Here is a 144,179-nt window from a genome sequence, read left to right as displayed (position 1 = left end):
GGCCAAAGCAGATGAGTAGTTGGGTCGATAAATGTTACCATGGACTTGGTAACGGTTAACGATTTCAAGAGGGTGAGATTGGGTTATTGACTCCGAAAGAGGAGGAACAAGAAGTTGATTAGGTTTACTAGAAGATGGAACCAAAGGGACCAAAGCCTTGGAGGGAGGCCTTAGACGAGACATCTGTTAAGCAAGAAACAATGATTAGCAACCAGAAAGAAGATCTAAATAATTCTGATGATGATGTAAACAATTGTAATTGTGAGCAAGTAAATTTCGACGGGCTTAGATCTGGTGGTAATTGATGTATTAGGCTCTTTTGGTAGTTGGTCGGACTAATTTGAGGCGATGAATACGATAGGTAAGTTGTTTGATCTGGGTTCTGAAATGGGTAATTTGGGATTTATGGTAGGAAATAAATGGTGTAGCAGTCATCCCTTACCCCTCTTTAAAAATTCCCAGGTAAGAAAATCAGGAAGGAAATTTTGACAACCAGGTATATAAGTGATATCAAAATCAAAAATACTTAAAATAGATTGCCAACGGGCAAAAATTTGCTTACTAGCAAGATTTTGAACATCTTTTTCTAAAACATATTTAGCAGATTTGCAATCAACACGAAATAAAAATTTTTAATTTAAAATATCATTTTGAAATTTTTGAATACATAAAACAGTAGACAAAATTTCTTTTTTAATAGTACTATAATTTAGTTGTGCTTTATTCCAGACACCAGAATGATAAAGAACAACTTGTTCAGAGGATTGTGGAGTGACTTTCTGGAGAAGAATGTCACCAAAACGAATATCAGAAGCATCAGTTTGAATAATTTTGAATGAATTTTCAGTAGGAATACCAAGACAAGGAAGAGACTTAACATAGTGTTTGACTTGTTTAACAATAGCAGTATGAACAGAAGACCAAGGAGGAGGATTATCCTTTAACCTATCAAACAGAGGTTGACAGACTTTCCTAAGGTCTTTATAGAATTCAGCAATGTAATTGAGTGATCCTAAAAACCTTTGTAATTGGGTTTTATCAAGAATCTCATTAGGAAATTTAGACGTAAATTCAATAGAGCGACTAATAGGGAGAATAGTATTGTGATGAATATCATAACCTAAAAATCTAACTTTAGTTTGAAACAATTTAATCTTAGGAGCAGATATGACTAAACCATGACTTTTAATTGTGTAAAAGAATGCAGTTAAATGTTTCCAATGGTCATGAATTGATTTGGAAAAAATTAGGATGTCATCAATACAAACAATAGAAAAATGACTAAATGGGTTGAATATATCATTCATTATATTTTGAAACTCACTAGGAGCATTTTTTAATCCAAAGGGCATGACATTCCATTCATATTGACCAAAGGGTGTATTAAAAGCATTTTTGTATCTATCTTTAGGATGAATTTGAATTTGCCAAAAACCACTTTTTAAATCAAATTTACTAAAAATAACAGCTTGACTAAGTTGTTTAATCAAATCTTTTTTATTAGGAATAGGATATCGAATCCATTCTAAAATGGTATTTAATGGTTTATAATTGATAACTAAGCGAGGGACACAGCGTTCTAATTCAGCATTTTTATTGACATAAAAAGCAGGACAAAACCTGGGTGATTTACTTGGACTAATTATTCGATTTTTCAATAATTCATTTATTTCTTTTTTACACATTTCAAGTAAGTCATGATTCATTTGAATAGGTCTAGATTTAGTAGGAATTTGTCTTTCATTAAAATTTTTAATATAAGGTAAAGTTACTACATGCTTTTTCCTATGCCAAAATGCAATAGGTAAAGTTGAACAAACGGTTGATTCTAATTTTAATTTAAAATCAATAATTTGAGAAATAAGAGCTGGATAAGTTAATTGTTGGTCAATACACTTATAATTAATTTCTTTCTTAAGAAAATTTAAATGTCGAGTTAATCGGGTAATAGTATGAGAAATAGAACAATCTTTTAATTGATTTAATTCTAGCATTTCAGGTAGAGATAAAAATTTAAATGTAACATATTGGCCTAAAACATGAGTAGTGATGCCTTTACCAGATGTAGTAAATGGATATAATAAATAGATAAATGGGGTATCTAAAATAATTTTATCAGTCATATTTGTCACTAAAACAAATGAAGTTTCAAAACATACATTATCTTGACAAACATGAACTTTAGGTAATTTATATTGAATATACACTTGACTACCATTAGCTGAAGTTAAGTTCTCATGACATTTTTCATAATATTTAGTAGGAAGTAATCATTCTTGGATACAATTTAAATCAGCACCAGTATCGATTAAAGCAATTAATTCTAATTCAAAATCTTCAACAACGATTTTAATTTTTGAATACCATTTTTGGATATAAATTTTATTGATTAGATTTAATCGGTTTGCTTCAAGATTATTAGATTGATGAGATCGATTATCAAATAAGAGTTTATCTGGATTAATATGATCAGAATTATGTCCAGATGCATTAGATGATGTATTTGGATTAGGTTGGAAATTATCTAGACTTTGATTAAGTTTTAGAGTAATAATTTCATCTTCTAAATTTTTATCTTTTTGTTGTAAGTTTCTGATAGTTTGTTTAATTTGGTTAATTTCAGATTGTAAATCTTGAAGTGTAATTTCTTTATTTTTGTTTTTAAATCTTTCTAAAGTCTTGGATAAACTAATAATAGGTTTATCAAACTTAGGTTTATTATCGAAATGAATTAATAAGGATTTTAATTTATCAATATATTTTTGTTTTAAATTGGGATCATCTAACTTGCTAATTAATTCAATTAGAGCAGATTCTTCTTGATTTTGTTTTGTCAGAACAGTAATTTGCTTAACTGGTTTACAGCAGACATCATTACATCCTAATGTTATATTATTATTATCAGAATCAGTACTGGGTGAATTATCGTCAGAGGAAGTTTCTGGATTATCAGAAGAGGAATTACTAACAAATTGGTTTAATTGAAAGATTTTAAATATTTGAGTCTTAGATTCATTATTTATTTGTAATTGATTAACCTTGTCGTTTAATTTTTGTTTTTCTTTGCATTTATTAGAATAATGACCTTTTTGTCCATAGTTATAACATGTTATATCTTTATTAGATTTAGATTTTGGATGTGATTTTTTGTAATATTTCTTTTTGGGTTTAGTATAAAATTTATCATTGGATTTGGAAGGTGAATAATTCTTTTTGTATTTCTTAGAATATTTGGGTTTATATTTGTGTTTAGAATATTTATGTGATTTTCTACGAGAGGGTGTTACAGGAGGTAAACCATATTGTTCACAGAAATTGCCTAATTCATATTTAGCTTTATGTTTATCTTTAGTGACTTTTTGACTAAGTTTAAGATGAATACACATTTTTAATCCTTCTTTTTGAATAGTGCTAATTATATCGCCATAGGTTAGATTATCATATTCAATAACACCAGTAGCTTGACTCAGAACATCTCTAATTTTGTGAGCAAATAGACTAGGTAGTCCATTAATAAATTTTTCTTTCCAAAATGATTTAGTACAGTCTTCTCTTAACATAACTCTAGAGGTAAAGACATCTTTATACCATCTAAAATCACTTAAGGTTGGACAAGTAAGATTACTAAGTTGATCATGGATGCGAGAATAGATGTTAGTAGAAGTCCCAATAAAATGTCGAACAATAGTATAAATTAATGTATTAATACCATCAGGGTGGCAGCAACCAATATTTTCATCAAAGATAAGTAGATCATTTTCATCAATTTGATGAGCAGGAATTATGGATTCTTTTTGATCATTAGTAAGATATTTTTCCCACCAAGATTTGAGCATACCAGTAAAACCAAAAGTAATTAAGGAAACAATTTCAGGTTGAGAATATTGGGGATAATTAGAGAGATAATTACTGGAAACCATAGATAAATGATTTAATTTTTGGAGGATTTGATCTTCACTAAGTCCATCAATATTCCATTCATATAAACGTTTAACAGAGACAGAAAGTTGGTTACTAATATTATTTTCTTCATATTGGAGATCAGGTGGAGTAGGTTTAGAATACCAGTTTTTTGTAGTTTGAGGATTAACCTTAGGATAATGAATTTTTATTAAGATTAGAAGATTGGAATTGTTGAGTTAATTGATTTAGTTCATTATCAGTAGTTTCGGTTTCAGTTTGAGTAGAAACAGATTCAGTATGAGGTTGTTGATTTAAAACAGTAAGACCTTTATCTTTAGAGGGTGACGCATTATCAAAGGTAGATAGTTTAGTAAATAATTGTTCAATTGCTTTGACAGTGGATTGATCATTAGTAATTAAGCTGGTTCGTTTGGAACGATGACTAGGAAGATTAAGTAAAGGCTGATCTAGGGATTTAGTAGATTTAGTAGAGTGTTCGTCTAAATTGGTTTCAATCTTATCTAGTTGTTTACCAATTGTTTTTAAACATTGATTAGTATAATTATTTTGTTCAATGACTTTCTTAATGTCAGGGTCGGTGCCAAGTAATTTAAAAGGGGAAACTGGAACTTCAGCACCTTGATGATCAATAATTATGTTTTCTAATGGAGGATGATTAGAACTAATCGATGTAGTTGGAGATGTTTTCTATTTATGTTTTGTGATTGTATTAAACCTTTGGTAATAATTATTATAGTAATCAAAGAAAGGGATTTCTATGCCATATTCAATCATAAAATCATACCATTTTCTGGTTATGCGTGAATATTGAGTAGGATCATGTTTAGCATAATAAGCATGTCGTTGTGTCCTATTTGCCTTAGATTTGAAGTCAATAAGTAATTTATCTAAGTCAGGTTGAAAATCTTTCTTGATTGTCATTAATTGGGGATTGACGGGAGGTACAAATTCGTTAAAATCAATTTGAGTTGGAGAATTATTAGAAGCAGTTTCTTCTTCAAGTAAATGTGTGTGTGTAGAATAAACAGGTTTACTGATTTGAGAAGAAGTAGTATTATCAATGCCTTTTAATTTACTAGTGGAAGTTTGACCAAGATGAATTTGGCTATTTTTGCGAAATAAAGGAGTATTAAATATTTCATCTTCAGTTTCAATCTCAGTTGGAACACTAGATGTACTATGTCTAGAGGATTAACTACGATTAAATTTAATTCGGACAGAACCATCATTGTATTGTTGAATATCTTGGATATCTTGAATTGAAGATTGTTGTTGATTATGTTTATAATTTTCATTGACAGTAACCCAGTGATCAGGTAAGTCGATATTTTTCCATTCAATCATTTGAGGAACACTGACATGTGATTCATGATTACTATTGCTTTGAATTAATAGAGTTTTATTTTTAGGACTCTTGTGTAAAGTATGAACATTTAAATTAGTTTGCATGCATTTATAATGAACACAATATATTAAAGAAATATTATGAACTTCTTCTTTCATGTTAGTAAATGAACCATGTAGTTGAATGTTTAATGTCAATGCATCTAAAATATGTAGATCACATAAACTAAGTGTAAAATCAGGAAAACAATTAAAATGCACTGGACCGTTATGAAGACTAGTCTCCATCATACCCATTAAACTATCATTGTAATTAAGAAAGCAAGCATCTCGTAAGCATAATAAAACAGAGGTATTTTTCCCTACCATGGTTAATGGATTAACACCAACTTGAATTAAACCAATATGCATAAAATTGTAACTATTATTTAAATGTCTTTTGATTAACTTAGCATCAAATAATCGGCAGGTTTCTCTAGGTTTTTCTAAAGCATAAACTTGTTCAATGGTTTTAACATGCAGAGCTACTTTAAAAACATTCTGTATAAAAGTAGTTTTATAAATTTCTTTAATTTGTAGTTTGGGTATATTCCATCCTGCATCAATTTTATCATTTTGTATTTCAACATCTTCTTCATTTATTACTAATCCTTGATTAGGTATTGAGGACAAAGTTGTTGACCTAGAACTGACTGATGAGTTACTTCGAAATAATCGATTCATTATTTTGTTTAATTAACCAGTTTTATAGATATCTTAATACATACCCTATTCTTGTCATGCTACCACATACCAGTTGGTTTTAGTACAGACCCTATTCAGAAGACCCATATGTCCTACACTGCCTAACCTGAAGGACTTACTCTGGACAGGGAATGAAAGTGGGTGACTTAAACCAGGTGGATAAACACAGACCGATCTCGTGGGTGATTAAGATGAACTGAAAACTAGATTAATCAAATAAATAACAGGATTGATTAATTGGAAGAAACAAAGCAGCTCGAAATAGGATACAACATAACGATGGCTCTGATACCAACAAAATAAAGTTTGTAAGTTTTATTTTATTTTGTTTGTTTTAGTTTCATTTATTTTATTTACACAGAAGATTGTTCCAACAATCTTAAGACAGATTCGAATTATTCTGTTTACAGAATTTTTCGTTTGTTTCCTTTTCTCTTTCTTCTTTTAAGAAAATTATTTTATGTGGATTTACAAAATAATATTCTGGTTGGAAAAACAAATAGTGATTATATGCTTTTTGACAGGTAGTAGTAATATACTGTCTATTTTCTTTGACAACTAGTAGTACGATACTGGTGTCATTAACAATTCAGAATATATTTTTGTGAAATTTTTTCAGAAATTAATTTTAGGTTTTAGAAATTATTTTATGAGTTTTCATTACTTTAAATTCTGTTTTAGTATTTTAATTATTGAAGTGTTACAAAAATTAATTTTCTGTGTGGAATTAATTTGGTTGAATAAAATTTTATTTTATTTCCAAATTAATTGAAAAATAAAAGTTATTTTCTTATTTCTTTTATTATACAGAATTTAATTTCCTGTATGGAATTAATTTGGTTGAATAAAATTTTATTTGATTTCCAAATTAATTAGAAAATAAAAGTTACATTTGTGTTTCTTTTATTTTTTTTACAGAATTTAATTTTGTGAATTTGGTTTAATTTTCTGTGTAGTGTAAATTCTAATTATAATTTTGTTTTATAAATTAGAATTGATGGCTACTGAAACTAATGCCCAAACAAGTACTACTGTGGTGGCTACAATGACGCCAACCCCCTCTCCTGTTGTAACAGTACCGGTAAATCACGGTGAAAAGCCAGAGAAGTTTGCAAGAATTGACTTTAAAAGATGGCAACAAAAAATGTTGTTCTATCTTACAACTCTAAACCTGGCTCGTTTCCTCCGTGAAGATGCTCCTATCTTGAAAGAGGATGAAACCGACCGGTAAGTGGTTGCTGCGGTTGATACCTGAAAACATGCCGATTTCCTTTGCCAGAACTACATCTTGAATGGACTTGACAACACATTATACAACGTCTACAGTCCTATCAAGACAGCAAAGGAACTTTGGGAGTCTTTGGAGAAAAAATACAAAATGGAAGATGCTGGCTCAAAGAAATTTATGGTTGGCAGATTCCTGGATTTTGTAATGGTTGATTCAAAAACTGTAATCAGCCAAACTCAAGATTTCCAACTCATTCTATATGACATTCACGCAGAAGGTATGTCTCTCAGTGAATCCTTCCAAGTTGCAGCCTTAATTGAAAAATTACCAAAAGGTTGGAAGGAATTCAAGAACTACCTCAAACACAAGCGCAAAGAAATTTCTATGGACGAATTAATTGTGCGTTTAAGGATTGAGGAGGACAACCGTAATTCTGAAAAGCGGGCTGGTAAGCATCCTATGGAGTCTAAGGCAAATGTGGTGGAACATGCTTCAAAAACCAAGAAACGAAAGTCTTCTGGAGAAAGTTCATCACAAGGCTCTAAAGGGGGAGAGGGGAAATAAAAAGTACAAGTTTAATGGTAAATGTTACATCTATGACAAAGAGGGACATTGAGCCAAAGATTGCCGTAGCAAAGGCAAAAACAAAAGAAGAACAAGCAAGAAGCCTGCTCAAGCCCATATGACCGAAGTGGACAATATTTCTAATGGTGTCGATGACATCAATCTTTCTGCAGTTGTTTCCGAGGCAAATCTTGTCGGAAATCCTAAAGAATGGTGGGTAGACACTGGTGCTACTCGCCATATTTATGCCGACAAAAACATGTTCACATCTTATTCTACAGTGAACAATGGTGAACAACTCTTTATGAGCAACTCCTTAACTTCCAAAGTTGAAGGACAAGGAAAGATTGTACTTAAGATGACATCTGGAAAGGAACTCACTCTCAACAATGTGCTGCATGTACTAGACATTCGCAAGAATCTTGTTTCCGGATCTTTGTTGAGTAAGAATGGGTTTAGGCTAGTATTTGAGAGTGATAAATTTGTACTTACTAAGAATGGGATGTATGTAGGAAAATGTTACATGTCAGATGGCTTTTTCAAGTTAAATGTAATGACCGTTGTACCCTCAGTTATTAATAATAATACATCTTCTTCTTACTTACTTGAGTCTTCAAATTTATGGCATGGTAGACTAGGACATGTTAATTATGGATCTTTGTGTAGATTAATTAATATGGAATGTTTACCTAAATTTAACATTGATTCAAATCATAAATGTGAAATTTGCGTTGAGGCAAAATTATCTAAAACTCCTTTTCATTCAATTGAAAGAAGTATGGAACCACTTGAACTAATTCATAGTGACATTTGTGATTTTAAATCAATTCAAACTAGAGGTGGGAAAAAGTATTTTATCACTTTTATAGATGATTATACTAGATATAGTTATGTTTAATTCGAACCAAGGATGAAGCTTTGGAAACTTTCATTCAATATAAGAATGAAGTTGAAAATCAAATTGGTAAGAAAATCAAGAAACTTAGAAGTGATAGAGGTGGCGAATATGAATCACCTTTTGGTGAATTTTGTAAAGAACATGAAATAATTCATCAAACCACTGCTCCTTACTCACCTCAGCAAAATGGAATTGCTGAAAGGAAAAATAGGACTTTAAAAGAAATGATGAATGCCATGTTAATAAGTTCTGGATTACCTCAAAACTTGTAGGGGGAAGCAATACTTTCTGCTAATTATATACTTAATAAAGTACCCCGAAAGAAAGTGAATCAAACACCTTATGAATTGTGGCATGGAAGCGTACCATCCTACAAATACTTAAAAGTGCGGGAGTGTTTGGCTAAAGTGGCTATTCCTAGTCCTAAAAAGACTAAGATAGGTCCTAAGACCATTGATTGCATTTTTATTAGTTATGCCAAGAATAGTAGTGCATATCGATTTTTTATTCATAAATCAGAACATTCTGAAATGCATGTAAATACTATTATTGAATCTCGGAATGCATCTTTCTTTGAACATGTATTTCCAAATAAGACTAGACAAGAGACTAGTAACAATAAGAGATCTCATGATGCTATTACTAGTTAGGATCAAGAACATGATCAAGAACAAGAGTTAGATCAAAATGAGGAAGATGAACTTAGGCGTAGTAAATGTGCTAGAACCTCAAAATCTTTTGGTGCAGATTTTCTAACATATTTGTTAGAAAATGAGCCTTTATCTTTTAAAGAGGCTATGTCCAGTCCTGAAGCACCTTTATGGAAAGAAGCTGTCAACAGTGAAGTTGAATCCATCTTGCAAAATCACACTTAGGAATTAGTGGAATTGCCACCAGGTTGTAAACCTCTTGGGTACAAGTGGATTTTGAAAAGGAAAATGAAAGCGGATGGATCAATTAAAAAATACAAGGCAAGACTTGTGGTCAAAGGATTTAGACAAAAAGGTCTTGATTACTTTGACACATACTCACCGGTTACTAGGATAACATCCATTAGAATGCTAATTGCCATTGCATCTCTATACAATCTAGAAATTCATCAAATGGATGTGAAAACCGCTTTCTTAAATGGTGAGTTAAATGAGGAAATTTACATAGAACAACCAGAAGGTTTTTCTGTTCTAGGAAAAGAAAAGAAAGTGTGTAAATTGGTTAAATCATTATATGGTTTAAAACACGCGCCAAAGCAATGGCATGAGAAATTTGACAAGGCAATGATGTCAAATGGATTCAAAATTAATGAGTGTGACAAATGTGTTTATATTAGAAACACAGACAAAGGTTATGTCATTGTATGTCTTTATGTAGATGATATGCTCATTATAGGTAGTAATAATGACATGATTAAAACTACCAAGAAAATGTTGAATAAACATTTTGACATGAAGGACATGGGCATTGCTGATGTAATTCTTGATATGAAAATTACCAAAACATCAGAAGGATATGCTTTGTCACAATCTCATTACATTGAGAAAATACTTGACAAATTCAGCAAAGATGATGATCATCTTGCTAAAACACCTGTAGATGCTAATTTGTATCTTTCTAAGAATGTACAGGAAAGTATTTCTCAATTAGAGTATGCCCAAATTATTGGAAGCTTAATGTACTTGATAAACTGCACTCGCTCGGATATAGCTTATGCAGTAAGTAAATTAAGTGGGTATACGAGTAATCCGGGAGTAGAACACTGGAAAGCAATTATAAGGGTTCTAAGATATCTCTGATTCACTCGTAACATTGGGCTGAATTATACTAGATATCCAGCAGTACTTGAAGGATACTGTGATGCAAATTGGATATCGGATACTAAAGACTCAAAGTCCACAAGTGGGTATGCCTTTACTCTTTGTGGAGCGGCTGTATCTTAGAAATCTTCCAAACAGACTTGCATTGCTAAGTCTACTATGGAATCAGAATTCATAGCATTAGACAAAGCTGGGAAAGAGGCAGAATGGCTTTGCCACTTCTTTGAAGATATTGCAATGTGGCCAAAATCGGTGCCTGCTATATGCATACATTGTGATAGTCAATCTGTAATTGGTAGAGCACATAGTCATATGTATAACGGTAAGTCACGACACATTCGTCGTCGACATAACACCGTGAGACAACTACTCTCTAATGGAATTATTTCCATAGAATATGTTAAGTCTAAAGATAACATAGCGGATCCACTAACCAAAGGGTTAACAAGAGAGTTAGTTGAGAATTCATCAAGGGGAATGGGACTTAAGCTTATTAAATAAGAGTTACCACAACGGCAACCCAACCTAGTTGACTGGAGATCCCAAGATCTAGGTTCAAATGGACAACCGAGTTGTGATTGACTCAGAAGGATCACTGGGGAGTCTAACTCCTACCCATTTCTAGGATGAAATAGTGATGTCTGCAGTGTTTTAGGTTAAGTAAAATTTTAATGATTCTTATATCTAGGTAAACCTGGTGGGGTATGGCAGGATACTCTTCATAAGAATCACCTATATGAGTGTGAACTAGGCTGGTTCTATGAGATTTGTGAAGGGCTACAATTCTCTAGAGCACTCATGAAAGACCAAGTTGTTCAGGGCCAAAATGAACACAATAGCGAGAACTAAACTGTGTCTGGAGATATACTGTGTGAGTTCTATTGTCTTGGTTTCCACAAACGGCTGAACAGTTCAAGACATCATGTTCACTAGTTAGCTAGTAAATCCCATAGTGTCTCACAAGGGAAGGTTCAAAGCCAAAAGCTACCTATCCTTTGCAGAATATTTCCAATTTATGTACTCTCTGTTATTAGATCATATTGTTGCATTTTCTCTCCATCAGATTCCATTCATGTGGGGAATTGTTAGAAAATTGTTTAATATAGGCATATTTTTTAGCCCAATTATAAGTGGGCCCCAAACGTTTTTTGGGGTGGGTCCGAAGAAGTGAAGTGTTCCTTGCCGCGTGGCAAGTCACACGGTAAAGACGGAATGTCAAAACCATTTAAGAGTGAATGGGAAGTTGATGTCGTTTTCGGGTCTAACATTAATTTTTTAGATAAAATTCATTTGAATTTTTTCAGTAAAAATTATTGTGAGAATTTAATTTAATTCTAAATTCAAATTTTGGATTCCTAAGTGGTTTCCTAAAGTTTGTAATTGTGGGAATTTAATTTAATTCTAAATTTAAATTTTAGTTTCCTAAAATTTGTACCTTTTCTTTTATTGATTAAACTATTCAAATAGTTTAATAATATTTTTCCAAACAGTTAGTACACACTGTTCCACTTAATGGCTTGTTTGATAAAACTATTTAAATAGTTTAATTATAAAATATTTCCAACAGTTTTGCACTTGGTCTCTAACGATACTTTTTTCAAAGTTTGAAAAATTGTTTTTAGCAACGGTCAGGTCCTTTTTTTCAACCTGTACCTGTTCGGATTCATTTGTACCTGTTCGGGTCAAATATTTGGCTATATATACAGCCTTTTTCTAGCAGTCCGGAGGATGAAAAATTCAGTCAGATTGTTGTCTTTTTGCTATCCTAAATTCTGTATTTTTTGCATTATTCTTCATATTACTTTTAGTATAAATTTCAGAAAGTTAGAATACAGGTTTGGTTCGTCGAACAAATTGTTTAGAGTACTACTACAATTTGTGAAGATCATTATATCCTAGGAGATAGACGCCACTCAACCATAAGTACCGTAGCGGGGCGAATCTGTCTTAAGGACAAAGTGTCACACACTCGACTTGGTCTTTAATTATCTATTCGGTTCAACAAAATAAATTTTGTAAGTTTTATTTTATTTTGTTTGCATTATTTCAAGTTATTTTATTTTACACAGAAGATTGTTCTAACAAAACTCACAACCAATGCAACAATTAATTAATAGAAAGAATACAAAGTAAAGACATTATAATACCAAAAATTCCACCATGCACTAATACTCTCTTAGAACCCATCCACCTTATAAGGCAACATAAATATTATATTAGAAAAATCGAAACTGTTTTGCTAAATTTTCTCCCAAAACAAACCTATTTGGAGATTTGTATACTGTTGGAAACCTCTTGACTAGCCGAATCTCTTGAAATTCTCAAAAAAAAAAAAAAAAAAAAAAAAACTAACTCTTTGTTTTGTTTTGTTTTGTTTGTTTGTTTGTTTTTTTTTTTCTAGAATTTAAATAATCAAATTAAATCGAAATTGTTACCAAACTTTCAAAATAACATACGGAATAAATCCAAAATTAACCTGAACTATAAAGTGAATAATTAAATTCACAAATATGTCCAAAAATCTGAAGATCCAAAATTCTTATCTATGCTTAGGTTATCCTGTTCAAAAACAAAAATTAGTAGTCTCATTTATTGATTCCAATTTGTTTTATTTGTTCGCATTATATATTCTCTTTTCGCGTTTAGGTAAACCTGTAGAGCAAGTTAGGTATAAAAGAAAACAAATAACAAACAAATCAAATAAATTAATTAGAATCTTAAGAAATAAAATTCTTATTTTATCTTATCAATACTTAGTAAATCATGCACTAACAATCAAATTACTTGTGTGAGTGATTTTCCGATCACACTGCCCAACTCAGTATTCAGCTGGAGAACACTGACAGAATAGATGACACCTGGCTAACCTGTAACAGAAAGAGAAGATTTCGGCGGTGGTTCGTCCACTCGGGGGCACTCCGACGATCAAGTCAGTATATCTCTCAAAGATAATCAAAAGTGCTTAACTCACTAGACAGAATATAAATTGCGTACCTTAGACCCATGGGAGTGCCTTTCTTTTATAGTTACCTCAATCCTAATCCCAATAGAAGCCTGACTTCTATGGATTCCTGTTCAGTACTTACTTTGGACTCCTTAAGAGATAAAGATAAACTCCCTAAGAGTTTTATCCTTATCTTAGCTAAGTCTCCTCTTTATTCTAGGACTCTTGTCCCTTATCCGCTTATCTCGGAATCCAATATCTTCGGAGATTACCTTGGCTTCACCGAGATCATCTCGGCGTCATATCTTGGACACGGGGCACATCGGCTGACACATTGGCATCACTTTGGCCACGGGCTGGGACTCAGAAAATATATCCCCACAACTGCCCCTAGGTTCTATCACCTCGGCATTCTGAGGTGATAGAACCTATATCATTCATTTCTTCCAGTATCTTAGCCGAGATCATTATGTTGGCTGACATGTCTTTGTTAAAAAACAAGAACTTCAAGAACCCTTTCACGCGTATGAGCTGTCATACAATAATTTAACTGTTTATGACACATGTCTTTCCTATATTGGATCGTGCCTGTGACGCGCTTAAAAACCGCCTCGCGCCTGCGTGCGCCGTCTGACAAAGCCGTCTTTCTAGGCGCATTGATTGCCCTCTTTTGCCGCCGTTTCAAGTTTAATCAAAACTCTTTTTTTTCTCCCGTCTTTTCACTTTACTCTTTCTTGTCTGAAGCTCTTTCTCTCTCTTTCTTGCTTTACCCTTCGAAATCCTCCATTGCTCAAGCTTCCAAAGTTCTGCAGCCACCGGCATTCACTTTTTTTGACTAGGTTGGTGCTGATTCTCCGGTCCGCCACCGTCGTCTGACCTCGGCAATATTTAACACCGGCTTCGTTCTTCCTTTGGTAATACATTATTCCTTCTTATTTCAGTTTCTTAATTTTTTTTCTTGAACTTGTTGCCATTACTGCATTTGTTCAAAATTTTAATTTGTGAATCATATATCTGAATGTGTTTTTTTTCCTCGACTTTACCCTTGCCCATATCTTGAACACATGAACTATTTCATCACTTCTCTGTACTTTTGCCACTGTTCTTGGCCTTATACTCCTTGTATTCTTTATGCTCTTGATAGACCATCTCTGTTCTTGCTTCTGAAACTCGTTCTTGTTTCTATTTTTTGTGTCTTTTCCAGATTCGTGCCTTCAGTCTTCGTTTCCATAGATTTAGGTTTGGAATTTGTCTGTAGAACCCACAATTTAGGGCAAAACTAAAACATCCCTTACAAATTTCTGCACCAGCTCAAACCTAGGTTTTTTGCTGAGGTCCCAATAACCCTTTTTGAAACACCTTCTTTTTGAAATCCAATACCTTTAGTTATCCTGATATTATGGGTATGTGGAAACATCGGGTAGACACCCCCTCTAAGCTAAAATTTTTTAGGCAATAGTTTGAAATCTCAGTCGATGTCAATCTGAGGTTGGCTGGGGACGATGACTCCATCATGCCTACAGATAACTCCATGCCCTTCCCTGTGGTTGCCTTTATTGAGTGTGGACTCCGGTTTTCACTTGACCCTTTTTTTCCGTCAAATCCTTCACTTCTATAAGTTGAACCCAATGCAACTCGCCATCAATTCTTACCGAGTTATTACTGGTACCATAGCTTTAGTCAAACAAGAGAATGCCAGGATTACGCTTGCCGATTTTCAGTACTGTTATACCATGTGTCGTCTTAGAAAAGACACGGACTATGTCTACTACCTCAAGCCGAGATCCACTAAATATAAAATCGTAGTCGACCTTCCAGACTCTAACAAGGGAGCTAGAGACGATTACTTCATTGTCTCGGGCAATTGGGAGTTTCAGCCAAACGATGACCTCCATCTTTATCCCTTAAGCCGAACAGTTTTCGGGGAAGGAGCTGGTAAGGGCCACCCTTCATAAGTTTTCTTATCTTCTTGCACAAAGTTTTCAATATTCTGTTCTAATGTCTGTGCTGTTTTATCTTTGCAGTTCTTCCTCAGCTTCTAAAGAACTTTCGCCAATCTTTCCTCCCCAGCAAAGATTTGAAGAAGCTACTGAACCTTCCGATCCACAAACGGAAGGCGCCTTTGCTTCTCAATGTTATCCCAATCTATAAGTCAGCTCTGCCCGACGTCCCTAAGAGGAAGAAGAAAAGCCTTTCTCTACCTTCTGCTACGACTCCACAGACTGCGTCCACATCTCGGACAGATCAAGGGTCAACTTCCAATCCAGCTGATCAGCCATGAACCTCGGCTCCATACTTGATTCCAATATCACAACGCCGCCGTTGACACCGAACAGTTTCTACTACCGAGATGGGTCGCCCAAAACCAATTGCAAAAGATCTCTTGGCCAACATCTCTTCTGATGTTGATGCACAACCAACACAAACCCTACCTCTTCCAAAGCCAAAACAAATCAAGAAGGCTCAACCGAAGGCTAAGGTAACTCAGACTGAATCTGTGGATACTTTGCCGATCTCCAAGTTGGCTGAAAGTGACAAATCTTAACCCTCTGCTGGGAAGAGGGGCTCTGAAGCCCAGCCATCAGAATCCCCAAAATCAAAAAAGCCGAGGTCATCTTCTGTGACCACCTCGGGGTCTAAAAACAATGATGCCCTCTTGGCTCCAAAAATTACTCTAGAAGATAAGCCAGTCATGGCTAACGATAGTGCTGATGACATCAACATCGGCGTAGCCTTCAGTACTGCTCTGCTCCTCCCCGGCGATCTTAATCGAAACGTCGAGATGAGCGAGTATGAAAACTACGCTTTGATGCTTCAACGTTCTGTTCAAGTAAGTGTCTTTCATCTGGCACTTTTTTCCTTCTTTCTTATACTTAGAAAATTTCTTAATAACTTTTGTTTTGTGTTTTTTTTCAGGCTATCCAGCATGCCCATTCTTTCTCTATTCAATCTTTTGAAAATCGGGAGAAGTTGGCCGAAATGAAGAGGGAGTTCTCTACTCTTCAAAAAGCCAACAAGAGTTTACAATCAAAGATGAAAAAGTTGGAGGACCAAGCTGAGGCTGCAATCAAAGCCCAAACTGACGCCGAAGAGAAGGTTGAATCTGCCGAAGCCATCAGAAAGGTTTCTGAGTCCCAAAGAAAAGAGGTCGAGGAGAAGATGGCCCAAGCCGAAAAAGAGCTTCAAGAAGCCTTGGCCACCAAAGAGGCTGAAATTAAGGACGCCGATGAGAAGGCATATGCTCAAGGTATGGCCAATGTTACGGAGCCTTATGAAATTCAAGTGAAGCAAGCATGCAATAAGGGTTTCACCCTTGGTTGGATGTCTCTTCTAAAGAAGCTTGAGGTCCCCGAGGACTCGCCACTTCAAAAAGCCGACGCTATTCCTCTTTCGTTCCCTCCAACTCCTCCACCAGCTCAATCCGATGATGAATCTGAATATGAAGATGAGACCCTGGTGAGAAGACCCAAGGAAGCAACTGGGGCCAAGTCTCCTCCTCAAAATGAGCAAGTCTAAGACTTGACTCAAGATGAGGAGGATGAGGAGGTTCGCAAAGAAGCTGCTCCTGAGAAAGCTTTTCCGATGTCCCCCTCGCCGACAAGAGTATTGATGAAACCTTGCAAGAGATTGATGCTGAGCTTGCGGCGGAGAAGGCAGCCGAGGTGGCTTCTCAACAGTCTTCCGAGGTCCCAACCCAGCTTACTGCTGATGCTGAGGAATCTTAATTTTCATGTCTTTTTTCTTCTGTCTTTTGTACGTTTGCTTTTTTTTTTTTTTTGTGGGAACAATTGTAAGCTTTTGACCGGCGTGCTTTTTCTGAATATTAATACAACTTTTCTTTTCTGAGTGCTTGTACTTTTGTCTTCTTTTGACTGCTTTTGCTTAGAATATTCTGCATGTCTTTAACATACTCTTCCTTCTTTGTGCAATCTTCTCGGCGTGACACACCTCGGATAGCCAAACTTCTCGGTTTAACTTAACTTGTAAACTTTTAACAAGTGTTGAACATCATACTAGTTTAACTCAACTTGTAAATTGCTACAAATTTCAACAAGTGTTTAACAATAATCTGGGTTTAACTTCAACTTGTAAATTGTCCACAAATTTCAACAAGTGTTAAAACAATAATCTCGGTTTAACTTCAACTTGTAAATTGTCCACAAATTTCAACAAGTGTTAAACAATGATTTCGGTTTAACTTCAACTTGTAAATTGCTACAAATTTCAACAAGTGTTAAACAATGATTTCGGTTTAACTTAACTTGTAAATTGTTCACAAATTTTAACAAGTGTTAATCAATGATTTTGGCTTAACTTCAACTTGTAAATTGTCCACAAATTTCAACAAGTGTTAAACAATGATTTCGGTTTAACTAAATTTGTAAATTGTCCACAAATTTCAACAGGTGTTAATAAATGATTTCGGCTTAACTTCAACTTATAAATTGTTCACAAATTTCAGCAAGTGTTAAACAATGATTTCGGTTTAACTTCAACTTGTAAATTGTCCATAAATTTCAACAAGTGTTAAACAATGACCTCGGTTTAACTTTAACTTGTAAATTGCCCACAAATTTCAACAAGTATTAAACAATGATTTCGGTTTAACTTCAACTTGTAAATTGTCCACAAATTTCAACAAGTGTTAAACAATGAATTCGGTTTAACTTAATTTGTAAATTGTCCACAAATTTCAACAAGTGTTAATCAATGATTTCGGTTTAACTTCAACTTGTAAATTGTCCACAAATTTTAACAAGTGTTAAACAATGACCTCGGTTTAACTTCAACTTGTAAATTGTCCACAAATTTCAACAAGTGTTAAACAGTGATTTCAGTTTAACTTCAACTTGTAAATTGTCCACAAATTTCAACAAGTGTTAAACAATGATTTCGGTTTAACCTCAACTTGTAAATTGTCCACAAATTTCAACAAGTGTTAAACAATGATCTCGGTTTAACTTCAACTTGTAAATTGTTCACAAATTTCAACAAGTGTTAAACAATGATTTCGGTTTAACTTCAACTTGTAAATTGTCCACAAATTTCAACAAGTGTTAAACAATGATTTCGGTTTAACTTAACCTGGTTTAACTTCAACTTGTAAATTGTCCACAAATTTCAACAAGTGTTAAACATATTATTCTTCTCTTTTCTTCTCTCTGCCCCCTAATGTGAACCTGAGTTCCACTTGCGTTCTCATTATGCATGTATTCTAGAGATAATGTCAAGTATTTTGAAAAGAGAACCAGCTGAATCTTTATTTATTTACTTCGGCAAATGGCAAAGGAACAAAGAAATTCTAATGATAGAAAAATTTTAAATTACAAGTGTTCCAAGGTCTTGGCAATTCTTTGCCCTCATTATCTTCAAGCCGATATGCCCCATTACCTAGTACCGAGATCTTCCCAATTTGGGCCAAGCTTGCCCTCTCTGGGATCCTTCTTGTTGCCGACGACTTTTCTTAGGACGAGGTCACCAATTTGAAATTCTCTTGGATTGACCTTTTTGTTATAAGCTTTTGCAAGTTGCTACTGGTATGCTGCGAGCTGGATTGCAGCTTTCTTTCTTCTTTCTTCTAAAAGATCCAGATCTCGGGCTAAGAGTCCATCATTAGTCCCGTTCTCTACTCCCTGGGTTCTGATTCCTAGGATGCCGATTTCCAGCGGAATGACTGCTTCTGTGCCATAAGCCATGGCGAAGGGGGATTCCCCTGTTGATCTTCTCGGCGTAGTCCGATATGGCCAGAGTACATTGGGCAATTCGTCTACCCACTTGTCTTTTGCTACCCGTAGCCTCTTCTTTATTCCATCCAGAATTACTTTGTTGGATGCTTCTGCTTGTCCATTGCTTTGTGGAAAGCTTGGGGTTGAAAAGTAGTTCTTGATCTTGAACTTTGCACATAAGTTTTTGATTAGCTTACTGTCAAATTGAGTTCCATTGTCTGCAACAATTGCTCTTGGAATCTCAAACTTGGTGATAATGTTTTTCCAAATGAAGTTCTTCACGTCCACATCTCGGATCTTGGCAAGAGATTCAATTTCTATCCATTTTGTGAAGTAGTCCGTTGCTACCAGCAAGTACTTTCTTTGTCCAGTTACTTGGGGTAATTTCCCAACGAGATCCATGCCCCATTGGGCAAATGGCTAAGGACTGGATACAGGGTTCAGGTCAGCAGTTGGCTGGTGTATCAAAGGTGCAAACCTTTGACATTGTTCACACTTCTTCACGTAGGCTTCTGTATCTTTTTGCATGTAAGGCCACCAATACCCCTGGGTAATGGCCCTATGGGCGAGTGATCTGCCCCCGGCGTGGCTTCCACAAATTCCTTCATGAATTTCATATAAAAAATCTTCAACTTGTAAAGGATGTACGCACCTTAAAAGGGGTCTAGTAAAGGACCTTCTGTAGAGATGTCCTTCTGCTGTCAGACTGAATCTTGCCAATTTTAATCTGATCTTGTGTGCCTCCTTGCGGTCATCTGGCAGCTTTCCTTCTTTTAGGAACGCAACAATTGCGTCCATCCAGCTTGGTCCCATGTCTATGCACATTGCTTCATGCTCTGTGGTTACTGGTTCAACACTCGGGCCCGACAGGTAGTCAATCATTATTGTCCTTGCTTTTTCAGGTTATACTGCACTAGCTAGGTTGGCCAACGCATCGGCGTGGCTGTTATCATCTCGGCTGACCTGAAGTAGTCGGCAGTTCTGAAACAAGCCTGACAGTCTGATGACTTCCTTTGCGTAGGCCGACATTCGTTCATCTCGGGCTGCAAACTCGCCTGTTGTCTGGTTAACTATCAGTTGTGAATCACAAAAAACTATTATCTCACCTACTTGCACTGCTGCTGCCAAATTCAGTCCTGCAATGAGTGCTTCATACTCTGCTTCATTGTTTGAGGCCTTGAACCCCAAACAAATTGACTGTTCTAGTACCTGCCTATCTGGAGATATCAATACTACTCCTGCCCCTACTCCCTATCGGTTTGAACTCCCATCAACAAACAGTCGAAATGAGTCGCCGATGTAAATGCTGCAGGGTCTAAGTTTTTCTTCTTTCTTTTGTTCTTTCGCCTTTGCTTGGGCTTCTCCTTGCTTGTCTGGACATCGTTCATCCTAGCTCAATGGAGCCCGATGTTTGATGGATTTTGGTGTGAACTCAGCCACGAAGTCGGCCAGAACCTGGCCTTTAATTACTGTCCTTAGCCTGTACTCCAGGTCATACTGGCCTAGGGTGACTGCCCACCTGGCTATTCTTCCTGTCAAGTCTCCTTGTTGCAGTAAGGACTTCAAGGGGTGCTTTGTTAGCACCACAATTTTATGGGCCTGGAAGTAATGGTTCAACTTCTTTGAAGCCATTACTAAAGCTAGTGCCAATTTCTCTAAGGGTAGATACCTCGTTTCTGCATCGGCTAGGGTTCTGCTTACATAGTAAACAGCCCTTTGCTTCCTTTTTTCTTCTCGGATTAGTATTGCATTTATCGCATGTTCCGAAACGGCTAAGTATAGGAACAACTCCTCCCCAGGTTTTGGATTTGAAAGAACTGGAGCTGTGGTCAAGTACTTCTTTAGGTCGACCAAAGCGGCTTCGCATTTTTCTGTCCACCGGAAGTCTGTGGCTTTCTTCACCAAGTTGAAGAAAGGCCTGCACTTATCTGAGCTCCTGCTGATAAATCTGTTCAAGGTTGTGGCCCTTCCAGTTAGCATCTGCACCTGTTTTGCCGACGCCGGGCTCTTCAACTCTAGGATGGCCTTGATTTGATCTGGGCTGGCCTCGATGCCCCTTCTAGTCAGCAAGTATCCTAAAAACTTACCAGATCTAACTCCAAATGCACACTTTGATGCATTGAGTCAGAGCCGATATGTTCTAAGGATTTCAAAGACAGCTTTTAGATCGACGAGATGACCCTTTGGCTCCTTGGTCTTAACGACCATGTCGTCGATGTAGACTTCTACTGTTCGGCCAATCAGGTGTTTGAACATTTTGGTTACTAGCCTTTGGTAAGTTGCTCCTGCATTTTTCAACCCGAAAGGCATTACTCTGTAACAGTACAGGCCTTTTAGGGTGATGAACGTGGTCTTCTCTTCGCCTGGGGGGTACGTGGCTATCTGGTGGTACCCTTGTTAGCGTCTAGGAAGCTCATTCTTCCATGCCCTGAAGTGGCATCTACTAGCTGGTCAATCTTGGGTAGAGAAAAACTGTCTTTGGGACAGGCTTTGTTGAGGCTGGTGAAGTCTACGCAGACCCTTCATTTACCGTTCTTCTTCTTTACCACCACTGTATTGGATAGCCATGTCGGGTAGTGTACTTCTCTAATGGCCCTAGCCTCCAGAACTCTGTCTACTTCTTCCTCTACTGCTTCGATGTGCATCAACGTCGGTCTTCTAGCTCGTTGAATTACAGGTTTGGCCGACTTGTCAACATTCAGTTTGTGGCAAGTGACCTCGGGGTCAATGCCAAGCATTTCGTAAGGTGTCCAAGCGAACACCTCAATATTTGTTCTCAAAAAAGCTTCCAATTCTTTTTCCTCTTCTTCGGCTAGGCCTGAGCCGAGAGGAAAGAAGCGTTCTTTATCCCCATCCTGGACGAGGATTTTCTTCAGTGCCTCTTTGCTCTTCTCAGCTGGCTCCTTGCCGACATCTTCTAGGACTTCTACGTCCTCATCTTCCATTTCTGCCTTTTTTGACTCTCGTATGCTGCAGGTAGATTTCATTGCTGCCATGGAGCAATTCTTCGCGTGCAGCTGATCGCCTCTGACTTCCTCTATCCCATGCTCTGTTGGAAATCGCAATAGTTGATGCAATGTTGAGGGAACTGCTCCCATTGCATGCAAACATGGCCTTCCCAAGATGATGTTGTAAGGGGAGGGTGTGTCAATGACGGTGAATTCTGTCTTGATCTTCCTGGTGCCAGCCTGCACCTCCAAGCTTACTGTTCCCAGTGCCCATGTTGGCGTTCCATTGAACCCAACCATTGGGCCATTGGATTGTTCCATATCATCTGGGTGAAGACCGAGCTCCTTGTAACATCAGACGTACATGATGTCACAGGAGCTGCCTTGGTCAATCAGGATGCGTTTCACTTGGCACTCCCCAACCTGGAGGGATACTGCCAAGGCATCATTATACGGATGTTGGACCATTTCTAGGTCGGCTTCAGTAAAGGTTATCATTGGTCCCTGGCACTCTTCTGCCCGATGCCTTTTCTCCTTGACTTGGTAGACATGTTGTAGGTGTTTTACCTTTTGGGTCTCTCCTCGGATTTCGTTTTCGTTAACCTTCGAGTGGATTACGTTGATTACCCGAGGTCCTCCCGCCTACGGCTGCTGTGCTGGGGGAGGTGGGGCTGCTGGTGCCTGAGGCAACCTTGCCTGTTCTTCTCTTGTCCTGGTCTCATCGACAAGGTCTCTCAGATATCCTTGTCTCACCAGGTTTTCCAAATGTGTTTTTAGGGCTCTACAACCCTGAGTTGTATGCCCATCTTCATTGTGGTAGGCACAATGTCTGCCAATGTTTCTTCCCATGAACTCTCCTGGAGTCCTCTCGGGCATTCTGAAATAGGGCTGGTTCCGAATTTGATCCAGGACTTTGTAAATCGGGATTCGGAACACAGTTGTTACTGCCTGTGTGGCCCTTAGTTCTGCTTCTTGTTTGCTCGATCCATTATTACCTCGGACTCACTTCGGCGAGCCGTTTCCTTTCTCTTGTTTTATCTCCTTAGCCCTCGACATGTCTTCTTCGGCTCTAGCATACTTCTCGATTCTTGCCATGAGTTTTCCATACTTTTTGGCAATGTCTTTGCCAAAGACTTTTGTAGTGGACAGTTGTCTTTCAAACCGTTCTTGAAAGATACGACTGCCACCTCTTGATTACATTCGGGTATTCGATTGAACATCTGATAGTATCTTTTTGCATAGGCCCTAAGGCCTTCATCCTTGCTGATCTTCAGAGCCATCAATGCATCCACCCTTAATGGTTACAGCTTGTTTGTCACGAACTTGGCCACAAACATCTCGGCCAGGCCTTCCCAAGTCTTCACGCTTCCCTTCAGTAATTTGTGGAACCAATCTGATGCAATCTCTCCGAAGGATGAGGGGAACACTTTGCAGAGCAACGGATCATTCCCACTATACAATGCCATTGAGTTCAAATATAGTCCAACGTGGAAGTTCGGGTCTGACTTACCATCGTATATTTGAAACCTCGGCATACTGAATCTCTTCGGCACCTTAAACCTGTCTAATTCCACCGAGAATGGTGTCCTCGGCTTATCTGGGGAGGTTACCTCGGCGTAGGCATTCTGTTGCTTCCTCTTGAGGTAATCTCTTAAGTCTTCTTTGCTCCGTCTAGGAGCTCGGCTATCTCCTGCTTTCAGTCTTTTTGGTGCGCTACTTTCAGCTTCGTGGTGAGTCCTTTTCGACCCCTCTCCATGAGTTGTGTCGAAGCACAATGCCTGCCCTTGAACATGCCGATGTCCTTTGGGGTCTGCCTCCTTTGTGCGGTGAATCCTTCGTGATTCTTCTCTTCTTGACTCTCTTCGTCCGACTTCCCTAGAAGGTCGGTGAGAGTATCTTTCGCTCCCGTTGTGTTGAAGGGCTACGGGGATTGTTTTCTGCCCTCTCTTCTGGGCATTGGCCGCTGGGATCGTCCTGTCCTACAACGGGAACGGTGGCTGCATGACGTTATTTTGCATCATGAAATTGACGACCGACTGTAGGTCTGCCAATTTGTTTGCCATCTCTTTTACCTCTTCGTCCCTCCGTAGGCACCTATCCTTCCAAACCTGGAGGTTGTCCTCGTTATAGTACCTGCTTTGATCAGGTTTCTTTGGTACGTCGCCAGTCTGGCCGACGTCTTTTACTCCGTGAGCTTGCTTATGAGTTTCCGCGTTGGACCTGTCTCCCTCGCCATCAAGGTCAATATGTCTCCCACTCCCAGTAGGAGTGTCGTCCCCAATCTTTTCCTTTTGTTCGTTACTGGCCATCTATTCTACTTTCTTTCCCACAGACGGCGCCAAAGTGTGATCGAAAAATCACTCACACATTACTCATGCAATAACAACTAATTAACATAAAATAAATTGTATGAATAAATTACTTGAAACAAACAACTCAAATTCCAATAACTCTAGACAATTCAATTAATTTTAATTCCAAGAGTCACTAGAATAAAATTATAACAAAAACTAAATTGTTTTATCAAAACTATTTATAATGAATCTGTTTTAAGATTGTTGGTATTTTTTCATAATAATACATGAAAAATATATAAAATAAATTAAGTAAAAATGACAAAACAATTATTACTATTATTTTTTATTATTAAATAACGATATATACAATAAACTATAGAACAAAAAAAAAAAAAACACAAGAATGAACTAAATTATACCATAGAACATATTACAAGATGGATTCAAATGGACATATAAAATAATATACGAGAAATTATTTAAATTTAAAACTTTGAAGAAAAAAAGATAAAGGATGCAAATCGAAACGTATGTGATACCACAGTTTTCTTAAAATAGATTCACCGCATCCCGGTGGGTGCTGGAGGTATGCCGGCGTTTGTCTCCCGGGATACGATGGTCAAAACCAACTAATGCAGAAGCATAATCTGAATAGTTTCGACGAACTTGACAATGAATGCATTCTTTCTAATAAGAACCAAAGAAGGGGCTAGCAAAAAAAGATAGGATTTTTTTTTTTTTTTTTTTGTATAAAATAAACATCTCTAACTTTTTATCTCAAAACACCACCTCTATTTTCCATCAAAAATTTCTCTAAAATTCTTCTTCCAAGTTGGAGTGAAAAGGCCTTTATTTATACAAGTAGGGAATCCCTAGCCATGAAGGCTATACATCAATAGGGCCATCAAATGCCATTAACCAAGGTTATCAACTCTAGCCATTAAGGTTAGAGTTAAAAAGGTTAAAAACATGTGGCCACTAATATGGTTATTAACTCCATCATCAAAAGATGAGTCTCACAAAGGTCTAAACATCTCATGTACTTAATATATACAAATAAATATGTATATAATGATATTTGAATAAACCGACTAGATAGATCACAAAATAGATACTAATGTTGGGTCACAACCCGATCCAAACCCAATTCTCAAACAAATGCACAAACTAAGCCCAACACAACATGGCTGTGACGACCCTACCACGTATAGTAATTAGCACTTAATTAATTGAGGAGATTTGAATTTTAATTGTCAATTATTCCAATTTAATCCGAGATTTATGAAAACTATGGAGACTGGTTCGTATATACTTCTATTGAGGGTTTATTTTGAAAATTAGAAGTTGAAAGCCTACATTGCTCAAGAAAGTATAATTAGTGAATTGAATTATTTTAATTTCGAATATTGGACCGTATGAGAGTTTAATTAAATATTCAATTTAGATTTATAAAATTGAGATTTGATTTATTGGGTCTGAAGTGGAGTTAATTAAGTTATATGAATTAGGAATTAAGATTATTAAGAATTAAATTTATTTATAAAGAATTCAATTGAGGTATCCAATTGAGTATGTAATTTATTGACGAAAACTTTGAGATTTAATCTGAAATTGGAAGCCTTGATGATTTAAGAAATTAAAATTGAGAATGAAAATAAATTTAATTTAATATTTAAAACCTTTTGAGAGTTCGATTAAAAATTTGATTCAGAATGGTAAAATTAAGTATAATTAATTGGGTCTTAATTAAAATTACTTCGACTAATTAAGTTATGTGAGATTTAAAATTTGTTATAATTAATTAAAGTATGTGCTAATCAAGTGTTAATTATAATTAGCTAAGACTTGGTAGTATTTCATTAAATTAATATATATAATTAACAATTAACTAAATTCTACTTAAACTAATCAGAATGTGTATGTATATTTGAGAGGGGTTGACCATGTTTTAGAAAGTTTGAGGTAGTGGATGTCTTCAATCTCATCTTCATCGGAAGGAAATAAAGAAAAGAAAAAAAAAAAAAAAGAGCTCTGTTTTTGTAGCCGCGAGAGAGAGAGACCGAAAGAGAGAGAGACTTGCTGGAAGGAACAAAAAGGAGAAGAAAAGAAAGAAAAGTTCAAGAAAATTTCAAGGAAAGCTCAAATTTTTAAAAGAACCCAAGAAGAATTAGAAGGGATTCAATTAAATATTCTGAAATTAAAACTCAAGGTATGAAATTTATGTTAATTTGTATAGAATCTTTACATTATGCTTGAAATTAAAGGTGAAATTGGAATCAATAGCAAGAATATGAAAAAAAATTAACTCAAGTATAAGATTATGGAAGTTAATTTGGAATTGGGTTCTAAACATGAAATGGGTTACATGCATGTAGATGATTATGGAAAATAAATTAGAAATTAATTATTTTGGGTATAATTTTGTAGTCTTGCATAAGATTAAGTCTCATTGTTACATGCATGGGCAAATTAATATTCTAATTACAACATGCATCATGGATTTTGAAAAATCTGAAGTAATTCAATTTCCTATTTTGAAGAGAAAAAGGGAAAAGCTTTAGAAAGATCAAGTTTATGAAACTTTGGAGTTAATCTTAAGGTTAGACAAAGTTTTGATTTTATTATGAAAATTAGGGATTTGTTTGATTTTAATTTTTAATCCATGCATGTAATTTAATTTAAAAGTTTTATTCAATTTAAACACATTTTAGAACATCTATGATTATAAATTGAATTTTTGGTTAAAGATTGAGTTAAGTTGAAATTCTAAGGAATTCATTTTGTAATTCATTAGGTAAGTTTGATTTTGTTATTGGGTTCTATTTTTGCATACATCATGAAATTTTTAAAGGTTTGGAAAGTTTAATTCATATTCTAAAATTGTGGGTTTGATATAAAGAAAATGAGTTAAATCTAAATTTGAAAAATTGGAGCATGACTTTGAATAAATGATTTCTAATTAAGAGTGTATACTAAATTATACAATGGTTCTCCATATTTTTGTACCAAAAATACAAAGTTTTGAGGCTTTGACTATCAAATTTGAACTTCAATTACAATTCTGGAAATTCCAGAATTCACACTGTCCGTTCGAGCGAGGGAAGTCTCACTGGAGCGTGATAATCGAGCTCCTAGAAGTTTTGCAAAATTTTACAGTTCGCTCGAGTGACCAAAGTGGCGCTCGAGCGGAGACCTTATTTTCAGCAATTTTTGACTAACTCTTTTAAATGCATAGATGCATCCTTTTGACATTCTAAGTATTCTTAGACATGTGGCAATACCAACCCTCAAACCGTTTTATCGCAGCCACTAATGGGCAACCTTGAGGTAGGCCTTTATTCCCCTTTGACAGTTTAGTATTCTCCATCTAACTTGCTTGCCACCCGTGTTATTTCCTCTAATGCGAGTGTCCAAATGAGTTTTAGGCCCACTTCTTCTACTAGGCTACCTTCTGAGCCTTCCTCACCTTCTACTGGATCCAACTATTTTGTTACAAAGTCCCCAGAAAGCCTACGTAATGATAATATAATCCCTCCATCATTGGGCATGGGCCCTTTTGATTTGATCCTAACCCGTCAAACCCTAGGCCCACTCTCCCCTCTTTTTAGCCCCTCAAATACCCTGGATTTATGCCTGTCTAGAGCTATCAACACTCTTTCTCTGAAACGCAAGGGCTCAGATGAGAGTCCTCCCCCTATGCGCCCTACAAAGCTTCTCAAAGGGGTGCCCTCTTACCAAAAAAACAAATTGGATTGGGTTCCTTCTTCTCCATCTTTCCCCAAAACACCTATTTTGAGGGCTCATGACAGTGGTTCGAACAAGAGATTGGCTAAGACTCCCTCTCGTCGCAGAATATCAAAATCTCGATATCAGTCTTGTTTAGTAGACATCAAAATTCATGAGGTGGCAGAAGGTAATGTCTGTTCAAACCCCCTTTTGGTTAATGTTAGTCCCATTTCTTTGGGGTTATCGGTTTCTGACTCCTGTTTGTCTGAGGTGGTGGTGGTGGCTGGCCCTATTCAGCCGCCACAGCCATGTTAATTCTGAGCTGGAATTGTCAGGGAATGGGGTGACCCCTGACATTCCAGATCCTCCAAGGGTTATGTAGAACCCATCGCCCCACAATAATCTTCTTAATGGAGACAAAAAATAAGCAGTCCAAGCTTGAATATTTCAGACGCCGTTTGTCCTTTCCGAATCAATGCTACGTGGATCCAGTGGGTCTTTCGGGTGGTCTTGTCTTATGGTGGACAGATGAGGTAATCTTGCAAGTTAGATGCAAGTCACCAAATCTGTTTCAGTGCATTATTTCTGATAATTTTCAACCGACTAATTGGCTTGCTACTTTTGTTTATGCTCCGCCGAGATGGGTGGATAGGAGATTGTTCTGGACTTGTCTACAGAAAATTGCACAGGGAAATCATTACCCATGGCTATTCATTGGGGATTTCAATGAGGTGGGAATGTCCTGGGAAAAACAAGGTTTGACTCCTTGTAATCCTGCTCGAATGGCTCAGTTTCAACATCTTATGTTGGAGTGCGAATTCTTGGACCTAGAATTTAAAGGTAGCCCCTACACTTGGACCAACAACCAACGAGGCCCCCAACATCTTCGAGAGAGATTAGATAAGGCTTTGGCTACCATCACTTGGAGGTAGCTCTTTCTTTATGCTCAGTTGCATCATGAAGCTTTCTTAGGATCTGACCACTGCCCCATCCTTCTGCATTGTCATGTCCCACCTAAGAGGGTACCCTGCCAGTTTAAGTTCGAATCCATGTGGACCACTAGCCCTATGTGTGCTGAAATCATTCGTACAAATTGGAACCAACTCTTGGCGGGCTCTCCCATGCTTCAAGTTTCTCAGAAGCTACAAAGCTGTAAACACGAGTTGTCTAAGTGGAGTAAGATTGAATTTGGTGATAACAGGAGAAGACTAACTCAACTGAAAGCTTTCAATAACTTCCTTACTCTGAGGCCACTACTCTCAGCTGAGAAGCCTTAAGGAGGAGTTTGAGATGATCCTTCTTCGTGAGGAAATGTGTCAACACCAACGCTCTCGGATTAATTGGCTTACGTGTGGCAACAAAAATACCTCTTTTTTCCATGCTACAGTTACACAGCGGCGTCAACGAAATCAATTGGTTAAGATTAGAGGGGATGATGGTAGGTCGTTAGTTTCGAGTTCAGCCATCAACGACCATCTTGCATCTTTTTTCACCACCCTATTCAAAGCACGGGATCCGAGGGATTTTGAAGAAGCTTTATCGGTGGTTCCCCTTTCTGTTACTGATCGAATGAATGAGGATCTCCTCCAACCTCTAGTGGATGGGGAAATTAAAAGAGCTACATTTCAACTTGGGTCTCTAAAGGCCCCTGGACCCGATGGTTTTCCTGGACTCTTTTATCATAAACATTGGGATGTTGTAGGCCTCGAGGTGTGTAGGGCTGTGAAGTGCTTTTTCAATAGTGGGGCTTTGCTTAAAGACTTGAACCACACCAATCTTATTCTCATCCCTAAAGTCCCAGCCCCTGAGAAGCTTAGTCAATATCGTCCCATCAGCCTGTGCAATTTTTTTATGAAGATTATCACTAAGGTACTGGCCAACAGATTAAAAGGGTGTCTTAAGAAGCTCATTTCTCCCCACCAAGTTGCATTTGTGCCTAGCCGACTCATTCAAGATAGTATCCTTATTGCTCACGAGGCCTTTCATTTCCTTAAACACAAGAAGCAAGGTCGCAAAGGTTATGTTGCGTTGAAAATTGATTTCAATAAAGCTTATGACCGAATCCAGTGGGACTTCTTGTAAGCTCTTTTGCTTAAGATGGGCTTTCATGCTAGGTGGGTGCATTTGATCATGGAATGTGTATCGACGGTTAGTTTCTCTGTGTTTGCTAATAAAGAACGGCGTACATCATTACCTCTAGCTTGTGGACTCCGGCAAGGCGACCTCCATTCGCCATACCTCTTCTTCATTGTAGCTAATGTTCTCTCTCAACTCATCACCCATAGTATTTCCAACAATTCCATATCTGGATTGAAGATGAAACGGACTTGTCCTCAGTTGTCACATCTATTTTTTGCAGATGATGCAATTTTATTTTTCACAGCAGAAAGGTCGGATTGCCAAGGTATTTTGAGGCTTCTTCAAGTGTACAGTACGACATCTGGCCAAATTCTTAATTTTGACAAATCCGGCGCTTTGTTCTCGGCCAACACTCCTCCTTGTCGCTGCGAGGCTATCTGTAACATTCTGGGTGTATCTCAAGCTGATCCCAAGGCCAAGTACCTTGGTCTTCCTGCGTCCTGGGGTAAATCCAAAGGCGAAGCTTACAATTTCCTAATTGAGAGAGCCTTAGCTAAAATGCAGGGGTAGAAATCTAAGTTACTGTCTCAAGCTGGTAAAGAAATTCTCATAAAGGCTGTCGTCCAATCCATTCCGTCATATGCGATGTCCTGTTTTGAACTTCTCCAAGCTTTTTGTGACAAGCTCAACTCCATGATTAAGAACTTCTGGTGGAAAGGCGATCCAGAAAGTCGAGGCATAAATTGGGCTAACTGGGATACTATGACATCTCCAAAATTTGGTAGGGGAATGGGCTTTAGAGATTTCAAGTTTTTCAATCAAGCTTTGCTAGCCAAACAGGGATGGAGACTTTTAGCCAATCCTTATTCTTACTGGGCTAGGATGTTTAAAGGTCTATACTTTCCTCATTCGTCCTTCTTAAAGGCGACAAAGGGCTCCACTGCTTCTTGGGCATGGGCAAGTCTACTTAAAGACAGAGACATTCTCCAGGAAGGCTTAAGATGGCAAGTTCAGTCTAGGCACCAGATTCAGTTTTGGGAAGATCGCTGGATTCCATCTCTCAAAGGTTTTCATCTCACAACCTCCAAGCCCATTGACAGCCCTGTTTGTTTGGTGGCTGAAATCATTGATCCTACCCTTCGGAAGTGGCAGTTGAGTTCTCTTCAGCACATCCTAACACAGCCATAAATTGATGCTATTTTGAAGATAGCAATTGCAGTAGAACAGCGTGACGACCTTTTAGTTTGGCATCATAACAAATCAGGCCTTTACACTGTTAAATCTGGATATGTGGTGGCTAAATCCCTTCCTGAGAAAGAATCTGCAATTAGGGCGTCATCCTCCACTACACTAGATGAAAATTTATGGAAATCTCTTTGGAAGCTTAACATTCCCCTAAAACTCAAGCATTTTTGGTGGAGAGTGTGTCATCATTTGCTGGCAACCAAGGTACCTCTCTTCAAGAGAAAATGCGGGTCCTCTCCCATTTGTCCTATTTGTCTTTCAGATGCAGAGACTGTGGAGCATCTTCTGTTTGACTGTCCATGGACACAACCAGTTTGGTTTGGTAGCGCTTTAAATCTCCGAATTAACAGAGGTTCCATCCCAAATGTCACCAAATGGACAAGTGACCAGTTTCTCCTACAGCATTCAAAGACTGAGGCTCAAAATTTCATGGAGTATGTGGTTATTATTGGATGGTTCATTTGGAAGTCCAGAAACGACTTATTGTTCAATCACAACCCCATTAACCTTGCTGCTACTTTCCACCGGATATCCCAGTTCTAGGGGGATCACAATCGTTTCCACTCAACATTTGTTCTGTCGGATCAGTCTCCAACCCCTCATGAGTCGACGATAATCGAGGGTTGGTCTCCAGCTCCCCACAACCTTCTGAAAATCAACTGTGATGCTGCTTACTGCCCAAGGACTGCTGAAGCTGCTATTGCTGCTGTTCTTCGGAATTCCTCAGGCCATTTTCTAGACGGCATTGCTAGGACCACTGTGGCATCGTCAGCCTTCCAAGCTGAGGCCTATGCAGTCCGTATGGCCTGCCTTTTTGCTCAATCCCATAGTCTCACAAATGTGGAGATTGAGAACGATAATCGACAAGTCATTCAGCTTAGTGCTTCTGAAAATGTCCCTCCGTAGGAGTTAAATGCTATGATTCGCGCTGTCAGAAGTTTGGCCTCTCAACTCCAGCTTTCCTTCTCTTGGACTCGTCGTGATAACAACAAGGTGGCTCATTGGGTTGCTCAGTCCCTAGCCTCCAAGTCTCTCCCTCCTCTTTGGAATGTATTCCTTCCTGTTTCTTTTAGTTCCTTAATTGATTCTGATGTAAGTTCTTTTCAGTCTTAATGCATTGCCTTGTTAGTTCAAAAAAAAAAAAAAAAAAAAAAAAAAAAAAAAAAAAAAAAAAAAAAAAAACTAGAAACACATAAAGAGAGTTGGACTGAAATGAAATGAATATTCTATTGTATTTTTGTTATGTGATTTATATAGGTGGGCATCCGAGGCCTTATATCGACTCAACCCATTATGAGTAATAACTCTGTAAAGTTATTTTTGACTTTAATTATTTTCTGATGATATGAAATGATCAATTTTCTGAAATGCTACGTTTTGTATGAATGAATGATCGTCCAAATTTTCTTTGAAACATAATTATGGTATCCTTAGCAGAGGCCCTCGCCCAGGAGATATAATACTGTGGCTTATGGTCATGAGGCCCTAGCCCGAGGATAATACCGTGGCCCAGGCCCCCGCCCAGAGGAAATAATACCGTGGCACAGGCTCTCGCCCGGGAGAAACAATACCGTGGCTGATATATGAGATATGTTACTCGATACCAGAGGTTCCAATATGGAACTTGATATGCTTGACCAAAAAGATATGTTTATGCTAATGGATGTACCACACATGATTTGAATATGAATAAGACTAAGACTCTGTTTTTGCTATGAGATTTGAAATCTGTTCCGGGCATCATTCATTGAAATCTTTACTCCGTTATTATTCACTAGGCTCTAGTTCACCATATTATTTATGTATGTAGGTGCTCTAGCATGTGACCAGGCCTACAGCTTCTGCCTAGACTCTGTTTTGTCAGCCAACCTATATGCCTCCCGTAGAGGTTCCGAAATGTCAAGTGGTTATGGCTATGTGCATAAAGTTCAAGTTTTGATTTCTTATTTTTGTTTATTTTGTATTTAGGGCCAAGTCCCTTTTCTGTCTAGTCTCTATATATATATGATGATGTGTAAATGTATATATATAAAGTTCAAAATTTTTCTGTCTCATATAAGTCTGCACAGCTCAATGGATGTTGTATAATTATTTTTTGCTTCCACAACCCTTAATTATATGTTATTCTGTCAAGAGACCTTTGGTAATCCAAGGATTACTGGCCGATTACGACGCTAAACCTATAGGGGCGGGTTGGGTTGGGTTGTGACAATGGCTTAGTCTAAACTTAAGATTAAGTCCAAGTCCAATACCAAACCCAACACATGTACAAGTACAAGCACAAGCACGAGCACAAGTCTAGGCCCAGTCTAAATCTAAGCCCAACTTTATTAACGTCCACTTTATGAGACAATTCTCATTTACAACTCAATAGTTTCAGCTCATTATTTTTATATTGTAATCTTCTCACTTGAGAAAATACAAAACCACTCAAACCCACCTCAACCGGCAATTGAACCCCACTTTAATTTTGAATTAAAGTTGTCAAAAAACTATTATTATTTTCCAATATAATTGCCTTCGTTGATGTTGTCATCATCTTTATGTCTATTGTATCACTATTCATTTTTCTATTCAAACATTGTTAATGTATCATCAATCCAAACAATGAATTCTACATTTTTTTCATATTCAAACACAGTTAATATATCAATACATTCATTGAAATCTATTTTTTCTAATCCTACACCGTTAATGTATCAACCCAAACAAGTAATTCTACATTTTTTTCTTTTCTATCCAAATTATATAATATAAGCAAATGTGTTATGAGGTCTTTAATCTTTAAACTTCTAACTTTATTTTTATAAATTTTGTGATTAAAAAAATTAGATATACACATGGTATTTATCATTGGTTATTCCACTTTAATGTTTTATTATATGGAAAGCCTTTTAAATCTATTAATTTATGAACTATTTCTGGCATCTATTACTAATACTATCTATATTCTATCTCTCTGTATATTCTTTTAAGTATAATTTTAGTCATACATAAATTGAAAATTTGAGAATACTACTTCAAAGTATAATTAAAATACATATGGCATAAAATTATTGGACTATCAAGCCATATTTAATTAAAATTATCTTTTTTTTGGAAAAATAAATTGATAGAATGTGAAAAAATGAATTTTAAATTTAAAAGTAAATACCAAATTTTTTTCAATCATATATAATTTGAAAGTATTTAAATGAAATTTTTCGCTATAAATCAAAATTTATCAAATAAATAAATGAAAACTTGAAAATAAAAAATATAAGGTTGAAATTAATAATTAATAAATATTTCTACAAATTGAGACATCACGTATCTTGACCAGCTCTAGTCCTAAAAATGTAGTCCATGGATTAGACCGATCAAGCCTTGCATAGCTTTTCAAATGTAAATATACCTTAATTTTGAAATAATAGATGTAATATTTTGAGAATAAATATATAAAATTCATAATTAGAGATTTAAAATGTTAATATATATTCAAAAATTACATACATATTTCTTTTTTTGATTTAAAAAAATATTCAAAAATATATATTTATGGATTTAAAATAAATAAATAAAGTAAGGAGGTTAAATATGGGTTAAGTATGAAGCAAGAAGATTTTTCAACAAATAGACTTGGACCAAGAAATGCTAGAATAAATGTCGATTCAAACTCGGCTTTAGGGACACATTTATACTATGTTTGGTTGGGAGATTTGAGAAAAGATTTGGAAAGAAAAATAGAAAAGAAAAGTGAAATATGAATAAAATATACTTACATTTCCCTTAATTTTACACATTTTTTCCCTTTTTCTTTCCAAATTCCCTAACCAAACACAGCATTAATGTCTAACCCTATTCCCCTTACAATCTAGAAAACTATTTTATAATTTTAACATAAAATTTAAAATAATTATTATCAAAATAATTTTACTAATTAATCAATCAATTTCTTGATTAGGTCAAAAACTAGGGTTAGAACATGACCCATGGTCCAGCTGGATAGGGTTAGGATTTGGAGATTAGGCAAGTGATATTCGAATTAATTGGGGTGCCAAAAGGAGAAAAAAAAAATCAAATTTGAAAATAGAGTGTTAATAGAAAAGGGGTATCCAACTAAATATTTGGAATGTATTTAGGGTGCGTTTGTTTGGATAAACTAAATAAGAGGGATAGTAATCCATCAGACTATTAGTTCTGGGATACATTGTTTCTGAACTATTTTGTTGGACTAAATTTGTATCCTATGTTTGTTTAGTCATGGGATTAGAGGTCTAGCTTGGACTATTCTATTGAATCTCATGTTTGTTTGGGATATTATGGAGAAGAATAAATGTTCAAAAGACTATTTTATCCTTGTAATTTATAATTTTTATTTAATATATAATTTTAAATTTGTAATCAATAATTTTTAGTTTAACAACACTAAAAAAATTTAATTTATAAGGCCATAATTTTTAATTTATTATTTTCAATTAAATTAAATTTATAATTTATATTTTTTATTTAATATATAATTTTAAATTAATGACAATAAAAAAATAATTTTATTTAATATATAAATTAACAACACTAAAAAAATTTAATTTATAAGGCCATAATATATAATTTATTATTTTTAAATAAATTTAATTTATAATTTATATTTTTTATTTTTTATTTAATATATAATTTTAAATTAACAACACTAAAAAAATAATTTTATTTAATATGTAAATTTAATTTTTTAACAACACTAAAAAAAATTTAATTTATAAGGCCATAATTTTTAATTTATTATTTTTAATTAAATTTAATTTATAATTTATAATTTAAATTTTTTATTTAATATATAATTTTAAATTAACACTAAAAAAATAATTTATAAATGTTCAAAAGGCTATTTTACCCTTTTCTAATTGTTTACTAAGTAATAGCATGGAGGGTAAAATAGGCATTTCATAAAATAATCCCATGGGATACCAATCTCATGGTTTCTATCTCACCCCCTGGGATAGGATAGTCCCATATTTGTGGAATTAATAGTGCGGAGCAAAATTTTTCAAACAAACAATGGACTATTATAATCCGGTAGAACTAATAGTCCAATCCCATACCCTTATCCCTCAAAACAAACATGCTCTTAAAACACTCGTAAATATAAGGGTAATTTAATTTTCACACATTAATTTTTCTCAGTATACATACTTAATGAATACTTTCTCAATACACACATCTCTATAATCCAATATTACCCTCATTTTCAATTTTAAAACCCTAAGACTATGCTTTGTTTCAATGTTTGAATCAATTTTTTGATTTTTTTTTTGAAAAAATTATTAATTAATTTGACAAAAACAAATATCAAAAAAAATATTTTTAAATTTTTTTATTATAAAAAATACTAATAGATATGTGTTAATCAAATTTAAAAATAATTAAATAATTAATTTGATAAAGTAGCTCTTCAATTTGTACTGATTGACTTAATTGTAATATGACTCATGGCATCCTGACCATCCCATAATATTTTTGAAATTTAGAAAATACCCTTGCAAAGTTTAAACTTAAATTTATCAAATCTTATCAATTATCAATCAACAAATCAAATTTTTCTACTTTTATAATTTCAGTTTGTCGTGGCGTGGCTCATGGAGTTAGACTAGCTTAGCTGAAACTCGGGCTTAAATTTCAATTTATATTACTTCCCGTTTAACAAGTGAGTTGAGTTTAAGTTGGGATTAAAAAAATATAAAAAGACAAAATAAGTTAAATAAATCAATAAGAAAAATATTTTATCCAAATCATAATAATTATATTTCTTCTTTCACAAAAAATTTAAAAAAACTGAAAAAATTAAAAAATTCTTTACAAACAAAACTAATTTAAAGCAAAAATCAGGCCAATTAGTTGCCTTGATTATAACCTAACTCATGTGTTGCATTCACTAATATTTTATTATAGAATTTTTCTTATACTTTTAATGTCAATTCATATTCATTATTATACAATTTTCCAAACACTCAATTTATATTCGTCATGAGTTAGCTATCAACTGAAAATTTTACCAATGTGATTAATATTTTTTATAATATACATATTTTATCATTATTAATACTAAAAATTAAAAACCACCACTACCATGATATTAAATTCATACACAACCGAAATCACATATCTAATATCCCCCTATCAAATTTTAGTTTTCTCACAAATTCAAATCATTGTAGTAAATTATAAAAATAAGAGAAATAGATATTAGGATAGCACAAAAATATGGCCAAACCCAATGACTTTACCTGTTCCGATTTTTTAATAAGTTATTTAAATTTTGTTACTTTAAAATAAATTTTTTAATATCCCGTGCATAACACAGGTTTTATGCTAGTACAGTTTATATCAATTCAATCATTGAAATGTAACGTTGAAATCCATTCATTGAAATATTTTTTTTTTCTAGCAGAGTAATCATCAATGAAATACATTGGGGTGTTTGGTGGAAATTATTTTAAGTTAAAAAGCTGATAATCAAAAAACAAAAGTTAAAAGTATTTTTCACCCAGTTTCTGAAAAATCAATTTTTTTTCAACTTATTTAAACTATTTATGCCTAATAAGTTATAAGCAAAAGTTACATCAAACAGTCTGACACAAACTCCCATATTAAAATAAGTTATAGGTTACTTCCATAATCCCCACCAAACACCCCTAATGTATCAATCCAAATAACAAATTCTACCTTCTTCTTTTTTTTCCTATTCAAACACACTCAATATATCAATTCAATCATTGAAATGTAGCATTGAAATCTAGTTGTTCTAACAGAGAGTAGTTCATCGATGAAATCTGAAAATTCTATTAACTTCAGATCTATAATTTATCTAGCTTTCAATTGGATAGATTTGTAGAGTAGAGATGAGAGATTTGACCCTTTTTTATTGGAGTTCAACCTTGAGTAGAATAAATTGTCATTGAAGTTTAGATTTTTAGTTTCTACACGACAAAATGAATTGGGTTTTTTTTTAAAATTTTAAAAAAATAAATCAAAATTGACAAAAACAAGTCAATGATAATAGATTTTTTTAAAGTTTATTTTGGCTTTTTAAATTTTTTTTAAAGAATTTTTATTTACAAAAATACTCTATTTTTTCTTTATTCTATTAAAACATTTTTATATTGTCATGAATAGCATATTTTAGGGTGAGCACCAGAAATCGAACTTTCCCAACTTACTAACTTTTTTACTAATAAAATGTTTGGATTGAAGGGTTAAATGAAAAAAACACTTCAAAATATATATATATATATATATAACTCAATATTTTGAATTTTTTTTTATTGTCACTTGTAATCACCTATCATTTTTCTTCTTAAAACATTTAGGTTATATTAAATAATCGTATATTTTTATTTTCAAAGTATACAAACAAATCTTTCTATATAAAATTTTCATAGCTATTGTATCTATCTGTCACATCATTCTACATCAAGTTTCTTGTATAAAGAAGGGGTAATAACAATACAAGGTAAGTTCAAAAAAAAAAATTTACCAATTAATGATGAAGTTTACAAATTTTAATAACTAAATTGTTAAATTTTTTTCATGAAATTGTGATTTGTTTTTAAAAGTTAACACTAAATTCTAATTTCTCCTATAAAAAACTACCAAAGAAAATTCATAACAAATTCCGTCACACACTCACACATGCTCAAATATATGAGAGATCAAATGAGATCGACTTCTCAATTGAAAAAATAATCACAGATGAAAGTGAAAAGAAAAGGGGAGTGAGCCAGAGAGAGAGAGAAAGAAAGATTAACCCTTTAGCTTTGTATTATAGACAAAGAAAATGGAGGACTACAATATGATTGTAAAAGAAACTGAAATGGAACAACTTGTTCAAAAGCATTTCCTGTGCACAATGGAAGAACCAGACTCCATGTACTCTCCCTTTGAAATCCACATCTGCAACACAAGCACAGCCGTCGCTCAAAGTTAATTCCACACCTTTTTCTACCATTCTACGTTTGTTTCAACAAAAAACATTTTCTACAAAGAAGTGGTGGTGGTGGTGGTGGTGGTGGTGGAAGCAAAAGGGGGGTAGTGGTGACGGTGGCCGTGGTGGTTGATGGGGGTGGTGATAGGGTGGGAAAACTATTTTCCACTTTTCAAAAGTGAAAACTGCTAGAATGAGTTTGTTTTTCATTGATTAAAAAAATATATTTTTCATTGACTCTCATTTTTCATCATAGCAAATGCCACAAAATGCAAAAAATATTTTCCACTCAAACAAACAGAGTACAAACATAACAATAAATTATCCTACCAAAATATTTTTTGTGCCGAGATAAAACAGGGCTTCTAAATATATTTATAAAAACTTCACAACCATTTTCGTTGTTCAATTTTGTGAAAATGACCAAATCAATCCGATCAAAACCAAACTGTCATATTAGGCTCAGGTCAATTGAGGGAAGCTTATGTTTCATTTTTTAGTGGAGAACATTTTCTCAGTTACGGAAAAATAGAATGTTAGAAGGTACCTGCTGAAAGGTACTGAGTGAAGCTACCATAGAGCCACCTCTCCAAACGCTATACATCCTCTCTGGAGGTGCAATCACCCTAACCTTGACACCGGGAGGTGTCAATGAGTTTAGCTCCTTCAATAGTCGGTCAGCCATGCCTGGTATGACGGTGGTACCCCCGCTTAGCACCACGTTCGCAAACATGTCTCTCATAATGTCCATGTCACACCTCCTGATCGACTTAAACAGAGTCTCGTGGATACCTCCTCCTGATTCCATTCCATTTATGCTAGGATCAAACAGAACTTCCGGGCACTTGAACCGCCCTACTCCAATTTTTATCACTTGCCCATCTGGCAATTCATATTGCTTGTCAAGCTCAGAGCTTTCCCTTGACATAGCAAGTTCCTTCTCAAAATCTATTGCCACATAAGTGAGTCGCTCCTTGATGTCCCTAGCAATCTCTCTTTCTGCTGATGTGGTGAATATGTAACCTTCTTCGGCTAGGATCTTGGTAAGGTAGTCTGTTAGGTCCTTCCCGGCTAGATCAAGCCGTTGCACGGCATGTGGAAGTGCATACCCTTCATAAATGGGGACAACATGAGTCACCCCTTCTCCAGAATCCACCACAATTCCTGATTAAATTTCTCAATTCGTGTTAATGGAACACCTAAGTAGCATAGACAAGGACAAGCAGCCCGACACGCCGACATGAAAATTCAGGACACACTTTGAACAAGTTAAAATTTTATATTTTCATAAATTCCCTGTATGTCATATATATGAATAATTCAAGATCATAAAAAATATGTAACATAACACTAATTATATTAAAAATTTATATATTTTATAACTTGAATATCAAGATATCATAATTACATTATAAAATATGCAAAACAATTAGAAAACATTGTAATACACATGATGTATTCATCTTACAAATATTTCAAAACTTATTTAGAGTGCATAAATTGTGTTCTAAAGAATACAGAACATTGTAATTACGAAGGAATTCATCACATAGAGCGTGTTTGGAGGATTCCAGAAGTGTCCGCAAAGTTCATTTTTTGGGTGAATAATCCGCGAAGTTTATGATATTATGAATTTGATTTTTTAATTACGACACGTTAAAAAAATATCAAAGACATGGTGTACATGCTTCCTCTCTAGAAGTGTCCGTACTTCTTAGGGGAACAAATTTGTCTCTGCATGATCAGGGACAGAGGGAGCATGGACCCAGGAGGGGCTGGGCACATGCCCCTCCCCAATTTTCTAAAATCTATGTTTTAGTATAGGTTTAAAAGTAGTTCTTTCAATTTGCCCCCTCTAAATTTGAATATATACTCTTAAATTTTTTCTTTATTTTAAAATAGTTCCTATAATTTGCATTGCACTATTCAAATGTTTATTTTATGACAGAAATCGCCTTTATGATGTTATAAAGTCTACCTTTAAATGTTTATTTTCTATTCTTTTTTATAATACTTGCTAATTTGTTCTTATTGGTATTTTTCCTTCTGTGATGAATATATGTACAAATATGTAGAACGATTACTTGTACTTTTGATGAAATCTCTCAATAAAATATTTGCTTTTATTTGGAGACAAACATTACAATCTAAATCAATGTTGAGATTAGAAATGGGGTTAAGTGTGTGTAACACTATTATTGACATAACATTTTGGTATACTTGCCCCCTCTTAATCAAAATCCTGACTCCGCCACTGTGCATGATCATAATCTGCTTATGTTCACGTTCACCAAAACAGTTACAGAGGGCATTGTTTTAGCTTACCTGTTGTCTGGCCACTGCCACACAGGGAGAGCACGGCTTGAATTGCTATATAGGTGGCAGGAACTTCAAAAGCTTCAAACATGATTTCCACCATCTTCTCTCTGTTAGTTTTGGGATTCAGGGGGGCCTCGGTTAGGAGGACACAGTGTTCTTCTATGGTAACTTGAAGTTTGTCCTTGAAGATATGATCCCACAGTCTCTCCATGGTTTCCCAGTCTCTGACTACTCCATGATCAATGGGATAACTTAATCTTAGGACCCCACGGCGTGCTTGTGCTTCATCTCCAAAGTACATATCCTTCTGTCCAATTCCAATCATTGCATGCTTGTTCCAGGGCTGACCTATCACACTGGGAACAACTACACATGGAGCATCATCACCTGCAAAACCAGCCTGCAGTGCATGCAAAAGAGCCGATTCAGATTCAATATTTTGGGAGCTGCAAAAGTAAATGCCTATGCTAATAATTGTACGCTCCTGTTGTTTGGTGGAATTTTTTTTTTTTTTTTTTTTTTTTTTTTGCATTTGGTACAACAGAAAAAACAAGCATATTTTGGTGGAAAATGTTTTCCACCTTTAAAAAGTAGAAAACGTTTTCCATACTAAAGTCTTATAAATGTCACCACGCTACTACCTCCGCCTTTGCCCCGCACCACCCCCATCACCACCATTAATACAACCAATAGTACATTAGTTTTAAGGACACAACTAAACATAGGAAAACATTTTCTCTAGAGAACATTTTCTGCAAAAAGTTTTCCATCGAAAAATATTTTCCGCAGAAACAAACGGAGTGTTAGGGTATAACATAAAAGGCTCATGAATTGCCTTGCCTTCACCGAGCCTGATCCATTGTCACAGATAATTGGTCGGCTTCCATCAAAATCCATGTCCTGCACCTTGGAAACCTGTTGAAGAGAACAGAAAGGGAACAAAGGTAAAAACCTTGGACACCAGAGGTCCTGCAATATATTTGAGTATGAAGACAAAAAGGAAGGGAATAATACTTAACTTTAGCTTTGGCATGAATATTAGAATTACACCCTTTTGGTTGCTTAAAAAGTATGTCAAGCTGTCATGGCATATTAAAATGCCAAGTCACAAGGCCATTTACATTACCTTTTTCTTTCTCTGAAGCATGAGTTTTCCTGGTGCCCTTTGTATCACTAGTCTGGGCTAAGGATAATCTGTAGCTAAAACTTGTCATCCAAAAAGGTGGAATCTGGAAGAATAAGAATTGTTAAGGGAGCCAATAAAGTAAAAGACACAAAAAATGTGGCTAAGTCGCTCCACCAGATTTTGCTGGCATATAAACACAAACTCATTTCTAGTTTCTATATTTCCTGTTCTTAGTAATAACACCACCACACCTATCCAATTAAACACAAATTCTGCCACACCGACTTATGATCGTATGAATTCTCTAGAGAAATCATTTGTGCACATTCCACTTCAAAGCACCCAAGTGAAGTTAATTTAAAAAATGAAATATTGGTGCAAGATTGTGGTAGAATCAAAAGATTATTTTCAACATAAACATAGCATCCCCTTTAAGAACAAATGGTTAACTTGGAAACAGTCAGGGATAATACCAATGTACAGCTTCTCTTCCAGTTTTATTATCACTTCAAAGACAACAATAAAAGGGATGGAGGGAGGGGGGAAGGAAATAATTGTTCTGAATTCAGGGAAGCACCAAGCAACCAGAGATGAATGCTCGCAATGTAACTCTATTAAATGGAACCGCCATTAATATTTAGCCCCGAAAACTCTCCTCATGAATCCTTGCATAGAGCTTCCCATCCCAGCACCAACAGCTTCTGCCAAATACGTTGCCTGCAAAATTTCCACCACACTTTGAGGGCTTTAACCATCAAAATCCTGAACTATTCAAAATGCCCATAAAAAGGAAGAAAATGAGAACTCCGTTATGACAAAAATGTGGGTGAAGGTAGACTACCTCTTGAATGGTCTTTTTCAGATCAAAAGCATCTTTAACTCGCCCATCCAAGAATGTCCATGTATCACGAAAATCTGTAAGAATTTGTCACGCCAATGATAAATCACAAATATGAAGGCTTTAGCTTCATGTACAGATAACTAATTATTCATCTGACCCAAACTGATGGCACTGCCCAATAGTACGGACACCAGCATCAATGAACCACCTCTTGGAACGAGCAGATAAGAAAATGGTAGTGCAATGGGTTCTCCCTTTCTGGCTGCATTTCTTCCCAAATTCTTTAAAAAAGACACATCAATTTTCACTTACATTGCATGACACGGGCAATCAAAAGGGTAAACAAAAGGGGAGTGTAACTACTCTACCAAAGGTTGTCATAAAACTGGGAACACACCTTACTGATTTTCCTCAAAATATTCAACTAAAAAATGGGGAAAATTAAGATGTCACCATATACGTGTTAAAAAAAAATCAGAATAATGATTACTAATACAAGAGGTGATCCATCCACCTGAAAGGTCTGTGTTAATGCCATAAACAAACAACTGTGTCCGAGTGAAAAAACACCAATCAAGCTTCTATGTGAGGAACAATTCCATACACATCAAAGGTGAAGAAAGTAAACCTGGGGAACTGTCAGTTAGCATGTACACCTCAGTTGTTGAGTATATTGCTCCAAGGACAGTACGCTTTGCATACCAATCAACATCAGTGGCCTCATCACCAGCAGCATGCCAGATCTCATCAACCAGCATGGCTCGCTGCTTAAAACTTGTTGGAATGTTTTGTGGTTGTGCCTATGCAGCAAGTAATTACAGAGAGTTTTTAGTATTTAAAGTGAACTAATGCAAAACGCTGATGAGAGGAAAGGTAGCTAAAATTGGCACCTGGATGCTGAGTGCTTGAGGCCATTTAGATATGTAGGGAGCCTGCATTTCTAAGCGGATCCTGACAAGCTTTGAAATGCGCTCACTAGGTATCAAGTTCCTTAACTCTTCTTCCGAATCAATTCTATCAATAAGCCTTTGTAAACATTCATCCATGAAAAACTGAACAGAACAAATTAAAAGGGAAAAAGCAATAAAAGAGAATAAGGAATCATCAAACTCATGTAATGCCGCAGTGTTGGCTACTCAAACTAGTCTTGTTTGTAAATTTTCACTAGTACCATGATCTGACAAATATGTCAATAATACCTAGCAGAAACTGTGCAATAAGTAATTCGAAAGAAAATAAAAGAAACAGTAAATGAAGGTTAAAAATACAAATGGTGAGCACTCACATACTAACCACGTTAGAAATAGAGGGCAAAAAGTCTAGATGTTAGTTTAAAATAAAAAAAAAAAACAAATAGGTTAAAAATAATTTAGCCAAATGAATAGTCCAAATACCATACTTTCACCCCATAACACAATATACAGTGACCAAACCCAGATGCAAACTAACCCCCCAAAAAAAAATTAAATAAATTATACCTCTACTAATGCAGCTTCTTTCCTAGGGAAAGCGCCAACAATAGAAGGAGAAACACCAGCCTCTCTTGCACCTGCAATCATGGCTGCTTCAGTCCATCCCATCCTAGGCTGCAAACAAATAGCAGTCAACTAACTGAAAAACCCAGTTATAATCACAATCATTCTTCAGTCAATTTACAGCACCTAAAAGCATTCTGTGGAGTTTGAATCAAGACATGGTGTTTCCAATCCCATAGTATGAACCTACTCAATTTTGCAAAAAAAAAAAAAAATTCTAATATGCAGGCTCTTAACTTTCAGTGGCCCGATACATCAATTCCCCAAAACACAGCAATAATGTGAAAAAGCCGTTGCATGGTATGTCAAACACCATGGACTACAAAACCCATTCAAAAGCTTGTGCGGGCTGCAGTCCCACGATCACAGTGTCTTGCTTTTGGAAGAAATATTCGGCTAAAACTACATTAGTGAAAAAGCTATGTATCAGCATGAGAAATCACACAGCAAAGGGATTAAACTGCCATAGAAAATGCAGGGGTCACGAAATCAGCGCCAAAATTGGGCACTGCATTGTCAATTCCCCAAAAGCATGAGCTAAAATTTGGAAAAACTAACTTAATCTAATCATATAATCGCTAAAATTATCAACGATTACCCAACAATTCCTAATGAATCGTTTGGAAAAGTAGGGAAGTGAAGAAATGCAGTGAAATAATTGTGATTTCTCAGCAATTCGTTTGGATGAACAATAAATACATGTGTTTTTCTATTTTATTTGCTTTGTATATAGATAGATTTATGTATTTGTTTTGTATGTAGATGGATAATTTATTATACAATTTTTATACCATTTTCAGTGAGAACAAAAGATGAGCTTCAGGCTGTGATTGGTGGAAGAATTTGATGAGAGAAATGGAAAGGGAAAACGAAATGTAATCCCACATGCTCTTTTCTTTCTTCATTTCCCAACTCAACCAAACATAGCTCGGAATTTGAATCCTATCAATTCTTTCCCTTTCCCTTTCCCTTTCCATTTCCATTTTCATTTTCACAATTAAATCATCCAACCAAACACAAAATTTCTTTTTCTCACCATTTTTTCTACTCAATCATTAATCATCCAAGCAAACAACCATTTATTTTCTTTTCTCACCAAAACCCTCAAACCAAGCGGACACTAATTGCTAACATTTCGAACAAAAATCCCAATACGTGTCTCAGTGTGTGATAGAATAGAAGAGAGAATTAATATACAGACCACATGACGAAGCGAAGCGCTGAGTACGCGAGCTTGCTCGTCCTGGTATTGAGCTCGGGCTCGTGAGCCTCTCGAGGTCTGTTTCTCAAATCGACTAGCTTCTTCTTCTTCAAACCCTTTTGTTGATGATGATGATGAAGTGTTTGGGGTTTGTTGATTGGGGTAATTAGGGATATGATCAGAGAAAGTCTGAGAAGAAGAAGAAGAAGAAGAAGATTGGGAAGTAGAAGAAAAACGAGATGAGTTTGGGAGGATTAACGTTCGAATGTGAGAGATTTGGGGATGGGTGATGCGAACCACCGACTTCACGAGGAGCAGCCGATTCGCCGCCGATCGATACATCGTCGTCTATGCGATTTATTTCACACTCTTCACGGCGTGGAGCGAGAGAGAGAGAGAGTGAATTTTGTTTGTTTCTTTGTTTGTTGGTTTCGAGATCAACTTGAACTTTTAGATTCAACGTGTCAGTGTGTGATGCAACCACTTGTCACCCGTTCCTGCCGCTAGCTCATCGTATGGGTTCCACACCATTTGGGGTACGGATACACAGCCGTTACTGTTGTACAATTAAATGGGATTATTTTAAGGTCTATTTTGATAATTTAAATTATTTATATTTTAAAATATATTTGTAAAAATTTAAATTAATCAGATTTTATATATTCATTCAGCTACTCATATTTGTAGTTATAAAAATAAATAGATAAACGATATTTGATTAATTTGAATTTTTGTAAGTATGTTTTACTTAATATATTTTAAAATATGAACAGTTTAGATTATCGAAATGGATCTCGAAATGAACCCATTTGACTGCATAACAATTACCCCAAATTCAATTCTATATAGGTAAGAACTAAAAGGAGATTCGGATTAATCAAGAGATTATTCCGCTCAGACTTGAATTGTGTTGAAACCTGTTTAAGCTTGTTCATATTTAAATTATAATTTGAGATTGTTTGTCAAAGTCTGATTTGAATTAACTTGAATTGTTCGAATTGTACTAAATTCAAACCAAACCAAGTCTTAAATCTTATCAAATGGAATCGATTACATAAATTCTTGTTCTCCATGCGGCTCCATCAAAGGTCATTTCGTTAATCAAATTAAGTAGAACCATGTCTATATTTACAACACTAGCCAACGTTAATCTAGGTCTACTCAGTCTTCCTAACACTTCCATCCACCGTCACTGTTCGAATTGCACATAAATTTTAATTTTTTTTATTATTCAGCTAAATTATTAATTTGTTAAAATTAGATTTTATTTACATTTTTTTTTAAAATCATTAATAATATCAAATAAATAATTTATATAATGTAAGATAAATGTTACTATGCTAATCTTTACAATTTATGAGTAAAAATAAAAAAAAATAATATAAGATTTTGTATTGTGTTACATGTGTATATAATATATATTTAATATAATTTAATAATCTAAATTACTTCAATATCGTGTACTGACTAATAATTTATATGCATATTTAATATTTTTATATATCGATATATATATATATATATATAATTCTGGTTTCAGGTTGTTTGATATCTTTATCCAAATCCACCTAAATTTAATTCGGTGTTTTTAATTTGTGTTCAAGCCGGTACAAAATTCAAAAGGGTAAACTACACTTTGCCCTCCTAAAGTTTCATCCATTTCTCACTTTGATCCTTTAAGTTTAATTTTTTTCACTTTGGCCCTTCATGTTTGCAATCCTTCCCACTTTGGCCCTTTAAGTTTGATTTTTCTCACTTTGGCCCTCTATATTTGCAATCCTTCCCACTTTATCCCTAGACTAACTTCTATAAAAAAAACTAACAAAATCTATCACATCACCAACACACCAGCTCCACATATAATATAAAATATTCACTAAAGATGCACAAAAAAAAATGAAAAATAGAAAAAAAATTGATTTTTTTTTTAGTTTTTAGTGAATTTTTTTTCATAGTTATTCATAAACATTATTACATTATACGAAAACAATTTTAATTAAAAAAAGAAAAAAGTACACTAAAGACGGAAAAAAAATGATAGTAAACCTTTCATTTCATAATTGATAATACAGCTGTTTGAGTCAGTATATTTTTATTTTTTTTCCTCTTTTGTAATTTTTTTTCTTTTTTTAGTTAAATTTATTTTTATTTTTGTTAGGTGCATCTAATCTAGATGCATCTATAATGTAATAATGTTTATGAATAAATTTGAAGGGAAAAAAAGTTCATTAACAACTAAAAAAAAATTCAATTTTTTTGTTTTATATTTTTCATTTTTTGCATCTTTAGTGAATTTTTTACATCACACATGGAGCTGATGTGCTGGTGATATGGCAGATTCTGTTAGTTTTTAGATGAAAGTTAGTTTAAAAGTAAAGTAAGAAGGATTGTTAACATAAAGGGTCAAAGTGGGAAGTATTGCAAATATAAAGGGTCAAAGTGGAAAAAATCAAACGTAAAGGGTCAAAGTGGAAATGATTGCAAACATGAAGGGTTAAAGTAGAAAAAATCAAGTTTAAAGGGCCAAAGTGAGAAAGAGGTGAAATTTTAGGAGGACAAAGTGTAATTTATCCAAATTCAAAAATATCTTGATCAAACACTAAAAAAAGTCAACCTAGGCTCAAGTTGAGCTCGCCCAAATTACACCCCTATCTTAATCCTATTTTGGGAAGATGGAAATAAGTAAAAAAAAAAAAAATTATTATTTCCTTCCTTTTTGGTTTGTTGACAAATTCATTTGAAAAGTACAAAATAAGTAACTTTTTTATTTTTTTTAAAAATTATTATAATATAGTGTCACACCATTTATAAAATTATAAATTAATCATATTATTCTCATTACCCTAGTCAAAAGTCATACATACGAGTGTATTTTAGTAATTTTACTTGTTAACTTATATTCAACTTCTCAAATATTTTTTTACTCAAATAAATTGACTTTTGACTTTTTAAAAATAAACTAAAAGTTGACTGTTTTTCTTTCTTTTCAATTGAGGCTTTAAAGTGATTTTTTTAGATGGCTGAGATTTAATTCTATCAAAATTGAAAGTATAATAATTATTTCACCGGACGAGGATCATCTAAAGTAATTTTTATTATAGTGATCTTAGAATGATTTGTTGGATGATTGATATTTAATTTTATGAAAATTGAGAGTATAATAATCATTTTATCTTCCAACTCTCAATTCCTATCTTCCAACTCTCAATTCCTAACCTTATTACTCAACAACCGATCTATGGAAAAATAACTCTAAAAGATCCTAACTCCACCTTTAACTGGGCTGATTATTTTCGAAGTAAGTTAGGTGAAATTATTAGTGTAGTGATAATTGTTTTAGCAACTGTGTTGGGAGCAATGTTTTCAAAATCGGATCGTTGAGCGAACCGGAAAAGGGACCAGGTGGACGGGTCACCGGTTCAACCGTCGGGTCAAAGCGGTCGAACCGTGACGTCATAATTAATATTATATAATTAAAAAATATAATTATAAATTATAAATAAATAAAAATATGTATAAATAATCAAATAAAAATAAAAATTGTTGCATAGTATTTATTAATAATATTTAATAAAGTCATAATTGATAAAAAAAAAGTCACTTATTTTAAAGAAATTAAATTTTTTAAACATTCCCTCCAAATAAATTGATTGAATGCTAGATTTAATTTTGGAGGGAAATGAAATTTTCAACTCTCCCTCCAATCAATATGTTTCAAATAATTTGATTGAATCCCACATAGAATTTTGTATGTTCTTTTTGAAATTTTTTTTCCTATGAATAGGAATAGACTTTCATAATCTTTTCAAGCTTTCAATGAAACTCCTCCTTATGAGAGGAGACTCTTGAAATAAGAATTTTTAGTCAAAATTTTGAAATATATTTATATATATATATATATATATATAAGAAAGAAAGAAAATAAAGAAAGAAAATAAAAAAAAGGAAAACCGAAAAAAAAAAATAAAATAAACGGTTTGACCCTCCCGACCCGGTCTGGGTCACTGGTTTTACTGGTTCGACCACTGGTTTTACTGGTTCGACCACTGGGTCACTGGGTTTTTCGGGTTTTGGCCCCACTCCGGGTTTAGGGGGTTGACCGGACCAAAACAAGGCTCGGTTCTCGGTCCAACCGGTCCGACCAGCCGGTCCGGTCCGGGTTTGAAAACAATGGTTGGGAGCCCCAGTGGGGGGTGACCCCCAGCACCCCCAACTCCATGTGGGGGGCTGCAAGTGGCAGAAGAAAAAAAAAAAATTTTATGGACCAATGAAAAAACAGTGGGGGTGGTGGGGTCACCCCACGGGGGGTTGGGGCATTAGTCTTGTTTTAGATATGACTTATGAACACATCTCCATTCTTACTTAGAGATAAAAAAATATATTTTTTATTCAAAATATGAACATAGAGTATCTCATTATTTACCCAAACTCTAACCACAAATCATCATTGTATTCTCTAAAGATTTTCCTCCAAAATATGTTCATTGAATAATTTTTGTTCATTAATAAATATTTAATTTTCAATTTTTTGTTAAATATATTTAATATTATACTCATTTTAAAGTATGATTTCACCCTTTTTAATGATAGCAATTTTACAAAAATTAAATTTACATATTAAAAGTTATTTCTAATATAATCAAAAATATAAAATAAATAGTGTTTTAGAGGTGCTCCTCTTATTTTCATCATCCCTCCAAATATAGAAGATCAACCCATCCTCCTCCCAAATAGAGATGGATTTAGGCTTATTTTGGGAAGTTGTTGTTTTTTTTTTTTGACTTATTAGCTTTTTTTTCAAAAAAAAAAAAGCAAAAAAAAGAAGTGAAGAAATGGAAGATGGGTTGGAGATGCTCTAAGCTGGTTTTTTTACTTGTTACAAAAAAATATGTAGAAAAGTAAAGAAGTAATGTGACTTAAATAAGCCAATAAGCAACTTATAAGCCAAAAAAATTGTTAGTGAGGGAATTAAGAAAAATTATTTTTGCTTAACAACCATCGGACTAGTAAGAATTCATATTTGTTTTGTCATTCTATGATGAGATTAATTATATGAAGCTCCAGAAATATCTTTAGTGTTTTTGATATATTTTTATATTAAAATTTATATTTTGGTACTATATTATTTTAATATATTACTTTATGTTGATATATATTTTTTTGGTATAAATATATTATACTATTTTATTTTAATATTAGAAATTATTTTTTTATTAAACTATTTTTATGAAATGTGGGACAAAATAGTATTACTACCTCCAATTTCATGGGATTAGATATCGCCTCTCCCATAAGATGGTTAATCCCCTCCTTGGACTGCTTTTATAGTCTCATGAGACTTATAATCACATGGCCACTTTGTAAAACAAACACTAGCAGTCAAATTTCGTCCGCCAACTCTAGAAAGAAACAGGGTCTCAAAGCCTAATTTTATCACTCTACCATCATTTCATTTTAAGAAAAATCACTCTAAAAAATCATAATTCCCCGACATAATCTCGTTTAAGATCAATTCGTTATCTAAATAAATTTAAATTAAATATATTTTAAAATTTGTTAAATTATCAAATTAAAATTGAAAAAATTACTATTCCGACTCAATAAATTTATCATCAAAATTTAATAAATTTACTATTTGAATAATTTGTGATGGCTTTGACATATGGTTTGTGAAAACTCATATTTAATTATTCTAAAAAAAATTAATTAATTAATTTTATCCAAAGTTTATTTGAAATTTATATTATTGTGAAAGTTAGTTTTAAATTAACCCAATTCAATCATTAATAAAGACATTATTAAAAATAATAATTTTATGGGTGTTCAATATTTGTTGTTTATAAATTATTTTAATAAGGATCCAACATGATAATTATTCTTACTAGATAGTTTAGTTAAAAATCTTAGTGTATCAAATTTAAAAAATCCACACAAATATACAAATATACAAAAAAAAAAAAAAAAATCGGTAGTTTTCAAGTGGCAGCATTGCCACTTGGTTGCATGCATGGTGGTATAGAATATAATCTTTGGAAATTGAAGATTGATTACATAGAGAGAGAGAGAGAGAGAGAGAGAGAGATGCATTGTATATATATACATGCATGCTTGCATTTGGTGAAGGACGGATGAAAAGGACATTTGCCCCCCAAAAAAAAAAAAAAAAAAAAAAAAAAAAAAACTGCCAAGTTGAGTAGGAGGATAAGAGGAGGAGGAGGAGATTAAGAAGAATATATATTTTCTACCATTTCATCATTCTATTTCGATCCTACAATTAAGTAAGAAAACGCTCTCGACCCTCTCATTTTTTTTAAATGTTGAAATTTTCAGATTATATTTATATGATAAAATGACTAAACTTGTAAATAGAATTTTATTTATAGTTATATGTAAATTTATGATTTGTATATCAAATATTTGAAGATATTAGTAGCCTTAAAATCATGATAATATTGTGGAATTTGGACTTGCATGTGTAGTTTATGTTATTAAAAAGATTTTTGAAGATCTTATTTGGCCCTCAAATCTGTCAAAAAATTTGTATGAATTTTTAGACAATTTTATACTCAAACTTTGAAGATTATTTCTTCTACAAAGTTGTTGGGAATGATGTCTAGTTCATCCATAAATTTTTGCAACAATTATTGAGCTTTGTACGGCTTTATACAAATTTTTAATTAAATCTGAAACTGTAAGACAGATTTTACTATATGTTTGAAAATTTATTAAAAATTCTATATTAAGCCAAATCTGGTAATTTCTAACTAAAAGATGAAATTTGAGAAGTCTAGTTTCATAATAAATTTTTAGATTATGGAGTTGATCTATGAATTTAAGTATGGAATTAATTTAAGAAAATGTGATAAATCTGTGTCATAAAATTTCTGGGCATTTTACAGAATTATTTATAACTTATTTTTGGGAAATTCTTTCTGAAAAATGACCTAAACATATTTATTAAATATTCTGTATATTTACACAAATTTCATAATTGTATAAATAATTTATTTATAATTTTTATTACCTAAGGTACATCCTGAAAATTTCTGGGTAGGTTTAAGATCATTACTTCAATTAATTATTTGGATAAAAAAAATTAATTATTGTGTTGGTCTAATTCATTAAATATTGTAAATTAGTAATCCATGTATTGTTGTATTGTGGTTTATTTAATATTGTGGTAGTCTAATCTTATAAATTAAAAATACATGCATGTGTGTGATTATGGTTTATTTTCTTTATATCTAAATTATTATTTCATACAATGGTTTAAATAAATTGTTTATTTAAATTTTGTACAATTATTTATTATTGTGCGACATGTGTAATATTTTCTGTTGGGAATTTTAATGAGTTGGTATAACGTTATTTGTGATTAAACATTGGAATTATTTGTGATTAATATCAAAACTAACTGAAATAATTAACGGCATATACAAAGTTAACAATTGATGGTTAATACCAGTTGTTCAGGGTGAGTCTTGATTTTAAAGAGTGTACGAAATTAAGGATTGACGGTTAACACCGGCTATTCAAGGTAAGCCCTGGTTTTGAGAATTTTCACGTAAATTATGTCGCGAAACCCTAAGATGGCACGGGACTTATTTGAACCCTTTTCGATGTTCGGTTTTGGAATAAGGGTAGATGTACAGGTGGCACATAGGGAGTTTACATACCCCTGGCAGACCATTTCCTTGGGGCAGACCACGGATGCCACTACTTGGGTATATAACTCTGGACGTGGGCATCCCTGATAGTTATGGTTGGTAACACTTGAATATTTGACCAAAGGAGGGTTTCAAATTAACCGTTTCCATGCTTAGTAGTTGGTAAGTTAAATCTCTTTGGTGAGATTTCAAGTGTCACCTAATTTATTATAATTATATAAATTATTTTAATGGTTGTAATTTATGTCTTCAATTATATTGTTATCTCATGTTTATAATTTCATTATTTTTCTCTTAAAAAGAATGGTAGATTGGTTATGTTTTCTTACTGTGTTGCAAAACTCATGGCCTATATTTTTGTTGCCCTGACGTTTTATGCCAGGTTTTGGCGAGGAAATAATTGAAGCTGAAATGGAGTTGACGCTAACGTAGAGCCTTGGCTAACTTGAAACATTGATTAGAGCTGAATAAATTTTATTATTTTATATAATAGCAATTAAGGACTTTATAATTTCATTTGATGTTGTATTTGGATAATTTTAAGTTTTTATTTATTGTTGTTTGAACCTTTGGTTATGTACGAGAGTTAGAATGTCCAATTAAGATGTCAACTTTTTGATTTATTAAGTCATTTTGTTTATTTCATTTCCCTTGATGTTCCAAAAATTTGGGGCATCTCAATTTGGTATCAGAGCTCTAGGTTAGAATACCTAGGGACGGTGGGAAGAGGTTTAACCTCAATTGAGGAGTAGTGTCATGTGTTAGAAGGAATATAATTATGTGACTCACAGTTTATGTGAGCTTTATGCTAATCTAACTCTCATGTTGATCAAAACATTTTTGCAAAAAAAAAAAAAATCAAGGCAAGGTATTAGGGGCATAGTCGAGTTAGAGATTCTATCTTCTCCACCGCTTGAGTCATGAGTTCGTTGGCCGACTTTTTGGTCGGCCCATCAGTTTCAATTTGAACCCATCTGGACAAACTGCAGAATCGCTTAGGCTCAATGGTTGTGTTTCAGAGTCATTTTTTTTTTACGTTCTATTAATACTAATCAGAGTATATAAGTGTGTTTGGATTTCTTTGTTTCGTTTTTTTTTTTCGTTAAGTCATTTTTTTTTATTCAGGTCAATATGGAATCAATGTCCAGTTCAGAGTTCACAATTCAATCATTCTCCAAATTCAAATAAAATTGTTTTCAAGCTCAAAGTGAGATGCCAGTCATGCCATTGATGTGCCAAAAAAAAAAAAAAACTGATTTAATAAAATCAGGGGATGACATCCCCGATTATAGAGAAAAAAACAAAACAAATAAACAAACAAACACAAGCCCAGGAAAAAAAAACAAAAACAAAAACAAAAAGAGAAAAAAAGAAACAAAAAGGATCTTCTTGTTTTTCCGATGACGGCCACACGTCGACGTCACTTACTCGGCTCCTCCGCCTAGCTCTTCCTCTTTTTGTCATCGACCCTTGAAGGCCCTACCTCAGTGCTTACAGGACCACCGAAAGGGTTGACTCCCTGTTGGCCGTCAAAAGCAAAGTACGAAGGTGCTCAAAATCGGGCCATGACGGTGGCCTCCCGTTTCAACTCTTTGTTGTCCGCCTTCAGCGCGCAAATCTCTGCTCACATCTTTGTACATGCGTTGGAGTAGAGAGAGTTTGGAGTTCAACTGTTGTACCTCATTTGTCCTATTCTGCAGCCGGTGAGACAACTTGGAGACCGCAGTCATTGTCTCCATGCAGGACTTCAACGTATAATGGTTGGCCTCAATGTCAGATTGAGCTGTCATTATTTGCTCGATTGATAGCATGGGAAAGTTAAGAGGAGTAAACGTAGGAGCAGGGGCACTCGCTCCAAAAGAGCTTATGGGATCATTTAGGTCCGAAAAAAGAGTGAGAGGACGAGACAAGGCCATGTGTTAGAGGTGAGAGGTGTAAAAGAAAGGCGTTGTAGAGAAATAGCCGAGAACAGACTGAGTTTTGGCAGCCTTTCTCCTCCACTCAGTCTCTCTGTTCTGTCTCTCGAGGAAAAAGAAGACGGAAGAGAAAAAGGAGACAGAAGAGAGTGATGAAGAAGAAGGAGATGGAAGAGAATGAGGAAGAAGAAGGAGAAGTGAGTGATTAAGAAGAAGATAGAAGAGAAGAAGATAAATAAGGAAAGAGAGCCGAGGCAATCAATAATTGAGGAGGTCTACTTTTGTCGGCCAGCTGACGCAAAAGCAAGGCCGCGTGTCAAACGCGATTTTCGAAGGAAGAGAAAGAGGCTGGAGAGTTGTATGCATATATGTATATGTATTGTATATCTATGTATTATATATATTTGTTTTCATATTTGGTCACAAGAGTGGGTTGGGTTTAGTGGTTGGGCTCAGTGGTTGAGGATTGAAAGGTTAAGCCTGAGGTCAGAGGTTTAAGCCCCCATAACGAGTGTTTCTTTTGTTTTGTTTTGGTTTATTTGTATATGTGTCTCGTATACCTATATATATATATATATATTTGTTTGAATATTTTGTCACAAGAGTGGCATAGCTCAGTGGTTGAGGGAGCAAGAGACTAAGCCTGAGGTCAGGGGTTCGAAACCTCGTATCCCCACATCCTTGCATTTTGAGTTTTTCCTTTCTTTTTTTGCGTGTTCGGGAGGAAGATATTCTTAAGACTACATTTCGAACCCGTTACGGCCGCTATAAATTCGTAGTGATGCCATTCAGCCTAACCAATGCACCAGGCGTGTTCATGAGCTTAATGAACAAAATATTCACGCCTTACTTAGATCAATTTGTGGTAGTTTTCATAGATGATATTTTGGTGTATTTCAAGTCTGAATGAGACCATGAACAACATTTGAGGATAGTACTTCAAACTTTGAGAGGAAACCAACTGTATGCTAAGGCTAGTAAATGTGAGTTCTAGATGGAGGAAGTAAAGTTTTTGGGTCACATGGTATCTAAAAAGCGAATATAAGTAGACCCAACTAAAGTAGAAGCAGTGACAGAATGGAAGCAACCTAAAAACACATTTGAGATTCGTAGTTTCTTAGGATTGGCCGGTTACTATCGAAGATTCATTCAAGACTTCTCAAAATTGGCCAAACCAATGACACATTTGACTCAAAAGGGGGTAAAGTTTGAATGGAACGAGTCTTGTGAAAATTCATTCCAAGAACTAAAGAAAAGATTGACGAGTTCCCCTATTCTCATAGTGCCAGAATGTGACGTTGGGAACAACGTGTATTGTGATGCTTCCAAAGAAGGTCTAGGGTGCGTATTGATGCAAAATGGCAAAGTGTATGCATATGGATCAAGGCAATTAAAGAACCATAAGAAGGATTATCCCACCCATGACTTGGAATTAGCAGCTATAGTTCACGCACTCAAAATTTGGAGACACTACTTGTGTGGTGAAAAGTTTGAGATATTCACTGATCACAAAAGCTTGAAGTATCTGTTCATCCAAAAGGATCTGAACATGCGTCGGAGACGTTGGATGGAGTATCTCGAGGATTACCAATTTACCCTTTCCTATCATCCTAGCAAGGCTAACGTGGTAGTAGATGGGCTAACTCGCAAGAATAGGGGGATTGTTGCTAGTTTAACACTTAGAGAATGGAATATGGTTGGAACGCTCAATGAATTTGGGGTGCAAATGGGGGTTCAAGATGAAAAGGCTTACCTTGGTGCTCAGATTGCTACGCCTAGAATTTGAGCGAGATATTGGAATCACAAAAGTACGATCAAGAGGCAGCATTCATCAAGGCTCACATGGAATCTAGTGAAACCATGCCTGGTTGGGAAATTCACATTGATAGGAGTTTGACATATCAAGGTCAAATGTTCGTGCCAGACAACTCACTAAGGGAAAAGGTACTCAAGGAATTCCACCATTCAGCATTCACAGTACATCCGGGAGGTACTAAGATGTACCAAGACTTAAAACGCCAATATTTGTGGGGCGGAATGAAAAAAGATGTAGCGAAGTTTGTGTCTCAGTGCCTGACATGTCAACAAGTAAAGGCTAAACATCAAAGACCGGCAGGAACACTTCAACCCTTACCAATCTTAGAGTGGAAATGGAAATGCATAACCATGGATTTCATGACGGGTTTGCCTCGATCGCCACAGGGACATGACGGTATGTAGATAGTGATAGATCGACTAACTAAGACAGCCCGATTCTTACCTGTCAGGTCATCAGATATATTGAATTCACTCAGTAGATTGTTCATCAAAGAAGTGATTAAGTTACACGGAGTACCAATTAGCATCGTGTCTGATCATGATCCTCAATTCACTTCTCAATTTTGGTAGGGCATACAAAAGGCAATGGGAATGAACCTATGCTTTAGCATGGTATTTCACCTACAAACCGATGGGCAGTTTGAAAGGACGATACAAACCTTAGAAGACATGCTTCGAGTTGGTGTGATGGACTTTAAGGATAGTTGGGAGAAACACTTACCACTAGTCGAATTCTCTTACAATAACAGTTTTCACGCAAGTATTGGTATGGCGCCGTATGAAGCTTTGTACGGATGGCCTTGTCGGTCACTAATATGTTGGACAGAAGTCGAAGAAGCACCTCTTTTAGGATCAGAGTTGGTTCAAGAAACTACCGAGAAGGTGAAATTAATTAGACAAAGACTTGAGATAGCTCATAGTAGGCAGGAAAGCTATGCAGATCAAAGGAGAAGACCTTTAGCATTTCAAGTTAGAGATCATGTGTTTTTGAAAATACAACCTTGTTGAGGAGTTGTTCGTTTCAGAAAGAAAGGAAAGTTCTTACCTCGCTTCATTGGGCCTTTCGAAATTTTGGACAAAATAGGAGAAGTGGCGTATCATTGGCTCTACCACCTCAACTGGCTGGAGTACATAATGTTTTCCATGTCTCTATGCTACGGAAATACGAGCCACACCCTTCTCATATCATCAATTGGGAGGAAATTAATCTTGATGAAGATGTGACATTTGAAGAAAAGCCTGTTAAAATTTTGGATCGTCGCGAGAAGAAATTACGAGGTAAAACTATACTGTTGATTCGAGTTCTCTAGAGACATCATGGGACAGAAGAGTTAACGTGGGAACGAGAAGATATGATACGTGCCAATTATCCTCAGCTTTTCGAGTCGAAAGGTACAAATTAATTTCGAGGACGAAATTTTTTTTTAGGATGGTAGATTGTGAAAACCCGCATTTAATTATTCAAAAAAAAATTTAATTAATTAATTAATTAATTAATTTTATCCAGAGTTTATTTGAAATATATATTAATGTAAAAGTTAGTTTTAAATTAACCCAATTCAATCACTAACAAAGACATTATTAAGAATAATAATTTTGTGAGTGTTCAATATTTGTTGTTTATAAATTATTTTAATAAGGATTCAACATGATAATTATTCTTATTAAATAGCTTAGTTAAAAATATCAATATATCAAAATTTAAGAAACCCACACAAATAAACAAATATACAAAAAAAAAAAAAAAATCGACAGATTTCAAGTGGCAACATTGCCACTTGGTTGCATGCATGGTGGTATAGAATATAGCCTTTGGAAATTGAAGATTTGATTACATAGAATGAAGAGAGAGAGAGAGAGAGAGAGAGAGAAGGGGGGGTGCTCAGCAATGCATTGTATATATATACATGCATGCTTGCATTTGGTGAAGGAGGGATGAAAAGGACAACTGCGAAAAAAAAAAAAAAAAAAAAAAAAAAAATCTGTCAAGTTGAATAGGAGGATAAGAGGAGGAGGAGATTAAGAAGGATATATATTTTCTACCATTTCATCGTTCCATTTCAATCCTACAACTAAGTAAGAAAACGCTTTCAACCCTCTCATTTTTTTTAAATGTTGAAATTTTCAGATTATATTTATATGATAAAATGACTAAACTTGTAAATAGAATTTTATTTATAGTTGTATGTAAATTTATGATTTGTATATCAAATATTTGAAGATATTGGTAGTCTTAAAATCATGATAATATTGTGGAATTTGGACTTGCATGTGTAGTTTATACCATTAAAAAGATTTTTGAAGATTTTATTTGGCCCTTAAATCTGTCAGAAAATTTGTATGAATTTTTAGACAATTTTATACTCAAAATTTGAAGATTATTTCTTCTACAAAGTTGTTGGGAATGATATCTAGTTCATCTAAAAATTTTTGCAACAATTATTGAGCTTTGTACGAATTTATACAAATTTTTAATTAAATCTGAAACTGTAAGACAGATTTTACTATATGTTTGAAAATTTATTAAAAATTCTATATTAAGCCAAATTTGGTAATTTCTAACTAAAAGATGAAATTTGGAAATCTAGTTTCATAATAAATGTTTAGATTATGGAGCTGATCTATGAATTTAAGTATGGAATTAATTTAAGAAAATGTGATAAATCTGTGTCATAAAATTTTTGAGAATTTTACAGAATCATTTATAACTTATTTTTGGGAAATTCTTTCTGAAAAATGACCTAAACATATTTATTAAATATGCTATATATTTACACAAATTTTAGAATTTTATAAATAATTTATTTATAATTTTTATTACCTAAGGTACATCCTGAAAATTTCTGGGCAGGTTCAAGATTATTACTTCAATTAATTATTTGGATAAAAAAAATTAATTATTGTGTTGGTCTAACTCATTAAATATTGTAAATTAGTAATCTATGTATGGGTGTATTGTGGTTTATTTAATATTGTGGTAGTCTAATCTTGTAATTAAAAATCCATGCATGTATGTGATTATGGTTTATTTTCTTTATATCTAAATTATTATTTCATACAATGGTTTAAATAAATTGTTTATTTAAATTTTGTACAATTATTTATTATTGTGCGACATGTGTAATATTTTATGTTGGGAATTTTAATGAGTTGGTATAACGTTATTTGTAATTAAACATTGGAATTATTTGTGATTAATATCAAAACTAACTGAAATGATTAACGGCATATACAAAGTTAACAATTGACGGTTAATACCAGTTGTTCAGGGTGAGTCTTGATTTTAAAGAGTGTACGAAATTAAGGATTGACGGTTAATACCGGTTATTCAAGGTGAGCCCTGGTTTTGAGAATTCTCACGTAAATTATGTCGCGAAACCCTAAGATAGCAAGAGACTTATTTGAACCCTTTTCGGTGTTCGGTTTTGGAATAAGGGTGGATGTGCAGGTGGCACACAGGGAGGTAACATACCCCTGGCAGACCGTTTCCTTGGGGCAGACCACGGATGCCACTACTTGGATATGCAACTCCGGACGTGGGCATCCCTGGTAGTTACGGTTGGTAACACTTGAATATTTGACCAAGGAAGGGTTTCAAATTAACCGTTGTCATGCTTAGTGGTTGGTAAATTAAATCTCTTTGGTGAGATTTCGAGTGTCACCTAATTTATTAGAATTATATAAATTATTTTAATGGTTGTAATTTATGTTTTCAATTATATTGTTATCCCATGTTTATAATTTCATTATTTTTCTCTTAAAAAGAATGGTAGGTTGGTTATGTTTTCTTACTGTGTTGCAAAACTCATGGCATATATTTTTGTTGCCCCAGCGTTTTATGCTAGGTTTTGGCGAGGAAATAATTGAAGTTGAAATGGAGTTGACGCTAACGTAGAGCATTGGCTAACTTGAAACCTTGATTAGAGCGGAATATATTTTATTGTTTTATATAATAGCAATTAAGGACTTTATAATTTCATTTGATGTTGTATTTGGATAATTTTAAGTTTTTATTTATTGTTATTTGAATCTTTGGTTATGTACGAGAGTTGGAATGTCCAATTATGATGTCAACTTTTTGATTTAATAAGTTATTTTGTTTATTTAATTTCCCTTGATGTTCCAAAAATTTGGGGCGTCTCAATTTGATATCAGAGCTCTAGGTTAGAATACCTAGGGACAGTGGGAAGAGGTTTAACCTCAATTGAGGAGTAGTGTCATGTGTTAGAAGGAATAGAATTATGTGACTCATAGTTTATGTGAGCTTTATGCTAATCTAACTCTCATGTTGATCAAAACATTTTTACAAAAAAATAAAATAAATAAAGGCAAGGAATTAGGGGCATAGTCGAGTCGGAGATTTTATCTTCTCCACCGCTTGAGTCATGAGTTCATTGGCAACTCTTTGGCTAGATCATAAGTTCGTCAGCCGACTTTTTGGTCGGCCCATCAGTTTCAATTTGAACCCATCAGGACAAACTGCAGAATCGTTTAGGCTCAATGGTTGTGTTTTAGAGTCATTTTTTTTTACGTTTTATTAATACTAGTCAGAGTATATAAGTGTGTTTGGATTTCTTTGTTTCTTTTTTTTTCGTTAAGTCATTTTTTGATTCAGGTCAGTATGGAATCAATGTCCAGTTCAGAGTTCACAATTCAATCATTCTCCAAATTCAAATAAAATTGTTTTCAAGCTCAAAGTGATATGCCAGTCACGCCATTGATGTGCAAAAAAAAAAAGGAAACTGATTTTATAAAGTCAAGGGATGACATCCCCGATTACAGAGGAAAAAAACAAACAAACAAACAAACAAAGACAAGCCCAGGAAAAAAAAACAGAAAACAAATACAAAAAGAGAAAAAAAGAAACAAAAAGGATCTTCTTGTTTTCTGGTGACGGCCACACGTTGACTTCACTTACTCAGCTCCTCCGCCGAGCTCTTCCTCTTTTTGTTGTCGACCCTTGAAGGCCCTACCTCAGTGCTTACAAGACCACCGAGAGGGTTGACTCCCTATTGGCCGTCAAAAGCAAAGTACGAAGGTGCTCTAAATCGGGCCATGATGGTGGCCTTCCGTTTCAACTCTTTGTTCTTCGCCTCCACCGCGCAAATCTCTACTCGCGCATCTTTGTACATGTGTTGTAGTAAAGAGAGTTGGGAGTTCAACTGTTGTACGTCACTTGTCTTATTCTGCATCCAGTGAGACAACTTGGAGACCGCAGTCATTGTCTCCATGCAGGACTTCAGCGTATAATGGTTGGCCTCAATGTCAGATTGAGCTGCCATTATTTGCTCGATGATAGCATAGGAAAGTTAAGAGGAGTAAACGTAGGAGCAGGGGCACTCGCTCCAAAAGAGCTTATAGGATTATTTAGGTCCGGAAAGAGAGTGAGAGGAGGAGACAAGGCCATGTGTTAGAGGTGAGAGGTGTAAAAGAAAGGCGTTGCAGAGAAATGGCAGGGAACAGACTGAGTTTTGGCAGCCTTTCTCCTCCACTCAGTCTCTCTATTCTGTCTCTCGAGGAAAAAGAAGACGGAAGAGAAAAAGGAGACAGAAGAGAGTGATAAAGAAGAAGGAGATGGAAGAGAATGAGGAAGAAGAAGGAGAAGTGAGTGATTAAGAAGAAGACGGAAGATACTGATTAAGAAGAAGACGGAAGAGAAGAAGACAAAGAAGAAAAGAGAGCCGAGACAATCAGTAATCGAGGAGGTCTGCTTTTGTCGGCCAGCCGACACAAAAGCAAGGCCGCGTGTCAAACTATCTTTAAATTGTGAACATCCAAAAACTATGTATATATTCCAAACCATCAAAAAACTATATTTCTAGGCATCAAAAACTATCATTAAGTTCAAAACTGTCCAAAACATTCAAAATGATTCAAAAAAAAAAAATCCTTAAGTTCTAAACCATCCAAAAACTATCCTTAAAATTCAAAACAGCTACTGAGGGGCCTTTTGTCTTATTACTAGCCATGTCGAAATATCATCCCCTCAAGGGGCATCCAAAGGAACAAGAAGGGGCTTAGCTCAGCACCCACTTTGGAAAACCTAGTAGCTTGACTTGGAAGTCTCACAATCTGCGAGAATGAGTACAAGAAAGACAAATAGAAACACCATATTTATTAAATGAAATTTAGCAAGTGTTAGAGCTGAAAAACCTTTCTTCTATAGATCATAAGGTATTATGAAAATGAATCAGAAAGAGTAGAGGAAGAAATTTCAGGAACCGGTGGGCGGGCCCAAGTTAAGATATTTCACCATTAAAAAGCCCGAGTTTTTGTTCTTCTTTTGATGTTGGTGCCATCCTTAACAAATTATATATTCAATCTAAACCATTTGCGTATTTTTGTTAAGTAAGACCAATAGAAAAAAATATATATATTTTTGTTATTAAACTCAAAGAAAAATGGAATTTTATACATTTCGTGTACTACTACATTGAATTTAATGGTTAGAATACTACTTTTCCATCACATGACTTTCTAAAGTATATCCTTTTAATCAAAAGATTATGGCTAATTTTTTATTTCTAGTTAAGGTTTACTTTACATCACATGACTTTCTAAAGTTTTATCTTTTTAATGTCACCTTCTAAATAAAGTGGCTTAGCCTTCTATACTAGTCCAATTAAAAAGTCAAAATTATGAATCATCAAGACCAAAAACAAGTGTAAAAAGGATCAATCACTCCACAAAATGGAATAGTTGTCCCAGCATGAGGATCTGCTAGCGATATGTAATTCTTCACCTGTCTCAAACAAGAAAAATAAGAGGCCACAAAATTAAGTTTCATATGTAGACTAGAAGTCAGTTCCATGCCAAGAAAATAAAGGGTGCCAGAAGAAAGCAATAAATTGCAACAAAGATAAGGTAATTATTAGAATATGTATAAGAACTCCTCTATTCTGGAGGTGGGTGTCAAGTAATTGTTGAACCTGACATTTTTTTAAAAAAATTATAGAGTCGAATTATGGAGAAACTGAGTTAGTGCCTCAACCAAGCCAACTATACAGAATTTGTAAAGTTCTTATTTATATTGTGGTTTGATTGGTTTCTTAACCAACAATTTTGAAATAATTTTAACAACATGGAAGAAATTATAATGTACCTCCAATATCGTTTCAATTTTGTTGATTCACATTTTTTCAAGTAAAAATATAGAAGTGGAACTTCTTTAACCTGATTACATACATGAGAGCCAACCTATTAACTAGAGGTAGACCCTTACACCAAAGATACTTTCATCACTAAAATGTTCCGTTTTTTCAGTGCTTATTATCCAATATTTGTGATGGTAATGTTTGTGTAATCCAAGAATGTGATGTCATCCCCAACATTACAACAAACCGATCAATGTTTATCCTGTAACAATACCTCAAGTGTCACCAACATAGTGATGAACACATCCACACTTAAATTAGATTTTGGATACCTTTCTCTGAAACAAAAAAAATAAAGAACAGAATTGGGAAGAGAACAGAGTTTGAAATGTTTTTTGGTAATTTGTTATTGTTAACACATAAACATCATGCAGATTTTCCATTATTTATAGTGAAATTAGCACAATTAATTTCATTATTTTAAATAACTTCACATTACATCACAAATATAATAAAATAAGTAGTGGGGAATACATGTTTGCACACATAAACTATCTATATTTCAGTTTAAATAGCTAAATGTTCACACGCGTATACATACACACAGAGACACATATACAGAGAGACGGGGAGAGTGTGGGTGTGGAGGACAACATTTGATTAAAAAGTGAGAAATCATATTGAAAATGCATAGACAAGCAGCTCAACAATGATGAGAATAAAAAGGATTTGCAAATAAATATTGTGCCAAAGCTTTTAATGAGTTAGCCTTACTAGGGGTCCTTCATCACAAAACTCAACAACCCCTTGCCCAACCATATTTCCCTGGAAAATGTAACAATAGAGTAAAATGCTCACCAATATTTACAAATCAGCAAAATGGGAAGCACAACCCAATGCAATCCCCACTATTTCATCAACCCTAGATCACATCTTCCACACATGGGAGCACAATATTAACACATTTAATGATCTGATTTATTTATATATAAAAATAAAAAATAAAAAAAAATTGCGTTCTAACTCTGATTTACAAAACACAAATCTAGTATCAACATTCCCACCCAAAACCCTCATTCACAATGAAACACTATATTTATACAATTCCACTAATAATAATCATAATCATAAATATATATATATATATATATATATACAAACATATCTTATGAATGACATACAAAAGGGGAATTAAAAAAAAAAATCAAGAAGAGAACTCACAAGAAGTTTGAAGATTCAAAAGAGACAAACTTCAATGTGGATTTTGAGTGAGTAACAATAGTGATTTTGGAGCTGGAAACCGAATTAGGGCTAATGAATCAAAAAGAGTAGAGGAGAACGAGAGAGAAGATTATTTGAAATTTGTAATTAAGGAATGAGGGGTTTTAGGTGTAACACCTGCCTTCTTAATTGACTGTTACTTCTGTGGCTTACCTTAATTATGTGTTTACATGTGACTTATATGCTTATATGTGTGTGTTAATTGTGTGCCATGTGCTATTTGACTTATGTTTTGATTGACAGACATGTTAGTATGTGTCTGAATATCGGGAGGAAATTGAGTTTGGAGGACCAAGGGAAAACATAGGCATCAAATCCGCCACAAGATGAACATTTATATATATATATATACCCATATATGCATCAATTGATGGTAAGGTTGTAAGTCAAAACATAAACAAAAGAGGGATTACATTCCCATCATTAACAGATACACAAAAATGAAAACCATTCATGACACATGATTGAATCCCAAAAAGGTGATCTCTGGGCCACCCAAAAACCTTAGTACATGACTGATAGGAACCTCGTAGGAAGGCACAAAAGCTAGCTTGACAAAACTGATGCAAGGTCGACGTTATTACTTCCCTTCTTGCACTGGATCACCTACATATATATATATACAAGAATGAGCTAGAGTTTAGTGAATAATAATAGTGTAAAGAGGTTATAAATGATGTCCTTATAGTAAGTCAAATTGATTAATTATAACAGTAACAGAAAATCAGAATCATATGCTTAACGGATACATATTTCATACAGAAAGCATAGTAATTATACATGGTACATCTAATAGCAGAACAGTACGAACAATCATGAAGACCAGAAAATCAGAATCATATGCTTAACGGATACATATTTTATACAGAAAGCATAGTAGTTATATGTGGTACATCCAATAGCAAAATAGTACAGACGGTCATGAAAATCAAACAGATGTATATGATGGTTATCAATATAGTAAACAGAAGTTCCAAGAATTGGAACTGACAGTGTGCGGTATAACTTGTGCTTTGATACTACGCTGTCACTACCCAAACCCGTCCCTATAAGTTTAACATCGTAACCAGCCAGTAATCTGAGATTACCAAAGACCTTCCTGTACAAATCAAATTATCGGGGCTAGTGGAAGCTAATGCAAAAGAAAATAAATATCCAACGAGCTGTGAAGACTTAAATGAAACAAAATGAACGTTACATCAATCGATGGCAAGGTTGTATGTCAAAACATAAACAAAAAAGGGATTACATTCCCATCATCAACAGATACACAAAAATAAAAACCATTCATGACACATGATTGAATCCCAAAAGGGTGATCTCCAGGCTACCCAAAAGCCTTAGTAGATGAATGATAGGAACCTCGCAAGGAGGCACAAAAGCTAGCTTGACAAAACTGATGCAAGGTCGACGTTACTACTTCTTTTTCACAAATAATACTGGAGCACCCCATAGTGATGTACTTGGCCTGATAAAGTTTTTGTCTATTTGCTCTTGCAATTGGGTTTTCAACTCCTTCAATTCAATGGTTGACATTTAGTACGGTGTTTTAGAAATTGGCTGTGCACTTGGGACTATCTCAATCATAAACTCAATTTCTCTGTCAATCAAATTTCATAGCAAATCATCTGGAAAAACATCTGGGAAATCTCTAACTATAGAGATGCTATCCACATTGGGTTTAGCAACAGTTGGCACATTTAACACAGAGTATAAATCCCCGACAACCTTTATTAATTTACTTATTCGCTTTCATGGAAGAAATTAAGTATGGGGGAGGTACAACACCAACTCCAATAAATGTAAATTCAGGTAATTCAAGTAGTCGGAACACAACTTGTTTAATCAAACAGTCAATAGTAGCACAATATTTTGATAACTAGTCCATCCCCAAGATTACGTCAAAATGAGCTATATTTAAAGGCAACAAATCAACATATAAAATCATGTCCCCAACGGTAATCTCACATGCAGGATACATATACGTACAGATCATAGACCCTCCAATTGAAGATGTTATAGCTAATAGATAATTCATTGGTTCTAAGGGTCTAGTTAATTTTGGAGCAAAAGTATAGAACACAAAGGAGTGCGTAGACCCCGAGTCAATCAAAACATAAGCATGTTGGGTACAGATAGGGAGTATACCCGACACAACCGTCTCTGTATTCTGCACATCCCTCGATACAAGAGCAAAAACCCTGCCTTGCTTTAAAGTTTCATTCCCTGTAGTTGCTTTCGAATTAGACCTTGGTGTTGAAACTGATGCGGCTAAACTTGCCATGGGTCGACTTGTGCTTTGGGACCCTAGTGGGCAATCTTTAATCATATGGCCTGTTTTCCCGCACCGAAAATATGCTACAGAAATTCTACAGCAAGCTCCTTTATGCCTTTTCCCACATTCCAAGGCAGATGGGTGTATCATTTCCTTGGCTGGAGCTATTTGATGATCCCGTATTCTGTCTCTTGTTCTGTGAATTGTTTGAGTTGTTCTGGCCCTTCTTAAAGTTGAATCCCTATCTTTTACCCTTCCACTCGATCACCAGTGTCTTTATTTGGTTTAGTGCAGCAATATTCGCCTCAGCCATCAAGGCTCTATCTAGGACATCAACATATTGATGAATGGGGATCCAAGCCGAGGCCAGACTTTACCTTGGACGAGAATGTGTTGAAATTCCAAGGAAGATTATGTGTGCCAAATAATTATGAATTGAAGAAGCGAGTTAAGCAAGAAGCTCACAAGTCAAAATTTTCCATCCATCCAGGGAATACAAAAATGTACCAAGACTTGAGGAAAAATTACTGGTGGCTAGGAATGAAAAGAGAAATTGTTGAGTTTGTGTCTAAGTGTTTACAGTGCCAACAAGTCAAAGCGAAACATCAACGACCCGTGGGATTACTGCAACCATTACCAATACCAGAATACAAATGGGAACATATCACAATGGATTTCGTTGTTGGACTATCTCGCTCCAATAGAGGTATGGATTCAATTTGGGTAATTGTTGATCGCTTGACAAAATCTGCTCATTTCTTACCTATCAAAACAATTTATAATGTGGATAAGTTACCTACACTGTATATCAATGAAATTGTGAGATTGCATGGAGTGTCTGTGTCAATTGTTTCTGATAGGGATTCCAAAATTTACTTCGAGGTTTTGGCAAAGTTTGCAAAAGGCGTTAGGGACTGAATTGACATTGAGCAGTGCATACCATCCGCAAACAGATGGCCAATCAGAAAGGACAATATAGACGCTGAAAAATATGTTATGTATGTGTGTACTGAACTTTCAAGGAAATTGAGAGGCTTATCTACCTTTAGTTGAATTTGCATATAACAACAGCTTTCATTCAAGCATTGGCATGGCACCATACGAGGCTTTATATGGCAGAAAATGTCGGTCACCGATTTGTTGGGCTGAGGTTGGAGATAGACCTTTGTTGGGAACCGAAATTGTACAAGAAACAACAGAAACTCATTCTTGGATATATGTTTGTAGGTGATCTAGTGCAGGAGAGGACATAGTAGAGTCGACTTTGTATCAATTTTGTCAAGTTAGCTTTTGTGCCTCCCTGCGAGGTTCCTATCAGTCATGTGCTAAGGCTTTTGGGTGGCCCGGAGATCACTCTTTTGGGATTCAATCATGTGTCATGAATGGTTTTCATTTTTGTGTATCTGTTGATGATGGGAATGTAATCTCTCTTTTGTTTATGTTTTGACATACAACCTTGCCATCGATTGATGTATATATGGGTAAATATATATATATATATATATATGTATATGTTCATTTTGTTTAATTTATGTCTTCACAGCTTGTTGGACGTTTATTTTCTTCTGTATTAGCTTCTGCTAGCCCTGATAATTTGATTTGTACAGGAAGGCCTTTGGTAATCTCAGATTACTAGCCGATTACAATGCTAAATCTATAGGGACGGGTTTGGGTCGGAACATTAAGGTTTCTCTCTCTTCGCCACTCACCCAAATCAAACCTAAAAATCAATTCTACAATCTTCCTGTGTGGAACAAGGGTTTGATTCGGCTGATTTGGAATCATCAGACTTTTCATCATCAGAGAGAAAGAAAGAGATCGAAACCCTTTCCCATTGGAACCAATTTTTGAACCCTTTCTCTTCTCTCCCTCTTCCCAGTTTTGCTAGAACAATTTTCTAGGATCCTTTGTGATTAGAGACCATTATAAGCCAAAGAGGCAGCATTTTAATAAAAAAAAAAAAAACTCTAATCATCATGTTTGTTTTCAGTTTTTTGAAAACACTTTTCAGAAAATTCTAGTTTTTTATTTTTCATATATATATTTTTTGTTTTTACTGAATTTTTTTAATATTTTAAGCAATTGTTTTAATTTTTAGACACACCTAACATAAATACAATTAAAAAGTATAATTTTCCTAAAAAAAATCACTAAATACCAAAAACACAAAAAAAAAAATGAAAATTCAATATATTTTTCGTATTTTTATGTATTTATTAATTTTTTAAAATATTTTTTTCACAAATATTTTACTTTTTAGATACATCTTAAGTAAGATGCATCTAAAAAAGTAAACAAAAAATTTTAATTTTAAAAACAAAAAACTCAATTTTTAGAAAACTGAATTTAAAAAACTGAAACCAAACAAATTATATTTTTTTGTTGGTAATTGGCGCTAAATTATTTTATTTTGGTGCCTATTTTTTTCGGTCATACCATTCACGACATAAATTGTATGCCGTGAAAAGTGACATATGTTTAACGGCCGACTTTTTGTGCACCGTGAAAAGTGTAATTTTTAACGACTGACTTTTTGTGCGCCGTGAAATGTTCAATATTTTTAACAGTTGGTGCACGCATGTCGTGTATAGTTGATGTATTAACGGCATGCCATATGCACGTTATAGAAAGTTTTATTATTTACGGCTAACATTCCAAGCTGTAAGAAAATCATCGTTATTAGCATCCACGACGTACGCAATAGGCACGTCGTGGTTGGGAAATTATTTACGACATGCAAAAAAAGCAAATCGTAAAAGTGAGACACCATGGCTTGCATTTATTATATGTCGTTGATGTGAAGCCGTAAAAATCCAGTTTTGTTGTAGTGACTTTTTATACATCATATTCCACATCTTTTTACTTGCCGTCGGAGCTCCGAAAGTTGGCTAAAAATAAGATTTTTTTCTTTTCAGACAAAATTTTCATATTCAAACCAACATATTTAAACACTTATATCTCCCTCGTTGTAACTCCATTTCGCCTCATTTTTGTGTCGTTGGATTCAGCTCATGGCCTAGTTTTCATATCATTCTTCATAAGCCTTGTTTCACATCTTTTTACTTGTCGTCGGAGCTCCGAAAGTTGGCCAAAAATAAGAATTTTCTTTCTTTGGCAAAATTTTCAAATTCAAATCCACATATTCAAACACTTATATCTCCCGTATCGTAATTCCGTTTCACCTCATTTTTGTGTCATTAGATTCAACTCATGGCCTAATTTTTATTCCACCCCTCATATGCCTTGTTTCACCTCTTTTTGTATGTCGTCGGAGTTTCGAAAGTTGGCCAAAAATAAGATCTCTCTCTCTCTCTCTCTCTCTCTCTCTTTCTTTTCTTGCTGTTATCGCAACATTATTCTTGGCAGAGGAGATGCAATACCATTACCACCATCACCTCATCTTGCAGATAATGATGAGCAGCAGCAGTAGCAACAAGCTAGGAGGAGTCGCAAAAGAGGAGGAAGAAGATTAAAAAAAAAAAAAAAGAAGATTATTTTTTGGCCAAATTTCAGAGATCTTACGGCATGTAAAAAGAGGTGAAACAAGGCATATGAGGGGTGGAATGAAAACTTGGCTATGAGGTAAATCTAACGACGCAAAAATGAGGCGAAACGGAATTACGACGAGGGAGATACATATGTTTGAACATGTGGGTTTGAATATGAAAATTTTGCCCAAAGAAAGAAAATTTTTTTTTTGGCCAACTTTCAGAACTCCGACAGCAAGTAAAAAGATATGGAATAAGGCATATGAAGAGTGAAATGAAAATTAAGCCATGAGGTAAATCCAACGATAAAAAATGAGGTGAAACAGAGTTATGATGAGGGAGATACAAGTGTTTGAACATGTGGGTTTGAATTTGAAATTCTGTCCAAATTTCCGTTAGTTTAATATGACGGAGTTGCCAGATTAAAACAGGAATGAAACTCTAAAGTTTAATTTGTCGAAATTAAATTATAAGGTTTAAATTAAAAAACATGCAAAATCTTGAGATTTTTTTTTTTTTGTAATTAACCCAAAAGAAAACCTCTTCCAATTTCCAAACAACTCCTAAGAATTAAATTTCATTATGTATGTACGTCAAGCAACAAATGATATGCGAGACCTTTCCAATTAGAACAAATATTAGTATCTGAACCCATGCGACACACGAACCAAATAAATAATTAAAAATAATTTCAAAATTAAATAACATAAAGTTTATTTAAAAAATATAGAAAAATAATTTAGAATAAATTAAACTTTAATAATTTTATTAGAATATATGTAATGTAATTGTTAGGTCATTAATTGTATATACAATAAGAAATAGATGTCATAATTTAATTGATAAAAAAAAAGGATAAATTAAAAAAATTATATTTATGATAAAATAAAAATAAATTTCATTTTATAAATTTTTTAATTTTAGTTTATTCTATTCTATGTTAAAATTTGTCATAAAACTTAAATATAACTTTTAAAAATAAAACAATATATATATTTTTTAAGAAAATCGGTCAGAAAACCAACCAACTTATACAATAATTAATTAATTAAAACTTTTAAATCTTTTTTTATTTTAAAATTTAAACTGTTTTCAATTGAAACATATACACAACACTACAATATTAAAGAGAGATTTGGTCAAAACCGCTTCATAATAAAACTTTAATGCATTAAGGATAACAATTTTTTCTTAAAAAGTCCAATACATACCATTATTACCAAAATATTAAATTTTAAAATAATATAATTTTTGATCTAGATGTCGGTTTTTAATAAAATTAGTATTTTTAGAATTCTCTTATTAAAATCTATGAAATAAAATCTATATTAATTATGAAATTCTTTATAAAAGATTATTACCGTTGAAATTGATCTAAATAGTCACATGTTATTCTGTTTGACAGCAACATGTTACTCTGGCAATATTGTCTAAAAAAAAAAAAGAAGATATTTTACCATGTTATTCTAACAATATTGTCCAAGAAAAAAAGAGAGGATATTTGATATTTTACTTTATCCTTACTCAATTATGCTCCTCCTCCTAAAGGAGTTTATATAAAACAAAATAAATTTGGCTATATCCTTTTTTACCAAACAATGGTTCAATTGAGGGTTTTGGCTAAATTTTCTCAATAGAACATAAGTGTACTTTATATAAGTGAAACAACTTACTTTTTTTTTTTTTTTCCTGATGTGGGATAGTGTAAAATAAAAATTAACAATTGTTCAGGCTAAAAGTTTATTTTGAATCAAACAATATCAGTCATTTAATCTTTAATTAGGTAAATCTTTAGTTTTTTTCGAATCAAACAAATCTAACCAATATATTTTGATAAAACCTCTAAATCGCGATTAAATCAAATCTAATCAGTCAAATCAAAAACGGTTCAGCCTAATCGGTTAAATCAAAAGACCAAACCAACTTATACAATAATTAATTGATTAATTAAAAATTTTAAATGTTATTTTAATTTTAAAATTTAAACTGTCTTCAATTGAAGCATGCACAACATTACAATATTAAATAGGAGCATAAGATTTACTTTGTATAAATGAAACAACTCATTTTTTTCTTCTTTTTCTAATGTGGGGTTATAAAATAAAAGTTAATAATTGTTTAGGCGGAAAATTTATTTCTAATCAAGCAATTTTAATCATTTAATCTTTAATCAAATCAATATTTAGTTTATTTCGAATTAAACAAATCTAACTAATATATTTTAATAAAATCACGGTTAAACCAACAAATAAACCTAATCGACTAGGTCAAAAGACCAATTAACTTACACAAAAATTAAATAATTAAAACTTTCAAATTTTATTTTAAAATCTAAACTGTACTAAAACATGCACGATACTACAATATTTTATGAGAGTATAAGATTCACTTTATATAAGTGAAACAACTTACTTTTTTCCTTCTTTTCCTGATGTGGATTATAAAATAAATCACAGATTAATTAAATTTTTTTTTTTTTTTTTAAAAAAATTTAAGCTGTCTTGAACTGAACTATGCACAACACAATAATATTAAATAGAAATATAAGATTCACTATATATATGCGAAACAACTCACTTTTTCCTTCTTCTCTCCCGATATGAGATTATAAAATAAATCATATTTTATATGATTAAATATAAACTAGCCAATGGAGTTTTTTTAATTATTTAAAATTAAGAAAATTAGTATGAGAAATTGTGGTTAAACCGGCGAATCAGTCAAACCAAAATCGATTTAGCCTAATCAGTTAGGCCAAAAGACCAACCAACTTATACAAAATTTAATTAATTAAAAAATTTAAATGTTATTTTAATTTTAAAATTTAAATTATCTTGAATTGAAGTATGCACAACACTATAATATTAAATGGGAGCATAAAGTTCACTTTATATAAGTAAAACAACTCACTTTTCCCTTCTTTTTCTAATGTGCAATTATAAAATAAAAGTTGACAATTATTTGAGTATGAAGTTTATTTCTAATCAAGCAATCTTAATTCAATTTCTAATTAAATCAATCTTTAATTTATTTCGAATCAAACAAATATAACCAATATATTTTGATAAAATCGTTAAAATCGCGATTAAACCAACGAATTAGTCAAACCAAAAATGATTCAACCTAATCAGTTAAATCAAAAGACTACTAACTTACACAAAAATTAATTAATTAAAATTTTTAAATTTTATTTTAAAATTTAAACTATATTGAATTAAAATATGTATAAATCATAAACTAATTAGAATTTTTTTATATGGTTAAATAGAATTTAACCAATGAAGATTTTTTTAATTATTTAAAATTAAGAAAACTAATATAAGATATTGAAACTCTCAAAAGATTTCTCACTAAAAATCACATTTTGTTTATATAATATAGGGATAGATATGGTATTCCAATATTAAATAAAACTGTACACAAGGCCTTACCCTCTCCCCCCACAGACCTTCACTTTCAATTTTTTTTCAAGAATTTGCCGAATCAAAAATGATTCAGCCTAACCGGCTAAGTCAGAAGACCAACAAATTTATATAAAAATTAATTAATTAAAATTTTAAAATTTAAACTATATTGAATTAAAATATGTACAAATCATAAACTAATTAGAATTTTATTTTTATATGGTTAAATAGAAGCTAGCCACTGAAAATTTTCTTAACTATTTAAAATTAAGAAAATTAATATAAGATATTAAAACTTTACCTCACTAAAAATCCCATTTTATTTATATAATATATGGATAGATATGGTATTCCAACATTAAAATAAAACTGTACACAAGGCCTTACCCTCTCCCCCCACAGAGCTTCACTTTCAATTTTTTTTTAGCGTCCCAAATCTTGAAGCTAATAATGCTTTAACAATCAGTTTACATGTTAAACATTAATGCCAAACAAACCCCAACCTTGCATCTTAAAGAAAGTCACAGAGAAAATGATAGAACTCAACATCACACAAATTAAAATTGACTGTATTCTTTCTTTAAAATGTACCCACATTTAAAAAACAAAAACAAAAACAAAAAAAGAAAAAGAAAATCGTTTCCTAATTTTAGAAATGAGAACTTGATTTGGAAGCATTCAAGTAGGTTGTTGTGAAGTGTGAAAAAGGCAAAATTGATTATCATCTCTGTTTCATCTTCGATCCTTTTCTTACACAGATAGTTGATTCCATATTTTTAAGGAGTTTCATTTATCAACCATGTGTGCAGAGCATGTTCGAAGGATCGGCTAGTGTTTTTGACAACCATGTCTATCCATATCTCTCTCTCTTCTCTTCTGTTTCTCTTTCTTTCTTTCTCTCTCTCTCCTACAACAAAACAAAAGCCACAGTTTGCACTAACCTAAGAATCATGGAACCAATGCCTCTCAGACTTGTTGTATCTCTTCTATCCTCCTAATCGCTTCCTTCATTTCAATCCGTTGATCGAGATTGCTTTCTGTACAAGCAGCTGCAACCTGGATGAGTTTTTCCATCTCAGCAAGAGAAGTCGCAGTGGCGCTCGCAATCTCCGGATCAATCAACTCGGTCTCTCTTCTCTCAGAAACCGCTGACCGGACCCACTGCACAACGTCGGTGCCACCCTTTTGGTTGTTGAGGTACTGGGAAGGGAATTTTCCGGTGAGGATTTCAAGGATTATGATTCCTAGGCAGTAAACATCACTTTTTCGGGTGACTTGTTGGTATAGAATGGCTTCTGGGGATTTATAAGCAAACATCGCTTGTACAGCTTGAGTGCTGTTGATTAGGGGATAGAAAGCGTAGTCGGAGAGAAGTGGCTCGTATGTGGAGTCTAGAAGAACATTGCTCGACTTTAGATTTCCATGGGGTAGCTCGTATGATGCGAATTCGTTATGGAGGAAACCCATTCCTCGGGAAACCCCCTTGATAATCTTAAGACGAACAGGCCAATTTAGCTCGGCATGCGAAATTCCGCGATCACCTGAAAAAAAAACAACCACTATTATGCTCAAACAATGAGAAATGAAATTGGCAAAATTAGTTTTTGCATACCATGCAAGATATACAACAAGCTGCCTTTGGAAACATACTCAGACACCAACAGCTTCTCATCTTTCCTGTAATGGTAAGCCAATGGTGTCAAGATATTTGGGTGTTTTAGCCTTCCTAACCTCCTCATCTCGGTATCAAACGCATCCTTACTTATTTTATTCATCTCTCTCATTCTCTTCACCACCACCGACACTCCATTCGCCATCACTGCCTTGTATGCCGACCCCAAACCGCCACTCCCCAGCACCTCTGCTGCTGCCTTCATCAAATCTGCTAACCCAAAAAAGCCCCTCTCCTCGTTCACCACCACCAGATCCCCCATGCCCTTCCCGTGACGTGACGAGCCTCTCCGAGTGGACCCACCGCCGCCACCTTTCTGGCTGAGGCTCGAGTCGACACTACTCCTTCGGTTCGAACTTCGAATGCGGACTTCCACAATCTCGTCTAGGTTTTCTTTCCCTAGCCGGTCAAACCGGTCTTCTCTTTGTTTGGACCGAAAGAATATTGTCAGCAAGAGCACGAAACCAATCAGGCCTATTACAACCCACCCCGTTGTGGACTTGTTCATAGGCGGTGGTGCTTCAACTTCGTCTTGTCCATTATCTACTGCCGCCTGCTTGGTGCATTCCTTGCCCACAGGCTTCCCGCATAGCCCGGGATTTCCTTTGAACGTACCCGGGTCAAATCTCGACATGCTGGCCGGGATTTCACCCTCTAGTTTGTTGTCCGACAAATCGAGTGAAATTAAAGAAGATTGTTCCATGGGAGGAATAAGACCGGAGAATTCATTCTTTTCTATGTGGAGTTCTATAAGGTGTGGTATTTGTCCGAATGACTCGGGTATTCTCCCGGTAAATTTGTTCCCGGAAAGCCACACTTTTTTCAAAGACCCCATTTTGGAGAAAAAATCAAGAGGAATTTCGCCCGAAAAGTTGTTGAAGGACAAGTAGAGACCCTTCAAAGCACCAATACGATTGAACGGTGGCAATGGACCAGAGAAATGGTTGTTGATCAACGTGATAGTTCGAAGATTAGGCAGTTCAAGCAAGACATCAATGTCGATCTTTCCAGAGAGACCCATGGAGGTGAGATGGATACCGGTCGTGGTGTCGCCATTACACACAAGGCCAATCCAGGGTTGTTTTTTGTTGCATGGGGAGGTGTTTGGTTGCCAAGAATCAAGAGCTTCTGTGTTGGAAAGAGATTTTTTGAGCCTGAGGAGGGCTTCGGATTCGGGGACGGAGAGAGAAAGGGAGGAGAGAAAGAGGAGGGAGAGAAGGAGAGAGGAAAGGAGACGAACAGCGGCCATGGGTGGTAATCAGCCGGAGATCGAAGAGGTGACCTCCTGCAGGGAGAAGCGTGCCGCTGCCCGAAGAGATGGGAATTCTCTTGAATCTTTTTTTTGGCTTCTCGTTTTTTGTTTATTTTGGGGGGATTGGGATGGTGTGTCATGGTTGTCATGAGCTGGTGGGTGAAGGAATGGTGATGGAGCTGGCAAACTCCATTTCAGAATTCCTAAGAATAGGTTTCAATTTTGGGGTTGGAATGGGGAGAGAGAACTCCATTGAAAAACATTGGTTGACCTTGTCACCGTCAAATTCGGTATTTTTGGTATCTGCCTAACCTGTGATAGGATTATATCTATTTTCAAATCTTCATATATCTCAATTTAAATGTAATTTTAATTGTACTACATGTTAGTTTCTAAATTTTCTTGACTTTGGTTGGAGCTGGAGTACTCAAAATACTGCCAAGATGAAAACCCACAAAATTAAGGAAATGAAATCAAAGCAACCAAAAAAAATATATATATATATTTAAATTAAATTACAATTTTGTTGTCTCCTTGGCTTCTTAATATGTACATTTGCTTTGCTCAAACAAGAGAAGGAAGGCTCATAGTTTGACATCACTGATTCACATGTGATGTGAATGCCTGCAAGAAATAGAAAAAACAAAATTAATGTTGCAAGTTATCTATTTATGCTCTCTAAAATGATGAGGAATTGGGAAACACTTTAGCCATTGTAAACTTGTAAGACATCTAAATACTTCCCAATTTAAAGCTTTGTTTATTTTGATGGAAAGTACTTTTTGTGAAAAACTTTTCTTATATTTAGTTGTGATTTTAAAACTAATTTGCTAGTAGTAATAATGTTGGTAGTGGTAATGGTGGCGACAACAATAGGTGGTTTTGTTGGTCAAACTTTAATTCGAGAAATTTTTTTTTAACCATTTAGTAGTTGAAAACATTTTATATTAAAATATTTTTATTATTTTTCCTTTTTTTGTTGTACTGAACGCTAAAAAAAATGCAAAACAAACAGAGCAGACAAATTGAAAATCTATGATTGAATTTAGAAGTGATGCTCAATCTATGATTGAATTTAGAAGTGATGCTCAAAAAATTCCAGATAAATAGGTTGGGCTTAAAGTACTAAACAATGTATTGCCGTGTAGTATTTGTATTTAAAATAATAATACCACGAACATATAACCAACCACAGAACAAGCATTAAATGGTTCGCAATTCCATTATACATGTTCAATGATTAATTCTGTGTCGGTAAAATATTTGATTTGTGAAATAAAACTTTCTCATATCAAACGCGACGTACCGAAAAGATGTTGCAGTGGCCAGGATCAGCAATGTGTGCCATCAAGTTCTCAATGGGGCCTTGTCCAGTATAAATGGCTTGGAAACAAAAGCCCACAAAAGCTAGCATTGCAAGCCTCCCATTCTTGATCTCTTTAGTCCTCAACACCATCACTGGCTCAGGCGATCCTCTCCCCCACATAAACGGATCAAACCATAACCCCCCCGGGTACCCAACATCTGCCTTCGGTTTTTTCTTAGTTGGATAGGTAGGCTCGATGTCAACGCAACCCGGGTTGACCATATCGGCCCATCTCCGGCCTTCTACCCAGCCCATCAAGACAAGTTGCACCACAAATAGGGTTGTTGGGTCTGCAAAGTATTCTCTGGCACCGGCATCATACCATGAAAAGTTCTCAATTAATTCGAGGCTTTCAAGCCATTCTGGAATGAGAATTCCCGCGACAGCCAGCATTGCCCATCTAGCGTGCATTAGCTCTGCTTGTGCGAACCATTTGAGTAACTCCGGGTCAGACCCTGTAAAATTGATGTCTTAAGAGATCAAAGCGGAGCACCACAATGCTTAATGCAAGTAGTATGGTGCACAAGAACAATTTTAAATTGAACACTTGAACTAGCAAAACAATAAATCTAAGAAAGATTCTAGATATATTACTCAAAAGAATCGACACAATAAGCCTAATTGATTGGAATTGAGAAAATTTTGTCACTATTGTTACAAATATACAATTCATTGCGATGAGCCAAGAACAGTACTCCACAATGGTGATCTGTTGTTCTATAGTGACAGACTGTATGTGTATCTGTTGTTCTACAGTGACAGGCTTGTTTAGAATTTCATTGTATATGTAAGATAAATTGATAAAGAGAGAGAGAGAGAGCAAAATGAATAACTCTGTATTTCTGTGTCTGTTGTATTTCTATATATTACAAGAGACTGAGCTCTCTCTATTTATAGAGAGGAGAAGGTGACCGAAGTGTATATTACAATACATTAAACTAAGCTTTCTTGTGTGCTGGTGTGTGCTTTACAGTGTGATCTGAACATGTGATGCTAGTGGGTGTGTGCTGGTGTGTGTTGTATTAACAGAACATGTGATGCTAGTGGGTGTGTGCTGGTGTGTGTTGTATTGTATACTTTAACAGCCCCCGCAAACTCAAGGAGGATAGGTACTAGCCAACTTGAGTTTGGAGAGAGTCACAAAACAGAAAAATAAAATAAAACAGGATAGGAGACACGGTATGGTCGTGTCAGACCGTTGTAGGAGACACAGTGTGGTCGTGTCAGATCGATGTAGAAGACAATTTATGGGGTCGTGTCGGACCGTTGTAGCAGACAGTTTACGGGGTCATGTCGGACCGTTGTAGCAGACACTGTGTGGTCGTGTCAGACCGATGTAGAAGACAGTTTACGGGGTCATGTCGGACCGTTGTAGCAGACAGTTTACGGGGTCATGTCGGACCGTTGTAGCAGACACTGTGTGGTCGTGTCAGACCGATGTAGAAGACAGTTTATGGGGTCATGTCGGACCGTTGTAGCAGACAGTTGTGGTGGTGCACAGTGCCCCATGAGCGACTTATACAGGATATTGTGTATAACCCCCCCTCAAACTCAAATAGGTGTAAAGATAGAAACCTATTTGAGGTTGAAACAAAGGGATTGATAAAGCTGACCGGTGTAGAAGACACTGTATGAGTGTGTATATAGGCTGCCCAAAAAATATACATGGATGTAGATATCGAGCCCTCAAAAGTCGTGCCCTCAAAAGGTGTGCCCGCACCCTCAAAAGGCGTGCCATCAAAAGGCGTGCCATATGCATCAAAAGGCGTGCCATGAAAAGGCGTGCCAGGTTGTCGGCGTCAAAAGGCGCGCGATGCGCGTGGCTGTCTCTGTGTCATGGTCTTTATAAACCGAAGCGGAGGAGGCAGAAACTGAGACAGAAAAACTGAGAGAAACCTCTGAAAAATGCTTCATTGTGCTGAGAAAGAGAGGTCGTTTTGCTGAGAGAGATAGTCTATAACACTCTGTTGCTGTTGCCCAGAAAATGGCTTCGTCGTCCCGCGGGCTGCTCACCCTCTTTCCCGACCTCAACGAGTCCACAGGAGAGAGAACTGGTGCGGTGGCCAGTGAACCTCAACCAAACACCGCTGGGTTTGCTCCGCTGAACTTTCCGATGCGGTCTGTGGAGCAAAAAATGGCGGTGCAGTCGGATGTGGAGGCCAATCAGTATACGTTGAAGTCATGTGTGGAAACCATGACTGCGGTTACAAACTTGTCGAACCGGCTGCAGAGTAGGGCAAATGAGGTGCAGCAGTTAAACTCCCAGCTGGCTCTGCTCCAACGCATGTATAAGGATGCGCGAGCAGAGATAAGCGTGCTAAGGGCAGAAAACAAGGAGCTGAAGCGGAAGGCCACCGTGATGTTCCGATTTGGAGGGCCGCCATATGCTGCAGTGGAGGAGCAGGGAGTAGTGATCGTGCCCAGTGGAGTGGGAAACACGGAGGTAGCACCGTCAAGGGCCTCTCAAGACGGAGGCAAGAAGAAGAGACCGGCGGCAGAGTAGAGAAGAAAGAGCACACCTGTGAATGTGGTTGGTTGTGTGTATTTTGTGTTGTTTTGTTTTGTTTTGTGTTGTGTTGTGTTTTTTTTTTTTTTTTTTTTGTTGTTTTGTGTAAAATGGTGATCGGGGTGGATCCCGAAGATGAATAAAATATGGGTGTTGTGCAAATTTGTAAATTGTTGGATTGTTTTTTTTTTTTTTTTGTGTTTGTAATAAATAAAAAAGAGAGATATATAAAAAAAAAGTGAGGAACAACATGATGTCTGAGAGCATCAATGAAGGTTTAGAATAAAAAATAAAGTTTGAATATAAAAATAAAGTTTGGTCAAAAACACCAGCCCATGGTTTGGGTTTTCTTTTTGCACACTACCAGCAATGGGTTTTGCATAGTGGTTTGATTGGAGATGGGGCCCGCCACTACACATGTTGGGCATCTAATATTGTTGTTAAAGCCATGTTTGAGGAGCTGCTTTTGGGTAGTGGGATATATATATATATATATATATATATTTTTTTTAATTGGTTTCGCAAAATCAGAAAGAGTGGCCCACGATTTTGTATATATATTATATATCTAATATATCCCAGCAGCCACACCAATGATGGCTGTTGGCTTCTTCCCTTCCCCGAGTCGCTCTAGCAACTTGAATTCCTGGAACCCACCTTCAGACAGATGCCAGCGTACGCTGGAGAGTTGGGTATCATGCTCTGGCAATGATTCTTTCAGCTTTTCATCAATAACCACAACCGTAATGTCTGCCCCATACTTCTTCGCCAAAGCAGTAGTAGTAGTTGCAGCCTGTCTCGTTCCCTCAGAGAGGTAAGGATTCCGGTCTGTGATTGGTAGAAGCAGATGCTTGAAATGAGTAAAGGCATCTGCAGCTAAACTGACTTCAGATTCTTGTGGCTTAGCCTCAGCTTTGTGGCCAATGCTTCGGAGATGGGGAAAGAGAGAGAGCTTGCGAGCTGCGGATTTGAGAGAAAAGAAAGGTATGGGAAGTAGAGAAGCTGAAGAGGAGGAAGTGGAAGAAAAAGTAAGAATTGAAGTTTTGTGAGGGTTTGAGGTTTCAAAGGGGATAGCTAGTGAGTAGTGAGCAAAAGCCATAGAGGGACTCAGAAAGAGAGACCTTTTCCAATTCTGTGTGTCCATGTGTGTTGTAGTGTGTGAGAGAAAGCTGTATGTGTGATGCATGGTCTGTGCATCAGGCTGTGTTGCAGTGATTATCAAAGCTTGTTGGAACAACAGTGATAGGAGAGGCTTGGGGTTGATGATTGAGCTGATGAGGATGTTCACGGTGGCAGATGCGGTGCTTTTGCGGCTGCTGTTGCAGTGATTATTGGTGGTGGTCGGAGTGTTGCTGGTAGTAGATGAGAAGATGGAGCAGCCGAGGTGAGTGAAGAGGAGGAGATGACAGTGGCGCACTGGTGGCAGCAGAAATGGAGGGTGGTTGGAGGAATTGAACCTGTTGAATTGGTTGAGATCCGGCGGGCGGTCAAGGCAAGGTTGCCGCCCGCCGGAAGGCGAAGAACACCAAGATCTTTAACCTATAGCTCTGATACCATGTAAGATAAATTGATAAAGAGAGAGAGAGAGCAAAATGAATAACTCTGTATTTCTGTGTCTGTTGTATTTCTATATATTACAAGAGACTGAGCTCTCTCTATTTATAGAGAGGAGAAGGTGACCGAAGTGTATATTACAATACATTAAACTAAGCTTTCTTGTGTGCTGGTGTGTGCTTTACAGTGTGATCTGAACATGTGATGCTAGTGGGTGTGTGCTGGTGTGTGTTGTATTAACAGAACATGTGATGCTAGTGGGTGTGTGCCGGTGTGTGTTGTATTGTATACTTTAACAGTATATTTTTGATTTTATAACTAAAACAAAAAAATATGTTGCTCCAGTTGATAATTTAGAACAAATGCTTACCTAATCCAAGTGGGTCAAAGCCAAAATCTCCAGGAAGACTGCAACAAGCATTGAAAAAATAAATAAAAGGCCAAAAAAAAAATATGTTGACTGAGAAATGAATAAGTAATTAGTAGTAAAATAGTATTATAAGACTTGTGTCCTGTTGTACTGTCAGCTCTCTGCAAATTCTGGTTTTGTGATCTTTTCTCTCTTTCTTTCTTTCTTTCTAATTTATTTATTTTTTGAAGAAATTACTTCAACTGTAATGTCTGAAGAAATAACACAATGCTCATTGAATCGCTAATCCAATTGCATTTTGGATTTCATAAACCATTTTTCAGTGAATTTGGTTCCAAGCATAAATCAATTTCTTTGTGTTCTTCCAATGATCAGCAGAGCAAAGGGAAAAAAGAATGCAGGCTATGGAACAGAGAATATGAAGGTAGTGTTTGGTTTGATAGAATAATTTAAGCAGGAACAATGAAAACTCTTTGACCTCCCAAATGGAATGTCCATTATTCTAAATTGAAGAATCGTGATTCCATTTGAAATTTACATGACCATTCCATTTCAATTTCCATTTCAGTGAACCAGATACTGTCTTAGTAGTTTACCTGCCGTCAAGCCACTCGGGAGGTGAACTACCAGGGAACCACAATGGCCTATCAGGAGGAAGTGGTTCACAAACACTTGACACCCCTCCTTTTGTTGCATTCACACTAGTTTTCCAAGCTAAACCTGTAGCAATCTTTCCTGGAGCTTTTCCAGGTATTTTCCTGGAAACCAAACACCAAGTCTAGGAATCAAAATCAAATCAATAAAAACATATATGTAGTTGTAACTTTCATGCTATAAGCATCAAAGGTGAGTGAGATTGGTGACCTTATTGGGAGACTTGAGAGTGCAGTAGAAGCAATAGAAAGGGCCATGATTGAATGAACAGATAGGTGTTGCTAATGCTGTACGTTTTTTGGAAGAGGAGTGTTTGGTTACTGATTTTAGGAGGGTGGTGGCTCTGCCATAGCCAGAGAGCTTTTATCTATCTACAACAAGAAAGTGGAATCCTATTGCATTGAAATGGATCAATGGTGGATGATTTTTACACGTGTCTGGATATGGGTGTTGGATTATGAACTTTGAACCAGCTTGTAGGGCTGAGAGCAAGGCTAAATCCAGCCCATTCAAAGCTGTATACAATGGGCCTCTATCAGATGGAGGTGACTCTAAAATTTTATTTGATTTTAAAACAACAACAAAAAAAAAAAAAATGCTTTGATATTACTCTTACTAATTTTTCTTAATGGGTTGTGATAAATGGACAGTAAACATTTTGTTTTGAGAATTGTTATATATTATTTATTTTTTTCTATTTTATATTATAAGTACATAATGAAATATTATTTATTTTTTAATTTTTTTTAACAATTACTTTTAAATGGAAACCAATCAATTTTTTTTTTTTTAATATAAACAATAATGACAAAAACTAATGACGTATATAACATTTTTCTTTTGTTTTGTTTTGTTTTGTATTGTTACATAGTTTTGAGTAAAATTCATTTTCAAATATTATTATTATGATAATCATGTGTAATTGTGCTCACTCGACAACATCCGTATGCATGTCCCTTACCCAGCCTTACCCATCCCATCCCTAAGTCTCAACTTTCACCAATTCACCTCAAATTAATTGGTGTTAAGGAAAAACTCAACTTTGTGTTTCAATAACGGTTCAATTAGAGATCCCAAGCTAAATATTAAAATAAGACATTATCTCAATATGCCTTTGAAAAATTATGACAGTTGACAATAAAGATTTTTTGATATTTTTTTTGGTAGGCGTCACACAATAAGCTCAGTCTAATGATTGAGCCATCTCTATTGTGTTTATGACTACTAATTTATTGTGACCTTAACATATGTCAACAAAACTACGAACACAGAACTAATTACAAAATAATTCTAATCATACATATTAAGCCCCTCATAAATTATAAGGGTTCGCTCAGTTTCCTCCACCTAAATTTCATGTAGTTGGTTCTATGATCAGATATGTATCCATAAACTTAACTTACTGTATCATATATATTTTAACCATTTTTGGAAGCAAAATTGACACACTATATGGGCAATATCGACATGGGCTGGCATGGTAGCTTAGCTACTACTATATGTCGATCATCCCACAGTTTTAACTCCACCTATCTCAACCCCCCCCCCCCCCCCCCCCCCCCACTGGTTCAGTTCTATTTTTATTTGCTAAAAGAACCAGTTGAACAATGTTCTCTTGGGTAGGTTGCATCTATTATTTCAAATTTTAATTAAATATCTATATTATGGATTGTTTTGGAAAGTTGATTAAAAAGTTGGCTTTTTAGTTTTTTTTTTATACTTTTTTTTGAAAAAAAACGTGTACAAAAAATAGATAAATGATGTGATCCAAAATATGTTAAAAGCTAGAAAATAACTTTTAATCATCTTCCCAAAATAGCTATCAAGGAAAATGAGAGTTTTAATGAAAAGCCTTATAAGAGCATCTCCAATGGTAGTAGGCATTTTACCTATCTAAATATTACTATAAAGTATATATTTTATTTTGCCTATTGACTGTTTTATGTTTTTACTCCAACCATGCTCTTTATTTTAGCTATTTATCCAAATATTATTAATTTTATAGAATGCCACGTCAACAACAAAGATGGAGGGAAATGATCCTAATGATTGAATACATTTTGCCTAGCATTGAAGGCTAGCTACATGTAGCTAGTGAATATGAGTTGAGGCAAAATGCCTAATCATATGCCTAGTGCATTGGAATTGAAAAAAGTGAATCACACTAGGCATTTTAACTAACAAGTATTATATGCCTAGTGCATTGGAGATGCTCTAAGAGTTCCAAACTCTCATTCTAAAATTATTGATTTTTCAATTTAATAAATAGATTAAAAATAAATTATCAGCTGATTTATTTATTTAATTATTTTGAAAATAATAATAATTCCTTAATTTATGGATTTCAAATGTAAGGGTAATAAAAATATTCCATAATCTTTCCATCCTAATCTCTCTCACCGATTTCCAAAAGAAAATATTAAAACATGCTTTCCTTCTCTCCCCAAAAAATCAGATAATATTTTTCATGGGAGTTGTGGGTATTTATTTATATCTTATATATTATATCATAACATAACAAAAAAAATTAAAAATCAAATATTCTAACTGGTAAAATTAACAAATTTGATTTCTATCTCTTCAGTTAAAATCTTTTTTTTGCCTCTCAATATCCAATTTTAAATTTTAAAAATCTTTAAAGTCTTTCTAAACAAATCTAATTTGAAAATATCTCCAACCATCAGACTTTAAATCAATAAAACGCACATGCTTATCACATATATAACACACGAATATGGGAGTTTTAATGAAAATCCTTTTAAGAGCTCCAAACTCTTATACTAAAATTATTGATTTATCAATTTAGAAAATAGATTAAAAACAAATTATTGGATGATTTATTTATTTATTTATTTTTAAAAAATAATTATCCTTTAATTTATGGATTTCAAATGGAAAGATAAAAAAAATATTCCATAATCTCTCTATCCTAATCTCTCTCACCAATTTCTAAAAGAAAAGATTATTGTTTCATTCTCTCCCCAAAAAATTATATAATATTTTTCACTGTAATTGTGATGTCTATCTACCTCTTATTATATCTTATATATTATATTATAGCATAATAAAAAAATTAAAAATCAAATATACAAACAGAAAAAATTAACAAATTTGATTTATCTTTTCAATTAAAATCTTTATTTTGTCTCTCAATATCTAATTTTAAATTTTAAAAATCTTTAAAGTCTATTTAAACAAATCTAATTTGAAAATATCTCTCACCATCAGATTTTAAATCAATAAAACCCACATGCTTATCACATATCTAACTCATATCATAACTTACATAAATAATAATAATAATAATAATAATAATAATAATAATAATAATAATAATAATAATAATAAAAACAAATAGAAACCACAAATAAATTAATTTTGTTTTAAAAAAAAATAGAAACCTACAACTCCATCTTAAATAAATTTTAAAAAAAAAATAGAAACCACACATAAATAAAGAAAATAAAAATTGAGATATGGATAAAAAAAAATATGACAATATCTAAATTTAAATTATGATTTAATAATATAACTATCTATTTTTTTGATATATATATATATATATATATATATCTAAATTTTAAATCACTTAATGTGACAAATTAATCAACTTTTAACTATTATTTAAAGAATAATCTGATTAGTCATCCCAACTCCTAAACTTCGCAGACATTGGTGGAGGAGCTGACAGATTAGACTGAATGTGGTCTAAATTGTTGGAGATAACATCCCACCATTCCAAAAATTTATTTTTATTTTAGCTTTTTTTTTTTTTTTTTTTTCTCCTTATGTGATTCTCCTTCTTTGCATTTGGTTTTGGTCTTGGTCTTGGTCTTGGTCGGCCTCGTTTGGAGAGTGACTATTTTAGCCAAAAAGTCAAAAAGTTACTAAGAGTTGTCACATCACCTCTCTATTTTTTTACACATCTTTTCATAAAAAGTCAAAAAATTACTATAGTAGCCTGTTCCCAAACGAAAATGTGTTTGTTTATAAGTTTGCATGGTGGAGAAGAATTATTGTTATCATTGCAATCGAAGTATCTATATTAGTTCTATGCCAAGGATTTTGGTCAGATTTTGTGTTCTTTAATGAAGACCATAAAATTGAAGTAAAAAATTAGGCATCAATTTTTATTTTTATTTTTATTTTTTATTGTCGTTTTATTTCATAGAAAATGTGAAAATTTATTGAGATTTAAGATTTTTACTATAATATTAAATTTTTGTATAACTTTTGGAACTTTTAAATATCATTGTATCTTACTTTTATTTTCTTTCTATCTCATTGTACCATTATTGCTATTTGTTAGTTTGTTAATTGGAATCTGGCTTCGTTTGGGAAGCCTTGGTTGAGGTTTTTTTGGCTATTTTAGCCACAAAAAATAAAATAGGCTATTTTAGCTACAAAAAACAAAACATCACATCCAACCCATAATCATTACACTCTTCTCTCACAAAAAAAGTCAAAAAAGTCAAAAAGCCAAAAAGCCCTTCCCAAACCAAGTTTTTTAGCCTAGGCTAAAATAGTCAAAAAAGCCAAAAAGTCAAAAAGTCAACCCACTTCTCTATATATTATATAAGCAAAAGGAGGTTTTTAGTGAAAAAAGCTAAGAGAATTCTATGGGTGTGTTTGGTAACGTTTACGTTTTCAGTTTATATTTACAAAAATTTTATAAATTGGTTTATGTTTATTTTTTGTTTATTTTTAGAAAAACATAAACTAAAAACGCGTTTGGTAATTGACAAAATGTTTAAAAAAATTTAAAAATATAAAAAAGAGTGAGAAATGGCAAGTGGTGGCAAGTGGCGGCGGAAGACGGTGGTGGAAAGTGGTGACGGTGGGTGGCGGTGGGTGGTGGGGGTGGGTGGGTAGGCGACGGTGATGGTGACGGGTGGTGGTGGTGCGCAGGTGGTGGGTGGTGGTGACAGGTGGGTAGCGGATGGTGGGTGGTGGTAGGTGGTGGGTAGGTGGCGGGTGGTGGGTGGCGGGTGGGTGGGTGACGGTGGCGGGTGGTAGCGAGTGGGTGGGGGTGGTGGTGGTGGTGGTGGTGGTGGTGGCGGGTGGGTGACGGATGGCAAGTGGTAGTGGGTGGTGGCGGTCGGATGGTGGGTGGTGATGGTGGGTGGGTGGGTGACGGTGGCGGGTGATGGGTGGTAACGAGTGGGTGGTGGCGGTGGTGATGGCAGCGGCGGGTGGTGTGTGGTGATAGTAGGTGGGTAGCGGATGGTGGGTGGTGGTGGTGGTGGTGGGTGGATGGGTGACGGTGGCGGGTGGTAAGTGGTAGTGAGTGGGTGGCGGTGGTGGTAGGTGGTGGTGGCAGGTGGGTGGCGGGGGGTGGTGGTAGTGGGTGGGCGGGTGACGGTGGCGAGTGGTAGAAAGTGGGTGGTGGTGGTGGTGGGTGGTGGTGGCAGGTGGGTGGCGAGTGGGTGGTGGTGGTGGTGGCGAGTGGGTGGCAGGTGGGCGGTGGTGGTGGGTGGCTGGTGGTGGCAAGTGGGTGGTGAGTGGTGGTGGCAAGTAAGTGGCGGGTGGTGGTGGCGGGCGGTGAATGGTAGTGGCAGGTAGTGGGTGGTAGCGGGTGGATGACATGTAGGTGGTGGTGGTGGTGGTGGCGAGGGGTGGGTGGTGATGGCAAGTGGGTGGCAGGTGGGTGGTGGGCGGTGAGTGGTGGCGGCAGGTGGTGGTGTTGGAGGGTGGGTGGTGGCGGCGGATGACCGTGGTGGAAAACGGTAGCGGGTGGTGGCTAATGTTGGGTGATAAAAAAAAAAAAAAACTGAAAACTCAAAATGGAAACACATTTTTTGTGTTTTCATTTTTTGGCCAAATTTATAAACTGAGACCACTGATTTATAAATCAAAAATTTTACCAAACAAGTTTTTATTTGAGTTTTTTAAATTTTTGTAAATATAAACAGAAAACTGAAAACGTAAGTGTTACCAAACGGCACCTAAGTGTTCAATCTTATTTTCTTGATTTTTTAATTTAAAAAAATAATAATAAATCACACACTAACACTTTCTTTTTCAAATAAAGAGTCATTTTTTATTCCTACAATCATTCCTTCCTTACCATCAAACAAAGAACGAGTTTTCCAATTAAGAAAAAATAATCAATAAATCAGATACTCAAAAATATTTCATCATAAAATATTTTAAATTCCTCACCATAAAGCATAAAATAATTTATATAATTAAAATTTCGTAACATGTGTTTTTTTTTTTATTTATCTTACCATGGCTATTACTACTCAATGTATATAGCAAACCTCATTATTTTCATACACAGTAAACGGGGATAGGGTTACTGCTCTGCCAAAGGCACAGCAGTAACTGTTGTACCTCAATTTGAGGGCTATTATGGGTTTATTTTTATGATCTGAACAGTTCATTTCATAGGGTTCGTTGAGTACTTCATGCTTATCAAAAATTATATTCATCGGATATTAATAACTATGTGATCGAATCGCATATTTTTTATGCTATTTCTCAAAAGAAATACTTATTGTTTATTTTTTTATGATAAATGTAATTCGACCATATAGTTATTGATGTCCAATTAATATTATTTTTGGTAAACATGAAGTACTCAACGGACCTTACAATATGAACGGTTTGGATCATAAAAATAAGCACATAATAACCCTCAAATTAAGGTACAATAGTTACTATTGTGTCTTTGGCACAGCAGTAACCCCTCATTCCAGTAAATGTTAATAGGATTTCTTTAAGATTCAAACTCACAACTCAATTTTTTTAAAATTTTTTAATTTTTTTAATCATGAAAATACTAAAGTGTCATTATGTGTTGCATTTTAATTAGTTCATAATTAAATTCATGGAGTTTTATATTAAACCCTTAAATTATGCCACCATAGTTACCATTTCAAATTATTTCCTTAATTTATGTTTACCATATCAAATTTATTTTCAAAATTGCTTCCCTAAGATTGCATTAATGCTTGATTTTGATACATTCATACATAAACATATGGAAAATAATTAATTCTTTAACTTAAAATTTAAACATTATTGATTCTTTAACATGGTCTGAGCTTCTCTCTAGTCCTTCGGATTGGAGAAGTGTCGTTGGGCCTTATGGGCCCACTTTTGGGCCCCATTTTGATAATTTAAACCATTCATATTTTAGAATTCGTCGAGCACATCATTCCTGTAAAAAATCAAGTCGATAAAATAACGGTAACCATGTGTTTTTGAATTAAAAAAAAAATGGACAATGAGAAAATAAACAGTTCATACAAAATTAACCCAAACAAATGATTTCTGTTATCTGATCGACTTTATTTTTTACTGAAATGATGTACTCGATGAATTCTAAAATATGAACAGTTTGGATTATCAAAACGGGATTGAATGTTTAATCCGATATTAGAAACCCCAAATTAGCTCATACTGGTCACGAATCGATAAATTATCATATAATTTATACATAATGTTTAAATTTATTATTATCAATTATTTTTACTAAGATTAAAGTTAAAATATGACATATAATTTAGGGTGGCTCTATCTTAGATAATTTTTTAATATATGTATATATGTGACTATTTATTTCATAGTGTTAACATAAATATATAATTTTTTACCTAAGTTCAAATTTTTTAATAGATATGCATAAAATATGTTCATATTTCTTATTTAAAAAATAAAAAATATTTATAGATATTTATTTACCAAGTTAATAAATAAATACATCAAATAATTCATAAGTTAGGGATAAACTAAGACAATTTTTAATGATTAGGTGAAAGTCGCGTTGGTATAAATATACAAGTTATTTATGTGTAACTCTGATAAAAATGAATGAAATTTAATTAATTATAAATCATTTTTACTACAAATTTTAGATAAATTTTATATTATTATTTAATTTTAATTTTTGATTATTTATTTATACTCGTGCATAGCACTACCAATGCTATTTTACTGGCTCTTAACACAAAGTAAAAATAAAATTAACTAAGATTTTAAAAAGAAAAGTGATATTTTTTTTTTAATTTAGTAGCTTCAAAATACAAAAATTGCTACAATTTATTGGTTATTGACACAAAACAAAATTAAAATAAAACTAATTAAGATTTTAAAAAGAAAAGTGATACTATTTTTCTTTTTTTATTTAGTAGCTTCATAATACAAAAATTTTGAAATTTATAGGTTATTAACACAAAACAAAATTAAGAAATAAAAAGGTGGTCCCTTGAATTTTTTTTTTAATTAAGTAGCTTTAGAATAGAAAATTTGTTTAAAATAATTAGTAGTAGACATAAAATAGAGTTAAAATTTGTCTAATAAGATATCATAAATGCTTATTTTTGTAACTAAACTACATGAAATTTAAATTCTAAAAAATTATTATCTAATTTTTAACTTATTACACCTCAGTTCTTATTTTTGAGATTTTTTTTTACAAATTTAAAAAAATTATAGGTGTCATTATACTATTATCCAATTTTTAAACTACTACCCTCTTCTATTCTTCTGTTATTAGAGTTATATTAGTTTTTTTTTTTTCAAGTTTATCTTATTTTATTTTTTAATTTTAAAATTTTAACTTGATTTTTTTCTTTCAATCTTCATTTGATATTTACTGAATTTCTTTCTACCTCATTTTTTAAGATTTTATTTAATTTTCGCTTTCTATATATTCTTATAGTTCATCCTCAAATTTAAACTTGATTTTTTTTATCTTTATCTTATATATTTACATAATCCATTATCGCTCTTGATTTTCAGTTGCTTTTTCAAAGATTTATCTAATTTTCTTTTTCTATATTCATCTTCAAATTTAAACTTATTTTTTTAATCGTTATCTTATATTTATAGAATTTCATTCTTACTCTTCTTTTTCAATTGAATTTATTCGCTTAAGTGTATTTTAAAAAAATTAATTAGTCATGCATATCTATATAAACATAGTGAAATCACTCAAATCTATTATTTAAATGCCCATATAAATTAATATCATAGTATTTAGTTAATTTTTAGCATGTTTAGTATTATTAATCACATTTTGTTAGTTGCTCGTGCATAGCATGGGTTTTACACTAGTTCAATTAATTGAAAATGAAAGCTTAGCATAACTTTTCATATATATTATAGTTAATTTGTTATCTCTATAGTTGTATATAATAGCATAATAGATAGGGATAATCTCTAAATATAAATTATACTTTTTTTTATGTGATAAAAATAGTCCATCTTAAATAGTATATGAAGGAGTTACATGGCTTTTATTTTTCTTTTTATTTTTTTTAATAGGTAGGATATTTACAAATAAAAAATGTTTACCTTTAAAAACTACCCAGAATCTGACCTATAATGATGTGGTTATAAGTGTCAATTTTTAATTTGTTTACAAATATGAGAAGAGAATTAATCAAATTATACATTTCAACCCACCATATACTCAAATTTTCTCTATTTCAATATGCTATTTCAAGATCATTCCAATTAAATGCATTTCCAACACTTTAATATTTTTTTTTTTTATCAAATTAGAATTTGATAAAAATTTAAAAAGAAGAAGTATTGGAAATTATCATTTTTTCCATCAAAATTGATGAAAAGAAAAAAAATTTGAGACAAGAATGAAATTTTTTTTAAAAATTTATAAGAATTTAAAGTTAAAGTATTTCATATCAAATCAAACTTTTTATTCAAATTTAAAATCAAATTAAATAAAAAAGTTCAAAGAAAATGATGAAAGGTTTGAAATACTCTGAAACCATTTTATTCTTAAAAACTAGAAGGTTGGCACAAACTCCATGTGCATATTATATTCACATTGTATTTTTAGTTATAAAATTGAATTCAAAAGAAATGTAACTTAAATTATTGGATTAATAATAGAAACACCATATCAATTATTGTTAAATACCACTTCACTTCACAGTTAATAAAAAAAATTTGTATATTTATCTTAATTATAACTTTTAAATTTGTATATTTTTCATAACTAAAAGAGATATATATACATATATATATATATATATATATCATAGCTCATTTCACTTCATCTAACCAGGTTTAACTTCTTATTTTTAACAAATTATCAAAATTGCACCACATAGATATATAATTTTTTTAAACTAATAATTTATAAAGTTATAAAAATAAAAGTTAATCTATAAATTTTATGCATAGCACAAGACAAAATATTAAATTACTGCAAGATAATTATAATGATTTATTTTAATTTATAAAGTTCCGTGCGTAGTACAGATTACCGCTAGTTGAGTATAATAGTGATACAGAATGACAAATTGAAAATGCTATTATGCAAACTCCTTTGTTATAAGAAAGTTATGATTATTTGTGGTATACGTTATATTATTTTGTAATCAAAGTTATGAATGTTGAATCTATAGTGTGCACCACTAAAATGAAAAGTTACGAACCATTTAATATAAAATTATAAATGTTAGAAATCATTTGGTGTAAGAAATGTTATAAATCATTTCAAAATGAAGAATTATAACATGTTAGGTTGTTTGTTATAAAACATTGAGGTTCTTTTCAAAGATAGCAACTCTAAAATTTTAGATTGTAATAGTAATGACTATATTATTGAATTAGTGAGGGTTAATAATATCTTATTTAATTTTATTTTTGATTTTTTATTAGAGTACCATGATGTTGTCCCCAATATTTGTTGGTGAAAGAGACATTTGTACTAACTTGATGTTAAATTATTAAAGTACATAACTATACTAACACCTAACATTGGGCAAGCATTGGATTGAGCTCAAAATAAAACATTGATAGGTTCACAAAGTGTAGGCCCCATAGACGGTGCTTATATTTGCATATTTAACTCTCTTTTGACTATTTTTATTAATTTTTACGTATAAATTTTTTATAATAAAATTAAAATAATTTAATAATTATAATCATATAAGCTTATTAGATTTGCCTTTAAAAAAATGGACAATTTTTTTTTAAACAATAGTTTTCATTTATTTTTTAAGACAAATTTATATTTTCGAAACGGGACTTGTGACGGACTCCATGATCCTTTCAAATTCTCCCAAGTTCATATCTAAACATGGAACAACCCAACTCACATAAAATCATATATCTACAATTATGAGATTAATCTAATTTTTTCCTTAGATAATCTATACACATTATTTTATAAAATAAATGATTTGAATAATCGAAATATAACTTATAATGAAACCTACAAGCTCAAATAGATAGGACATGATGGCTTGTATCTAATAAGAAAGAAGTCAATTCTATTTATTATATTTTTTATTAAAAAACTTTATGGGTGATTGAAAAAAAAAAATTTGTGTTTTCCATATCTCTTGTTTTTATTTTATTTTTCAAAATGTTTGTGAGTTCACCTTTGAGCAAGTCATGCATAGCATAGGGTGGTTAAAGGGAGTTTTCCTATCTGCTCAAATTTTAGATGGTCAAACACATTTTTAACCTTTTTTTTCTCTTAGCAACCAAACAAACTAGTAATTGTCAATGTGGAGGGGAGAAAATTAAAGCCCAGCCCAATTGGTATATAGGCCCAGGAAAGTCAAATGAAGGCCCAATATGGCCCAAGACAAGTGAGAAGCCAACCATATCCATGGCATATTTAAAAAAAGTAGGATACCATTCATAACAAAACACCATTCGATCAACCTAGATCCAACGATCATCTTTTAATACAACTCGCCCACTTAATTTGAGACCAATGGTCTGATAAGTAGAGATCTAATGATCTACAATAATCACAAGTTAGTCACTACTAAAGTGACCACTGATAAGAGGCTAATCATCTGATCAAATACCTATAAAACCTATTTCAATATTTTCACTTCACTTATTATGATAAGAATATCTAATCAAATCACTAACTTGATAGTCAGAGAACCCTCTAAAATCTTACTATTCCAGTGTAAAAACAAATTCACCATTCACAATCATGATATAACAAACAATAATCAAATTTTGAAATGAAGTTCCATAGGAAAATGCTATTGCTTCATTAAAACATCATTCCAATTTTGGAAAGATGATAGTCTAAAAGGACAATGAAAAAAGTTTTTTTAAGCAACAAACCAAATACTTGGCAATTCACATTTTTTGTGGCATTTTTGAAAAAGTATTTTTGTACTCAAATATATATATACTCGGCTTGGTTATTTAGGTAGGTTTTTAGTTTTCAATTTATATTTACAAAAATTTTAAAAATTTAAATAAAAATTTGTTTAGTAAATTTTTGATTTATAAATCAGTGGTCTCAGTTTATAAATTTAGCCAAAAAATATAAACTCAAAAAATGTGTTTTCGTTTTGAATTTTAAGTTTTTTTTTTACCACCCACCCCCCACCACCACCTGCAACCACCACTAGCCACCACCAGCCACCCCCCACCACCACCAGCCACTACCACCTGCCACCCATCTGCCACCTACTCACCACCACCACCACCCACCACCCACTCGGCACCACCACCTACCTGTCATCCATTCGTCGCCACCACCCACTCCCGCTACCCACTTGCCACCTACTCGCCACCGCCACCACCACCACCACCACCCACCACCCACCCGTCACCACCACCCGCCACCACCAGCCATCCACCACCCACCTGTCACCACCACCCACCCACCCGTCTTCCGCCGCCACCACCACCTGCCATTTGCCACCACTTTCCACCACTGTCTTCCGCTACCGCCACCCATCCACCCGCCACTTGCCACCACTTTCCACCACCGTCTTCTGCCACCATCACCCACCACCTGCCACCATTTTCCACCACCGTCTTCCTCTACCACCACCTGTCATCATTTTCCACCACCGTCTTCCGCCGCCACCACTCGTCACCACCCACTACCCGCCACCACTTGCCATTTCTCACTCTTTTTTATATTTTTAAATTTTTAAAATATTTTGTCTAAACCAAACTCGTTTGTAGTTTATGTTTTTCTAAAAATAAACAAAAAATAATCAAAAACTAGTTTATAAAATTTTTGTAAATATAAACTGAAAACGTAAACGTTACCAAACAGACCCTTAGTTTTTAAAAATTAGATTTTGAGTTTTTAAGTTGTATTTTTTATTTTTAATGATTTTTTTAATATTTCGATTAATAGTTTTTAAAATGCATCCAATCTAGATATACTCAAAAAGTAAAATATTTGTGAAAAGATCTTTAAAAAAATATGAAAATATATTGAATTTTAGTATTTTGTAGTATTTATTGAATTTTTAAAAAAAATTACAAAAATTTTACTTTTTAAGTACATCAAAATTAGATGCATCTAAAAAAACAAATAAAATTGATCAAAATATTAAAAGAATTCATTAAAAATAAAAAATATATATATGGATTAAAAACTCAAAATCTGATTTTTAAAACTGTAAAAGGGAAACAATGCAAAATATATTTTTGGTCAATTAATTTATTAGAAGAAAGTCTATATGAAAAAAAACATTCATTGACTTTCTTGTTTGCAAAATAAAGACAGAAAAATATAATAACAAAAATATAAATTTATTGTTTTAAAATAAAACCATTACAATCTCTAGGACATTTTTGTACAGAGAGAATGATATTCTGATTATTCTCTTCAAAAGTTGACTCGAGGGCTTGATAGCTTATTCCTGAATCAAATGGCGAGATCTCTTTCAAATAACGCAATGAACAAATTTGTAAGACTTTGACTTGATAAGGACTTGACAGTTTTTTCCCAAATCAGATTATAGAATCCTCTTCAATTTAGTTGAAGAAGATAAATTTGATTTGTAGAGTTTGATGAGGAATTTTGATTTGAATATCCGAACTTTATACTTCATGGAGGTTGATAGGGTTTGGTGAATAGACCTTAAGATTTTAAAGCTTTAATTCGATGGAGTTTTCTTCCTGGGCTTGGTGTAGTTTTTCTTTCTACAACTTGGTTTATGCCTCCGTTTGGGAAGCGGGTTGGCTTTTTGACTTTTTTAGTTATTTTAGCCTGGGTTAAAAAGTTTGGTTTGAGAAGGGCTTTTTGATTTTTTGACTTTTTTAATTTTTTTTGTGAGAAAAGAGTAAAATGATTATGGGTTAGATGTAATATTTTGTTTGTTGTGGCTAAAATAATCTATTTTGTCTTTTGTGATTATTTTAGCCCCAAAACCACTTGCCAAACACCACCTATGGAACTTTCTTCCTTAGCTTGAGGTAGATTTTATTTTCTACAATGTGATTTATGAATGTAGAATTTGTATATAGAATTGTATGTAAAATTCTAGAGGAGATCACCCTTATTGATAGGAATGAGTGGTTGAGAATCTTAATAGACTCTAATTTATTTGGTAATTATCTCTGATTTATTTAGAAACAAATACTAAAATATCACTTTAATGGTATGCCATAATTTTATTGGCTTGACCGACAAGTGACTTAATTTAATTTGTCAAAAATTTATTTGTTGCATCACTATGGTTTAATTTGATTAGTCAAAGACTTACCGTATTAATTTAATACATGACAATATTTTATTAGACCATCATGTAATCTTAGTTTGAGACCAATTAGACACGCGGCAAGATGTAATTTGTCAAATAATTTTATCATATTTTGTAAGCTTTGCAGTACGTTGCAATTTGTAATTAGCTGAAAATTTTCATACTTACAATATGCAAGAACACGGCAATACTTATTTAAAAAGTTATGGAAATAATTATAAAAAAAAAAAACCCTCATGAATATTAGGTGGTGATTGTTATTAGTATGTGTAAAAAAATATCTTAATATATATATAAATATGAAATATGTATTACAATCTTAGTTTTTTATCTCATTATTTGGTTTTAATAAATGCTCACTTTGAGTACCTCCAATGGACTCTTTAATAGAGGCTTCCCGACTATTATAATCTTCATTTGACAATAATTTTTTTTAGCATACTTTTTTAACTTTTTAACTATTTTAACTTTATCAAAAAAGTTTTGTTTGGAAATTTTTTTTGACTTTTTATATTTTTTTGTAAGAAAAAATAAAATGATAATAATTTAAATATGACATTTTAACTTATTGATTTTTATTTTATTTTACCTTTTGATAAGCTAAATTAGTTCGAACTCACTTGCTAAGTGAAGCCTTAACCTCATCTTATAGTTAGGCTTTGTATGAGAAGTTAGTTGGAACTTAGTTCATTAAAAGATAAAATAGGTTAAAAAGTCATAAAACAAAATGTTACATGTAAATCATAATTATTTCACTTTTTTCTCTTACAAACTACAGATTTTTTGAAACAAAATTTTTTTGGCCAGATTAAAATAATAAAAAACCCAAAAAGCTAGACCAAAAACTTTCTTTTCCAATGGAGGCTTAGGTCTCGTTTAAGAATAAACTATTTTATTAATTTTTTGATTTTTTACAAAAAATATATAAAAAAATAAAGAAAGTGTTGTGATAATTTATAATGACTTTATAATTTTTTAACTAAAATATTTAATCTCTAAACGGACCTTAGTCTTGTACTATTTTACTTCCTTCAAAAGGTTAGCTATTACACTAGTTATTTTAACGTTTTTTTAGTTATACTTGGAGAGCCATGGAAAGCTATTTAAATAATGGAAAATGCATAAGACCCTAGCGGGGTGCTGGGGTCTCTTTTGATTGGTCAAAAATTGTGTTTTTTTTTTTTCTCTATTGGCAACCCCCCACGTGGAGGTGGGGGGTGCTGAGGTCGTTCTGTACAGGGGGTCCGAAGCACCACTCCTAAATAATTTGCGTAAAATAAAGAATATCGTTAGAGCATATAGATAATAAAAATAATAATAATTAAATGATAATGTTAGAGTTAGCAATCATTAGTAAAAGACCAAGGCTCCGTTTGGTAAGACTTTCTAATTATGATTTAAGAATATGAGTTGTATTTTGAGTTTGTATGTTTTGAAATTATAATCTGAGTGTAGAAAATTTGTTTGGTTATGATTTTCGAATAGAATGTTGAATTGAGTTTTGAAAGTTTGATTTAACATGTGAAATAAGAAAATTTGTTTGGTTATGAGTTTTAGAAAGAGTTTTTAAAACTTAATTCAAATTGTTATAATTCATGACAAAATACACTATATTCACACTATTGAAAATTCTGATCAATATTCATAACCAAACTTTTTTTAAAATTCAATTAAAAAAATTTATTATTAACAAAAAATAACATTAATCAATTTTTTAATTAAAAATACTACAAAGGAAATAATATTTGTTCAAAATAAATATTCAAAAAATTTAAATCATAAATATTTAAATAATTTAAATAATCTAAAAAATTTAATAAGTAAAAAATTAAAATAAATATTCAAAAAATTTAAATCGTAAAAATTTAAATAATTTAAATATTCAAAAAATTTAAATAATTTAAAATTTTAATATTTTAAATTTAAAAACAACTCTACACTCAAATCATAACCAAACACATAAAACAAAACTCAATTAAGAAATTATTTTTAAAACTCATAACCAAATACATAACTCAAAACTCCATACTACTTTCACAACTCTACACTCAAATCGTAATCAAATACATAACAAAAAAATTAAAATATTTAAAAATATTTTTATAAAATAGAGTTTGAATTTATTTTTATAAAATATTTTAAAATTTAAAAAATTAAAATCGTAATATTTAAAAATTAAAATATTTAAAAATATTCAAAAAATTAAAAAATTAAAAAAATCATAACATATTTAAATTTTAAAATATTTAAAAAATTAAAATATTGATTTGAATTGAATTTTGAATTATGTGTTTGGTAATAAGTTTTGAAAAGTAATGATTATGTTTTGAGAAATTGGTGTAGAATTATAATTTAAAAGCTCAAAACAAATACCATACTCAAATTAATGGGTGGAATTATAATTTGACAGGCTTACCAAACGGAGACTTTTTAAATTTGTAAAAAAGAATACGTATAAAAAAAAGAAATGATGCAACTTAAAAAATTAAGAAGTTAACTTTTTTACAATTGCCAAAAAGAAAATGTCTCGTAACTCAAATTTTGTGGCTCAAAAGTGGTTTAAATGGCCAAAACGACGTCGTTTTGAGTACAGAACAACATAAAATGGCCAAAACGACGTCGTTTTGGCCATTTGAGCCACTTTTGAGCCACAAAATTTGAGTTACGTAGCATTGTCATTGCCAAAATAAGATACATTATAATATTACTTTAAATTTAAATAAATTAAATAAAATAAATTAAAACTAGTCAATATAGTAAATTTATAAAAAAAAAAAAGTGGATAGAATAGAAGTCACATTTTGACTAGGAAAATGTTTAAGGGTCGCAATTTTTGTGGTTCAAATGATTTAAAATTGTCAAAACGACGTCGTTTTGACAATTTTGAAGTTGTTTTGTACTAAAACGACATCGTTTTAATAATTTTGAGCCATTTGAGCCACAAAAATTGTGGCTCTCAATTATTGCTGTTTTGACTATCACCATTTAGGCTAGGTTTGGGATAATCAAAAAAAGCTAAAAAGTTAAAAAATTATTATTTTATTTAAATAATATCATCTTATTTAAGCTATATTATCTCCCTATCACATCACATTAAATCCAACTTATATTTTATAAAAAATCAAAAAATACACTCATTTAGATCATCCCAAACAACCCTTTACATTGTGAATTTTTAAAGTTATTTTTTTAAAAAATTAAAAAATATTAACAATTATATAATTTTTTAGGAAAATATTTTTAAAAATAAAAAAATTAATTTTTTTTTTCTCTCTCTCTCTCTCGCCCCCCTCTGCATCAAAGAGAGAGCAATCTCTTCCTTCCTCTTCCCTTCCATTGTACTCCAACACACCCACCACCTTCCAATCCACACCAGACTCTTTCTTTACTCATACCATCTTGACAATTGACATCTGCATACCAATCCAACCTCTCTTTCTCTCTCTCTCTCTCTCTCTCTCTCACCTAACCCCTCTCTCTCCAAAACCCCTCTCTCTCTCAGATTCATGTTCCTCAAAAAAACCAATTCCTCACTACCCAATTCCCTCTCTTCTCTCCCTTAATCGCATTCCATTTTTGTTTGCAACGATGCTGGAGACCTCGACGCCGTCGTGGCGATTCCACCACCACCGCCTCGACATCAAGAGGTGGATTACGACCCTCTTCTCGTCCCACAAAACCCTCTTCACCGTCCTCTGGATTGCCGCCTTCGTATCGGTATTCGCGTGGCAGCGCAACATCGTTGATGGGTTTTTGATTTTCCGGTGGGCGGCGCCGGGAAGAGAAATGCCGAAGCTCCGCCCTGTGGCCTACAATTTGACGGACTTCGGCGGCGTCGGAGACGGCGTTACGCTCAACACCGCCGCCTTCGAAAGGGCGGTTTCGGCGATTTCGAAGCTCGGGAAGAGGGGTGGTGGTCAGCTCAACGTTCCGGCTGGGAATTGGCTTACGGCGCCGTTTAATCTCACTAGCCATATGACTTTGTTCCTAGATGAAGACGCTGTTATACTTGGCATTGATGTGAGTTTTCGCTTCTTGGGTTTTGCTTAGTTGTTGAAAATTTATCATTGTTTGAATTGAAATTGACCAAATTTTAGAATTTTAGAATATGGAGTGTTAGTGGTGCTAGTTTTATACTTGTTTTTGTGTATTTCTCGGTCATAATGGTAATTGCAATCTGTTTCTTGTTTGTAAGAATATCTCCAATTCTGAAAACCATCTTCAATCCTTACCCTTTTTACAATTTCATCAAATTTGAGTAAAAATATGATGGTTGGAAATTTGGCTAAGGATTTGGTTCATCGTTGATTAGGTTAAAAATTTGTCTCCCCTTTGATTTGATACTTATTTGATGAAATGGTAGGATCACACTTTTATCCATTTTTGTCATCAAGGATTTGGGGCTTTTAGGTTACCCTATTGGCTAAACTATGGATCAGCATTTTTTATTTAGAATCGATGCCAGAATCAACCAACCTCCAACATCCTTTGTTTTTTGCACTTGATGCTTCAGCTGCACCATTAGACTGATAATAAGGTGTTTGGAATTAGCAGAAGAGAATTTTTGAGAATAAGTTTAAAAGTGTTTGTGTTTTGGGGTGGAATAATGATGCTATGTATATTTTTGACATCATTTATAATTGAAGTGTATGGAAATTAGAGGCAGTGACGGTCTCCGTGGGGTTGCTTTTGAACTTTTTGTTGGAACAAGAGCATAATTCACAATCTTTATGATCACCACAGTTTGTTTGTCAGATTGGGCAGAATTATGAATCAATTGCTGATACTCCCTCCGTCCCACATTGTTAGCCGTTCTTACTGATTTTAGATGTCCCAAAATGTAAGTCATCTTTGAAAATCAAAGCATATGTTTAACAATCATCCAAAATTATCCCTTATAAATGAATATGAATATATTTTGGAATTTGGAGTGGATAAAGGGGCATTTTGAAAAGCCTATGTCTTTTATTTGAATTTGAATGCATTAATTACATGTTCTCTTAAAAAAGTAAAAATTCTCAACAGGGACTAACATTGTGGTATGCAGGGAGTATACCAATCAATCAACTTATATCATAACATGCCTTAGCTTTTGTGATAAGTTTAGATACTGATGACCCCTACAATATTTCAACTTTCTGTCATCATATATTGTGATAATAAGGATTAAAGCATATTTGCAAACTGATTGTACGGAACTGTAAATTTATTGGTGTCTTTACATCTGAGTTGTGGATTCCTCCATCTCTTTTATCTCTTCTTTGTTTGTTGGGTGATATACTGATATTTGACTTGGAGCATAAATAAATTTCTTTAGTGCAAAAACTTTCTGCAAAGCATTGCTAATTTGATATGAAACATCTTGGCAATGGTGTTTCTGCATTATTATGTGTACTATCTGACTCTGGGTTGAAATTTTCTAATGGTTATTGTCGTAATGCTCTTTTTGTTACTTGAGGGAAAGGAAAGTAGTTGGCAAGAAAATAAAATGCTCTCTGTCTCTGTGTCAGCTTCTTGAAGTGACCTACTTGTTTAGTAGAAAAGAGTTTTTTTTATTATTTAAGAATAAGATTAAATAGTATGTATTTGAAACTCTTTAAATTCCTTTCAAGAATTTTTACCTTTTATGTAATTGTATGGGTATCAAGCAGGAGGTCAATTACTGATTGCATGCAATGTGAGAATTTTTCCTTTTGGTGATAATTTTTCCTTTTTATTTCATTCTAATTCTAAGTATGTGATTGATGGCCTTCATGACTGATGTTTTACTCTATATAATTTACTTCATCTTCTTTATTTATTACTCATGTTCCACATTCCGTACTTACTTTACTCAAGTGTTAACCAAAGTCATTATAACTATACTGGGAATTCCTTTTAAAGGAGTAGGAACATGCTTTGAAGTTGTAAAGCTTCTTTTGCATTCTCATTCTGTCTACGCTAATTGTATGTGCATTTGTAAATCAAAATGCTCTTTCACTTTCTTGTTATTTTTTCCAATTTAAGTATGTTTCATGCATGCTGATTCTTTAACAAGAAACTTATGGTGGCAAACTGCTGAGTGAAAAGAATGAAATACACTAGTTTTAAAACCGATGGTCAGGTATCTCAAATATGATAACAATGGGCATATATTAGGCCATAAATAGATGATGTAGTTGCTATTTTGTTTTCTAAAATTCCTTCTCACGTGGTGGGGTCTCTAATAATGGGGCATTACCATGGGCCATGGATATAGCCTTTCTAACTATGGATGTGGTACCTCCGCCTAATTTTGAGAATAAAAGAAGGGAAAATACTGTAGGAGTGATGTCCTGGATGATGAACAGATGCTCTCGACTCGGGCAAAAACAACTGGTGTTTAGGTGCTGTTTGAATTTTATATTGCCAGAATTCAAGTAGCAGCTATCACAGCTTCCATAGCATTCTCAAACTTTGAAATCTGATTGAAGTTGTTGTATGATGAACTATTCACGATTTAGCATCATAGCGCAAATCTGTACATTACTAAGAATCTAAAGAGGGGATCTCTCCCGATTTCTTAGTTAGTTTGTTGGCAACCCCACTTGCCCAAAAGCGGATTCTTTAGATTTTTAACTCCTAGTAGGCCTCATATAGCATCTTGGAAAGGAATATAAGGGAATAAATGGGGAACAGGATATGAAGAGAACTAGCAGGATCAAGCCTTTAATACTTGATAATATGGTATTAAATAATACTGTCAACGTGAGCTTATAGTGGGATGATTGGTCAGTCTTGCTGGCTTTGCCTGCTTGGTTGTACAGCTGTCTTGCACTTTTACACATTTTTTGCTGATGTGTCCTGCATCTTTTCACAATAGTGTGTACAAATTGGTAAGCCACTTGGTTGAATAGTGTGCTGTATGGCTCAAAAATCTTATTGTTCATTGCAAGTGAAGCTATTGCTTATTATATGTCTTTTTTGTTTTATGTCATATTAAACAGGATGAGAAGTACTGGCCTCTCATGCCTCCATTACCTTCATATGGGAAAGGCAGAGAACGTCCTGGAGCTCGATATGGGAGTTTGATTCATGGTCAAAATCTAAAAGATGTAGTTATTACAGGTAGAGTTTTAATCCTCTCTTCCCTAGTAGAAGTTCTGTTAATTTGTGAATTTCATATGCCATGGTGAAAGTCTTCACTTTCTGACTAAAATAAAATAACACATGTTCATGGTTTTCAAATCTACATTACTTTTGGACTTGTCAAATTCAAGATATCTTTTAGCCATGATAATCACGTAAGCCTTTATACACTGTACTAGAAAGAGTCCATTTAACTGCAGTTTGACCTATGAAGCAAGAAAAAGAAGAAGAAAAGCTAAAAGCTTACCATCATAGAGGTTATGCAAATTTCACACCAAACACAATATCAGTTATTCATAATATCAACCATGTTGAATCAATGAGATTACCTTAAAGACTCTCCTGCTTCTACCGGGACTAGAATTTCAATTCAAGAACTAGGAATATTTGACAAGTAAAAATCTTTTAGACCACCTAGGACCCTAAAATAAAAATCAAACAGCATTACTTGACCCATGGGAAACCCTTACACCCCATGTCTAGAAGTTTTCAAAATTATAAATTATGTTATGAACTCTTCAAAATAAATCAAATAACCATGTCGAACGCTTGACGCTCGGACAAAGGTGTGGGACATGTATCCGATACTTTCCATTGGATACTTTATCAGATCTTTGTATTTAATACTATCTTACATGTATCATTTGTTGAGTAATTGCTGTAAAACACCTTTTTGATGCTATATGTTACATGTAATACCATTTTAACTCACATAATAGATTAAAAATATAAAAATATGACTCTTTTTTTCCGAGTCTGCATACACTTAAATTTGAGATTTGATGAGTTCGACCTTTAGATACACATCCGCACCCGACACCCGTACCCATGTAACATAAATTATAAAAATACCTCTATTTCTGAATACTCTATATAATGGTATATAAATCTAGCAAATACCATAATAATTTAGAAAAAATGTAGATTAAACACTACTATGGCACTTCCCTTTGTTGATGATTATGGGACCCATAACCTTCACTTTAGGCTTTCCAAATATTATACCTGTAAAGCCATATAATAAATGTCATCACCATGCCATCTTCCTAGTGACATTTTTTGTCTACTGAGTGCTTGTCTCTTAATAACAGAACAAAGCAAAATGCTTTTTTTAATCAGAACAAAGCTTCTGACTCACAACTTGGTCAATATATCCATTCCTTTTTATTTACATGGATCAGCAATATTTTAATCAAAATCGTTTATAATTTTTATTTCTTGGAAGAGACGGACTGAAAACGATAATTAGTTGTTTCTCAAGGAATTTGTGTTTGGGTACTACTAGCTGCACAAGTGAACCTTTATTCTGTGTTTTTTTATTTGTTTTTTTGTTTTTGTTTTTGTTTTTGTTTTTGTTTTGTTTACTTTTCTTTTTCCCAACAAATAAGAACTCAATGATTGGTCCACTTGGGTAACTTTTTAACCCCTGATTGGATCACCAATATTGTAGGAAAGTCGAGTGTTCTTGCATGTAACCACATTGAACATTGATGCTCTTCTTTTGTTCTCTCCAGCTCCTCAATTGTTTTGGCTTGGTCTGATTACATATATGTTATTGCTGACCAACAGGGCATAATGGTACCATTAATGGACAGGGACAAGCATGGTGGAAGAAGTATCGACAGAGAATCCTTAACCACACTAGGGGCCCACTTGTGCAGATTATGTGGTCAAGTGACATTGTGATTTCTAACATAACTTTACGTGATTCTCCTTTTTGGACACTACATCCATATGACTGCAAGAATGTGACAATTAGAAATCTTACAATTTTGGCTCCCATCTCTGAAGCTCCCAACACTGATGGAATAGATCCTGGTACGTCTGTTGCATTTATGTTTTTACAATGCAACTTTTGATGAGCTAAATGGGCTATTATCCTCAGATCATGTTTCCATTTGTAGACCTGTTAGAAAAATGTTTCCATTTGTAGAAAAGGACACCAGTTTGGTTTTTGAATTGAATCCTGTATGATTATTGAACAGGCTTGACATTAATCATGGAGAATTCAATTAGGTTAAAAAAAAAATGTTGAAGCTCGATTGTGTAATATATTTTCTCATTTCATATGCATCCTCCACATTTCATTGGGAGATTAAAAGCAAATATGGTTAAGGACTGGAATGACTATAGTTGGAATATGGGATCATATTGCTATTCATCAAAATGTATTTAGATATTTTCTATTATGTGTTTGAATATAATTCTCCCAATGTACGACCATGATTTCCTTAATTTTACAACTTAATGCTCATGTGGCTAATTCTGTCATTGTTTTGATTGTTTCGTTTGGGGACTAGTATTTTAGTCAAAAAGTCATTATAAGTTGTTACATCACTCTCTCTACTTTTCTACACATCTTTTTGTAAAAATCCAAAAAGTTGCTAAAATAGCATGTTCCCAAGTGCTGGTTAATTTAATAGTTGCTATGGTCTAAACAGATTCATGTGAAGATATGGTAATTGAGGACTGTTACATAAGTGTTGGGGATGATGGCATTGCAATAAAGAGTGGTTGGGATCAGTACGGCATTGCTTATGGGCGCCCTTCGAAAAATATTCTCATTCGAAACGTTGTTGTCCGCTCTATGGTCAGGTAAGAGCTCGTACTTATCATTGTTTCAATTTGACAGAGAGTTTGCATGTTGTTGGCTTTAAGACAGCCTGCCGGAGAAACATATTAACAAGTCTTTTGTTTGTCTGTGGCAATATATGTACACTTTTTGGTTGAATTGTGGGGATTTCTAATTGCTCAGCATAACTGATGCCCTCACCATAACATATCACAAATTACAGTGCCCCTCCCAAATCTACATCTCCCAAGCTGAATAAGTTAAATTTTGGTTCTTGGCTGAATATGTGGAGGCAACTTTGATATATATAAATATATATGTTTATTTTGTCTTCTGGTCCGGAATGCATATTTTATGGAAGTTCTCTTCCATGTTTTGGGGTAAGCAATTTTCCAAACATTAAAAAAATTAAAAAATATAAAATAAAAAATTGGATGTTTGAATCCGCAAATTTTATCATATTGCTTTATCTAGAAGAAATGGCCCAATTTTTTGGGATTCAGCTAGTTATAAACCTTTTCCTTACACAGAAATGGTTCACAAATATTATTGAAGATTCTAGTCTCATCTATCAAGGATTCAATTGATTGGAGAGTATAGGGTTTGTGCAATAATATAAAGTATAGCCCGATAAGTTCTGTTGATAAAGAGTTTAATGATTCATACAGGCTTTTCAGGGTGATAAAGCAAGGAATTTCAGTTCTTAGTGGTGAAATCAACTGATAGGTGGTTCCAATGCTTGAATGGGTGACGGTATTCTGCCTAAATAGTAGACGCAGGTAATAAATAAGAGAATACTAAAGATCCGATCCATAGAATTTCTCAATTCTGACATAAGGTACTTATTAGATTGATTAAGTACATTTGATCTAATAGAATGATTTTGCCGTATCCAGACTAATACCAATCCAATTACAGCTATGATTTGGACGATTCTCACAGTAAATGGATGAGCGTTTTAACCTACCCAAAAAGAGAGAAGAAAAAAATAAGATAAGGGACAAGTAATTATCATGGTCAGTTGATTGATAACAGGCAGATTGACTCATTTCTTGCATCTATTCAATTACTAACCTTGTGATATCTTTGCTTTTCAATGACTACACCACAGAAACCACTTAACTAATACCTTTAAACCTAGAGCATAAATTGCATGTCTTCCCATAGTCACTCTGATGAGGACAAAAAAGGTGTTGGATGAGGAAAGAATTGAATACTTTTGGAAAGTTGGATTTTTTGAATTATATCAATATTAGAATATTAACGAGTTTGTTAATATTGTGTTGTTTTATTTTTTATAGGTTTTAATTAGGGTCTTCTTGGATACCTATAAATAGGCAGTTATGTAATACGTTTATTCAGACTAGGATATTGAATTGAGTTGAATTGTGGAATTGAGATTAAGGTTTCTTTTATTTTCTTTTGGTGTGGCGTGGCCTTTCTTTTTCTTTTACATTTATTTTCTTTTGCTGGCCGTCTGGCATCACACTCTGATCTACCTTTGCCTATTGTAACAGTGCTGGCGTATCGATAGGCAGTGAGATGTCTGGCGGGGTGTCAAATGTCACCGTGGAGAACCTCTACGTTTGGGACTCTAGGCGTGCTGTTCGGATCAAGACCAGCACTGGAAGAGGGGGTTATGTTCGACATATAACATACAAGAATTTAACATTTAATAATGTCCGTGTCGGGATCGTTATCAAGACAGACTACAACGAACATCCTGACGATGACTTTGATCGCAAGGCTTTCCCAGTGCTCGAGGACATAAGCTACACTTCGGTTCATGGTGAAGGAGTTCGTGTGCCTGTTCGCATCCACGGGAGTGATGAAATTCCCGTGAGGGATGTAACTTTTCGGGATATGTCAGTTGGGATAACATACAAGAAGAAGCATATATTCCAATGCGCCTTCATTAATGGTCGTGTGATTGGGACAGTCTTCCCTGCCCCATGCGAGAACCTTGATCTGTATGATGAACACGAACGGCTTGTTAAGCAATCGACCTCCCAAAACGTTTCAGATATAGATTATGATTTTTGAGGTTATACCCATGTGTACTTCTATATCAAGCACTTTGGGTTGTTTGCCCATACCTTTTTTTACTTTTGTTTTTGTTTTTTTGTTTTTTGGCTTTCCTTTCTTCTCGAGTAGCTTTCTTTTTCACATGGATTGTATATATTGCACATGTTGATGATCTAAGATATTCATAAAGATTACAAAACATTCTCAATTGTGGCAAAGTGGTGAAGTCTCAAAATTTATCATAACTTCAACAAAGATTGGCATTAAATATTATTTCAAAGCTTTTTAAGTCAGTATCATTGTAGTCTAAGGGTGAAGACTAGTATTATGTATACCACCAAAAAAAAAAAAGGCAGCAATGGTAGGTAAATTTATATTCATTTGTACACGTCAATTTGTTTAATTTAGTTGTATCTGAAAAATAGTAATTTGTTACAATTTATTGGTATTTTTTTTGGTATACTATTAAATATGTTTATATCAATTTATTATGTTTTGTTGAATCAGACTGTAGTCCAAGTGGTTATGGAAAGGAAGGGTACATAGGTTCTAGGTGAGGTTTTAAGTTTTAGTCTATAAGGAGACATTGACAAGTATTGTAATTTTATTACTAACAAATTAATATAAAAAAAATAAAAAATAAAAAAGATTGTGCTTTATTGCATAGTATTTGTATATTTGTGTCTTTATGGAATAGTGTCAATCAATACATCATTATTATTAAAGACTAAAAATTAAATCTAATTTATATATTTAACGATGTAATAATCAATTAAAATATTATAGATAATACTCCTTTTCATAACTTCTTTATTAAGTAATACCGCTGGAATCCATTATTATATTTTTATAAGATAAAAGGTTTGACTGATTTAGAAGAATCAATACCAACCATGAAGGTAGTCCGTCCATGCTGACCCACCTTGAAAACATGGTTCATCAAAAAAAAAAAAAAATGTTTGCTTCTAAACATGGTACAAGATTAATTTGTCAATTACTAGCTCTAATCGCATTTAATTATGGTAATTCTATATACATTAATTGATATATCAATTAATATACCAACATATATTATGACATTATTATTGACCTCACCCATTATACAAATTACAAATATTCAAAATCTCTAAAATTATGTCACATTATCTATTAGGCTCGTTTGGCAAGTGGTGATTTTAGTTAAAAAGTTAAAAAATCACTAAAAAATTAAAAAGCGCATAACCTATACCATAAAGTCAAAGATCTATTTTTTCTTTACTTTTTGTATATCTTTTCATAAAAAGTCAAAAAGTTATCCGAAATATACTAATTTTTTTTTTACATCATATTTTAGCCAAAAAACAAAAAAAATTACTAAAAAAATATGTTCCCAAACGAAGCCTTAATACACTAATTGATATATTAATTGATGCATATTATTCATTTATTTATCAATTGCTAGCTCTAATGGCATAAATAAATAAATACTTTTATCAAATAAAAACAGAAGTCTCGAGATACACTCTAAAAAAATTATTGAACATCATATTCGGCTGTGAACAATTCAATTCTAAATTTGAATTGTGTTCATTTTCTTTGAACACCCTAATCAATTCCTACCTTACTCCAACCACTTACCTAGAATCTTGGTGCCACCTCTGTTAACTCTTCTCTTCCCTTGTTTGTCGCTCCTTCCTTCATTTCCCTCTCATCACCCCCTCACATTCCCTTTCTACGCCTTCCACCATTCCCCTTCCATCTCCAACAATTGTCGCTCCTTCCCTCTTCAACAACCCTCACCTCATCCTCTTTACTTTCTTTCCCAATGCCCCTACCCTTCTCCGACACTTACGTTGTTTTTGCTTGTGTCTGAAATTAAATAAAATATAAATATATTTTATTCACATTTTACTTAAATTTTTTTTTTCTCTTTTAAAAATTTTTCTCAAATCTTCCAACGTTAAGGCCTCCTTTCCTACCCCTAACCTCAATCCGACCACTACCAACAAAAGTGAAAGAAAGTCATAAGGGATGGTGGCCAAATTTGGGAGAAGCTAGAGGGAGAGAGGAGATAGGGACTGGAGGGGGAGGGATTGGAGAGTGGTGGTGGACAAAATTGGAGAGGGTGGGAATAGTGCACATGAGATTCAATTTTGAGAGAAATAGGGTTGAGGATTTTGTCCTTTATCCTCGTAGGTAATTTAACACAAGTTACAACGGTATTTTTAATAAATTATCAATATATGGTGTCTAAGGAGTGTGATTAGAGGCTCTTATAATAATAATAAAATAAGAAAAAAGGATCCTACCTGAAAAAACAAAAACAAAAAAGTTGCATATGTCTTATAATGAGAAATATAGAAATAAAGGAATTATTAAATTTTAAGTATCGGTAGTCTTTATATTTTATTTCTTGTATTATTTTGATTTCTATATTTTTAATCGGCTTAATTTTAATATTTAATTTTAGATTTTGCATTAATTTGATCAAATTGATAATATTAGTGTTTTTTTTTTTATTACAAAAAATGATCACTTAAGTAATTGAGGTTAACTTACTGAGTTAAGTAAATTTATAATTTTGCCTTAAAAATCATGACATATGCCACGTCTGCACATATTTTTTTATTAAAAATTGTTAATAGTTGTATTTAATTTGACTAAATTGAGATAAAGTCATAAATTAATGGTCAAAATTGAATCAATTAAAATTACAATGACCAAAATGACACAAGGAACAAAATATAGAGATTACCGACATAATTTGTCCTACTAAAATATAACATAAAATTTAGCTAATTATTGAAGAGCTCAAAATTGAAAATCATGCTATTTTGTTAACAATAACAACTTTTTACCTTATCATTGGATAAGGAGAATACCTTAGAGTATCTACTACCCTTATTCAAATTTTTGAGTAAAAGTTTGATCTAATATGATATACTTCAATCGTTTCATCAAATTTGATTGGTCGTCTAACCGATCATCCGGACTAATATAAATTTTCATTAAAATCTTTCCCAATTTGGTTGGCCAACCGGTCATTTACCAGTGGTTACTTGTAAGATTTGATGAAAGATTAATGCTCCATTGATTTGATGAAAAAAGTACGACTCCCTTAATTTAATACCAATTTGATGAAACGGTTGAAATATCATTTTTACCAAATTTTTATCAAATTTAAATTTAGTAAAAAATATGAATCTCAATCGGAAATAGTCCTAATTCCTATGTTCTAATAATCTTCCCTATACAAAGATGTGTATTGTACAAATACTCATTAGATCCATTAGGATCCATTTACATATAATAAATATATAAAGATGTGTAAACAATAAATAAATAAAGATATTGTGTATATATACTAATTTATTTTATTTATTCATGTGTCTATATATCATATATATTAATTTTTAATCTTTTAAAGCATATTCAATCTTTCATCTTTTTCTTTTATTAAATTTGAATTTGATGAAAAAGTGCTTAAAATTTATATTTAGGGGTGATTTGGTTGGTTAAAAACTGATTTTTTTTAGTTTTTTTCGACTTTTTTTATCTTTTTGTGTGTAAAAAATGTGAGAGATGATGTGACATAAAATGAGTTAAAAGGTAAAAGCTAACTTTTTAATCATTTCATCAAATAAAGGGTGAGAAACTTTTTTTTATCAAATTAAAAACTCATCAAATATTTCATCAAATTTAAATTTAATGAAAATTTTAAAAAAATGAAGAATTGGTGTTGATTTTTTTTTATTTTATCAAATTTAATGAAAACAAATTTTTAGAATAAGAATGAAATTTTAAAAAATAAATTAAAGAATTAAAATAATTCATATCAAATTAAATTTTTTATTTAAAATTAAAATTAAATTAGTTAAAAAATTAATAAAAGATTAGAGATGCTCAAATTTGTATCAAATTAATTAAATTAATTAAAAATTAAAAAATTAATTATATCAAATTTATAAAATTTAACATAGTTAAATCAAAAAATTAACCCCAAGAATTTGGCTTTGTAGATTAGGTTTGAGACTTAGGGATTTGCTCCTTCTAAGATTTCAGGTTTTACTTATCTTACCTCCAAAACTTTTGGAGCCATGGATAGTAGGAAATTAATCTCTTTCAAAAAACTTATTCGAACAGTAGGGACTTATTATTCAAATAAAAAAGTTACTACAAAAAAGTCAATATTCTTTTTATTTTTTTACATATCTTTTTCATAAAAAGTCAAAATATCAGCTAAAATAACTAATTTCAAAAAAAAAAGTTGGAAGCAATTTAATTTAATTAAAAAATCAAAAAATTACTTAAAAAAAAATCTCACTCTGTTTGTTTCTAGTTTTCAAAATTCAATTTTCAGAAAATTTTATGTAACGCCCCGAAATAAAAGATAATAAACCATTCACCATATTCATTAAATAACAATATATGATAAGTAATTATCTCCAATTAATTCTAATTGATTGTACAAAAAAGTAACATATGCAGATACACATTTACAAGTCTTATCCTGAATCTATAACATATGTTACATAATAGAAAAATAGAATAAGAGTTGAATAAATAAGAAATGCCCTAAAGGCTTATAGCTTTCCAAGATGGTACTTGGTTATAACAAAATGGATTTAAATCCAATACAATTAAAGCCCTAGGCTTGTACAAAACAAACAAAATGAAGCTTTTGCTTCCAAATCCTCCCAAGTTATTACCTTGGCGGAGGCATATCATCAACACTTGAAAATGATTTTCTACATAGAGTGAGCCAAAACCCAGTAGAAATAATCCAACACAATGTATGAATTTTAACAAAGATATAAGGTGATATGCACATGCAATACTCGTGCCAAAACATTTTTATATCACTTTTCCAAAACCATGCAATGCCAAGGTTATCACAATTATGAAATCATTTCCTTTACAATAGAAAACAGGGTAGTGAATTACAATCTCCGGGAATGTCAAAACATGTCACGACCCAAACCCACCTCTGTAAGTTTAGCATCGTAACCGGCCACTAATCCCTGGATTACACAAAGCCTCTGAACAGAATATTATATGATTAGAGGTTGCGGAAACAAATGTATAAAACATACATAGTCCATTGAGCTGTGCAGATATACATGAGACATATAATCTTAAATTTTATATGCATACATATGACATCATAAAGTTACAGTAGTTTCACATCATCCATGTACATATAAACAGAAATGTTTGTTCGTAAGTCAAAAGAAACAAAGTCTTAAACATTCACAAAAACATGGCCACGAGACTTGACTTAATTCGGAACCTCCTCAGAAGGCTCAAAAGGTGGCTGACAAACACAAAATTCTTCAGGAATCATCTTAAGCTTGGTCACGAGTCTGCTCACCTACATACATAATAAATAATTAGTAAGCGGGAGCCTAGTGAATAATAACAGAGTAAAGGGTTAAATGAATGATGTCCCAAAACCAATTCAGAAATCAGAGTTCATATTAAAGACAGATCCATATTCGTAATCTTGTTCAAAGCATATACAGAAATCAGAGTTTATGCTTAATCTTACATAATACATCCGTTAGCACTAACAGATCACTGTAGAGTACCGAAGATCATACTCGTCAGTTCCATAATGGAACCTCCAGCCGGGTACAGATAACTTGTCAGTTCCATAAAGGAACCTCCAGTCGGGTACAGATAACTTGTCAGTTCCATAAAGAAACCTCCAGATTGGGAACAGATAACTTGTCAGTTCCATAAAGGAACCTCCAACTGAGTGTAGATAACTTATCATTTCTATAAATGAACCTCCGGACTGGGAACAAATAACATACTTATGTCACAAATACTTACCGACAATTGGACAATCATTCATAGTACACAACATAAACATTTCATAAAACATATCTTATTTCATATATAGAAAATAATTTAACTTGAATATAGCTTTACTAAGTTATTACTCACAACAGATGTCTCCATGTAAATGAACAGAGTAGGTAATTCAGATATCTTGTGGCGTGTGACCTACACAGATACAGAATGAATACGTACTAAATTATACACCCAGAAATATTAACTTGGTTCTTTCTTATCTTGGCGTGTTTCTACTTTTTATCCTCATTATTGTGTCTTAATCTTGGCCTAAGAATGCCTAAGATGCAATGAGAATGCAAAGATACATTTGAAAACACTTGGTCAAAAATGCTGGAAATAGAGGTTCCGCTCGAGCGCAACTTCCTTCGCTTGAGCAGACATGAAAAACATAAGTAGTCGCTCGAACGATCTGTAAACTTTGCAAAAGTACTGGTTGCTCGATTTTTCCGCTCGCTCTAACGTGAGACTCAAGTCCTCGCTCGAGCGCAACTCTTGTCGTTCAAGCGGTCTACAAAATATGAAACTTCTAGGAGCTTGAATTTCACACTCGAGCGAACTTCTATTTGCTCGAGCAGAAGTGTAAGATCACAAGGTGGTCGCTCGAGTAGAGGATCCATCGCTCAAGTGGAGAAGCAAAATCTGGAATTTCCAGATTGCACTCCTTAACTCAAAACTCGAATTCAACCCTTCAAAACACAACTCTTGCACCCCAAATCTTGAGGAAACAAGTCTAAACTTGGAAAACATAAAGAATTAAATATCATTTCATGAAACCAAGGCTCATAAGTGTGTCAATTATACAAACTCAAGCTTGAATTATGAAAATATAACATGAATATGACACGCATAGAGTGATTTAAGCTCCAAGTTTCCAAATCATGAACAAATGAGATGTTTAGATCAAAAACTTGTTGAATTCCTTAAACAAAACCAAGATATGAACATACATGTGAAAATTCTTGAAAATGAACTTACAAAATTATGAGAATTATATATTCATGCATGAGATGCTCTTCTTTTCTGCTTCCTTAGTGCAATTCATGCAACCCATGGCCCAATTTCTTGAATGCATGTACTAACCAAGTAAATTACAAAACTAGAGGCTTGATTGTTTACCGTAGATGCTTAATGGTGTTTAAGAGGTTCAATTGCTTGAGTTTCCAAATCCAAACCTTCAACTCTCCACAAGTCCTCTTTCAATTCTTGAGTTCAAACACTATCTCTATGCTCCTCTCTCATTCTTCCATGTTTTTGCTCTCAAGGAGATGAAATGAGAGTGTAAAAAATGCACTCTAGAGCCCACTCATGCCTTATATAGGCTCAATTATGAAGGCTTAATTAATAGTTAATCAATTGACATTATTTACTCTAATTTAATCGTTCCGAATCAAATTTCAATTGAGCCTACCATAATGTTCTAAAAATCTCAAACAACACATATACTAAGTCAATTTCGTGATCGGATGCCGATAAGGCTCTCAATTCGCAAAATATAATAGAATTTCAAACAGATATTCTTACAATAGACAGATAAAGACACAAATAATGCAATGCACAAATAATTAACTTAGGATTTAATCTTAATTACGTATTAGGCGTATTAAATCATGGATTAACGTTAATTAGAGGTCGGGGTTGTTACAAAACAATTCTAACCGTTCAGGGAAATTTCGTCCGCAAGAAACTGTAAACCGGCACCTATGTAAACGTAGGCTCTACAAACACAACTATTGTCATTTCATAGAAATTTCGTTAGCAGGATTGGCACCCATGTATACGCACGGTTTTTAGGACCTTCATCATGGACACTCAGGTCAACTTATTTCAACGAGACAACATATATTTCATGACCCAAACCTGCCCCTATAGGTTTAACGTTATAACCAGCTAGTAATCCTTAGATTACCGAAGGCTTCTGACCTGAATAACAAAATATAAGGGGTTAGCGGAAGAAAATATATAAAATACATTGTCCATAGAGCTGTGCTAACATACATGGGATAATTACAATAGCTTCAACTTTTTGTGGGTACACTGATATGCTGTCTTTGTTGATTACATCCCAAAAATGCCACATTATCAAGCCAAAATCCACTTTTGGAAAGTTTTGCATACAATTTCCTTTCTCTCAAGATCTGTAAGGCAGTTTTCAGATGATTCTCATATTATTCCCTATTTTTGGAGTAAATAAAAAAATCATTAATAAACACAACTATAAATTCATCCAGAAATTGTTTGAAAATCCCATTCATCAAGTCCATAAAAGTTGTGGCTGCGTTAGTCACCTCAAATGGTATCACTAAAAATTCATAGTACCCGTATCTAATTCTGAATGCAGTTTTCTCTACATCTTCTGTCTTGACCTTTAATTTGTGATACCCGGATCTAAGTTCTATCTTAGAAAACACTTGTGCTCCCTCAAATTGATCAAACATGGCATCTATTCAGGGCAATGGGTATTTGTTCTTCACAGCTACTTTGTTTAGTTCTCTATAATTTATACACAGTCTTAACAATCCATCATTCTTCTTGACAAATAGAATTGGAGCACCCCAAGGTGAAGTGCTCGGGATGATGAATTTCTTATCTAAGAGCTCTTGAAGTTGGATTTTTAATTCTTTCAATTCTGATGTTGACATTCTGTAAGGGGTTTTAGAAATAGGTTGTGTTCCAGGTACTACATCAATAATAAACTCAATTTCCCTATTAATTAGATCCCCGGGCAATTCATTTAGAAAGACATCAGGAAATTCTTTAACTACAGGAATAGTTTCTACATTAGGGATATCAGAAGTTACATTTAAAACACTACACAAATAACCCCTACATCCCTTTCTTGGCAATTTGACAGCTTTCAAAACAAAAATCATATAAGGATGTGGAACTATCCCATTTCCAGCAAACACAAGTTCAGACAAGCCAGGTGCTCGAAAGACAATAAATTTATTCACACAATCAATAGTTACACAGTACTTAGTCAACCAATCCATACCTAATATATAATCAAAATGAGCAATGTCTAATGGCAGCAAATCGACATACAATAACATATCTCCAATCATGATGTCACATGCAAGATACACATAAACACACATCATAGAACCCCCAGAAGGTGTAGATACAGATAACAAATAATTCATAGGTTCTAGTGGCCTAGTTGTAACAACCCCAACCTATGATTAACTATTAAACCATGATGAAGGATGCCTAATAATTAATTAAGATGAAATTCTGAATTAATTGCATATGTGTTGCATTATTTGTGTTTCTATCTGTTTATCATAGAAATATTTATCTGTGTGTTTGTTTTGTTCTACGAATTGAAGGCCTTATCGGCATTTGATCACAAACTTGATTTGGTTTATGTGTTATTTAGAATTTTTTGAATGTTATGGTAGGTTTAATTAAAATTTGATTCGGAACGAATTAATTAGAAACAATGTCAATTGATTAATCATTAATTAAGTCACCTTGATTAAGCCTATATAAGGCATATGAGATCTCTAGAGCACATTTCTTTTACATCTTCATTTCATTATCCTTGAGCTCAAAAACGTACAAGAGAGAGAAGATGAGGGAATTGAGATCAAACAAGGGAATTGTTAGAATTTGGAGGGAGTTAGCTTGGGAATTCAAGGTTTTGGCTTGGAATCCTAGTGAATTCATCGCCTAGAGCTTAATTGAGAAGTTGAGGTAAGGATTCAACACTTAGACAATATAATTATGATATTTAGGAAATGAATTATAGACGATTAAGTTGAGTTATGCAAGAATTGAGCTAATAATGTAGAGAAAATGAACATTTCATACATGCATGTGCATTTCATAGAGTTTTGATGTTGTTTTCGAAAGAATTCTCTCATGCATGTATCAAGTTTAGTTTGATTTTAAGAATTCATCACATTTCCTACCAATTGGCCTTAATTGATCATGTTTTGGAAGGTTTGAGTTCATATTAATGTATACATGTTATGTTATTTAAACTCTAAGTTGATTTTGGTTCAATTGGCTTACCTTTGGGCTTTGATTTTACGAAATGGCTTTAAATTCATGATATTTTACAAGTTTACAAGAGATTTCTTAAGTTTTCGGCCCAAATGATGTGTTTTGAGACTTTGAATTCAAGTTTTGCATCATGAATAACAATCTGGAAATTTCAGAATTCTGCATCTCCGCTCGAGCGACAGAATCTGCGCTCGAGTGACCACACTTGATTTTGCACTTCCGCTCGAACAACCAAGGGTTGGCTCAAGCATGAATGCATGCTCCTAGAAGTTTACATATTTTGCAAACTGCTCGAGCGACCAGAGCTACGCTCGAGCAAAGACCTCAATTTCACGCTCGAGCGACCGTCGAACGTGCGTTGAGCAGAAAAATCAAGCAACCAGTACTTTTATAAAGTTTACAAACCGCTCGAGTGACGAAAATTACGCTTGAGCAACCACTCTTATTTTTTACCCTCCGCTCGATCGAGGGAAGTTACGCTCGAGCAATGACCCTATTTTTAACAAATTTGACTAAGTGTTAAACAGTATGTTTTGGCATCCTCATTGTATCCTAGGCATTCCTAGGCTATGTTTAAGACATAATAATGAGAATAAAGATTAGAAACACACCAATATGAGAAAGAACTAAGTTAATGATTCCGAGTGTGTACTTCAATACGTATCCGTTCTACGTTTGTGTAGGTCAAGCGCCATAGACGGTCTGGTTTATTTGCTTAATCTATTCTACAAATGGAGCCATCTGTGAGTAATAACTTTGTAAAGCTATGTTCACATTTAAGTATTTTTCTATATGATACGACAAGAAATGATCTACTTTTTAAAATGCTATAGTTTGTATCAATGAATGATTGTTCAATTTCTGACATGTACTCGTGGCATCCTTAGCACAAAGCCCTTGCCTGGTAACAATACCGTAGTTTATGAGCACAAGGCCCTTTCATAGGGGTAACAATATCGTGGTCTCATGGCCCTCGCCAGGGGGTAACAATACCATGGCTTAAGTTATATTATCTGTTCCCGATACCGGAGGTTCCTTTATGGAACTGGTCAAGTATGACCCTTAATGCTCTGTATCTGATCTGTTAGCGCTAATAGGTGTACCACGTATGATCCTCTATGAAATTGAATAAGTACATACTTATGAACTCTGAATAAGAATATGAATATGTTTCTACTTTTCTGAATCTAATATGTGACATCATTCATTTAACCATTTACTTTGTTATTATTCACTAGGCTTTCGCTTACTAATATTATGTATGTAGGTGACCAGGCACGTGACCAGGCTCAAATTTAATGACCTGGAGCTTGGGTTTTATCAGCTAGCCTCCGTGCCTCCCGAGGAGGTTCTCTTTTGAGACTTGATCAAGTTTAAATGAAACAAGTTTTTGAGACGTCGTCTTTTCTTATGCTTGGTCTGGACATGTTTTGTAAATACGGTATATGTGGAATTTGGTGACGTAGAATTGATGTAAATATGATGCCCCTTTTATATATCTAAGTTTTGAATTAACTATCCCATATATGTCAGCACAGCTCTATGGATAATGTATTTTATATATTTACTTCAGCTAGCCCCTTATATTTTGTTATTCAGGTCAAAGGCCTTCAGTAATATTAGGATTACTGGTCGGTTATGATGCTAAACCTATAGGGACAGGTTTGGGTCGTGACATTAGTCAATTTTCAAGAAAAAACATGCGACACAAATGAATGTGCAAAACCAGAGTCTATCAGCACCTATGCATTTTAAGTACAAATAGGGAGTATACCTGACACCACAGATTCTGTGTTCTGAACGTCTCATGTTACAAGTGCAAACACTCTACCTTGCCTTAAGGTTTCTTTCCCCGTATTAGTTCTCACATTTGCTTTTGGCACATAAACGGATCCGGCTAAACTTGCCGTAGGATGGTTAGAATTTTAGGATATGAGTGGACAATCTTTTATCATGTGGCCAGTTTTACCACATCGAAAGCAAGTACCTGTTGATCGATAGCAAGCCTCCTTGTGTTTTTTTCCGCATTCTGAACATGTCAAAGTAGATCTACTACTTTGGCTTGAACTGCTAGAGGATCATGTGTTTTGTTTCTTTGAAAATGACCGGCCTTTCTTAAAATTGAATTCGGACCTCTTGCCTCTCAATTTGGTCGTTGGGGTCTTTGTCTGTTTCATTGCAGCCAAATTAGCTTCAGTCATTAAAGCTCTGTCAAGGACATCCTCATACTTGAGTAGTTTCAACACACTAACCTGATCAAATATATCTAGGTTCAAACCTCCTTCAAATTTCTGAGCATTTTTATAGTCGATATCCACCATGTGTGGAACAAACCGGGCCAATTCGGTAAACTTGGCTTCATACTCAGCTATTGACATGTTACCTTGCTTGAGTTCTTAGAATTCAACCACTTTTCTATCCCGAAAACATTAAGGGAAGTATTTGTTATAGAATCTCTTTGAATTGGTTCTAGGTTAAGGTCCCATTAGTGTCTCGAATAAGCATCCACCAACGTCAAGCTTCATTTTTCAAAGTATAGGTTGCCAACAAAACTTTATGAACCTTGGAACATAGAAAAACTTCAAATATTTTTTCGGTCTTTAGCATCCATGTCTCAACTTTTAGTGGTTTAATGCCACCCAGAAAAGTCGGTGGCTTCATCTTGTTGAATTTATGGGTCAAACTGAGAATGTCATTATTGACCGGCTCCTCTTGGACTAGAGGCGGCGGAGGAGGCACGGGTTGTTGTCTTTGTTGTTGCATTATTGCTTCTGTCAAGGCTTCAATCATTCGTTCCATTCGGCTTATGCGAGCCTCGAAAGATTCAGCTGGATCGTCACTTTTTGTATTTTCCATTTGCTATAAGTAAACAGAGCACTTATAAACATAGGCAAATAATTCTTTTCACAATGTTCGGAGTATTCAATTTTAGTTTTCACATTTACAGAGATTAACACACACTCACACATGCAGATGAAATGTCCCTAATTCTTTTTTAGGACATCCTATAGCTCATATAGACTCATGTATGCAGTGTAACTCGTGCGTTGATATCACTCTATCATGACCCAAACCTGTCCCTATAGGTTTAGTGTCGTAACCAGCCAATAATCCTAGGATTACCAAAGGCCTCTGACTTAAATAACAAAATATAAGGGGCTAATGAAAGCAAATATATAAAATACATTGTCTATAGAGCTGTGTTAACAAACATGGGACAGTTAATTCGAAACTTAGATATATAAAAAGGACGTCATATTTACATCAGTTATATGTCACCAAATTCCATATATGTCGTATTTACAAAACATGTCCAGACCAGGCATAAGAAAAGACAAAGTCTCAAAAACTTATTTCATCTAAACTTGATCAGGTCTCAAAAGGGAACCTCCTTGGGAGGCACAGAGGCTGGCTGACAAAACCCAAGCTCTAGGTCATCAACTCTGGGCTTGGTCACACGCTTGGTCAGCTACATACATAATATGAGTAGTAAGTGAAAGCCCAGTGAATAATAACAGAGTAAAAGGTTAAATGAATGATGTCACATATTAGATTTAGAAAGCAAAAAGAAATTCATATTCTTATTCAGAGTTCAGAAGCATGTACTTATTTAATTTCACAGAGGATCGTACGTAGTACACCCATTAGCGTTAATAGATCAAATAAAGAGCATTAAGGGTCATACTTAACCAGTTCCATAAAGGAACCTCCAGTACTGGGAACAGATAACATACTTGAGCCACGGTATTGTTACCCCCGGGCGAGGGCCTTGTGCTAAGGATGCCACGAGTACTTGTCAGAAATTAGACAATCATTCATTGATACAGAACATAGCATTTTAGAAAACAGATCATTTCTCGTCATATCATATAGAAAAATACTAAAATGTGAACATAGCTTTACAAAGTTATTACTCACAGATGGCTCCATTTGTAGAATAGATTAAGTAGATAAACCAGACTGTCTATGGCGCGTGACCTACATAAATATAGAACAGATACGTATTAAATTAGACACCCGAAATCATTAACATAGTTCTTTCTTATCTTGGTGTGTTTCTAAACTTTATCCCCATTATTATGTCTTAAACATAGCCTAGGAATGCCTATGACACAATAAGGATGCTAAAACATGTTGTTTAACAATTAGCCAAATTTGCTGAAAACAGGGTCCTTGCTCGAGCGTAGCTTCCCTCACTCGAGTGGAGGGTCAAAAATAATGGAGGTCGCTCAGTGCAACTTTCGTCGCTCGAGCAGTTTGTAAACTCTGCAAAAGTACTAGTTGCTTGATTTTTTCGTTCGACATACGCTCGACGGTCGCTCGAGCGTGAGATTGAGGTCTTTGCTTGAGTATAACTCTGGTCGCTCGAACAGTCTGCAAAATGTATAAACCTCTGGGAGCATGCATTTTACTCTCGAGCTAATCCTTGGTCGCTCGAGCGGAAGTGCAAAATCAAGTGTGGTCACTCGAGTGAGGGTTTTGTCGCTCGAGCGGAGATGCAGAATTTTGAAATTTTCAAATTGCTATTCATGATACAAAACTTGAATTCAAAGCCTCAAAACATATCCTTTGGGCTCAAAACTTAAGAAATCTCTTGCAAACTTGTAAAACATCATGATTTCAAAGCCATTTCATAAAATCAAAGCCTAAAGGTAAGCCAATTGAACCAAAATCAATTTAAAGTTTAAAGAACATAACATGTATACATTAATATGAACTCAAACCTTCCAAAATATGATCAATTAAGGCCAATTGGTAGGAAATGTGATGAATTCTTAAAATCAAACTAGACTTGATACATGCATGAGAGAATTCTTTCGAAAACAACATCAAAACTCCATGAAATGCACATGCATATATGAAATGTTCATATTTTCTACATTATTAGCTCAATTCTTACATAACTCAACTTAATCCTGAAGAATTCATGTCTTAGATATCATAATTATATTGTCGTGTTGAATCCTTACCTCAACTTCTCAATTAAGCTCTAGGTGATGAATTCACTAGGATTCCAAGCCAAAACCTTGAATTCCCAAGCAACTCCCTCTAAATTCTAGCAATTCCCTTGTTTGATCTTAATTCTCTCCGCTTCTCTCTCTTGTACATTTTTTAGCTCAAGGATGATGAAATGAAAGTGCAAGAGAAATGTGCTCTAGAGATCTCATATGACTTACATAGGCTTAATTAAGGTGACTTAATTAATGATTAATCAATTGACATTATTTATTCTACTCCCTCCGCCCCAAAATATTAGTTTCTTATTTCATTTTTTGTTGTCCCAAAATATTAGTCTATTTTCAAAAATCAAGTACAAAAATAATACAAATTTTTCATTTTGCCATTCTTTTAAATTCATTAACAACATAAAAAGTACAATTATGATATTGATATTCTCCAAAAAATATACTATCAAAGGGTAATTTTGAAAAATCAATTTTTTTAAAGTGCAATAATTATACTACAAAAAAAAGTTGGATTCCCCAAAAGAGACTATTATTTTGAGACGGATGGAGTAATTAATTCTTTCCGAATCGAATTTTAATTAAATCTACCATAACATTCTAAAAATTCTAAATAACATAGAAATCAAGTTAATTTCGTGATCGGATACCGATAAGGCTTTCAATTTGTAGAATAAAACTAGCACATAGACAAATATTTCTGCGATAAGCAAATAGAAACACAAACGGTGGTGCTACATGCACCAATTAGTGTACACACTAGTGCACTAATTAGTGTTATGTTATCATTAATGACCCTATTTATTATACAAATTACAAATACCCAAAATCTCTAAAATTATGCTACATCATCTATTGGTATACTAGTGTGTGCACTAATTCGTACATATAGCATTATTCAAACACAAATAATGCAACACACATCCAATTAATTCAGAATTTCATCTTAATTATTTATTAGGCATCTTTAATCACGGTTTAACAGTTAATCATAGGTCGGGGTTGTTACAATATACTTTCTCGATTTATCCCTTTTCTCAAAACGATAAACATTTTCAATGTATAAATATAAAATAAATGCTCGATGTAAATGAATGAGACAATAGTTTCAATTCTCCTAATTCTTATGCAATTTCTACAACAATCATATCTATCTTTCACCAATAACCCAAAACAGATATTTCTAAACAGATAAACAATTTTTAATAAAGATAAACTTTTCAAATTTGAAAATGTGAGTGATAATGTATATCCAACTCCACCATCCTCATCAATATCAACGTAATCCCACATTTCCAACATCAATTTCATTTATCCTTTCAAAATCAACATTTGATATATATTTAGGGTAAAGCCCCCCATTTCTTTATAAACCCATTTCAAAGGTAAAAATCCACTAATTCATCATAACTCAACAATAAATACATCCTCTTAATCATTTCCAACAAAGCATTTGAAAACCCTTATTTTGAAATCAAGCCAAACCTTATGTTTACCCAAAATTTCTCCAAATCACAATGTTGTTTTATAAAGACAAATATCTAAGTTAAAAATCATAAGAAAGTGCGGAGAATCCCTACCTCAAACTTAGAAGATGAGTGGAAGAGTGAAAGAACTTCAACAATGTCCAAACTCAACTTTGTTTGGATCAAAAGAATGCCCACGACGTGCTCTACCTTTTTAACAAAAGGATACGGGTGAAGAATTCGACAGATCTAGGTGTATTTATAGAGAAAAATAGAGTTTTAGAGAAAGACTGTAGATCTAAGGTTTTTAGAATGTTTAGAAAGAGATATATGAAAAAGTGATCTAAAAAGTGACTTTTACGAACTGATATACGGGCAAACCGCTCAAACGCAAAAGTTATCACTTAAGCAACCAGGTATAATAAGTGCGACCGCTTGAGCACAAATAATGACCGCTCAAACGAAGAATACAAACTCCCAGAAGTTTTACAGATAGACAACCATCGCTTGAGCTCAAGAAGGACCGTTTGAGCCAACACAGCTCGAGCGAGCGAAGAATGGTAACTCCCAGTAGTTTTGCAGACCTACAAAAGTATTAAGAGTTCTCAAAGATTGCTCAAGCGCAAGAAGTATCGCTCGAGCGACTAGACACACTAAGTTGCACCACTCGAGCGCAAGAAGCTTCGCTCGAGCGAAAAATACCACCTCCCAGTAGTTTTGCAAACCTGCAAAAGTATTGAGAGTTCACAAAGACCGCTCGAGCGCAATAAGTGTCACTCGACCGAAGAAGCAAAATTCAATAGTTTAAAAAATAAGCTACCAACCTGTTCCAAACGCAACTAAAACGTTCCAATAGCCAAACTCAAAAAGGAATAGGGGAAACAAGACATGAACAATTATATAAGACAATGAAACCTGGATCCAAAACATCAAATGGGTCGGGTCTAAACCAGATTCGTTATATTTTACTTTTTTATTTTTCGTATTTTTTTGTTTTAACTGAATCTTTTAATATTTTAAGTAATTTTTTTAATTTTTAGACCCACCAAACATAAATACACTTAGAAAGTATAATATTTGTGAAAAAATCTTTTAAAAAATCACTAAATACTAAAAATACAAAAAAAAAATTAAAAATTCAGTACATTTTTTATATTTTTGTGTATTTATTATTTTTTTAAAATATTTTTTTACAAATAATTTCTATTTGGATTGCTTAAAATTAAAAAAATATTCACCAAAACAAAAACAAAAATAAAAAACTCAATTTTTAAAAAAAACTAAATTTAAAAAATTAAAACCAAATACATTGATTATTTTTCTCTACTTTTTTACCTTTTTTTATAAAAAAAAAAATTAATAAATTAATTAAAATACTTCTAGTTAATTGTCAAGACAAATTGAAGAAGAGTCACGAGAGCGTGCAGAGTTGTAATTAATCGAGAATGGAAGGTTGTTTCGCGTGGCAGTATCAAATGGAGACTCGCAATTCACGTAGTACATATGGGAAAGACTCTTCAAACACGTCACTCCTCACCCGTGACAGACTGACACTCCTATCTAAATAAATAGTCATAAATTAGTACTTTTTTTAAAATTTATTTAAAATAAAAATTATTATTGTAATTTAAAAATTTATAAATATTTCTTTATTATATTTTTTTATTTAACAAAATTAATCGAAAAAATAAAATTTTTACCCGCACTCATATATAATAATAAAATCATATTAATTATTAATTAAAATAAATTTTTAACATTATTAAAAAAATAATAATTAACTTAATAATTTATTTTATATGTTTTGTTTACATATCAAATTAATTTTAAATGAATTTTTAATTAGTTGAACACGTGTCAAAATCAAGTAATTTGATGGTAATAGTGCATATAATGAGTGTAATTTATTTAAGTTTGATTTAAAAATTTAATTAATTTAAAATTATATTTAAATTTAACTTGTTTATTGACCAAACCCATCTTAAATAAATTTTTAACGAATTATGAGTCAAAGTTTGAATAACTTATTTGCCTAACAACTCTAATCTTTAAAAAATTATGTTTACAAGACCCTTGAAATAATTACTTATGTTTTGCACCAGAATAATAGCAATATAAAATACTATAATTTTGCTAAGTCTTCATAGTATATAAAGAAAATGTCAAATCAGTGATATACACAAAAATTAATTACAAATCATGATAAATTCTAGAAAAAATTTAATGAAATATCCCCTTCAACTTTGTATAGGAGAAGAGGTCAGGAATTTTTTTTTATTAGCTAAAATCTCCTAATATTTTCATAGAGAAAATTTGACTCGAAGAAATTTCGACCTAAACTCAAACAAATTTCAAAAATTTCTCTAATATGATTATAGATAAATTTTGAAATTTCTCCGAAATCAGATAAATTTATCTGTGAAAATTAAAATTTCTTTGAGTTAGGGCAAAATTTCTTTGAATCGAATTTTCTCTGCAGAAATATTGAAGGACCTTAACTATTATGAAAATATTATATGTCATTTATCTTATAAAATCTTAATATCAAAAACCTTAAAAAAAATTCTCCTAAATCTTATAAATATCAATAATTAAAAATATAAACTTTTTCATATATTTATAATTATTTTTAAAAAAGTAAGTTGAATTGTAATTTTTCCTAATATATAGCTTGTTTTGACAACTCGATTAAAAGTCCATTTTTTGTTTTCTAAACTTTTTGAAGTAGCATTATTTTTCTATTTTTTTATATGTTTTTTAAAAAAAATAGCCAAAACAAACTAAAAAATCAGCTTTTAACGTATTCTCCAAAACAATATATATATATTCTTAGATAAACAATGCTACATCTCTCTAATTTATCACCTCTAAAAATCATTCCTAATGATATGTCTAACAAATGTCAAATTATGATTTGTCAAACATTCCATTATGTGGGGGCTAACCTCAATGCTACATCATTAGAGGTGATAAATTAGGTGTCTCAAACATTTTTCTTTTTAGATTGATCCCTAATACAGTATATGTTTAAACAATAATGCTAGAAACCCACACATTTATATCCACAAATTCACCCATAATTATGTGACATGGGAGTTGGGCTCACCATCATTAAGTGATGTTTTGAGAAGTTGGTAAAAAATTAATTTTTTTTGCTTTTTTCAGTCTATTTTGTCATTTTGTAGATTAAAAAATAGGATAAATTATACAAATAGTCCCTATAGTTTGGGACTTATATCAATTTGGTCCATAACTTTTCAATTGTGACACATTTGATCCTGAATTTTGAATCTTGTTCCAAATAAGGACAATTGAAGATATCATTAGATTTTTCAAGGGTAAAATTGTCAATTTGATAAAATATAAACTAATTTGACAAAAATAAATGTCAAACAAGTATTTTTGAATTTTTAAAAATTATTTCTACCTACTAAAAATAAAATTATGTAAAATTGATAAATATTTTAGACATTTATTTATTTTTTTTACCAAATTAATTTTTATTATGTGTTTGGATGATGATCATGTAAAATTAATTTTAAAAATTAATCATGCAATTTTTATTAATTTTACATAATTTTATCATTGGTGGATAAAAATAAATTTTAAAAAAATAAAAATATTTTTAAAAAATTAAAAATATTTTTTTGACATTTATTTTTGTCAAATTAGCTTATATTTTATCAAATTGACGATTTTACCCTTGAAAAATCTAATAATGTTTTCAATTGTCCTTATTTGGAACAAGATTCAAAATTCAGGATTAAATGTGTCACAATTGAAAAGTCAGGGACCAAAGTGACACAAGTCCCAAACTATAGGGACTATTAGTGTAATTAACCCAAAAAAATATGAGAGGTGATGTGACCAAAAATGGGTAAAAAGCTAAAAACTGATTTTTTTTGGCTTCCCAAAAGATCCCTAAGTGTACGATAAATTAAAATTTGGCATTTATTCAACCACATCATTATAGACAGAAGAGTTAACTACCTAAAAGTCTTATTTACAAACGTTATGGTAACTCAGGTCATTTCTAAGATTTTTTGAACCAATAAGTCTTATTTAGTAAAACTGATAATATTATCAGTTTTTTTCAATTTTTAAAATTAGGAACATTATCAATTTTGCATAATAATGTTCCAAATAATTGTTTCACTAATTTATGGGAAAAAAATAGAGCATGAGATTAAATATTTTTATCCTTTTATTTATTAGTTTGATTCAACTATCAAATAAAATCAAGAAAATTATCAATTTTTTTCAGTTTAAAAGGATAACATTATCAATTTTTTCATTTTTAATTTTTTTCCCCGATTTTGCACATCAATATTCCAGCATCATGCTCATTTATAGACATAAAATTTTCAATTTTACACCAAAAAATAATTCAATTTTTAAATTTTTTCAAAGAAAAAGTTTTTTTTTCTTTGGCACATAATTGATTTTTTAGTTTTTTCAATTTCAAAGTTGATGTTTTAAAGTTTTGAAAATCAAAATAAATATCAAATCATCATGTTCATTTATATATAATCATAAATGATAAATAATCATTATTTGAAAAGCAATTTCAACTACTAAAAATTTAATGGGACTTGAAAGTCCAAAAAAATTTAATTAAAACTTAATAGAGTATAAGTTCATAAATTAAAATTTGTATGTAAATACTCCTAAATAGAATTATGAGTCTCAAATATTTTTCATATTTAAAAGACACGCCGTAATAAACAACACCTAAAATCATTTTTAGGGTCGTTTGGTAAACTCATTAGGTTAAAAAATCATAAAATAACAAAAAAAAAAAGTTAAAAATTCACAAAATGACAAAAATCACAAAAAGATGAAAAAAAAAATTTTGCCATTCTAAATCTAAAAAAGTCAAATAAAAATACTAAATGACCAAAAAAATTTCAGATTAAAAAAGTCAAAAAAACTAAAAACTAACTTAAAAAGGTCATTGCCAAACCAACGCTTAATTATCTTAGCGATGACTCCCTCAACTAATTAATAAAGGAGTCTGCACTCAACTGGGCTTTTTGAAAAAGAGGTTAAAATTTGATTTTATTTCATTTTATTTTGTTTTTAGAAAAATATGAATAAAAATAGAAATGAAAAGATGATATGACCTAAAAAAGATTAAAAATTAAAATGTCGCAATCACAGAGAAAATAATAAATTATATATACATTCTTGAAATTTGTTTGAAATATAAATGATCTTATATGGTTTTAAAAAATACAAATATCTCCTCGTTAAATTTTTTTATTTAACAGAATGAACTACAAAAAATAAAATTTCTAATTATTCTTTTATATAATTATAAAATTACCTGAAGTATTAAGTAAAATAAATTTATAATATCTTTGAAAATTATTAATTAACTTAATAATTTATTAATAAAAGATATTATTTATTGTAAAATTAAAAAATTCAAGAGAAAAAATGTAATTTTTAAAATTATAAGACAATTAATGTTTTAAAACAATAAGACGTGTATTTGTACGTTGAGAAAAATGATAAAAGAAAAATGTTAGAAAACTTAAAAAATTTATCAATTTTTTTCCTAGACGTCTTAAATGGATGTGAACCCACATCATATAAGTCTTGGAAATAGGGTCACTGTTGTGCTTGTTATGCCTCAATTTGAGGTATATTATGTGTTTATTTCTATGATTCGAACCGTGCATTTTGTGGAGTTTGTTGAGTACTTCACGCCTATCAAAAATCATATTAATCGGATATCAATAACTATATGATTGATAACCAAAAAAATAAACAGTAAGTTTTTTTTTAAAGAAATAACATAAAAAATATGCAATATGCAATTTGATCATATAGTTATTGATATCCGATTAATATGATTTTTAGTAGTTATGAAGTACTCAACAAACTCTACAAAATGAACAATTCGAATCATAAAAATAAGTCTATAATATACCTTAAATTGAGATACAATAATCACTGTTGTGCCTTTCGCACAGCAGTGACCCTCTTTACTATAAGTCCTATGTTGATGCTACATTCATGGGAGACATTTAGGAGTGTTTTCAAAAATTAGTTAAAAGTTAATTTTTTAATTTTTTTGACTTTTTGTGACTTTTTTCTATAAAAAATTAACTTTTTTATAACTTGTTTGTGGTTTTTTTTATAAAAAAAAATCAAAAAAACTAATAACAAATTTAATAAATTTTTGAAATCACAAACCTAAGAAAATATTCGGTTATGCTATATACATTAATTAGTGTATATATTAATATCTCAATTAGTATTATAATATCATTAATAACTTTATTTTTTATACAAATTATAAATATTTAAAATTTTTAAAATTATGCCATATTTTCTTTTGATATATTAATATGTATACTCATTAGTGTATATTATTCGAAAATGTTAGACTGATTCCACCACGTGTAGACAGATGCGGGGGGTGTGCGGTCCATGTGCAGCCACCGAACTTTGGCACACCATCCGCGTTTTCTCAACCCTCACGCGGAAACTTCATTCCACGTGTTGCATATGAGTTGGTTGGCGCAACGTGCACTTGCCGTTTTACTTTTTGTTTTGTTGCCCTTTTTTTTTAATTTTTTTTTAGGAGTATTTTTTAAGTTCACTAATGTGAAAGAACATCTCTCTCTCATACACAAACATATATACAGTGACATATTGTAATACTTATTTTTAAAAAAAAATTACATTAACATATATTTTTTTAATTATATATAAAATTTTATATAAATTTAAACTTAATTTAAATTATACTAACTTTATAAATTTTATTTAATAAATATTCATTTTTTTTATATATTTTTCATTGTAAATTGAGATAATTTACAAACTCAATATTAATTTTGCGTTTTATATTTTTCTTCTTATTCTGTTTCTCTGTTTCCTTGTCTTTCCCTGGCGCTTCCAGTTGGTCCAAGTGTGGGGGCTTAAAATACCGCCTACTCCGAGTCATGTGATCAACTTCCTCGGTATACCAAGTATCATCTGGTAAATTCTATCCCCAGTCCTCATCAGTATAGGTAAGACGTAAATCATCGTCTTCTCACCACATTCCTTCGGCAACCGACAAACAACTGTCTGGTTCCGTCGTAATTGTTCATGTGTTCACAACACATTTTATCCCCGCAGGACCTTTGGCTTTTTCTAGCCTTCTGATCATTCTCAATTCTCTCATGTTCGAACCGCTTCAGCGCGGCCTCCTGTTCTGTATCAGTTGAATGCAAGCTACCCAATTCTTGAGCAAAATTCTCAGTATCGGTGCTCTCCGGCAACTTTCCCTTGTTAATCGTTCCGGCCGTTGCAGACGTTCCTGTTCTGACTGTTCTTGCTTCGGTTGAGACCTCTCATCAACATCCGGTTCGTCACTACGCCACCCTGTATTATCCGTCGATCCGTTCATATCAAACCAGTCGATCTATACATTCCCCAGACCCTGTTCGTCGGAGAACTGCAGATTACCTCATTTTTTCAATGCAGAACTGCAGGGTATTAAAAAAAAATTAATGATAAATTGCCTCCTTTTTTCCCTCTTATTTTTATGTATATTATGCAATACCTAATATCAATTCTATATTATAGATTTATCGTTTAAATTTTATAGTGATTCTATATATGAAATTGTATTTTTTTTCTTATATTATTTTATATAATCACAACTTATAGGAGAAAAAAACCTTCGCAATAATGATACTCTCGAGAAACCTCTAAAGTTTGGATTTATTACTTGAGTTACTTTTTCAATTATTAAACAGTAAGTTCTTTTATATTTTGACATCATACTACAGATACTTAATCACTTCACATACTGAGATGTATTTATCGTTTTGATATTTTCATTATTTTTTCTTTTTGGGTTTAGATATTATGTGATTCTTTCTTTGTTAGTCATTGTTGAATTTCTTTTATATAATTGATATTTTAACTTAATTAACAGTGTCTATTTTACAATCTTATAATTTAATACATATATATATCATATAAAATCATTATATGATAACCCAATTACAACATATTTATATTTACTTTTTTGAATAAATTTAATATAATTTCTACTTGTACATATTTTTATTTTCTAAATTAATATAAAAAAATAAATATTTAGAATTATTTTTAATTTTATGTTACTAGTTCTTCTTCTAATTTAACTATTATTTTTAGGGAAAATTGGTCTAGGGTCCCTCTCCCACTTTTCATAATGGAAGAGATCCACAAAATTATTTTTTAATGTCTAAGGTCCCTAAACATATCACAGAGAAATTTGACCTTACCAAATCAAAACTCATCTCTCTCTCTCTCTCTAAACTTCTCCATTCTCATACCTGTCCAGATCAACTCTTGTTCCTCACCCCTAACTTCATTCTCCAACCGATTGAGCTCCAGCTTCACCGGATCCGGCCTTCAATGGCGTCGCCGAGAAACAAACAGTCAGTAGGAGACTTCAATTTCTCGAAACCAGATCTAAGGTGCCTTCGTCACTTGTTGAACTGGGTATTTGGGTTCTTGTCTCCACATTGATGATGTGATTGTTGTTGTTGTCTAGGGTTTTGTGGTGGTTTTTCTTCTTGAAGATATGACAAAGCAGCCATCCCTCTTCTTGTGTTGCCTCTCCCGTAGCATCAGAAATCTGCACCACAATATTATCAATTAAATTGTATTTTTTGTATCTCTTACATCTCTACAATATTTCCTAGAATTTTCATAAAGTTTTTTCGTTTTGCAAAGAGAAATCCAAGACATTTTAGTATATTTTGAATCGAAAGGTACTTTTTACATATTTTCATATATATATATATGTACACAATTTAATAAAATGACCCAGTCTGGAATTTCTCTGGGTTGTGGAGTCCAGAGAAATTCTGTAGAAAGTTTTGTCTGGAAATTTCTCTGGGTTAGGAAATTTCTCTGGGTATCTGTTTATGAGCGTGTTGTGGTTAACCCAGAGAAAATTGGGTTAAACCCTAGTATTTTTTCATGCAATTTCTTGCTTAAGTGTTTGGCAGAAGCAAATAGAGTGGAATATCTTGCAAGTTTATTTGAAGAAATAAAGAAGTCTGGACCATTGCCTAATGTACGCACCTATACCATTATGATGAGCTTTTACTGCAAAGGAAGCTACTGGAATTCTAGAAGAAATGGAGGAGAGTTAGGAAAGCCCAACTATTGTAACATACAACACGTACATTCATGGGCTTTGTAGAGTTGGATGTGTTGAATTTGCTTTGAACCTCATTCTCTGGATTTTTCAAATTTCTCTGGTTTTTAACTGAATTTTCTCTGGGTTAAAACCAGAGAAATTCTCTGGTTTTTGAACTAAATTTTCTCTGGGTTGGTCCAGAGAAATTCTTCCCAGAATTTCTCTGGACCAATTTTCTCTGGGACTGAAATTTCTCTGGATTGATGTTGAGGGACCTTAGACATCATGAAAATATTTGATGTCCTTTTTACTATAAAATCATAATATCAGGGACCTTAAAAAAAATACCCCTTATTTTTAATATCAAAATGCGTATTTATTTTACTATTTCATAAATTAATATATATCATAAGAAATTATTATATAATACTTACACTTTTATAATATGATATAACTAAAATTATGAAAATACACAAATAATTTAATTAAATTATATATTTATAACTATTTAAGTAACAATTTTATAGAACAATAGTTCCAATATTATCAAAATAAATAATTAAAATCATACTTTAATTTAAATTTTTAAAAAATTAAAATTATTATTTTATAATACACATTGTACCATCAATTTTTTTTTTTAAAAAAAATAGTAGGCATATTGCACGGGTCACCTGCTGCTATATATTAATAAAAGTAGTATTTTTTCCTTTATAATAAAAAAAAAGGTAGTATTTTTCCTATGTTTAGGTGACGCATTATAAAAACTTACTTTTTTCTAAGAGAGCCACATCAACATGTATTTTCTTAATTATGTATAGATTTCTACACAAATCCAAACCTAATTTAAATTATATTAATTTTACCTATTTTACATGGATTCCATTTAACAAATGATTTTTTTTTCATATATTTTTCATAGTAAATTGAGATAATTCACAAACCCAATACCAATTTTGCGTTTCACGTTTTTTTTTTAAATTCTTTCGAGGGTATTAGGATTTTTTTATACTAAATTGTGTTTTTTTTCTTCTTATTTTTCCATACATTATTCTCTACTCAATACCAATTCTATATTATTTTATATTATAAATTTGTCATTTAAATTTTATAGTTATTCTACATGAAATTATACTTAATTTCCTACATTATTCTATATAATTACAACTCACAGGAACAAAAAAAACCTGCACAACAATGATACTCTCAAGGAACCTCTAAAGTTTAGATTTATTATTTTAGTTACTTTTCCAAATGTTGAACAGTAAATTCTTTTATATTTTAATATTATATTATAAATGATTAATCATTTCACACACTGATATTTATATATCGTTTGGATGTTTTTATTATTTTTTCTTTTTAGGTTTAGATGTTATATGATTCTTTCTTGGTTAGTCATTGTTAAATTTCTTTTATATAGTTGATATTTTAATTTAATTAAGGGTATTATTTTACAATATTATAATTTAATATATATATATATATATATCATATAAAATAATTATATGATAATCTAATTACAACATATTTATATTTAATTTTTTTAATAAATTTTATATAATTTCTATTTCTACGTATATTTATTTTCCAACTGAATATAAAAGAAAATTAAATAGTTAGAATTACTTTTAATTTTATGTTACTAATTCTTCTTCTAATTTAGCTATTATTTTTAATATCAAAATGAGTATTTATTTTACTATTTTATAATTTAATATATGTCATATAAATTATTATATGATAATTACACTTTTATAATACGATAGAACTAAAATTATCAAAATATACAAATAATTTAACTAAAATTAATACATATATATATATATATATATATATATATAAATATAAGTATTCAAGTAACAATTTTATAAAACAATAATGGCAATATTATCAAAATAAATAATTAAAATCATACTTTAATTTTAATTTTAATTTTAAATTAAAATTAAAATGAACATTTTTATTTTATAAAACATATTGTATCATCCAATATTTTTTGAAAAAAATAGCATTTGAAAAAAAATAGCATGTGCATTGCACGGATCAACTACTAGATGTTATTCAAGATCAAAAATTAAATATAATTTTTAAATTTAATTGTGTGGAAATTAATTAGGATATCAAAGATAATATTCTTTCATATCTTCTCTAATTATCAACTAATCATATTGCTTACATATCATTAAATCTAAAAAATAAATTTTAAGAGTGAATTTGTATATAATTTTTCAATGTAAAATTCTCTCATTTTTTGGTCCTGTCAATAAGTGTGAGCATAAGAAAAAAAACAAAATAAATGTAGAAATCACTGTTACATTTTGAATAATACTATATGTATTAATTGGTATATCAATTAGTGTACTAATAGATGATATTGCATAATTTTAGAGGTTTTGGATATTTGTAATTTGTATAATGGGTGGAGTCATAATTTTGAAGTAATAATGTCATAACATATGCTGATACATTAATTGGTAAGGGTGAGCGGTGGCTTGGCAAATTGCGATTTGGACAGATTGAAAAATATTCTAATCAATTATCAAACATTTGTATAATATACAACACTAATTTGCATAATATTTTATATATATTACACAAACTAATTTTATATAATATGTTTCATATATATATAATTACTAATTTGTAACAAATTTCACATTTTAAATCTCTCTCACATTTATTTTTACTTTGATATTTTATTGGAGATTAAAAAATATGTATTAACTATAGCGAGCGAAACGGTTTTAAAGGCAGAGTATAAATTTTAAAATTTAATCCGCGATTAACGGATAAAGCGGTGCAGTTTGATGGGGATTGGTGCGATTTTAACGGATTTGACGATATTTTGCATAGTCTTACTAATTGGTATACTAATTAATGCGTGTAGCACTATCGTTACATTTTTTTTTATGAGTTTTATAACACTTTTTTCTCTCATTTTAAAATCATCTTCAAAAGACTTTTTATACTAATCTTAATATTAAACAATGTATAGCCACTTGTTAGCATTTACATATATATTTTTTTAACAAATATTAACAAGTGTTTCTTGAATATTGTTTTAATATTAGAAAGCGTATAAAAAAATGTCTTTAAAATTTGAAAAAATATTTGAAAATATATTAATTTTTCTAAAAATATATTAAAGTTAGTGAAATATATTTGTGCTTTTTGTTTTTTGTTTTTTGTTTTTTATCTTTACTTGTGTCTTAAAGCACTTGTTAACAAATTTTGTTTTTTCTCCGATAAAAAAAATAATATATATATATATATATATATATATTTCAGCCTTTCTTTTTATTCGCCTTTAATAATATCGTGCGTGGTGGCCCACTTTGGTCGTATTGCTTGCCGGCAAGTCGGCACTTAAAAAGCCTCACGTTTCGTATTCCCTATTAGAAACCACAACTTATACATATTTCTATGTATAGGTAGAGCGAATTACCGACACCTATTCAAGATTTGACTACAATATGAATTCACTCATTGAGATTTATATTTACATAATAAATAAAAGGATAATTTATTATATAAATATAAATTTTATGGAATAATTTATTATGTAAATGTAAATTTCAGGAAACGAGATGTAATTTTTCAAATCTTAAGAAGAATTCATATTTTAGTCCAATCTCGAAAAGGGTGTTGGTAATTTGCCCTTATAGATATTATGGCACTATTTGACATAATCTATAAAACTTTATTTTTTTTAATCATATCATCTCTATATTTTTTATATATATTTTTATAAAAAATTAAAAAATATATTTATTTATATTATTCCAATTGCCCTTTATATCTTAGGTGAATGATGAACGCTAAGAGAGTAGCATTTGGTTTAAAACTCAAATAATGATTTGAATTAAAAAAATTCAAAAGGATGAATTATACTAACGTCCCTATAATTTGAAATTTGTATCATTTTAGTCTATGACCTTTTAATTGCGATATATGTAATCTAAAATTTTGAATCTCGTTCCAAATAAGGACAATTAAAAACACTGTTGCTCCATTTGAAATACAAAGTCATCAATTTAATAAAATATAAACTAATTTGACAAAAATAAATGTCAAAAACATATTTTTTAAATTTCTGCTCACCAAGGAAAAAATTATATAAAAATAATAAACCTTTTACTTTTTTATTTTTTTTACCAAGTTAATTTTTAGTATGTGTTTGGATGATGATCATATAATTGGTAGTTATTTTTATTGATAATTTTGGACGGTTATCATGTAATAGATGGCTGTATTTGTTGTTAACAGATATTTTTAGATGGTTATCATCTAATGGATGGTTATTAGGCTTTTAATGTGTAATTGATATATTTAATATATGAAATTTTTTAGTTTTGAATTTTTTGATTTAATGAATGAGTTTAATAATGACCTCAAAATTATTGCCATGTTTGATTTTTAAAGAAGTAAAAACTAATTTAGTGAAAATAAACATTAAAAAAAATTATTTAAAAAAATTATTTCTATCCTCCCAAAAGATAAAATTATATAAAATTATATGCTTTTAATTTTTTTTCACCAATTTAATTTTTAGTTTCTTAGAAAAATTTTCTGAAAATAGATTCTGAAAACTAAACCTAATAACCAAGAAAGTTCCTATCACGACTCAAACCCGCCTCTATAGGTTTAGCGCCGTAACTGGCCAGTAATCCTGGGATTACTAAAGGTCTCTGAACAGATTAAGCAAACTTAAGGGGCTAACGGAAGCAAATATCAAATACAATATCCATAAAGCTATACAAACATATGTGAGATAATAAATTTAAAGCGCATATATCATATTCACATTGATCTTACGTCACAAATACAAAAATGGCTAAAAGGAACTTAACCCTAAATACAGAGTATACAAAAACCGTTCAGACAGACAGAAGAAAACAAAAACTTAAAACTTGTTTGCAAAAACATGACCACACTTTAACTCGGGAACTTCCTCGAGAAGCGCTGTGGTTGGCTGACAAAATAGATTTCTAGACAATCATCATTGAGCCTAGTCACGCGTGTGATCGCCTACACACATAAATAATACAGTGAGTTGGAGACCAAATGAATAATAATAGAGTAAAGGATTTTAAGGAATGATATCCATATCAGATTTAGAAATCAGAATTCAGATTTAAAAATAGATCCATATTCATATTCATATTTAGAATTTATATATGATCATATGTGGTACATCCATTAGTACTAACAAATCTGATGACTCATAATTATATGGGGCGTGGTTTCGATAACTCATGTGCACAGAGATGTTCATAAAGATTCACTTGCTGATGACCCATAAAGGGACCTGATAACCCATAAAGAGACGTAAGATATCACATGATACTAAGGATGTCACAGATACATTTTAGAAATTTGGACTATCATTCATTCATACAAAAAATAACATTTCAGGAAACAGATTATGTTATGTCATTCAGAAAATATTTAAAATTAAACATAGCTTTACAAAATTATTACTCGCAGATAACTTCAGTAATAAAATAGATCGCTTGGACAGAACAGATCGATCAAGTGGATGCTAACAAGTGACCTCCCAAAAGTGCTTAACTTATTATTTATCTTTCTTATCGCGTGTTTCAAACTCTTATCCTCATTATCATGTTTTAATTAAGGCTTATGAATGCCTAAGATGTAATGAGGATGCCAAAATGAACTTTGAAAACACTTCTTAAAATTTCTGAAATAGGACAGTTCTTTCGAGCGCAACTTTGGTCATTCGAGCGGACCCCTTGGTCTGCAAAACTTCTGGGAGCTCTTATTTTATGCTCGAGTACAACTTTTGATCGCTCGAGCCAAACTTCAAAAATAAGAGTGGTCGCTCGAGCTCAGGTTCTGCCGCTTGAGCCAACCCTCAACTCTGCAAAAGTACTGGGAGCTCGCATTCGTCGTTCGAGCGCAAACTCTACTGTTCGAGCAAAGAGTGCAAATTATGAAATTTCCAGATTGCTCTCCAAGCTCCAAAACTCAAAATCAAAGCTTTAAAACACATCATTTGGACCCAAAACTTGAGAAACACATGTCTATACTTGTATAACATCATGAATTAAAGATCATTCTGCAAAATTAAGATCCAAAAGCATGCCAATTGTTCAAAATCAAACTTGAAACTTGAAAAACATAACATGCATGAGTTGATATGGACTTCAATCTTCCAAAACATGATCAAATCAAGTAAAATGATAGAAAACATGATGAATTCTTAAAACTAAGTTCAAATTGTTGCATGCATGAGAGAATTTCTTAGAAAACATGCTCAAAATGCAATAAAATGCATATACATTTATGAATTGATTCTCAATTCCATTCTTTAGCTCAATTCTCATGTTAATTCACCTATTTCACTTGATTCCATGCATTAACCAACTTAATCACAAACTAAAAGGCTTGAATTCTTACCTTAAGTGTTCAATTATGTTTTAGATGCCTAATTCTCTGTGCTAAGAGACCAAATTTCCAAAGTTCCTTCCAAGTGCTTTCTTTCATTCTTGAGTTCACACTTCTCTTCACTCTCTTTTCTCCCTCACGTTTTGTCCCAAGGAGGATAGGAATGATGAGTCTAGAATGTGTTTATAAGCCTTATATAGGCTTCATTAAGGAGTTTGATTAAGCTAGACTTAAAACTAATCAATTAACATTATTTTATTCTAAATATTTGATTCCAAATCAGATTTCAATTAAACCTACCATAAATTTCTAAAAATTCAAAATTACACATTAACCTAGGCAATTTCGTGATCGGATGTCGATAGGCATTTAATTAGCATGTCAAGACAAAAATATAAATAGATCTTCTTACGACAAACAGATATATTCACAAACAACACATGGCACATACAATTAACTTAGGATTTCATCATAATTATTTGTTAGACATTCTTAATCAAAGATTATAGGCTAATCACAGGTTAGGATTGTTACAGTTCTAATATTATTCATTAAAAAAAAAGCCATTATATTTCAAATAACATATAAGTTAACAAACACAAAATACATTACATAACAACTTTACTCTTGAAATGGATCGTTTGCAAAGGAAACATCTTTGATTGTCCTTGTTTGGAATAAGATTTAAAATTCAAGATTAAATGTATCACACTTGAAAAGTCAAGGACTAAAATGACACGAATCCCAAACTACAGGGACTGCTAGTGTAATTCACCATTTTCAAAACTCATAATCAAACACACAACCCAAAACTTAATTCAAAACTCCATTCAAAACTTGCAACCAAATTCTATTCAAAACTCATAACCAAACTCTTTTTAAAACTCTATTTATTAAAAAAAAAAAATCAAAAAAATATTTTTTTATTTTGTTCTTTAAAATTATTTATTATTTTTTTTAATTTTTTTTAATTTTTTATTTTTTCAAAAAAAATATTTTGTTATTTTTTAAAGTATTGGTCAAATAATTTGTTATGATTTATATATATATATATATATATGCGATCCAAAAAATTAAATATTTAAAAAAAATAAATAAATATTCAAAAAAAATTAAAAATATTTAAAATTTTAAAATATTTAAAAAATAAAATACAATATTTAAAATAAAAAAAATAATGATAAGCTAAAAATACACTCCATGAGGTTTAATTAAAATACAAATCATCTCTAGTGGTTTTGGAAATTACATTCTACTTCCTGAGGTTTCTAATTTCATAACAAATCGCCATTTTTATTAATACATCCTTAAGTTAATTAACAGTTTTTAATAATGTTAGAAATATATTTCAATTATTAATTTAGGTAATTTTATTATTGTATATGAAAGCAGTTATGAATTTTATTTTTTTTAGTT

General features: G+C 32.9%; 7 protein-coding genes and 2 long non-coding RNA genes across 13 annotated transcripts; 4 read left to right on the top strand and 5 right to left on the bottom strand.

The window, feature by feature from the left end:
* The first annotated feature begins 26,436 nt into the window (after positions 1 to 26,436).
* Positions 26,437 to 33,530, top strand: LOC145824479 (uncharacterized). Its single transcript, XR_014366008.1, has 2 exons — positions 26,437 to 26,637; positions 32,916 to 33,530. It is a non-coding gene; the product is annotated as an uncharacterized LOC145824479 (long non-coding RNA).
* On the top strand, positions 27,863 to 32,846 carry LOC145824480 (uncharacterized). Its single transcript, XR_014366009.1, has 2 exons — positions 27,863 to 30,413; positions 30,514 to 32,846. It is a non-coding gene; the product is annotated as an uncharacterized LOC145824480 (long non-coding RNA).
* Positions 33,531 to 39,240: 5,710 nt separating the features above from the next.
* LOC114319166 (actin) lies at positions 39,241 to 43,107 on the bottom strand. Of its 4 annotated transcripts, none has more exons than XM_082922508.1 (5): positions 42,881 to 43,107; positions 42,595 to 42,669; positions 41,761 to 42,154; positions 39,983 to 40,599; positions 39,241 to 39,404 (listed from the first exon to the last, which is right to left on the bottom strand). In XM_082922508.1, exons 1-5 carry the CDS (start codon positions 42,899 to 42,901, stop codon positions 39,339 to 39,341), a joined length of 1,173 nt encoding a protein of 390 aa, XP_082778634.1. In that variant the 5' UTR covers positions 42,902 to 43,107; the 3' UTR covers positions 39,241 to 39,338. The 4 variants fall into 4 exon arrangements, with proteins under 4 accessions (XP_082778634.1, XP_082778637.1, XP_028121967.2 ...); XM_082922511.1 differs by having other exon boundaries at positions 42,590 to 42,669; positions 42,881 to 42,983; XM_028266166.2 differs by having other exon boundaries at positions 42,590 to 42,669; positions 42,774 to 42,912.
* A 162-nt stretch (positions 43,108 to 43,269) lies between these two features.
* On the bottom strand, positions 43,270 to 46,988 carry LOC114319167 (ubiquinone biosynthesis COQ9-like protein). Of its 2 annotated transcripts, XR_003649310.2 has the most exons (7): positions 46,458 to 46,988; positions 45,200 to 45,307; positions 44,612 to 44,773; positions 44,350 to 44,521; positions 43,879 to 44,002; positions 43,722 to 43,795; positions 43,270 to 43,597 (listed from the first exon to the last, which is right to left on the bottom strand). XR_003649310.2 is itself a non-coding variant. In XM_028266167.2 (6 exons), exons 1-6 carry the CDS (start codon positions 46,797 to 46,799, stop codon positions 43,511 to 43,513), a joined length of 945 nt encoding a protein of 314 aa, XP_028121968.1. In that variant the 5' UTR covers positions 46,800 to 46,988; the 3' UTR covers positions 43,270 to 43,510. The 2 variants fall into 2 exon arrangements, 1 of the variants encoding a protein (XP_028121968.1); XM_028266167.2 differs by lacking the exon at positions 43,879 to 44,002.
* An 11,638-nt stretch (positions 46,989 to 58,626) lies between these two features.
* On the top strand, positions 58,627 to 59,168 carry LOC114319196 (uncharacterized). Its single transcript, XM_028266206.2, has 2 exons — positions 58,627 to 58,740; positions 58,884 to 59,168. Exons 1-2 carry the CDS (start codon positions 58,627 to 58,629, stop codon positions 59,166 to 59,168), a joined length of 399 nt encoding a protein of 132 aa, XP_028122007.2.
* Positions 59,169 to 75,948: 16,780 nt separating this feature from the next.
* On the bottom strand, positions 75,949 to 78,542 carry LOC114319168 (pollen receptor-like kinase 3). The gene is made up of 2 exons (XM_028266168.2): positions 77,013 to 78,542; positions 75,949 to 76,941 (listed from the first exon to the last, which is right to left on the bottom strand). The coding sequence occupies exons 1-2, from the start codon at positions 78,319 to 78,321 to the stop codon at positions 76,367 to 76,369; spliced, it is 1,884 nt and encodes a 627-aa protein (XP_028121969.2). The 5' UTR covers positions 78,322 to 78,542; the 3' UTR covers positions 75,949 to 76,366.
* Positions 78,543 to 78,792: 250 nt separating this feature from the next.
* LHCA6 (PSI type II chlorophyll a/b-binding protein (Lhca2*1)) lies at positions 78,793 to 85,146 on the bottom strand. Its single transcript, XM_028266169.2, has 5 exons — positions 84,985 to 85,146; positions 84,717 to 84,878; positions 84,121 to 84,158; positions 79,631 to 80,145; positions 78,793 to 78,948 (listed from the first exon to the last, which is right to left on the bottom strand). Exons 1-5 carry the CDS (start codon positions 85,029 to 85,031, stop codon positions 78,922 to 78,924), a joined length of 789 nt encoding a protein of 262 aa, XP_028121970.1. The 5' UTR covers positions 85,032 to 85,146; the 3' UTR covers positions 78,793 to 78,921.
* Positions 82,749 to 84,042, bottom strand: LOC114263202 (uncharacterized). Its single transcript, XM_028203708.2, has one exon. The coding sequence runs from the start codon at positions 83,380 to 83,382 to the stop codon at positions 82,765 to 82,767; it is 618 nt and encodes a 205-aa protein (XP_028059509.2). The 5' UTR covers positions 83,383 to 84,042; the 3' UTR covers positions 82,749 to 82,764.
* A 17,363-nt stretch (positions 85,147 to 102,509) lies between the features above and the next one.
* Positions 102,510 to 111,158, top strand: LOC114319170 (Pectin lyase-like superfamily protein). Its single transcript, XM_028266170.2, has 5 exons — positions 102,510 to 103,256; positions 106,202 to 106,322; positions 107,913 to 108,161; positions 108,785 to 108,938; positions 110,433 to 111,158. The coding sequence occupies exons 1-5, from the start codon at positions 102,825 to 102,827 to the stop codon at positions 110,956 to 110,958; spliced, it is 1,482 nt and encodes a 493-aa protein (XP_028121971.1). The 5' UTR covers positions 102,510 to 102,824; the 3' UTR covers positions 110,959 to 111,158.
* The last annotated feature ends 33,021 nt before the right edge of the window (positions 111,159 to 144,179 follow it).

This window comes from Camellia sinensis, chromosome 4 (genome assembly GCF_055761805.1).
Source record: "Camellia sinensis isolate YWXY chromosome 4, ASM5576180v1, whole genome shotgun sequence".
Classification (NCBI taxonomy): domain Eukaryota; kingdom Viridiplantae; phylum Streptophyta; class Magnoliopsida; order Ericales; family Theaceae; genus Camellia; species Camellia sinensis.
Note: the sequence above shows the minus strand (reverse complement) of the source record. Positions and strands in the feature narration are given on the sequence as shown.

Coding starts and splice junctions, on each gene's coding strand:
- LOC114319166 (XM_082922508.1), bottom strand. CDS start 42,901: ATGCTTCAGAGAAAGAAAAAG. Junction 42,670..42,880: donor TGCTTCAGAGAAAGAAAAAG/GTAATGTAAATG, acceptor TCTCTTCAACAG/GTTTCCAAGGTGCAGGACAT. Junction 40,600..41,760: donor TGGCAGTGGCCAGACAACAG/GTAAGCTAAAAC, acceptor AAATTTAATCAG/GAATTGTGGTGGATTCTGGA.
- LOC114319167 (XM_028266167.2), bottom strand. CDS start 46,799: ATGTATCGATCGGCGGCGAATCGGCTGCTCCTCGTGAAGTCGGTGGTT. Junction 45,308..46,457: donor GCGCTTCGCTTCGTCATGTG/GTCTGTATATTA, acceptor ATTTGTTTGCAG/CCTAGGATGGGATGGACTGA. Junction 43,598..43,721: donor TGAAAAAGACCATTCAAGAG/GTAGTCTACCTT, acceptor GAAATTTTGCAG/GCAACGTATTTGGCAGAAGC.
- LOC114319196 (XM_028266206.2), top strand. CDS start 58,627: ATGGCGCCGTATGAAGCTTTGTACGGATGGCCTTGTCGGTCACTAATA. Junction 58,741..58,883: donor TTCAAGAAACTACCGAGAAG/GTGAAATTAATT, acceptor TGTTCGTTTCAG/AAAGAAAGGAAAGTTCTTAC.
- LOC114319168 (XM_028266168.2), bottom strand. CDS start 78,321: ATGGCCGCTGTTCGTCTCCTTTCCTCTCTCCTTCTCTCCCTCCTCTTT. Junction 76,942..77,012: donor CTTGTTGTATATCTTGCATG/GTATGCAAAAAC, acceptor TTTTTTTTTCAG/GTGATCGCGGAATTTCGCAT.
- LOC114263202 (XM_028203708.2), bottom strand. CDS start 83,382: ATGCATCACACATACAGCTTTCTCTCACACACTACAACACACATGGAC.
- LHCA6 (XM_028266169.2), bottom strand. CDS start 85,031: ATGGCCCTTTCTATTGCTTCTACTGCACTCTCAAGTCTCCCAATAAG. Junction 84,159..84,716: donor CCCGAGTGGCTTGACGGCAG/GTAAACTACTAA, acceptor TGCTTGTTGCAG/TCTTCCTGGAGATTTTGGCT. Junction 80,146..84,120: donor CTTTGACCCACTTGGATTAG/GTAAGCATTTGT, acceptor TCAATTTTACAG/GGTCTGACCCGGAGTTACTC.
- LOC114319170 (XM_028266170.2), top strand. CDS start 102,825: ATGCTGGAGACCTCGACGCCGTCGTGGCGATTCCACCACCACCGCCTC. Junction 106,323..107,912: donor AAAAGATGTAGTTATTACAG/GTAGAGTTTTAA, acceptor GCTGACCAACAG/GGCATAATGGTACCATTAAT. Junction 108,162..108,784: donor CACTGATGGAATAGATCCTG/GTACGTCTGTTG, acceptor TGGTCTAAACAG/ATTCATGTGAAGATATGGTA.